The sequence below is a fragment of the Miniopterus natalensis genome, chromosome 19, assembly GCF_054644295.1.
Source record: "Miniopterus natalensis isolate mMinNat1 chromosome 19, mMinNat1.hap1, whole genome shotgun sequence".
Classification (NCBI taxonomy): domain Eukaryota; kingdom Metazoa; phylum Chordata; class Mammalia; order Chiroptera; family Miniopteridae; genus Miniopterus; species Miniopterus natalensis.
In genome coordinates, this window is record NC_142099.1 from 8,269,631 (window position 1) to 8,412,389 (window position 142,759).

At 48.5% G+C, this 142,759-nt stretch overlaps 2 protein-coding genes and 1 long non-coding RNA gene across 3 annotated transcripts; 2 read left to right on the forward strand and 1 right to left on the reverse strand.

The window, feature by feature from the left end:
* Positions 1-21,796: 21,796 nt before the first annotated feature.
* LOC107545273 (uncharacterized) lies at positions 21,797-22,817 on the reverse strand. The gene is made up of 2 exons (XR_001604004.2): positions 22,715-22,817; positions 21,797-21,981 (listed from the first exon to the last, which is right to left on the reverse strand). It is a non-coding gene; the product is annotated as an uncharacterized LOC107545273 (long non-coding RNA).
* A 1,558-nt stretch (positions 22,818-24,375) lies between these two features.
* SLC22A15 (solute carrier family 22 member 15) lies at positions 24,376-67,868 on the forward strand. Its single transcript, XM_087828276.1, has 12 exons — positions 24,376-24,465; positions 36,170-36,382; positions 43,780-43,912; positions 44,566-44,730; positions 47,686-47,815; positions 51,578-51,793; positions 53,697-53,837; positions 55,916-56,001; positions 61,666-61,786; positions 62,883-62,955; positions 64,997-65,185; positions 65,485-67,868. Exons 1-12 carry the CDS (start codon positions 24,379-24,381, stop codon positions 65,569-65,571), a joined length of 1,641 nt encoding a protein of 546 aa, XP_087684402.1. The 5' UTR covers positions 24,376-24,378; the 3' UTR covers positions 65,572-67,868.
* A 7,877-nt stretch (positions 67,869-75,745) lies between these two features.
* On the forward strand, positions 75,746-90,304 carry MAB21L3 (mab-21 like 3). The gene is made up of 6 exons (XM_016223316.2): positions 75,746-75,883; positions 80,331-80,471; positions 81,966-82,257; positions 84,754-84,932; positions 85,340-85,534; positions 90,069-90,304. The coding sequence occupies exons 1-6, from the start codon at positions 75,836-75,838 to the stop codon at positions 90,300-90,302; spliced, it is 1,089 nt and encodes a 362-aa protein (XP_016078802.1). The 5' UTR covers positions 75,746-75,835; the 3' UTR covers positions 90,303-90,304.
* The last annotated feature ends 52,455 nt before the right edge of the window (positions 90,305-142,759 follow it).

The window sequence follows — 142,759 nt, forward strand, 5'->3', positions numbered from 1 at the left end:
CTGCCTCCCCAGCCTGCTCCCACCTACACCATAACGTCTTCCCAACATCCCTTACTGCTCAGACCCTCTCCTTAGAAGGCCCAGGTGACTCATTGACACTGAAGGGACCCTTCCTAGAAAAATGCATTTTAGGCTTCCCCAAGATGATAAGACGGGATAAGTGTCCATGGCATTTTATTATCACACTCAGTGGGAAGAGAAAGGAGCCTTTTCCACTTACTTCCATGGCTGTTGGGGGCAGGATGAGGTACGACAAGGGTGCAGACTTCGCACAGGGACCAGGCTCAAGAGTGAGAGTTACGGGGTTTGCGTAGGAAAGCACTTCCCAAAGTTAACATTGTGAGGTGTGAGATGTGACACTCCATGCGGTTCCAGGGGAAAGGGGAGGGAAAAACTGCCCAGAACAAAAGCTTGGGCAGGAAAGCGGGCAAGCAGGGATACTCCTGGGAGGGAGAAAAAAACCCAGAGCTAGCTGGAGAGAAAAAAGAAAATTCACGTGTGACACAATGTCTGTAGGCAGCTGTGTGCTGAAAAGTCACCCAATGGGAAGAGCGGGCAGCCAGAGGGATGGAAAGCGCCAGCGCAATAAAACATCGAGGAGAGCCGGCTGCTCTGGGCCAGGGATGAAACCAGCACAGCTGGGACCCAGAGCAGCACGTCCCCGTGCATGTGCCCCTGCGTTGGCACACGTGTGACAGGCCCAGCTTGGGTCAGAAGCAGCTCAGCAGTAGCTATGGCCATGCTGGATTTACACAAGGTAGCTCCTAGCACCAGGAGTAGTCATGGGGTGGAACACACTCAGCCCACCAGGACTCGGGGTACAGCACACCGCGTCATCTTTTGGCTTTTTTGGGGTTTTATGCCATACAAATTCTTCCACCTTGGCAGAGAGCTATAGGCCATACATGAACTCCAAAGACAATTTAGGACTTCATAGGGTCTCTGGAAAATTCTGTATTGCCTTCCTGAGTCTCTGTGCTCGGTCACTTGGATCTGTAGTTGATATTCCCAGGTGAGTTGGGACAATGTGTCCATAGCCCACCAGCAAGGAGCCCTGAGATCCCTGAGGGGCCAGTGGATATAAGGCTCCCGTGGCCCTCACAGGGAGAGGCACGGAAAGCTCACCCTGAGAGCATCCCTTGCAGCCAAGGGTGCTGCCTGATTCAAGTCCATCCAGATCAGTAAATCCTCACAATGTAGTTCTGCTGCTCTTGACTTGTAGTTCATTTGTTTGCTTAATTCTCTTAGAAGGGGGTATTAGCACATCAAAAGGATGTTTAAAGTATCCTTGGTGGTAATACAGTGAATACAAACCTGGTTTATCACTTTTCAGTGTCAACGAACACCACTTGGATATGCTAACCTTTCCCAGGGAGGCTCCAATCTGTGAACTACTTGATGGTGAAAACTGAAATGATTTCTATAATGGTAGATACTTGGTTAAAAGTTCCCCAAATCTGAAAACTGCCAGAGGCGTGTATGTGACTTTCCTTCCTTCCCCCTCCCACCTAAAAGCTTTTGCCGGGAACCTGCTGGGCCGCTAGCGCTCCTGTTTGCATCTCCAGGGAGCACTTTGTAAGAATGTTTTTAGAACACTAGTTTTTATAACACCCCAGGGAAAGAAGATGGGTTATTTACATAAAATCAGGGAAGCCTGTACAGCCCATTTCTGCCCCACCTCACAAAGAAGGGGGAGGACAGCTAGGAAACATTAGGAGCCACCTGAGGTTTGATTCAAGAACGAAAACACCTCTGAAGGTGGAGACAGAGAACCGAGTGTATGACCACACCCCTCAGGGGCTCTGGACACCCCAAAGTGCAGGCGAAACCAAGCAACCAGCGACCCCGTTATGTACACCTCAAGGTAAAACTGGGAAAGGTTCTTCCTGTGTGGCACGTACAGGGTGGGCAAAGTAGGTTTACCGTTGTGAGTATGCAAAACACAGTTTATTCGTGTATTATTACTATTTTTTATTGTATTGATTTGTATAATAACTCTAAACCTACTCTTGCCTACACCTGTATACTCAGTAAAATCTATCCAGTCTTTCTATGGAAACCATGGGAATTAAGATCTGTGGAGTGTTTTCATAAACTAAAATTTCATTCCTTTAGCTAAAAAAAAAAAAAGTAACACATTCAGGCTTATTTTCTTAGACAAAAGATAATGGACATCATTTAAGTTTCTTTTTGTGGCCATCAAAAATTTGAAGTTTCCAAAAGTTGACTATAACCCTTAAAATTCATGTGAAGGCACTAATGAGTGTGAAGTACATAGAAACTTCTTTATTCATAAAGAACAGATTTGATCAACCATGCTACAGGAAAGACTGATTTCTCTTTATACTCTACATAGAAAATATTACAAAATCTTTGTCATGTGAAGAAGTAATCCAAGTGTATGGAGCCAAAAAGAAAAAAGAAAAAAATTTACAGGGTTGTCCAACAGTTAAGTAAAAATATTGTGGAATTTTTTTGGATTTTATGATGCTGGCGACATTTATTTTTTAAATGTAAAATTTATAGCAACTTCTTTTTTCATTCTAAATACTCACTCTTGACCTTAATTTCGTGTTAACAATCTTGTTTTCTTTTTCTCTTTTTAAAAAAACTTTTAAAGTGTATAAGCTTCAAATCCTCAAAGTAATCATCTATTAAGAGGAGATCTTGGCTCCACCTCTGCTTTTATTCATTCCAACTCTGGGGGATTAAACCATTACGTAGATTTTAGAGTACACGCCACACACACACACACACACACACTCTATATGGATTACGTTTCACCTTTTTGGTTATCCTGAAGCTAATACTACCGAATAAGGGTAATGACATGTATGGACAATTTACAAAGAAAAAAATAAGAATGTCTGGTAGCGTAGCAAGAAAAATTTAATGTACCTGGTCATCAAACATGATGTAAATATCAGATAGCAGTCCATCTCTGATGCTGGCAGATATGAAGAGGCCTGATAATGCCCACCCACAGGTGGTAAAGGTTTGGAGAGAGGGCGCCCTCCTGACATTGGATGGTGGTTGGAGTTCAAATTGATACAACTGTTTGTAGGCCAGTTTAAAAATAGACACTCCCCCCACCAAAAAAAAAAAAAAAAAAAACCTTCAAAAAATATCTACCCTACATTGAAAGCTAAACAGATGCCTACTTTATGTACAGAAGTAATTCCACTTCTACTTACATTAAAAATGTATGCATATATACTCCAAATGACACATACAAGAATATTTATAGCAACTCTGTTTCTAATAGCAATAGTCTAAATGTCTATCACAGTACAATGAATCATAAATTGTATCTTCCATAGCAAAAAAGAAAAGAAAAGAAAGAATGAATTACTGCTATATACCACAGCATGGACGAATCTCACAGGCATTATATTAAGTGAAAGAAGCCAGAAGAAAAAAAGTGACACTATCATTCCATTTATATGAAGTTCAACAACATGGGGTAGGTATTGAGTAGAAAGGGCACTGAAAGAGCATTCTGGGGGTGCTGCACGTGTCTAATACATTGATCTGGTAGCAGTTATACACTTGAATTTACATATGTAAAATTCAACTAGCTGTATACTTGAGATTTATTCCCTTGATGTATATATGCTGTACCTCAATTTGAAAGTTTTAAGAAAATATACCCTTTGACTTAGCAGTTACATTTTCATCCTAAAGGGAAATTGGAGGATTACAAAAAGGTTTGCGTCCAAGAACCATCACCACAGGGTTATTTATAGTAGCAAAAATCTGGAAATAATTCAGTTCAATCATAAGGAAGTGGTTAAATAAATTATACTTTCAAGTGTAGACTGCTGTGTAGTCATTAAGATGGAATAGAGAATAGTTAAAAACTTAGAAAGTTGTCCATAGTGCATTGTGTAACTGAATGGTATTTAAAGTTTAACCTTCTGTGTGTCAGAAAATTATTAGCTATTGCGTGACTCTGAGACACTGGCTAAGGCTCTTGAGTTACCAGCACTAACTTGGCTGTTCTGCTCTCCTTGGGTGTCTGCTGACCTGTTAGCTCTTGTTAGAAAGCTGCTGGAGATGGGGTGGCAAACTTATCAGTCATCTGAAAGGCCATGGGGACAACCCTGTCTGATGAGGGACTTTTGTTTTGAGAGCCAGGTCTCAGCATTCTTTTGCAGATGCATTAGATTCCTACTGATAGTGAGAGCCACAAGCACATCCTGAGTGTCCCTGGGGGAGCTGGGGCCCAGGCTCTGCAGCATCCCCAGACCTGAAAACACGTTGGAAAGTTAGGGAAGGGCTGGGCGGCTTTCTAGGTCAGGTTTCCTTCCTCCCCCTCACCACCGAGGTGCATTGCGCAGTCAGGGTGTAGTTTGTGTTGTCATTGTGCTTCCTCCTTCCCTTCCTGCTTGCCTGGCTTTCTGTTTCTATTCCCACTCTCTTCCAAAATGCTCATTTCCAGAGCTGCTGCTGTGCCCCCTGTCCCCGCGCCAGTCCGCCCCACCTCCCCGCCTTCCTCCCCTCCTTCCTCCCCTTTGCTCTCTTCCTTTGCGTCTCTCTTGAGACAGGTCTAGTGGCCTGGTTGCCATCTGCTGCCTTTTTTTTTTATGAGGTTGAGATCAGATGGCATCTAATCGATCGTCATGGTCTCCATGGTTACCAGGGTGACAGAGCACTTGGGAGAGACACATTCTGCAGCCTGGGGCTGTCAGACCATCCCTGAGAGGGGGAGAGAAAAATGAAACCTCTTCCATCATACATACGCATTTACATCTCACTCAAATGCAGCAACACACAGGCCCTGTTTATGTTTTCACAGCTACCCAGTGGCTGAAGCCAGGGATGCAAACTCTTTTCCATCAAAAAATAAAAGGACAAAAGTAAAGATTTTTTTAAACCTCAGAATCTTTCTCCCCACCCTACCCCCACACAAACCATCATCTTTTTTCTTTCCCCTTGGAGTGTTTGGGCTTTAATTTAGTAATTCTCATGCACTATTATCCTTCCAATAAATCACAGAGCAGTGCTAAAGCTGACAGTGGACACCTATGTGCTTCAGGAAAAGAAAGAACCCCTCATGAAACTACCAACACTTCAGCCTTTGGTTAGGTTCAGTGCTAACGTTAGTTGTGACTGGGTTCTTTGGCCAAGAATTATTTGTAGTACAGGATCCATTCTCCCCAGGAAGAATAGTCAGATGTGACAAAATGCAAACAAGTGCTGGGACATGACTGGTCTGTGATGCCTTAATGCCCAGGGGCTGGCCAATCCAGGTCTGGTGGAAAGACACACAAGAGGCTTTGGTAGTAAGGATGTACAACCAATGAAGCAAAGGCTAGATTTCTGGAGAAACTCCAAGAAAAGGAAACAGCCGATCACCGTACTGTTAAATGATGTTAGAACTGTAAATGGAATGCCAACGTTGACTTACACACCTTTCAAGTTAGGTGCAGATGACCTGGGGCTGTAATAGGCTGTTCTCCTGACAGTATTTTATGCTTCATAACATTTATTAGAATTATGCCCTTTTTGTCTTTGTCAGAGAAAACCAAACTTAAAATGATGGAACAGTGCCCTAACTGGTTTTGCCCAGTGGTTAGAGTGTCGACCTGTGGGCTGAAGGGTCCTGGGTTCGATTCCAACCAAGGGCATGTACCTCGGTTGCAGGCTCAATCCCTCGGGTGGGAGGCAACCAATCGATGTGTCTCTCTCACATCAATGTTTCTCTCTCTTCCACTCTCTATGAAAAGAAATGGAAAAAAATATCCTCGGGTGAGGATTAAAAAAAGAAGTGATGGCAGAAGGACAAGGTCTGTAGCTATTTGGTTTTCACTTCAAGAAAAATACGTCACCCCAGCCGGTGAGCAGAGCTTCCTCTCTTCTTTCCTTCCTTTGTCCAGATGTCCCTTTAGACCTCCATCTCCTGTACAGTATCTTAGTAAGATTCAGATGTATTCATCGGCAGTGCCTTTGGCTGTTAAGCAAATATCACAGTGATATTTGAAATAGAAATGATGCCATCAATTGGAGGAGAGACTTTAATATAAAGGGAAAATAATTTCTCATGCGCCGGGACCCTCTTACTCACTTTGAACCTCTGCATCTGTGCTAATGCCTGCCTCTCCTTCCCTCTGCAATTCTCACCCTCCACCCCCACTCCTAACTGGTGGTCTCCATGGAATGGCCTGGGGAAGGGCTTTACTTTAAGTCCCACTTCCTCAGAGAAGCACCTCCCCCCTTGATACACACCCCTCCAGGCGCCATCACACACAGACCTGAACTCCTAATGTGTTTTTGGTCTACACTTCTCATTCAGGACCTAGCCTTGTGCCTTACACCCCTGTTATATTTACTATGTATCTCTGTTGCCTCTCATCTCCATGGTAAGTTTCAGAGGGGAGAGGCTGTGTCCCCTACGTCTGAGCTCTTCCCTTACTTTCCGTCAAACCTAGAGGCTTGATGAAGATGATAGCAGCCCATCGTGCCTACAATCGCTTCAGTGCTCCTTGACCTGCAGTAACTTTACATTGTGTTGGCCAGGAAGCATCCCTTCTCTCCTTGTCCCCACACTCCTGTGTGCAAGAGCGATTCTCAGAAAAGGTGGGTTCCCCCTTGGAATGAAATGAGTCGTTTGTTCCTATCAGGACAACTGCCACAGCATGGTGTCAGCTCAGTCTTGCCTTTGGTAAATTGAGTTTGTCAGTGCTCAGCCACACAGCTGAGTGAAATGTTGTGTGATGCAGGCTGTCTCCTGGGAGGGAGAAACTGGCATAAACCACATCCTAATGGGATCCAGAAACAAAGAAGCGTGAATGAAGTGTTAATTGCATTCATAAAGACATTAACAAAGGAATTGAAATGGCAGAAGCTTCCGTCCCCCACTAGAGATTCACAGAAAAATATGTTACCCCAAAGAATGTTTTAACAATAATTGTCCAAGTTTATTGCTTGCCCACTGTAGAGATAACTCTCAATAAATAGTAACCTTTCAAAGAACAAGCATTTTTTTCCTGTTATCTTGAGTATATGAACTAGCAGGCATTTACCCTCTCCCCTTGCTGCGTTTGTATGACTTAAGTTTCTAGAGAATCAAGAGGCATTTTCAATGCTGCTTCATTAACCATACGGATGTCTGTTAACAGTTTGAACCTAATCAATCCTGCAGGTTTTATTAGAGCAAAATGCTCATTATCTGCACGGGTTTTTTGGTGTTTTTTTTTGTTTGTTTTTTTGCCTTCTGAAGTCAAGTTACAAGACTGGAGACGGTTGATTTTGCAGCCCTGCTTGGATATTCCTGAGATGATCTGCAATGTGCGCAACCTGGGGCTCCCCCCTGCCCTTTGGCTGGGCCCCCAGCTGCTGACAGCAGGACTAAGCCGGCTAAAGGTCAGAGGCTGCATTTGACTGAAGACGGATCACATTGATGAATATTGCACCTGCTTAATGAAGTCAAGGCCACAGATTTGGGGCCTTTTATGGTTCTTCTGGTTCACTCAATTTCACCTTCACAGACCGCACCACTAATCCAGCCAATCATTTTGACTATACATGCAACTGGTGACTGGAGGACTAGATCAACCTCACTGGAAAACAGTGACCGGAAATTGTCGTCTATAACAACATTGGAAGTATAAAGTGTGTTCACCTAGAATGTCTTATGTAATACACACAGCAACTCCTTAAGATCTATACAGCAGATATTCCTACCCTCATTCTGCAGAGCAGAAAACAAAAACGCATAGAAATTAAAGTCCTGGGATTACAATTCAGGTATTTTTGCCCATCTGACTGCTCTTTCCACTGCAGGAGCCTAACTCTCTGGGGATCTCATTTGATTCTCACTAGAACCCCGTGAAGTGAAGCAGGCTGTATAAACAAGTGGGTCCATTTGCCAGGCGCCGTATTCATGCAACCAGAGGAGCAGGTGTCCTCCAGCCTAGAATTCCACTGAACGCCCTGGTTACCTAAACAACTATATTTTTTCAGTCTCATCCAAATTAACTATATTCATGAATGTGGCATCAACCCAATGGGTGGCAGATTTAAAAGTCACAAAATGCTAGTTTGTTGTATGTGTCCAGACTGATCCAGGCATCAGTCAGAGGAAGGGGGCTCAGAATGCCGTTAACTCCTCAGGGGAGCTCATTTTCCAGCCATGAAAATTAGATCCATCGAATTCGTGGTCACTTCTAATTCTATGACAGATATCGGGGATATTTTCTCCCAAATATCACCTGTACACTAAATTTTAGAATATTACTAAACCTAAATGAAAAATTTGGGGATTACACACTACTTTGCACTATTGTGCTTAGTCTCATATACAGGGTGGAGCAATAGTAGGTTTACAGTTCATATGGAAAATTATACAGTAATTTATAAATAATAATACAAGAATAAATTGTGTTTCGTGTACTCACAACTGTAAACCTACGTTTGCCCCACCCTGTATATTACCACCCACACAAGAGCTGAGTGTCTTTTTTTCTTATTAGGGCACATCATCAACAGTACTTGATTCCATAATTTTTGAGGAATGGCAAACTTAGCTCCAGTCTAGGCATGTCACCAACTTATTCACGAATCTGATCCAAACAGCACTTTGAATTAATTATTGAGAGTGTATTAATATTGTTATTTGCATTTACTTTATATTTTTGTAATTTTTTGTCCTGGTTAGAGGGTCCTATTATACCTTATTTTGCTCCTGAGATGGGAGGCTAGTGCATTGCAGTCTTGTGTATGGCTAGGAGTGGGAATCAAGATGTACAGTAAATTGGGTGGGGGGGGGGATCAAAATGAGTGGTTGGTTAGTTACACTTTCGGTCTAGACAACTGAGATTAAAGCGTTTTTCATCAATAGCAAAACGACTGAATATTTTTCCTTGGAATTCCTGGATCAAAATGCATCATTTTCAGTTGGCTGCCAGTGTTGACTGAGGATGTGAGGAAGTCTGAAATACCTAGTTAATGATCTTCTAAAACACCTAGTTTTTAAAAATGATTTTTTAAAACCTGTTATATGGGTCCTGAGGAGACATAACCAGAAATGCCATTTGAATACTGGGGAAGACCAGGGGAGTTTCAGACATTTTTTTCTTCCTACTTGTGTCAAAATTAAGAGAATTAGTTCATGCTCCTAAGTCAAAATTGTGTCATTATCCCAGTGTGATCATTTATTAATTTCTATTCATGGAAATCCAAATGGACAAAGTCATTTTACAGGGCAGTACTGTCCATTATAGTAACTACTAGCCAAGTGTGGCTATTTAAATAAAAAATAATTAAAATTTTAAATTCAGTTCCACATTCTAAGTGCTCAATAGCTACCTGGGGTTAGTGGCTACTGTACTGGACAGTGCAGATTCATAGAACAGTTTTGTCATGATAGAAAGTTCTGTCGGACAGAGCTGTTCTAGAGCAAAAGATTGGAATTCACAGGCGGCAGAAACACATCCTCTATCCAATCACATAGTCATTTGTCAAGCACTTAATGTAGTTTCAGTGATAGTGACTTGTGGGACCAGGCTGCTGGGGCCTGGGCATCAAGGAGGGGTGGCCTGCAGCCTTCTTTCTCAGACTGTGAATTGGCCCTGTGTGCCATCGGAGAGGATGAGCCAAGTCTCTGGAGAAAGGGCAGGTGCAAATGAGCCATTTCCATTTTCCACTCCTGCAACTCCCAGAACCTCGAGTCAGACCTGCCGCCAAGTTGCACTTGCACAGAAGCCCAAATCAAAGTGCGTTTTGGATTAATTTTCTGGCTGGTATTTTTTTTTCTTTTCTTTTCAAAATCTACCTTGTGCCTGTGATTAAAGACTTTCTTTTTTGCCATGAATTTAAATGAATTTGAACCTAGTAGTGTTTTCCTCCAGCCATGATATTTGGCATAAGCATTGACCAAATGAAATTAGGCTTCGGACAAGCAAAGATTATAACGGAAGACTAAATAACACCATCCGCAGCTCCTAGCCTAGGCATCTTTACGTGAATGCCTTTATTGGCTCCTCATCATCGCCAGTCAGCTAGTAAACATATCCACAGACTGGTGAAAGGTCTTCCTTTAGAATGGAAAAGGTGGAAACAGTCTAGTGTTTGTTGCATCAGCCACTTCAGACTTATCAAAACTTAAAATAAATCACCAATCATATCCTTTTCTCCGCTGTATCTCACTAGGACTATCTCTACTGTAGTAGGAAGGAGATTGAGGCAGAATATTTGCACAAGATTGTTTAGTCAGTTATAGCAAGGACATGAGATATACAACTCTCATTACTTTCATCACATGATTCTTCAAAGCAGACTTATTGGGAACATGTTTTATTTTCTTAGGGGACTGTAAATCCTTTGAGACTGCTAATAATACATATTTTCATCCTACAAGTATTTGATACAGTTGGAGGTGCTCAGCACCTTGGTTCGACCCCATCAACAAATCTTTACTGAACAAATTAATGAATGAATAAGGAGATTGCCAGTAAATGTTACTGGTGCTGGGGTTGTTGGGTTCCCCAAGATAGAAATTGAGAGGAAACCTCAGAGAAATTTCCAGACAGATTTTATTAAGCTTATTCTTGAGCACAAGGGAGTCAGCAAAGAGGAAAGGAAGTCCTCCAAACTGGCTGGGGACAAAGCTGCTTTGCGCAAAAAGGCAGGCTTTTTTAAAAAGGCAGGCCTTGCAGAATTTTCCACTTTAGGATGGAGTGATTTCCTTTTCCAGTTTTATTGCCTGGTAACTATGTTCGTGCCTGCGCTGGGGGCAATATGGCAGACTGCCCATTACCACCACCCTAGGAAGGTTGTATAGCAGTCAAACCTTGCTCAACTGCACACGTGGATCAGTAGTTTCAACATCTGCAAGGAAGCAAACAGAAGGGAGATAAAATCAGTGACCTCTGTATTTCTAAGTAGAGAGTGCAGGGGTGGTGACATTCGTTGGGTCAGTTTATCTGGCAGTCCTTCTGGCCACCTTGGCTTCCTGGTCACCCGGTATTTTTCCATTCCAGGGCTCAAGTATCAATGAGGCAGGATAGTAAGAAGTCAGGAAAATTCCTTGGCAAGTGGAATGGGGAAACTGAGACAGATAGCTAATTCAAACTGGCCTCATCTAGCATCCTGACTCACCTGCCTTCTCCTTCCTTGCATGTCCACTCCCTTAAGTATTAAACCCTCAGGACAGTGAGGTTCTGATCAGCATCAAATAATCTTAGGAACAAATCCTCAGGTCTGCTGACCACAGAAACAGAGTTTTGGTCAAACTAGAAATAACATCTAAGCCTCAGTTGTGTTTCAGCTCCAGGCCCAGAAAAGCATCTAACCAGACAAACCAATGCCATGGCTGGCATCAGGACCAGATGCAATGACTAAAGACCCCCTACTCTAGCACCAATCAATCAGTAGAGACCAAGACCCTGACCCTATATGCTCATTTTGATTAATCAGCATATTAAAGGACACACCTGGAAAGTGGTGAATATTCTATTGAGATCCTCCCCTGAGACCTCCCTTAAAATTCCTGCCTTTAGAAAATAGATAAAAACCCTTAAGGCAAAGGACTCAGTGCACATGCACTCTCTCTCTCTCTAACACACCTGCGCCTTCTTTCTTCAGGTGTGTATCTTTGCTTCCTTTTCTGGTAAGCTCTAAGCGTCACCACAAGACTTGCAACCAGGGGAGTGGTGGGCAGAGGCAGTTTGTTTTGGGCTGATCCCCTAAATCTCTCTCTGAGGGCTCTTTTGCCTCTGTAACTTGTTTCCTGAGTCCACACAGCCCAACTGGTTCACTTCTTCTGCTTCTGTGACTTACTTTCTAGAAGGCCAAGGCAGCTCTCTGAGCAGCCCACTCGAATTTTCTCTTCGAGTGTACTTTCATTTTGCATGCTAAATAAACTTCCTCTTGCACTAGAGTTCTTGGCTCTGAATTCTTTCTTTACTGAATTCAAGAACCAAGAGATGACATCACCAGTAACATCTACACTGTCTCAGTAACAAATCTGTCTGGCCTGTTAACTTCTAGCTGATAGCTATAAAAAAGTGGTGGGGGGAGAGTATAAGAGGTGCATAAATTTGAGAAGAAACACAGATTGTGAGCTGACTGAAAGTGTATCACTTTGAAGCTTCCTTAGAATTTCCATAGGGATATGATGGCAGAGAAAACACTTTTTAAAGGGCAACTGTGTGTTTCAACTGGAGCAGAGGTTCAGAGACATGCATCCAGTCTATTGTCTCCTTTACTGAATTCCGTTTCTGACATTCTTCCTGGAAGGAGGGGACCTAAAGGTATTGTATTAGTTTGTACTGTATGGTTTTGTATTTTGGTCTGAATGGCACAGTAATGAAGTTAGCTGACACTGAAAATGATTTATGCAGTTGAGCCCACGGTCCCCAAACACTTCTTTACAAACAAAATGGAAATGAATCCTAAAAGTAAAGCAGCCACAGGAAAATTGCAATCCATCTCCATACTTAAAATCATCTCTGATAAATCAGAGTCCAATCCAGTCATCAACATGTCCAACATACGTATATGATAAAGGCCATAAAAAGAGTTTTTAATACATGTGTAACCTCTTTGGGGTTTTAACAATGCCAACCACCAACTTAAGTTTTGTGATGTAGCTTCCTAGTTCACACACCTTTAAATCACCATTACTCTTATTTGTCTCTTGTTCAAGCTGTTTTCTGGTGTCTCTCTCGCTGAAATGGTTTCAATTAGCGCCTGGAAAGGGTTGATGCAGAACTCTTGCGCGGTGCTTGCCAACATGGGAATTGGTTTTAAACATTGCCGTTTTTCATCCAAAAAAAGTCCCCCTTTCCTGCCCTTGAGTTAGAAGAGATTATTCTCAGACAGGCGGTTAGCTGATTTTTAATGTCAAAGAAACTTAATTTGCAAACTCGTTAGAAACTCTTTAGTAAAAGCTGCCTAGTAAAACAGATGATTAATATTGGTAAGCTCCTCATTTGCATATTAATTAGTCTCTATACTCAACTAATTAAAGCTTTGCTGCCTGTTTGAGGACTTCCTTTTGGACGGCTGGTCTTGTTTCTATGTAGTCATTCCCTACCTAAGGCAGGTAGATGTTCTGAGAAATGCGTAGTTAGGCCATTTCATCACTGTGCAAACGTTTACAGAGCTCCCTGCACACACCTGGATGCTACAGCCTCCTACCCACCCGGGTTCTAAGGCCTAGCCTGTTGCCCCAGGCTGCAGGCCTTTACAGCATGTTACTGTACTCAATACTCTAGGCAATTGTGGCACAGTAGTAAATCTTTGTGTACTTAAACATTTCTAAACATAGAAAAATGACATAAAAAATACAGTACCAAAGATAAAAAATGGTGCACCTGTATAGGGCACTTGCCATGAACGGAGCCTGCAGAACTGGAAGCTGCTCTGGGTGAGTCAGTGAGTGACTGGTGAGTGTGAAGGCCGAGGCCGTTCCTCTGCACTGCTGTGGACTTTACAAATACTGTACACTTAGGCTACACTAGATTTATAAAACATCACGAGATTAAATCAGGCACAAGAGAACATAATGAAATCAAGAGACTCGGTAAGCATGAGATGTATGAAGCTGCTGCCAGTCTAATTTTTGGCACACTGTTTCACAGCAAACTTTTTTTATAAATGGAGGGGGGGATACACTCTAAAAAAATGATTAAATACATAAACCAGCAACACAGTCATTATCATTTTCAAGTATTATGTATTATACATAATTGTGCTAAACTTTTATAGTCGAATACTTGATATATGCCAAGTATTCTAGGCTCTTTTATTTATATTCTGAGTTTATTCTCACATTTACAACCTAGATCCTAGTATAACCCCTATTTTATAGATGAAGAACTGAAGGCTTGTTAATTTCGAGTGTCTTAACCAAAGTTGTTCAGCTTGTCATTGGTGGAGCTTGACTGTTTGCTGAGGAAGGATAGAACCAGGTGCTCTTACATGTCGTGTCCATAGCATCCCACTTCCTACAGTGATGGTACTGAGGGGAAAACCTTGACTCTGCCTTAATTTATGGCAAAAGTAAATCATCTGCATACTTAAAGCCATATAAGTAACAACTACATATAGTATTTCCCACAACCGATTCTGCCCATATGTGCGCCATGACACAATGGCTGGGAACCACTAACACGGAGAGCTGTGAGAACAAATAAAGGAATGAATGAAGTGGTCTGCATGTCTGAGGACAGCTGTGGTGTGGACACATCCTTTCCTCTGTCTCCAACTGGTATGTGAGGACCAGAGCAAACCTTCTTATGTTCCCAGAGCAACGGAGTTTCTGACCCCCTTTCTATGAGGGTGGTGGTATGGGAAACCACTCTATATTTCTGTTTTACACATAATTTTTAATGTTATGTAGACGTGTTTAAAATTTGTTTGGGGGGAAGAGTATGGCCATTTAAAAAATCTGAATCAATCTTTACCAGTGAACTAGATGCCTGCTAGAATTAATGAGGAGAAAAAACTGTGAATCTAAGCAATTAATTATTAAATAACAGCCAAATATAGTACCTGTGGGCAGAGAGGGCCTCTCCTTTGAGGAGATAAAAACTAATTGCAAAAACAGAGCTGCTGGGAGGTCACACTGGGAAGCATGGGGTGCACATAGCAGTGGTCCTTTTCCATTTGCTGAGCGACATGAAAAGAAAGGTGGAGATCTAAGGAAAAAAGGTATAAAAACTCTCGGGAAATTTATTCAATAGAATAGGTGCTAATGGAGCCAGTCAGAGAGGAAGTAAGGGGATATTTACACTGGGTTCCAGGGAGTCTTGGGGTTTTCAATCCCTGAAAGAGTGCAAGTGTGGCACACAGTAGATGTTCCAAAATAATGATGGTGACCAGCTAGGCCCTGGCCGGGTAGCTCAGTTGGTTAGAGCGTCTTTCTGATACACCAAGGTTGCAGGTTCAGTCCCCAGTCAGGGCACATACAAGAATCAACCAATAAATGCATAAGTAAGCGGAAGAGCAAATCGATGTTCCTCTCTCTCAAATAAATCAATAAAAATTTTTTCAAAAAGAAAATAATCACCTAATCAATGAATAGATGCATGACTTTTCCCTTCAGAATTTGAGAAATAAGGAAATGATATATTCATAAATATTACTGAAAATAGTACCTGTTATGAACTGAATGCTTATGTCCCTCCAAAATTTATATGTTGAAGCCCCAAACCCTGAATGTGACGGGATTTGGAGAATGGCCTTTGGGAAGTAATTAGGATTAGGTTTCTGCCACAGCAAGAATATACCGATCTGGGAATCAAGAAAGTAGAAGTTATGCCTCCCACTTGGAAAATTCCACATACGTTCCCCGTAACAGGCCCCACTGATACAGAGGATAGAGTCCGAAAGAGGAACAGCCCGGGACAAAGCAGTAGGTGGTCCCACTGAACTAGGACCTGACCAGCTTAGGCTCCTCGTGTCAGCGGTGAACAGGCCTAAAGGGAGCTCTGGTACAGGCCAGGGCTTTTGAGCCCAACTATGTACGGGGGATAGGCCAGTCAGGGTGCATTTGGATTTAAATACTGCTATTCCAATACACTTAAAAGTGACCTAAATCATAGCAATGGGCATCATGGGCAGCAGGGAGGAAGGCAGTCTGAGGGCGGATTCAGCGGCTCAGCAGTGTCTTCCAAGAACCAGGCTCTGGCCAGACCCCCATCCGCCATCCTCAGCTGCTTAGTAACGTCCCCCTCGTGGTGCCGAGATGGCTGCCACGGACCTGCAGTGAGGGAGCGCGGGAGGCAAAGCAGCAGGGCCGAGCAGGGGGAGCAGAGGATCTTCAGAGCAGTGAAATGCTCTGGTGCTGGAAGGGCGGATACTTGTCATTGTCCGTTTGTCCAAACCCCCAGAATGGAGCACCAGAGTGAACCGTGACCTAAACTGTGGGCTCTGGGGCACAGTGATGCGCCCGGGAAGTCTCAGCAGTTGGAACAGATGCACCGCTCCGGGGGGATGTTGGTAATGGGCGAGGCTGTGCGTGTGGGCGCGGGGGCAGTGGGAATCTCTGTGTGTCCCCAATTTGTCTGTATACTTAAAACCACTCTGCAAACTATAAATTCTTTTTATTTAAAAAAAAAAGTGTAAAAATATTTTAGAGGGGGAGAGGAAGGGAGGAGAGAGAGAGAAACATCGACGTGAGAGTCGAACATTGATCGGCTGCCTCCCGCACACTCCCTACCGGGGTTCGAGCCCACAACCCCGGGGCATGTGCCCTGACCAGGAATCAAACCAGCAATTTTGGTGCACTGGGCGACGCCCAACCGAGCCACACCGGCCAGGGCCAAAATGTAAGGTCTTAAATATATATAAAAGGAACCAGGGACAGCGGAGAGCCGATTTCTGCAGCCGCCCCAGCAGTTCCCAGGCCAGCGGCAGCGAGGTCCAGTGCTGGGGGCGAGCCGCCCGGACACCCCCTATCCGTGGGCCCAGCAGTGGGTTCTCCGCAGGCAGTGGCAGGGGTGCGATCGTGGTGGTGGCTCTCCTTTCCTCACCGGTTTGTTCCTGGTCATTTTCTGACCCTCGCTCTCCGGCTTTCCCAGTGAGTTGCGGAGCAACCCACTACCTGTCAGTTCAGCGCTGGTTCCCTGCTTATATCTGCAAGAACCGATTTCTGTTGTTTGTACCCAAGCAGTCTCACTGGTAATGAGGTGGTTTAATTGGTTCATTGAGAATGAGGTTTTCTTTCTTTCTATTGTGCTTGTTGGGGTTGAGGGTTTCAGAAGATGGCCAGAGAGTAGAGAGACCATTAGTAGAATGTAGACCATATTTCCCAAGTCTCTATTTTAATGGCCTCCTCTCCCCAAAATGAATACATCCTGAAGGATACCCTGGGACAAGGGATACAGCTGCTCACAAATACCGTTTATCGAGTACTTAATAGGAGCCAGGTACTACAAAAACTGCTTCTGTGTGGATGTAATTCTCACATCTTCCCGTGAGAAAGATATTCCCGTGTTACCTGTGTTTTATGGATAAGGTTTGAGATGGGTCCACGTGGTGCAAAGGGCAAAGGACCCAGGCCTGCCTCACTGGAAAGGCCCGGGATCGCTCAGGGTACCAGGCCTTGCTTTTCACTTACTTACACCACTATCAGAAAGGAAAGTGACAGGCTTTTCCCACAAAATCTCCATAAGCCTGCTCAGCCTTGGCTGAAGCTGAGATCAAAAGCATCTACCTTGGAGTCCGTCCAAAGGATTTTGTTCTGAAAGGACCATAAAGACATTTATCACTTTTTAATGTAGAGTAAGGTCAGTGGCACGAACACTGAGGCTACTTTTAAAGTGTGGCTCCAGGCAATGTGCTCACTGTAACGGAGCCTCACCCGCCTTGCACTGGACTCGGTCATGGAGCTTGTCCACCCACGTGCCCTCTAGGAAAAAGTCCCAGCTCTGCCCAGTCCCTGTAGCTGAAGCACACATTTTTTATACTAATTGGACAGTGATGAGTGATAGATAACTCGCCCAAAGGCCACCAATTTAGAGAGTAGCCTGTGGGTTGTGCAGCCTGTCCTGCAAAGATGGGCCATTCGAACAGATCTTCGAGGAGCTGGGAAACAGATAGTGAGTTAGCAGTGCAGCTGAAGGCAAGGGAGGCTCTGATGTCAAACTGATTCAAAATCACACAAAAGCTAATGTTATGAGAGGTGAAATTTGTGCTCCAGGAAATAGAGGACAAGGTAGTGATTGGTGGAGCGAAAAGGGTGGAGAAGATGTGCAGAGAGACGCAGAGACACAGAGACAGAAAGGAGGGGGAGGGCTGAGGGGGGAGAGAAGCAGAGACCCTAAGCGGACCCAGCCCTGGGGCTCCTGGTGTTTCCTGGGCTTTCCGGGAAACTGGTGGATTTCTGTTCCTTACGACCGCACGATCCTGTCTGAAACTCTTTCTCATCAACCTTTAAAGAGAAAACCTGTGAACTAACCCATCCTTCATCTCTTTAGTTTTGCCCCATTCTTCCTCTTTCAAACTGATCCATAGGCTGCAGCCAAGGGAACACTGAAATGGAGGGTGGATCTTGAGTATATTGTGCTGAGACCGGGGCCTTCAGAACCCCTCTGCTCCCCTCTGTGGATAAAGGCAGAATTGAGGGTATTTGTCATGCCATGGACTCTAAACGCAGAAGCAAAATGCAATTGTTTTTTTCCATTTCATGAGTACAAATGAAACACATCAATCTACTTCCTTATGAAAGACATTTTTTTTTCTGATTTAACAACCTGCTCTACTTATGTCGAAGGTGTTCTAAACACACACACTTGTCTCCTTCCTCTGTCGTGCCACGGAGAAGGGTCTGCTGGCTCCTGCCTGTTTCTATCCCTCCTCTGTGCTATTGTTTTACTTTGCATGACCCAGCACAGAGTTAGCAAAGCAGGAACTGTGGTGTAGTGCACATAGCCCAGGGCTCCAGACACAAATTCTAGGGTTCAAATCTTGCTTGTGCCACTTACAAATAGATCTCTCTGAACCTCACTCTCCTCATCTGTAATATGTAGATGATATTAGTTTCTACTGTGGACTAAGTGAGTTATTCATTGTAAATGGTCCAGTAAGTGTTGCTAAGTCAATAAACAAACCTGCTCTGAGGCAAGGTGGCTCCTGTACTGGGACAGAACTGCCAGACTGGTGGAAACAGAGCTCTACTGGACAAGAACTGAAGTGTGATTGTTATAAAGTGATTTTTTTTTCCTTGCAGGAAATTTCCATTTGCTAATTAATCTCTACGAGGCCATTGAATAGTCTAAAGTCAGAAAGCATTTCAAATTATAAGTAACTTGTTTTTAGAAAAAAAGGAAATCAAATACTATTTCAGTAGAGGTAAAAGGAAATCAAATACCATTTCAGTAGAGGTTAATTAACTGGCAATTTAGAGCATGCAGATCAGCAACAACTAAAAGAATGGAGGACTTGGCAGAAGTTGTGCCAAAAGGCCTGGGCTTAATCCCAACTCTGTATCCTTTTAATTGTTTGACCTTTGGCAAGGCCCTTGCTGGCCCTGAGCTTGTGTTTGCATAACGGGGGAACTTTTACCAGGCTGGCAGGGTGGTCCTGAGGTTGACGTAAGAAACACAACACAGTGCAGGCCAGGGTGTGTGGCACTTAGTGACTCAACAAATGTTTGAATTTAAATTTGAAAATAGTTTGCACAGAGCTCATGCGATCCTTCAGTGTTTGGCTCAGGACCCGATGACTTCTTCAGGCCCAGTTCTACCAAGATGGGTCATCTGATCTGTGGCAGGCAGTTCAAGAATGCTGCAAAGGGGGAGCAGGCGGACAAGGGGTGAGAGACAAGGCTGAAAGAGACAATGAGTATTTAAGTTAGGAGAAGGTAGAAAATTTGTAAATATAAGAAAAACAATTCCAGAGTTTAGTAGTCTGGGGTCTTTTTGTGCAGGTCAGACCTAAGTCACCTCTGAGGGACTCCCTGATTCACAGCCCAGGGCAGTAACTGACACTCACTTGGCCCAAAGCGGCTGGTAGACAAACATACACGAGTGTCTCTGAAAGGTCCTATCAGGACCGAATGTGTCTGCACCATAGGGGAAGGGGACCTACAGCAGGGACTCACCAGACTGGTTCAGGTTATTTGAAAATGAACCTCAAGAGAACTAACAAAGTGGCTGTTTGAGGTCCCAGCTCCTCACTACAGTGCCCCGAAAACTTGAAAGGTGTAGGACACCTTTCACTAACTATAAGGGCAAGAATCAGTCAGAGCCTAGGTAAGGTGTGTTTCTATCTGCTGGACAAGAGACTGTCTCCCCTTGAAGCTGGAAAGAAGGCCCAGAACAGAAAGGACTGGCTGGAATGGTGGGAATGGTCAGCCCGCAGGGCAGGTCTCTGGAAGAGACACAGTCCAGAAGGCGGGTGGCCCCTTGTCACAGGTGGTTTATTATACATCCCGACTAGAGTTCCTGGCTTGCGAGACAGGGAGGAGAGACCCTATTCAGCTAGAGCCCCAACCTTAAAACTGTACATCTGGGGACCTATTTACTCTGTTTGTAAGGAGTGAGAGCACGAATGTGTTACAGAGATAATGTTTTATGTTAGTATTTCCAGATGAGAAAAATGGTTCAGAGACAGGGCCTATACCTAAGAGTGGTCTCAGATTACAAAAACAGCCAACCAAACAATTAAACAAAAAACCCACACACTTTTGAGAACTTGGTTTTGTGTGCTGCTCTGCCAACTGTGTGACTTTCAGTAAATCTATTATCTAACCTCCCGTAGCCCTAATCTATAATTTTTTTTTTTTTTATAATGTGCAGGTCAGACTCAGCGATTTTTTAAAAATGGTATTCAAAATGTGTGTCGGTACCAGAGCACCCTCTCCAGAGATGAACCATTAGCTTTCATTCGATTTGCAAAAGGTCCTGTGACTAAAAAAAGGTTGAAGGAAGAATCTTAGCCCCGGTGGGAGAGGAAAATGAAACTGAGAACATTCTCAATCTTGTGCTGGAACAGAAAATTGACAGGAGGATTTGATTTGCTCTGTTTGGCTGAGAATAACTCACTTTTCTCATGCAAATGAAGACTGAGGAAGTAGATGAGTTTATATTGTTTAAAATGCAACGTGATCTTTTGGCTCAAATAGCTGAATGCCAGTAAATTAGGGATTAATTTGGTTCTGAAAATCATGCAAATTCTCTTTGTGATTTTGTGCATTAATGTAACTTTCTACTAAGTGACTTTCACTATTGGGAGATAAGACTTGGCTACTTTTTTCTTATAGCTGATAAACACAGGGACAAGAGCCCTTAGACTGAAGACAATTTAATGGATTATAAAGGCTCTTTTATAGTCTGATCTACTTGGTTCACGCTGTTATGTTTTGATTTGGGGCTGAGCTCATGATCAGGTCACAGAGCAGCAAGTGTGCAGTTTCCATAGTCAACAATTCCTCTCCTCTCCCCGGCTCTCGCCCACCCATCCCACTCAGTATCACTACCAAGAAGAAAGTCTTCTCTGGAATGCAAGCACCCCAAGGGAGAGGGAGAGGCCTTGCTGTTTAAAAGCTGTATTCCTCGCACCTAGAACAATGCCCGGTATAGCTAGTTGCTCAGAAAGCAAGCATTTGTTGAATGAATTTTAATACTTATGAGTTTCAGAATGGTTTCGGATTGGTGACCTCTCTTTCTGAGACCTAGTAGTAGGTCAAGTGTATCAAACTTGATTCTCTGAAACTGACTTTGGTGTCCTATTTCCTGAAAGCAATGTAGATTGTTGGTTTTAATTTATAAAGCCCAGTTGGGGCTAAGATATGCAGGTTATCATCATCTTTGTGCACTTTTCAACCAACTAAAGTGGTTCAGGCAGTTTCAGAAGAATCCAGATTTTAATCCTGGGGAGCTTTGAGGCATTTGTCCTTCTGTAGGGCACATTTTCACTACCCTACCGAGTCACAGCTTAATGTATTGACCTCTGAGTCAACACAGACTGAATTCACCATTTCAGTCTGTATCTTGTAGTTGTCTCTCTCTCCCATGTAAGAAATTTTAGAATTAAGGTTTGAGACATAAACATGGCCTATGTATCCACATTAAACTTAGATCTATTTTAGTATATGTGCTTTGCCAACTTAAGGATGGTTTTTGAATGGTGGATGTTGGTTGAGTGGCCAGATGATGGAGACATGCCCATCTCACCGCTGATTCCGTTTCCTTTTTGCTTCCTTTGTATTCTCACTTCTTCCTCCCAGACATCTGCCCACAAAACCTGGTTTCCCTGTGACCTGGTGATTCCCGTCATATTTGCTGGGTTTATATCAACCTTATCAAGACATGTTGCTGTGACATACTGACAATCAAGGGCCATCTCAGCATGAAGGTTTATGCAGAAGGAAAGAACATTGCTCAAATTTTTTTTCAAAGGCAGTAAGTCCGGGTACGTTTAGGCTGGGATACAACACTGACATCCAAGGGTTTGCTACAGTGCTTAACACACAGGAAGCCTACCATCCCACACAGCAAATGTCAGTAGACTTCTGGGACACCAGACGACCTATGAAGCAAAAGACATGACACAGTGGTTAGGTGTGCAGGTTTTATGACAACATTTTAAAGAGTGTAGCTTCAAAGCTTTATGTAACTCCCCAGATAAAGCTAACCTTTCTCCCCTCATAGCCCAAAACGCGTGTATGGGATAGATACCCTATCCTAAGCATTATTTAAATTTTTTACTATTTAAAAAACCCCAGATGTTCATTATTCCTAAGTTATAAAAGAGACAGGTACTATAAAATTATGGTGAAAAAGGACTTAAGAAAAAGAGAAGTGAGAAAAGAAGGGTTAGGTGGGGGAAGGATGCCCTGGAAGTGGAACTTGGCGGAGAGCCTGCGACAGCGCCCGAGCCTCAGGAGGGCTTCATCAGCCCGGCTGTTCCCCAGCCACGCTCAGAAGCTGGGATGCTGGGGATGCCCCTAAGTGAGGGCGAGGGACTCAGGCTGGGCCCGGGTGGGCTCAGGGGGAGGGGCAGGATCTTAAAGGGGCAGCAAAGTTCTCCAGAACATAATATTTTTATGTCTCCTCAGTTTTCTCAGATAAAGCAGTCCTGGAATCTTGTGTAGGTTATAAAGAAAATAGATACGTTAAATAACTATAAACGTTGTAGAAGAGTGCATAGTTATGCGGATGTTGAAAATGTAAGAGTAATGCCCTAGCCGGGTGGCTTGCTGAAGTGGTGTCATTCTGGGCACCAAAAGGTTGTGGGTTCCATTCCCCGTCAGGGCACATACCTAGGTTTTGGGTTCAATCCATGTGAGGGAGGCAGCCGATCAATGTTTCTCTTTCTCTCTCCGCCTCCCTTTTTCTCTCTAAAAAAATAAATTAAGTAAAATAAAAATACCTAAAAACTAAAGGCAACGACAGTACCTGTGGGACACAGCAAAGTAGTACCCAGAGAGCAATGCATATAGCCTTAAGTATAATCACTCTTAAAAGAGGAAAATTGAAAGCAAGTCAGCTAAATTGTCAAGTCATGTGGCTAGTAAAAAAAGAAAATTACAGAGTAACAAAAGGAAAGAAAGAAAGGAACTGATGGAATCCATAAACTAAAAAACAAAAAAATATAGAAAAATCACAAAATAAAAACTGGTTCTTTAAAAAAATAATAAAGCAGACATACCTCTGGCAAGATAAGAAGAAAAGAATAAAATTGGACAATAGTACGACTGAAAATGGGGCCTTGAGGGGCCGACTGGCTCAGCCGTTGAGCATCGAGATCGCGGTTGGATTCTGGGTCAGGGCACGGCCCGGGTTGCGGGCTCGGTCCCCAGCAGGGGGCGTGCGGGAGGCGGCCGATCAATGACTCTCATCACTGATGTTTCTCCCTCTCCCTTCCTCTCTCTGAAATCAACAAAAACATAAAAAGAAAGGAAAAAGAAAAACGGGGCTTAAATACAGCTAGAGCATGATTTTAAAAAACCCTAAGAGAACAAGATGAACAAGTTTATTCCAAAAACAATGTTAAAAAAAACTAAAGTAGAAACGTTTCTAGAGGAAAAAAAATAACCAAAATTAATTCAGGAACACACACCCGTGCACCTACCTACCTGTCTGTCATAAAGACGCTCTCCCTGAAAAACAGCCCAAGTCCAGATGGTTTCACGGAGTTTTACCGAACACTTCCAACTCATTTTGCTAAACTACAGTAATCCCACCGCCAATCCAGACAAGGTCAGTAGGAAGAAAAGATGTAAAATCACTGATGAAACATAAGCTGGTCGCCTCCCGCTCAGTACAGTGTTTTGAGGGTCTGGCCCGCACACTGGCCAGGGTGCGGCTCTCAACCGCGGCCTCAGGAGGCGGGGGGTTCCGGGCACTAAGGCGGGCGCCCAGCGACGGGCCGGCCACGTTTTTCTTCACCTGTCCAGCCCTCCCGCTGCCGTTTGTCCCGCGGACACCCGGCGGCCGCGCCCCCGCCCCGCAGCCGGTCGCCCGTCTCCTCCGCGCCGCGCGTTTCCATCGGCGGCTCTATCCCGGCTGTGCCGGGCTCGCGGGACTGGAGAGGGAGCTTGCACAGGCCCCGCGGAGGACCGAGAACGCCCCCTCCCCGCCTCCCGCGTCAGACCGCTTTATACAAAAGGACAAAACGCGGAGCCGCCGCCAGCTGCCCAGCATGGGTGGCGCCCCGCGCCCGAGGCCGGGCTGGGCGGGACGCGCGGCGGCTCCGGGCCGCGTCGGGAAGGATGCGGCGCGCCAGCCACTTCCTCTTCCTCTCGGCCGCGCGGGACCGGCCCCTCGCTGCGCCGCGGCCACAGGAAGCGCCGGGCGGGGCCGGCAGCCGGCGCCCCATCGCGCGCCCTCCGCGCGCCCCCCGGGCCCCCGCGCGCCCCTCCCGCTGCCCCCCGGGCCGGGGCCGGGCCAGAGCCGGCGCGGGCGCGGGGAGGGGCGGCCCGCCATGGAGGTGGAGGAGGCGTTCCAGGCGGCGGGGGAGATGGGCATCTACCAGATGTACTTGTGCTTCTTGCTGGCGGCGCTGCTGCAGGTGAGTCCGCGCCGCCGGGACGGCGCCCCGCATCCCCTGCTCCCGGCCCCGGGCGGGGCGCCCCCGTCTCCCCTCCCCCAGCGACGCGGGGCGGGGACGCTGAGGCTCCGCGAACACGCGAGGCAGGGGCCTCCCCGCCTCACCCCCCGCGAGGGCGGGGCCGGGCCCTGATCGCCAAGGTCGCCCGGCCTGTCAGCCCCAGCCCCTCCCCCTCCCGCGGCCCCCAGGCCCAGCCACCCCTCACCCCGCGTGGGCGAAGGAGCGTGCGCGCGCGCGTGTGCGTGTGTGTGTGTGTGTGCGTGCGTGTGTGTGCGTGCGTGTGTCGGGGGCGGGGCCCCTTCAGCGGAAGAACCGGGCAGTAAGGGGGCAGAGTTGCTCTAACCTGGGACACCGGCACCTCGGAGTCGGAACGCGGGGAGCGCGGGGTCGCCGGCCGACGAAAGGCCGCGGCTGGGGCGACCTCCTGCGCTCTGGGCGCCTGCCCGCCGCCTCTCACTGGCCCCAGGGGCTCCCGCTCCTGGGGCGGCCAACGCACGGGTCTGTTTCTCTGGTTGGAGCTGCGCGGGGCCCCGTCCAGAGGCAGCCGGCTGGAGGCGGCGAGGGGCCAGCGCCGGCCGCAGGGTGCGGTCGGGCGGCGGAGTCGCGGCTGCGCTGGGCAGAGCTCTGGGGGGAGACGCGCACCGCACCCTGAAAGCGCGGGTTCCCTGTGCGCAGGGTCACCACAGATGCTCCCTCCCGGGCAAGAGTTACTCTTTTGCCAGCCTAAAGGGCCCATTTGACATCAGTTACTTCTCCCAATATTCTTAGACATTCTGTTCACAAATCCTTTTACCATTTTACTTCTTCATTCGACAGATACCTGAGTGCCCACTATGTGCTTAGCAGGGGCTACAGTGGTGGGCACATCAAAGCCCCTTTCCCGTGAAGCCTGTATTGTAGTGGGGTGGGGGTGAGGCAGGCGGACAGTTAAATAGTTACAGTTGATATGTAGTGATAGAGATTATGAGGGAAGTCCACGCTGGTCATAGTGTAACCAGTTCATCAGTGGGTAAACCTTGCACAAGGCAACTGCTCAGCAGGAAGATGGGGGTTGGGGGAGGCAAGGGTTGACTTACTGATTCTCTTTTCCGTTAAAATGTTTGAAAGGCCAGTTGATTTCATCACCCGCCGGAACAACTGTTCAAATGATGGACTGATAGATGATGTCAATTCCTTCTCCAGCAAAACAAGCTCTCAGTCCACAAATATGCGGTGTTCTGAAGTTCCTTTGTTTGAGCTTTAAGTGTACTTTTCCTATGAGGAAAAAGTACCTGTGCTAATTTACAAAAGAGTGTTAAAACAGAGGGATTATAGAATTATAACCCTGATGCCTGATTTCATTTGTAATACTTTTTCTTTGAGAAAATTCTTTTCCCGTTCTAACCAAGAATTCCAGGAACAAACTCTCTCGCTGAGCAATCCCAGCTCCCCGATTCCCCATCCCGGCACTCAGCCTTTGGTGTGATTGTCTTCTTACCTGCCTAGCCAGGTATCCAATAACCTAGAATAATTTTCTGTTGAGTGGAATGTGGCACTAAAAAGGCCACTGTCTGGGGTTCAGGACCCGTTAAGTTTCCCTCACTTAACTTTTCTTTATGGTTGACTCAGGTGGTTAGTTTGATACCAAAGAGATCGAAACCCATGATCATGACTGTTCATTGATCTCTGTGCCTGACACATGGTCAGTATTTGCCACTGAAAAACTAGGTCTTAGAGTGTTGGGAATGAAGTGACTGGCTGTTTATTTTGTAGGTGTGGGCTGGGGAGGTGCCTGTAGCTGTGCCTATGTCAACAGAGGAGAGGCCCCATTATGGACAAAAGTGAATTAAAGCTTCACAGCTGTCACATGTTTGTGAGCTATGTGAGCCAAGTGGTCCCAGGATCGCCCCAGGTTATCCTGGATATGAGAGTGGAGTTCTGCAGAGACCCCTCTATTAAGTCTTGTTGCAGAGGTTTGGGCTAGGGGAGCTGGCCTGCAGAGTGGCAGTGCTGGGGGGTCCCATACAAGCTCTAGCACGATGCTGTCACCGTTCTTGTGAGGGTTGCTTCCCCCAACAGAGGGAAAAGTCAGGAGACCTTTTCAGAGTTACAAGGAAGGAGGTTAATTTCTGCTTTTAAAACCGAAGCACTTGTGTACCGTTGCCCAAGGAAGGTACAGTGCCAACTGCTAGCCCTAGTGCCGGAGAGGGAGGGGGGCCCTGCCAGAGAGCCAGCCCCACACATTGTGGCAGGGACTGCGGAGGGCGGGGCCTCTGCTTCCGCAGGAGCCTTCTCTGCACCTGAGATTTGGTGATGACCAACCTCGGCTGAGAAACACAAAACCAGAGGACAGAGATGCAAACCTGACATCCTTTGGTGTGTTCTTCCTCCTGGGACTATTATTATTTTTTAAATGGAACTGTTACTACTTTTTAAATGGTTTTAAGTCCCTTTACTTCAGACACATCCAAGTGCAAATAAGATGACAAAACCACTTTACAAAGCCAGCTCTAAGGATCTTTTGGTTAACTGTTTCCTTGGATTGTTGATACCTTTATATAGCTCCTTAAAAGTGACCTCAGCACCTGGGCACCTTTGGCTAGGAGACTGTCCTTCACGCTCCTGCGAACACAATCATTGGCATCTCCAGAGCGGTTGACTTTCAGATACGTAAAGATTATATGCAGAGTTTGTAGATTTCCCTCGGGCAGGATAAGATGCAGATGCCCTGTGATGGTGATACGTGGTTTTAAAGTGCATAAGCAAAAAAACTAAAGGCAAAAAATTGCCTTACGTCAAAACGGTTGTCTTAAAAACAAGCAGTAAGCTGTGCAGTGTTACAGTTAGGAAATTTCTTACCCTCCAAATGTACTTGCCCGGCCTTGGGTTAGAGAGAGCTCTTTGTGGTATTTAAATATGAATGATTCTGTTTACTTTATTAGTGTTGATGGTGATTCGGAGTTGATGTCATCATCACTGTTTTGTGTTTTTGTGCTTGTTTGCCAGGCTGTCTGGAGGAGGAAGGCTGGAGTACAATTCTTTGTTTTTTCATCTCCTTAGACATACGTGAGAATGGCCCCAACTTCTTTGTTCTAAGCCAGAGACTCCAGCTCCATTTTCTTCAGGATAATGAATTACAGGTTGTAGTATAATTTGCACAGGAATTAAAGCGTCCATGAGCCAATAGGAACCTGGAACCTGTAACAAGCTTTCGTTGCACCAGCAGAATTGTGCCGCTGCTGTAAACCTTGGCTTGGGGTGCGGTTCTCTGGTGTCCAGAAGGCATTATTCTCATGTCAATGCCTAATAACCCCAACCTGGCTTTTCAGATCCTAGAACTGCCAGTGCATTCATAGCATCCATGCAATAAATATCTTTTCACGGCGTTTTAGAAAGTGGAATGGCCGAACAGATATTTTTCAGAAGAGGAAACTATAATAGTCAACACACGTAAAGATGTTTACCTTCAGTGGTCATATGGGCCAGGTGTATTAAAATGACTTTGAAATATCATTTCACACTTATTAGATAAGCAAACATTAAATAGTCTCACAGTACAAGTGTGATGAAAATGAGTAGAACCTACGCCTTGTAGAGAAAGATTTGGCCCTGTCTAGTAAAATTAAAACCCAGAATCGGGCTCTTAGGTATACGTCCTACGATATCTCTTGAACTTGCGCATAAGGAGATATGTATAGGATGTGTACTGCAGCACTGTTTGTAATAATAAAAATTAGAAACCACCTAAATGACTCTCAAAAAGGGACTGGATGGTTAAAGTGTGGTATAAATTTGATATAACAAAACAAACGAACCAGATCGGTACACAGCTACATGAATGAATCTCTAAAACACAAAGTTAAATGGAAAAAAATTAATTAGCATAATATGTACAATGTGACACATACTCATTATAAATTTTACAACCATCTGAAGCAATACTGTATTTGGTTTGCAAATGTATATGAACCACGTGGAAATATGAGCACATGGAGTAGAAGGATCCACACCCAGTTCATGGGACTGTTCTTGGGAAGGAGGGGAGGGAGTGGCCCTGGAGAGGGGAGGGGGTGCCAAGGAGATTTCCTCTGTGTCTGCAATACTGTAGTTTAAAACCCTGAAGCCAGTATGATAAAATGTTACTTGTTAATCCCGATGGTGGGTTCATGAATCGTTTTTTTATTCGTTTTGCTTCTGCGTTATTTTTTTAATTAAAAAAAAGGTAAAGCAAAGATCTGTATACCTAGGAGAGAATGCCGCAGCTCGTTGTATGAGGATAGCCGTTCACTCTTTTACTCATATTCCTTTAACCAGTGATGGCTGTGAATTGTGGTCATTTAACACTTGGGAGGGTGAGGGGAGGTGGAGTGAGTTTCGTTCTGGATGCTTTATTAAACTTTGTAGAGAATGCTGTCACAACTAATATAACCCACCTGCTTGCATTTGTCCCCATGCCCCACTCTCCCCAGGAGAGTCACAGGAAGACTTGCCTGTAGACAAGGTGTCACTGGGGTGGGTAGCTGCTGGGTCTAACCTCGCAGCCATAAGCAAGTGATGAAGTTCATCCATGCACATTAGTGAAAACCTTCGTTGCATTGCAGTCACTGGGACTGGCTCTCACGCCCCAGGGGATTCTCACCACCACCAGGAGTTCCGCCAGGATGAGTAGCTGCAGCAAGAGCTTCCTGAGCATGACTGCAAAACATGAGCATCTACCAGGGTTCTCTGCTCGTTTGAGCACGTTTTTTGCCATCCCTACCCTCTAATTTCGTTCTGTCTGCCCTCAGACATTGGCTTGGAGCTTGGGTGATCATCTGGGGCTCGTTTGCTGGGCAGGCCTTGCATCAGTTTAGGTGAGTGGGGCACTACAGGTCAAGGACACCTAGCTACGCTTGCCCCCAGTATGTCCCCGGGAAGCTATTGTTGTCTATAGACAGACACTGCCCCCTGGCGTAAAGCGGATGAAGCTGCAAATCTATCCGACCCTCGGATTTCCATGCGGGGCTGATGGAGACCCAGGAGCCTCTGGAGGTTCAGGGGGCTCCTTTGAGCCGGAGCATTTCAAGAATCGGAAGGTAGCCTTGGAAAGCAACTAGCCCAACCTCTACAGCACCCACATGTCTGGCCAGGGCCACCCACAGCTGCTTGGCATGTGCCCTGGCTGAGAAGGTATTACCTTCCATGACTGCACAAAAAAGTCATAAAAATGTGGAGACAGGCCATGTGAGTGTGGCGGAGGAAACACTAGACGCGAATGCCCTAACGGTCCTCGGCAAGGTGGCCCAGCGAACCTCACAGGTGACCGCGCGTCTTTACTGCGCCTGGAGGTGGCCGGATCCTAACATTTAATTCGTTTTGCAAGTTCAGGATTTCTTAGAGTTACCCAGTGCCCAGCGGTTAGTTGGCATCGTGTGAATGTTGACCTTGATGCTTTCAGAATACCAGCTTGCTTTGCCACCACAGCTAGACGCTGCCTTGCAAGGAAGGGCCGCCAATCAAAGACACGCAGCTCAGGAACCTTCCCCGACTTCCTTGACCAACCCTCAGACCGAAGCTAACGTCTGCATTCATGGGGATCATGTGCTACTCAACAAACAGTGTATGATTATAGGAAAAAAGAGAAAACATAGGAAAAAAGGAACAAAAATTACCAGAACACTACCAGCCCAAACTAAAATGTGCTCACTTTTTGATGTATGACCTGCCAGACTTTTTATTACACAAATATGTACATTTATCTGTTTTGCAAAAAATTGTATTTTAACCTGATTTTGTGTGTCTCAACAGTATTATGAATGCCTTGCTGTGTTCATAAATGAGCAAATACTTTTTTTTTAATGGCTGTAGCCGAGTGTACCAGCGTCCGTTGCAAATACAGGTTGGCCGGTTCCTCTTTTTCACGGCCCTCAAACCCACACAGCCCATGCTCTGGGTCATCCTTTGGCTCTGGCCTTCACGCCTCCCAGCTGAGTGTTTACCACTCCTCTTACCCCTAAATTTCTCCTGGCCCCGTTCCCCTCCTCCCCAGATGTTCTTTGTTCCAAAACAACCTTCTGAGCATAAAGAACAAAATGACGGCTCCTTGGCTTTCACCCCTCCCCTCGAATCTTGCGTGAAAAATCATTCAAGGTTAAATAAAAAACCTTAGATAAAAGCATACTAGCCAACCCTTGGCATTGTAAATGGTGTTTATTTTTATAGTCCTATCTGTAGTGATGAAACATTTTATTGCTCTGAAAATTTCCTTAAGTTAAAAAATGTGCATTAATTTAAAGACTACTAAGTACATAGTAGACAACCAAACACGGGCATGTGAAACTTACAGGGGGTGCTCAGATGACTGGAGTTCGCGAAGAGCTGCTCTTGTAATATATTCTATTTTTTAAAACTCTAAAGATATGTTCTTTACCTTCCTGACTCTGATTGGACTCTTTCTTTGGCCTAAAAATTCCTTCCCCAATCTCATTTTGATTAACCCCCAGCAGTCTTTCACTGCCTAGCTCAGGGGTCACGCTTGGAACCATTTCCTCACTCCCCTCGGTGGCATTCGCATCTGCTTTCCCTGCGCTCTCTGTAGCTTCGTTTCTACTACGGCTAGTAGAGCATTTGTCAGCATCTGCCTGGATCTGTAGCTCTGGATATATTTGTTGTCCTGACTTGAATGTATGTGGCTACAAAGAAACAACTGTTTCTTATCCATTCTTGTTAACCACCAAAGGCTCAAAATACACTGAGTTGTAAAGCGTTGGTACTCACTAAAATATTTTTTTAAAAATTAAACTGAAAAAAGGAAGGTGGTCAGTTGATGGTATTTCCATTTTATTTGGGAGAGAGAGGAACAGACGCAGGTTCAATAATGTGTCCAAAGTCTTAATTAGTGGTTGGAACCAAGGCTAAGTTCTAGAATTACTGGTTTCTAATCCATTTTCCTTTTCCCCCCTACACCATTCTGCAGGGAATTAGTTAAAATGTATGATGGGCTCTTATGTACACAGTGCTGTGTGGGTTTCTTGAAAGGATATAGGAAATGTTAGGTTTTCCTTCCTTCAGGATATGACAGATCATTAGGAAATTAGAACTTAACTGCATCTACACCGTTAGTAAATAATGCAGGCGGTGCGCGTGCAGAATTAAGAAAGGAGACGCTGGCGAGGTCTAGAGTGGTTCATTTACTTCAGAAAGAGGGCTGAGCTTGAGCTGAACTTTGAAGCTTGGGTTTAGGGGAAAATGGGAAAGTCATTTCAGGTGGAAAAACATAACATTGGAAAAAGTGCAGGAGAGAAATAACTCCCCTAAAACGTGGCCCAGACCTGCAGCTCTGGCCTCAGCAGTTTGCTAGAAATGCAGACTCTCAGGTCCCTCTCCAGCCTCGGAATCAAACTGCTCCTTAGAGTTTGCGAGGCGCCGATACATGTTATTTTTGTGGTGCTGTGCAGTTTACTGCTGGCTGAAGAGAGTCCCCATTTGCCCCCCAGAATAGCTTAGTCAGATGTGAGTGAATGAGCTAAGGATGTATTACTCGCGTCTGTCTTGCTAGAAGCAGACCTGAAGCTCGTTGAGGCTTTGACTTGCTGACCGCCTGCTGGAGCCGAGGCACACACTCGGGCTCAGAGTCCACCTTCCCTTCCCGCCACACAACGAGATGTCGTGTGTGGGGACCCAAATATTCCAGCAGAAAGCTCGAGGGTGCGTTAGGCAGCACCTGGGCCGTGTGGTGGGATCTGGAAAGCCAGGCCGTTTCTTGTTTATCTGTTAAGATGTTTTGACCCGAAGAATGTCATGAGGAGGGTCCCCGGGAGGCTGGTCTGGTGGAGGGATTCGAGTTGAGAAGAAAGGACACGTGGAGACACCAGTTATTCGGGACACAATAACTGAATTTTTTTAAATTCAGAAACTGTGTAGTGTCAGTAAGCCACCCCCAAAATATTTATGGGATGCTCGCTCCGCGCCGGGCACGGGGCATTTGGTGTTGCCCTCGTGATGTGGCCTTGCTCGGGTAATGCTGTTGGTAGAGTCACTCAGGTGACTGAGTACCAAGTGCCCCGAAGACTGCCAGTAGTGCCGGGAATGACATCATCTTTGATTTTTCCTGTTTCTGTTTTTCTCTGAAAAGAGCTCCGGCCCCAAAGTTCAGTGGCTCCCCGTCTCATCCCGGCCTCGCTATGAGTGTTGCCGGTGACCCTGAGTGACTCACCGATCACTCCGTAGCTCATTGGTCCCGAGTACAACACAGACACCCTACTTACGGTGACTTCATGGGCAAGGTATTGTGATGAGATCACTATTGGGAGACAGTTTTGGTTTCCTGAGTATTTGGACAGCTTGTAATGCTGTTCAGTATAAAATTACTTCTAAAACCTTCACTCTTTGAAACTTTTCAAATGTCAGTCCCCTGGTGCATTCTAGCCACTTTCCTGACTATAATTATGCGGGGAGGGAGAAGGGCCCCCCCCCCCACCACCACCTGCGGCCCCTGCGGTCCCTGGCAGTAGTGCTGGAGGGCTAATGACCGGTCTGAGGTGGTGGCGGTCCCACTCCAAGGACAGCGATTTCTCATTGTGCCTCGGAGGCCCATCGCTGATGGGTGCGGTTCGTTAGAAGTCGTGCCTGGCAGCTGTCGGGTAACAGCGGAGAACCGGGAGGCTTGTACTCTGGGGGGAAGAGCAGGATGTGAGCTCTGTGACTGTCACAGCCGAGGTGGAGAGGAGCCACCCCTGTATCCGTGTGTAGGTGGAGCATCCCCATGACTAGAGACAAGTGCTAAACCTTTGTCTTCATAGGACCACGTGGCCCGTGTATGTGGCTCAGGGGTTGAGGACCCAAGGGTGACCTCTATGTGAAGTTCAGGCACCGCCTTCCCCCAGCCTCCCGGCGCCCCTTCCATGGCGAGTGTCACGCAGTGTCAGAGCTGCCGGGCTCCGTCTCCCTTACCCGGAGCAAAACCAGGCTCGGCCCGTGTGCCATCGCAGACAGAGGCTGGTGCCGTTTTATGGAGACTGCGCTGCATGCAAGAGCTGCGGGTATCTATCCTTCTGTTGACATGAGGTCGCAGCCCTGTGTTCAGTTCATGTGCATGTGTGTGTGCATATGTGCACGAGCACACACGTGCATGGCGTGGGCATCGGAAGCCTTGTGAAGGGTGGTGGAGGGTAGAGAAGCTGAGGAAGGTGGAAGATGCTTATCCAGCCTCCAGATGGCTACGAACACGACTGATTAATACAGACAACGCTGACCCACTCGGTTTCCCTGCTCCCTACAGTAGGAATCGGTATGTATCGCCACCGCCTCTGTTTTCAACTGCTTTCCACACGTTGTGGCTTCTGCCCAGTGTGCAGCCTCCACTGTGAAACACCTCAGATTAGAGGACCCTTTGGAGCATTTCCCCTTTTACCTAGAACATTGCTTATCCTAGAACAATCCAGAGAAAAATACGATGCGTGAAAATGTTTTCAACAGCACTTAGAACAGTGCCTGGCCCGTCGTTAGCATGAGAGAAGTGTCCGCTGCTATTATTAGTGCCCATCCCGGTCATTTGCTAAGTCATTCGTTCACTCGTTGAGTGTGTGATGTCACGTATCTAGGCCCTGATATCTGCTTTGAAAGCCCAAAGGTGAATGAGACGGAGATTCCGCCCTCAGGGAGAGGATATTCCAGTATGAAAAGGTAGGCAACCAAATGCATAAATATTATGATACAGGCTCTAAGAAAGGTCTAGATGGAGCTTTTGGGGGGTGAGCAGAGGCAGGAGGGGGCTTCTGGAGAAGCTGGAGAGGAAGGCAGGGTGGTGGGAGGCGGCATCCGAGTTGCAGCTTGGAGGATGGGAGAGGCTCGGACATTTACAGCCGAAGGAACTGCTTTCCAGGGAAGCGCGTGGTAGGAGCCAGAGCAGAAACGAGCATGTCTAGAGAGAGGAGAGCTGCTTGTCTCGCCGGATAGAAGGCTGCGCATTCACCAGAACACAGTTTTGCGCCATTTCCTGAGTTTCCTTGCCCCATTTTTTTCATTTCTTGACCCATCGATTATATTTCAGCAGATTATCATCAGGAGGGGCAGTTACTAAAACTGGTGCAAGTGGCTTTGTAATGATAGCCTCTGCTAAATGTATCTATCTATTCTTGTAATTATTTAGGTTTCTGTTCTTACAAGCTGATCACCTCCGGTGCTAAAACGTCCTTAATAGTATGCAAATAGCCGCCAGGAAGCAATGTAAATCTGGAAACATGTTTGCCTTTGCCCTTTACCATAAATCTCCCACACAGGCTGACCTGCAGCCGCTTTGTACATCTCGAGAGGCCCAGAGTTATTCTGCTCAAAATAGATTGGGGCCGCCTATATCCCGCAGCCCAGCTGAGGGGGAAAAATCACATCCTGGGTTTTACATTAGCTTTCTGTTATGACACACACAGTGCCGTGACGACTTTACTCTTTCCCTGACAGTAATTCCATCACCTGTTTGTGATAAATCACTCTGCCTTGGGTGCGTGAGCTTATCCACTTAACGGCTGGATGGGCCCCCACGGGATGGTGTGGAAGGCACTGGGAGGTCGCTGAGGAACGGAGACAAGGTTGTTGGCAGGTCTGCCCACCTTTTTGTGCCTCAGTCAACGCATCCATCCAGTGGGGATGTTACTATATGCTGCAGAGAAATCATAGGTTTTCTATGTTTTAGACACTTATTCTGTTTAAAGGCATTTTAAGACATCAAGTTCTAAGTTCATAGGCATAATTTCTTAAAATAAGATCATCTCACTATGGAGAAGACTAACGTGTTTTCTTATATACATTTTCAGCTTGAAATAATCGTCCAACAATGCGAGCAGATATAAACGGAAATCCGTAGTATAAAAAGGCTGTGTTGGGCTCAACAGCCTGTAAGCCCAATTGTGAATAGCTAAGGAGCCCAGAACAGACAGAGACAAATGGCATGTGCACTCAATAAATATTTCTTGAACTCATGAGCGAAGTATTATTTTCTTTGGGGAGACAACTATGTGTAGATTAAACAATGGTTACATTTAAACAGCCAAAAGTATTAAAGCGAATATCCATTCCTGGAATTTTGAATTTCTTTAGATTGTATTGTAAGTTTTATACTATATTTTAAAATATTACCTAGTCAAGTACATGTTATGCTTACTTACTTTAATAAAGCATGCTCGCTTGCGTGCTCACTCTATCATATATATGCATATATATATATATATATATATATGCTTCATATGTATATTGCGTATACGTGTGTGTATGTGTGGGGGAGCGTGGGGGGTGTATACTGTTTTCTAAGACGTTTAACTATGCCACAAAAAATCTTCTTGTTTAAATCGTGAATTCAAGGCCAAGAGACTCCTGGACCCTGGTGACTGCTTATCTGCACAGAGGATCTAGTGGGGAGGGGAAAAGAGCGGGAACGTTAGTCTTCCGAATCAGTCAGTGATTTTTCCCCCTGCACCCACCCAGTGTCAGCCATCGATGCGCAGTGTCCTCAGCAGGTAGAAAGAAAACCCTTGGGAAAAATGTCAGGGACTTCACAGGTGGGGCTGCAGATGGCTTCGTTAGCAGTAGGTCATGAGGCTCCTTTCACGCCTTTCTCCTTTGTCTCTGATATGTCCCGTTTCCGCGCTCATAAGGCCTGTGAGCTTGGGATCGCGCTTCCAGCACAGACGGTCTTGTGTGCTTGCTCTTCCAGCTCTACGTGGCCACCGAGGCCATCCTCATCGCGCTGGTGGGCGCCACGCCGTCCTACCACTGGGACCTCGCCGAGCTCCTGCCCAATCAGAGCCACGGCCGCCAGCGGGCCAGCGAGGACCAGGCCCTCGGGGACTGGCTTCTGAGGGCCAACGGCAGCGAGATCCATAAGCACGTGCACTTCAGCGGCAGCTTCACCTCCATCGCCTCGGAGGTAAGCCCGGGAGCGGTGAGCAGTGGAGCCCGAACAGGCCACTGTGGTCACCAAGTGAATGCATCTCCTTGCCCAGGTGGAACCACCTTTTTGTCTTGTTGATTTAAATTTCAGCCATATCTTCAGATAAATTTGAGAGTTCTAGTAAATTTGAGGGTTTAAAGGAGCCAATTCCACGAAAACATTTTTCCTTCTTACTACCAGTGGGAAAAGCCTGAGTTTTACCAAACTAGTTATATGAAGGGCGATAGAAACTCCAAAAGAGCTGCTCTTTGATTATAGTGTCCTTTAAAGAAGTGCATGAAAACTTCCATGTTTCTTTATTATAGACACAAAAATTAACAACGTATAGAGAGAGGAATGGAATGACCCACCTGTAACATCCGTGGCTCATGCTGAAGTCCAGTCCCATGTGTAGACCACGTGGGGCACCTTGACTGTACAACCTCAAATACAAAAGTACTGCCTCGTGTGGGCAGGAAGCCTTACTTTCAACTGGGGCTTTGCTGGCCAAGAAGGTTCGTATAAAGACAGTCCCTTCTGAGCCAGCCAGAGGTACATGAGCTGAGTGTAGACTGGTGATCAGAGAAACCCTGGGATGAGAGGGGCAGGGCTTCGTGCTCAGCTGGAAAGCACTCGTACTGGTTGTACTCGTACTCGTAAAGTGTTAAAATATTCTGTGTCCTTTGCCTGCTGCCCACAAGCTGTCCATTTGCTCACTGCCATTCTGGAAGTCCCCCCTCCCCCATTCAAATTTTTTGAGTTTTTATCATGAATGTATTGAATTTTGTCACATACATCAGTTTGCCATTTTCTACATTAATTGCAATGATCGTGTGATTTTTCTTCTTTGCTTTCTAACATGGTGGATTATACTAATTGATTTTTAAATATTGAACCAGCCTTGCATCTCCAGATGGCATATACTTATTTTTATATATTGCTGAATTCTAGTTGTTAAAATTTTTGCTAAGGATTTTGGCTTCTATATTTTGATGGATATTGATTTGTAGCTTTCTTTTCTTGTACTATCTTTGTCTGGTTTCGTGTCAGGGTAATACTATGCTTCATAGTATTGAATTACATAGTATAGAATACAGCTTCATAAAATGAATTAAGAAGTGTTTCTATTTTCTGGAAGGGTTTGTGTAGAATTGGTGTTATTTCTTTAAACATTTGATAGAGTTCTCCATTGAAATCATCTCAGCCTGTAGATTTCTCCTTGGGGAGCTTTAAAATTATGAATTCAATTTTCTTAATAGTTATAGGGCTATTTAAATGCTCTACTTTGTATTGTGAGTTGTGGCAGTTGGGTTTTCAAGGAATTGGCCTGTTCATCTCAGTTGTCAAGTTTATATGTGTCGAGTTGTTCATGATATGACCTTATTGTCCTTCTGATGTCTTCAGAGTCTGAAATGATATCCCCTTTTTTATTACCTGATATTGGAAACGTGCGTCTTCTCTCTTATTTAATTACTTATCTGCCATGAGAGAGGCTTGTTCGTTTTATTAATGTTTTTAAAGAACCAGCATTTTGTGTCATTGATTTTCTCTGTTCTGTTTTCAATTTTATTGATTTCTACTCTGCTCTTTATTATTTTTTCCTTCTCTGTGCTTTGGGTTTTTTTCTTTTTTTTCTTTTTTTTTAGGTTTGAGATATGGTAGCTTCGATTATTGAGGAGAGTCTTCCTCTTTACAAACGTAAGCATTTAGTGCTATAAATTTCCCTCTCAGGATGGCTTTAGCTGTGTGCCACAGATTTTGACATGTTGCAATTTCATTTCTGTTTAGCTTTAATGTATTTTCTCTCTTCAAGAGATTACCTCTCTAGTGTTTCAGTTGCTGCTCAAAGTGATGATATTGAAACTGGTACCCAAGCTTGTCATTAAGTTGGTAGATTTTTAATATACTGTCTGTGACATATAGATAATATATGCTTCTTACTGAAATTATTTGGTATAAAATGAGAGTTAAAAAAACAAGTATAAAGTCTTACTGACCTCTCATGTAAAACTTTTGAAAGTAAATATCAAGATAGAGTCTGCAGAACTCTATAGTTTAAGGAGATGGTGTTAAAAGTACACATTTTATTTTTTTATTTCTTATATTTTTTATTGTTGACACTGTTACAGATGTCCCCCATTTTTCCACCTCCACCCAGCTTCCACCCCCACCCTCCCCTGGCCCTTACCACACTGTGGTCTGTGTCCACGGGCTATGCATACATGCTCTTTGGCCAATCCCTTCACCTTCTTTCATCCACCACCCCCCCCCCCCCCCACCTCTGGCAGTCTCCTCCATGTATCCATGCCTCTGGCTCTATTTTGTTTGTCTGCTTATTTAAAACTCTCATCTGCCCCTTATTACATTCAGGTCAGGCCTCGCAGAAGTTATTCATGGAGGGTTTTGGGAAGGGCAAATGAAAGGTTATGTAGACATGATTAACTTGGTATTAATGCAAAAAACCCACCCTCTAGTCTAGGAGTCTCGGCTCTTTTAAAATGAGCCAGCAGCCTTTGGGGTGAATTTATGTGGCGAATTGCTGTCTGCCTCATTCAGATGGTTCCCTGAGCTCTGACTCATTCGGAGAGGACCAGATATCATGGAGACATGCGATTATCGTGCTTAATTAATGTTTGCCGCCAAAAAGAATAAGGCTGGAGTCTTTAATATCATTGTAGATACAACCGAAATTGACTGATTATAATCTTGAGATTAATATCTTTTCCCCACGCCATACCCTGGGGTCAAAAGACAGAGTATTAAAACTATTTGAAAAATTCTCTGCAATAATTGCTTTAGGGGCTCATTTTTTTCGATGTCTTGCTTCCTTGCGCCTGTACTACTGACTCTCCTGCACTGCACACGTCACCCAGTAAGTGGTAATTCAGAGTGACAACTACATTGAAATGAAGCAGGTCAGTTAATCACCATGAAATTGCTCCTGAAACACCCTGTCCGAGTTCTTCCTAATCACAGAGGCCTCTGATCACCCTGTTCTCTCCTGAAGTGAGATTGTTCCTGTCCCATGACTGGAAATATATCTTCGGGAAACGCAGGACAGTGGGGGAAGGGAGCAGAGTTGGACCTGTTGTCAGAATAGCTCAGCGTATCCCCCAGGGCAGCCCCCAGCTCCCAGCGGTGCGGGGCCCACGGGGTCCTGCTGCGGGGCGTGCGGGAGCTGCTGTGTGTCCCAGCCCCGAAGCCTTGAGATACTGACCAGCTGGGAGCCTGGGAACGGCCAGGGCACTCATAAAATGACTTGGTTTTCATCACAGCAGGACTGCGGGGGGCAAGACGCTCGGTCACTAAGCGCCTGCCCGGTCTGGCTTGCCCATTGCGGTTGGCCCTGCTGGGCAGCCGGGGAGGCTGTCCTTGCGCTTTATGATCGGGTGGGCTGTGCCCTGGACAGCCATGCGTCTGTCCCCTTGCAGGGAAGGCTGCACCCGCACCAGCGATCTGCACCGGGTGGTGAACAAGTCCCCCTTTTAGAAGGTGAGAGGCAGGGGTGCCGCTCTCGGCCCTGCCTGTCACTGACACTGTGTATGATCCACAGCACAGCTCTCACCCTGCCCTGTCCTCATGCTGTTCTCAGTGGCGTCTGTCCCTGGTTGGGCCTGATTTTCCCTCAGGACTGCTTTCTGTAGATGAAGGAATGGCTGTCCCAGTGCTTTTAATGCTGGGCCCCGCAATTCCTTTTGGAAAGTACATATACTAAGTGAACTTATGAACTCTCCAGTAATTGTGGTGAGCATATGAACAAAAATACAGATAGTGATTATAAAGCAAAAGTAGATTGATCTAGGTCATCCTGAGAAACCGAAAATATTTTGTCTTTACTGTCTTTCCTCTTCTGTTAATGAATGAAAGAAGAAAAGATTTCCTGCTTTTTAAATTTGCAAGTGATTTTTCAATGTGAAATGAATTAATATAGAAAAGAAAATTCATTTCCGTATCTCTAGAATTTGGCCTGTCATTTAAAAAAATGATAGGAGAATCATCACTTTGATAATCTCTAGCCAATTAAGGCTTTGAGTGACTTAGAAATTTATGACTTTTAAAATTTAAAGCCTCATAAAAAACACATTTTTCAAGAACATCACACTCATCATTTTCGGGGAGTTTATTATGGTTTAATTTCTGATATCCTAGTGATTGCTGGTTTGGGTTTACCTTGGTACTAAATATTAAACAAAAGGGCAAAGAAATTAACTAACATTAAATGTAGTCTTCTCAAAACTTTAAAATCAAGTTATACCAGTACATTTTCTCAAATACTAAGGGATCCCTCTCCTAATATGCCTCGTTTGAGCCTTGACAAAATAACTCTTCAGGTCACATAATAGGTATGTGATAAGTTTGTAAATTCTACTTGAAAAGTTTTTAAAATTGAAAACCAAACCAAACATTTAAATAAAAACCTGACAGGTTAGCGGAGGGGTAATATGGAAAGCCTATTGTGAACACGTTACCTTAGTCTTGAGTCAAGCACCCAGTTCACCTGGATCTGTCAAGGATGCCTCCTGGGTTCCAGCTTCTTACGCTTCAATGTGCTTTCTTAAACTCTGGCAGTGCCTCCCAATTTTTCTATCAGTTCCCAAATACATTCAAGGAGAAGCAGGGAAATGCATTAGTCCAGCCAGCATTGACCCGAAGGAAAATTATGAGAAATCACTTTGACACTGGAACTGGCAGCCTGAGAGTCAGAATTTGGAATTTGCTGGTCAAACATCCTTTGGGCCACTGCTTCCTGAAACTGCCAAATGAGCTGGTAGCTATCCAGTTGTTGGAAGGCTAGTATTATGGCCTTTTTGATGGATTTGAGAAGTTCTGCAGATGTGGTCAACAGAATGGTTGGTTATGGAGCAGCCGCATGAACCGCTTTTTATTGACCAAGCACAAAACAGATCAGAGCGAGCCCAGACATCTTGGCCATATTAACAGACTAGCAGAAGTTGCAGTGCAGAATAATCTAGGCTAAAGTTGCAGGCCAGATCTTAAAGGCACCAAAACAAACTCTCAGAACATGATGTGTCTTCACCTAAAGGCCATGGCACTTATCCTCATGTTCCCTGACCAGCCTTTCAGGGTTGATCACGTCTACCTTGTTCCGGTCATAAACGTCACCTCCCCCGAGAAGCCTTCCCTGGCCACCTGTTTAAAGGGGCTTCCTCCCAGCCTCTCCCAAGGTGCTCATGTGTTTAATGCCTGTCTTACTCCACCGGCACTGCCTCTCCATGAGCGCAGGGACTGTCTAGCTCATTTACATCTGTATTCCCAGTGTTTGGAATAGTTATTAACCCCTGGTAGAAACTAATCAAATATTTATGGGATAACCAAATGAAAAAATGTCTGGAACATAGTTCATTTTTTTTGGTCATATTGCTTCTGTCACTCTCTCATTGAAATTATGACTGCCACCCAAAGCAGCAAGTTCCTGATGACTATTTCTAAGGGCAGTGACACCCTAGTTTATGGTTTCTAATCCATGAAGGGTGAGGAACGCCAGTTAATTAACCTTAATCAACCATAGAATTTAGGAGTAAAGCACAGCGTTCGGGAGAGGGCCGCGTCCCTGTTTATTCCAGTGCCCGTAGCTTGTGGCTCTTGCTGCGCAGAGGTGTACAGAGCTGTCTCGTCAAGATCCCTGTCGATGCGGCCTCACAGGAAATGCAGGAGGAGGAGAGAAATTCCATTGCTGTGGGCCGTGGTTAGTGGTGGTCAGAACATCACGGGACAGGAGTGACCTGAACGGGGAGAGAAGGGAGGCTCCCTGCAAATGTTCCAGAAGGGACTTTCCTAACCCTGCCTTTGCTGACTCTAAAAAAGGGCTGTGAGGGGGGAGAGGCGAGCATCCTTTTAGTTCTCTGAGGCCACCTCTGTGACATCTCTGTGACACAGGTGGACTTTATACCAATGCTCACCTTACCACACGGCTAGACAGGGCTTTAGATAAGGGCGGGTTAAGCAGAGGGCCATTACTTTCTCTTTAGGGTTACATGCTTCCCTTAAATAGAAGGTAATGGTACTCAAGGGATGTTTTATTGTGGTAAAATATCCATAACATAAAATGGACCATTTTCACCATTTTGCAGAATACAGTTGTCGAAGTAAGAAACATCCAGACCTGTAGAGAATTGTTATGAGTTTATTTGAGCCAAACTGATGACAACTGCGGGGAAGCAAAATCTCAGCGGCTCGAGAAAATGCTCCAGAGAATGGCAGCTTTGCAGTTTATTATAGACGTTATAATGAAAGGAAGGGGCGTAAGGAGGGCTACATGGAGCCCACTGGTGCTAGATTAGGGCGGCGGGAAAAAGCAAAGTGGGAAACCTCTGAAGCTGGGTGAAGAGTAAAACTAGACACACACTTCTTTCCCATGGGTGGGTGCAGGGCAGTTAACAGTGAACATTCCCAGCACGTGGAGATGGTATTTGGGCAACAATGAGAGGTTCTGTGGTCCCTCCCTCTGGTGGGAGATTGTGCCCTGAGGGGTCTGGAAAAAGGTGATTACTCTGACAATTCCCAGGATAGGTTATCTTAGATGCAAACAGACAGTAGACAGGCTCACTCAAGGCAAAGATTGACCTTTGTCAGGGCAGCTGCAGGCCTAGGACGTGACGATCCACCGTGACTCACTCTTAGGAACTGTTATGCTCAGACCGTCCTGTGTGGTTACTTGCAGTCTCTGAGTTTGTAGGGCCCGCCGTGCAGGCCTCCCCTGAGCTTGTCAGGTTAGTACGTGGCCCCTTTTTGGCCTGCACAGTACAGTGGCATTAGGTACATTCACAATGTGCAGCCGTCACCACTGTCCATCTCTACAAGGGGAAACTGGTACCCATTGAACCGTAACTCCCATTCGCCCGGCCCCTGGAACCGCTGCTCCGCTGTCCGCCTCTACGGGTTTGACTGCTCCAGGTAAAGGAAAAACACCCCTCCTGTGTCTCCTCTAATGTCCACTTCTCCACTTCTGACACTTCTGGCCAGTGTGGATGAAAAGGGGCCACATACTGCCCCTGACAAGCTCGGGAGGCCGGCGTGGCGGCCCTGCGGACTCGGGGACCGAAAGTAACCACACGGGATGGCCCGAAATGAAAACGTCCCAACTAAAAGCGAGTCCTGGTGGGCAGTCACATCTTAGGCCGGTGTCTTCCTTGACAGAGGTCAGTCTGTACCTTAACTGAGCACGTCCGTGATCTTTCTGCGTCTGTGTAACACAGCCTTGGAATGTCAGGTGAATTTCCCCTCTCCACGCCCCTCACTCGCCAGAGCGAGAGGCCGCAGGACCCCGAGAAGTTCGGGTCACAAGCTTTGCTACGCACTTGTTTTTAGTGGCTAACCCAACCCACCTGTCTTTCCAGTGACCTAAGTGTCTCTTCTGTGTCTCCTTCCCGCAGTGGTTCTTAATTGCCAGCAGATCTTACAAAGTGAGCGCGGCAAGCTCGCTGTTCTTCAGCGGCGTGTTCGTGGGCGTCATCTCTTTCGGCCAGCTGTCCGATCGCTTCGGGAGGAAACCCGTCTACCTCGCAGGTGACACGCTGTGTCCTGGGGCAGAGTTAGAGGGCGCGTTTCCCTGAGGTTCTCGGGGAAGCAGCAAGGGGACGAGGGGACCGTTTCCTTAAGCTCTCGGGGAATTTCCGTGTGGACAGAGAACTGATTTTTGTTATGCTGGCAGAGGCCGAACTGCAGCCGGCGTGGATTCTGGCCAAGCGTTTTCAAGTGACCGGCACAGCTGGCAAGGCCAGGTCTGTGCATCGTGAGCTTTTCAGAGATGATGGTGCTTCTTGCAGCCCCAAATTCTAACTTATGCCGTGTTCCTAAGAGCAGCGACTGAGAGAGTCCACAGATCCCTTTCCTTCCACCTTGTGCTATTGATTCATTTCCAATGAGCTCCAGAGGACTCAGCATAGTTCTCTTGAGAAGCTGAGTAGAGCTAGGATTTTTTTAATTTCCAGCCTTTTTGTGAATAATTGAAAATGGTGCATGATTGACAGAAATCAACTTGGAACAAAGAAAGAAAACCTTGGCTTTTATTTATAGTTTTTAAGAGAATGCTTTTTGAAAACAAACTGTCAGAAAATTTAAGTTGACAAAGATTTACGTTTACAAACTAATGAATATCATTTATTCTACCAAATGCTGTTTTGTCTCTGGGTTATTGAATACTGTTCCTCTCTTTCTAGGTTTTGCTCTCGACATTTTATTTGCTATTGCAAATGGGTTTTCCCCCTCGTACGAGTTCTTTGTAACAACCCGCTTCCTGGTGGGCATGATGAATGGAGGGATGTCGCTGGTGGCCTTTGTCCTGCTGAACGAATGTGTGGGCACCGCCTACTGGGCACTGGCAGGTACTGCTTGAATCCATATAGATGCAGAGGTGGTGAGCTGCTCCTGAAAACTCTGTAGGGAACCAGTTTAACCCTAGAGTCTAAAAATGCACTTGGACTTGAAGTGCTCTGTCCAACTCTTAGATTTTCGTACCTGAGTTTGTTCTGTCTGACCATGAACATGCCATTTGTATTTCTCTGTAGAAAGTCTTCCCAGGGGTCTGCCTCACAGACAGTGAGCTTGCCCCCATCCTCACAGATTGCCTTCAGATTATTTGGAGAGTGTTGATTTCCCCAGAAGGGCATTTTTCACCCCTACCCTGCCAGATCATCTAGGATTATTCCTGGCCCGTTGCATGTTTTAGTCAAAAAGAAAGACCTTCTGGTCTCTTGTACCCTTGCCAGTTGCCTAGAGCCAGTGTCCTTGATGTTGGGGTAAGAAGAGGCTATTAAAATTTCTGTACCAAATAACAAAAAAAGAAAGGGGGAAACCTGCAACAGTGGAGCCAGATGGTTGCCAAATTCACAGTGAAATTAGAGCGAGCCTGAGAGGGTTCCCCAAAGGCCCATCCACTGACCTGCACCCGAGACAGGATGATTCTGACAGCACCTGGGACCCTTGTGAGGAGCGTCTGTCTCTCTGCCCCGTGATCTGGGGCTGTCCCCAGGGTCCTGTCCTGGACCTTTCTAAGCTGGTTTCTCTCCAGCACAATCTTACACACTCCTGGGCTTCAGATATGTTCATGAACTGCAACCACTGGAGAAAACCTAAGTGTTCAGCAATAGGGGATTAGTTGGAAGTAGCCTAATTGTTCACAGTAAAAAAAAATCATTTGAAAAATTATGCTCATTTACAAAATAATGTTTGCAATATGTATAAAATACTAAGTATTTACGGAAAAATGTACGTATAAGCCTAAAACATCCATTTCTGATAGATTTTGTAGTGTCTTTTAACAGGAAGATAATGGAAAATTATTGAGAATAGCAAAATAAAATACTAGTGACATGAACATTTTCATACTAATATATTTTTTTATTTTTCCCTTATGTAAATATCGTATAACAAAAAAGAATGGATGCCCACTGTAAAGTAAAATAAAGAAATAAATGCAAGTGTAAAGAATACATACAGCCCTCATCCTCTCCGAGAAGCTTCCTCTGCTCGGTCAGGGATGCGCCCAGCAGCTCTCAGATTTCACTGCCAAGTCCAGTATTTACCATCCTGGGTAAAAGTTCTGACTGGCCCAGCTGGGGTCACCCCTGCAGCTAGGGGAGCTCTGATTCGCAGCCCCCACTTGAACTGCCGGGGTGAAGGGTGGGGGGCCAGCTCTCCAGAAGGGGAAGGGGTGTAGAATTAGAAAGGAGTGCTAGGTAGACAATATTCTGTAATAGATGCTCACCCCAGGAGCTCTTAGGTGGCTTTTCTTGGGGGTGGGGTTACTAGATATAAGGGACTATATCCATATTATAGGAGAACAAATTTACAGTTGTATAGCATGCATTATTTCATCTGAAACTAACAACTACCCTTTGAAGTAGGTATTATTATTTCCATTTCACTGATGAGAAACTGAGGCTCAGAGACATTTAGCGATTTGCCCACAGTCACACAGCAGCATGTGGCAGAACTGGGGTTTGAGTTTGGTCCCTCTGCAAAGGTCTCATCCTGTGGACTTGCTTGTTTTTGCCTACATGTTGCAGTGGTTCCTGAGGACTTGGAACCTCATCCGTGGAAACCAGGTGCTCTTTGATGCGCCGTAATGAACCTGTAATAGCTATTGATTATCTTAAGTTTCCAGGGAAATCACACTCTCTGTTCCCCTGCTTATCGGGCCACACGTTCTGAACACTCTGAGCGCAGTGTCACATCAGCTGTCCCCCTTGGTTCCCCTTTTGCCTCACACGGTATACATGACATTACTTTTAGTTATAGCTTGATCGTCTAAGAACAAAGATAAAAGGAAACATTGGTTTTACAGGATTTGGGTAGAAAATTTGTGTAACAGGGTCGACAAAGTCCTTTGTGATGGGATGCCCGCAGAAGCCCGCCCCTCCCTGGAAGGGTGGTGGGACAGGGGGTGTACAGAATGCAGTCTCCCCTCAGACGGACCTGAGTCTGAGTCCCAGCCCTGCCACACACAGCTGCGCCTCCCCAGACAGCAGCCGCGACCTCCCTGAGCTGTGTGCTCCCTCCGTAGATGGCTAGCAATGGCCCCTGCGCTCTGCCACCCTGTATGTAAAAGGCTAGTGCTCAATAAATAGTAGCTGCTATATAAATAGCAGCTATTTCTGGTGCTATTAGCTACAATAGCAGGTATGGAAAGTGTGACAGAGGCATAGAATTTGCAAGTATATTAGGCAAACCAGTGGGTTTAATACCCATCTCAGCATTTATTTTAAAACGTATACAATTCTTAACCCCGGGGTTAATTTTTTTTTCTATCAGTGTGCTGACAAAAATCCCTGCTTCATGGAGCTTATATTCTACTTGGGGGGACAGAGGCGAAAAAAATAAAACGTGTCATATCTGATTGTGATAAATTAAGGAGGGAAGAGCAATAGGGAGAATTGGGAGGCAGGCTGTGATTTAAAATAAGGATTTCAGGGACAGCATCTGTGAGGAAGTGAAGTCCTAGTATTGCAATAATCTCATGACCTAAAAACCTCATGGTTATAGAGCGAACAGTGTTCCGAAGGCCAGCCACAGGCCAGGCAGGTGGCACTGCAGCAAGCGGTGCCCCTCGGACAGCCTTCAAATTCGTCCTGCCCATGTGCCGTGTGTACTTCTCACCTGTCCTTCCTCCTTTCCATTCATCTGCTGGCCTCTCTTCTAGTGTGTCGTCTGCTGCTTGATATTTGTGCAGGTTTCTCTTTAGCTTACATCTCCCAGGGAAGGGATTGGCTCTGTGACGTGGGTTGGAAGTGGCCCGGGACGGCGCCTCTCCAGTAACAGGTCTTTCCTCCCCGAACCAGGTTCGATCACCAGCCTCTTCTTCGCAGTTGGCATCGCGCAGTGTGCCCTGCTGGGGTACTTGATCCGCTCCTGGAGGAACCTGGCCGTGCTGGTTAACCTGCAGGGGACAGTGGTCTTCCTCTTGTCTTTGTAAGTATTCTTTCTCGTAGAGTTTAAGCTCGATAAGCAGAAGGAATGTCTCCGAGGACGCGGGTCAGTGAGCGGCGTTACCCCCTTGTGGGAATGCGCCTGAACTGACCTTGCCGAAGAGCTAAATTCCGCGGGCGCTCCCATGCTTGGCTGCTCCTGGGAAGAGAGATGCTTAATTAACTCAGGCGGCAGGTATCCCTTGTTTAAAGTCACCTCTCGCCAGACTGCATTTTATCTTTCACATTATGGCACCGGGGACCAGTTTCTTTTTCACCTGTTGCCTCAAACGTAAAGATATCCAGGCTGGATCACGTCGTGGGCTGGGCGTGTGACAGAGTTACGATTTTACTGCGCCATCTATTCATAGGAATATTCAGGGGGCAGCTGTTCATCTTGCAAATGGGTGTATTTCAGGGCCTTTCAATGTGGATGCGGGAAGATGCTCATGTAGGGGAGAAATCCTTAACTGAGGCGCCCGGGCTGGACACAGTAAAAGGACAAGTTCCTGGTCAGGGCAGGGTTTAAGGCCGTTCACCCACAGTGTTCACCACGGTGCTCGAAATGCTGAAAAGCCAGCCACCACCCCTGGGCTGTTTCACCTGCAATTTCCATGTGCTTCTGAAAGGGTTTCTTTGGAGGTATCAGATCTCTCGTTTTAATCGTGAAAATCTATGGGGTAAATACAATGGTACTAGCTTTCTTCTGTGCAAGACAGAGATACCTGCAGTATTTTCACTCAGCTAGATCTTTAATTTAGTAGCTCTTTATCCAGGCTCAAAAGTAAGTACAGAAATGAATATAGTAGAAATAGTTAACCTGTATTTAAAATGGCAAGTTTATTAAATATATTCAGTTATATGAATTGGAGTGATGTAATTTTATTAGAAAGGGAAACTAACAATATTTTATTAGCTTGTGTATTGTAAACTTTTGGAATAAATGGATGCCTAGTAGAGACCTTGAATTAATAAGTGCTCATGCAAATATTGGTAGATAAAGGAGCTTTCTTTATAATTTAATATGTCTCATATTTCTCCATCTGATCTCTCATCGCTCCTTCAGTAGTGGCGTGACTGTGACGGATGACAAGCCATCTGCCTTTCTCTTTCCTGTGTCTCGTCTGCATTAGCCACTGTTTAGTGCTAAGTGGGGACATCTCTTCACTGGGAAATGAATTCACGTCATGAAAAATAGGAAGCAGAGAGAAGGGAGCACGTAAAATTGAAATATACCTCTATTCCGTTAGGCCTGGAATCTGAGGCTCCGCACAGTTGGCCTCCAGTTTACCTTTCCTAGTTTTCTCTTGTCCCATCCCCCCCACTCTGTTCCAGGTACACTGAGCTGCTCGTTGTTCCAGTCGTGCCGTGGGCTTGTCTGCTCGGTCGGCGCCTTCTCCCCATTTCCTCCCGTTTGTTAGCAGCCTTCCTGGTCTATTCAGATGCTGCCCACCCTGAGCTTTCCCCGATCCTACCTCCAGCCACAAGTCACTCGCTTGCTTTTCTGAATCCGAAGCGCTCAGCCCGCACCCTGCAAGCGGTGCTCCTGTTTCTGCCTCGCGCTGGAGCCCGGCTCTCCTTCTGCACCAGGGGCGCTCTGACAGCAGCAGGCGTTTTGCAGGTTACCTTCCTCCAGCACCGAAGCCCAGGGCCTGCTACCCAGTAGAGCCCTGGTATCGGTTGGGCAAATGTGGGTACAAAAACATTTGGAATTAGCCCTCAGCAACATAAGAAAAAGTCACATTATTTTAGAGCCATACCTTATTTATTGCTTTTATTGAAACTGTTATTACTCAGCTTAAAAATTCCTCCATTTCAGAACACTTGAATTTGAACAGTTTTATTTTATAAATTAGGGCCCCCTTCATTCGCAAAGGTTTCTCCACTGGTTAACAGCGTTGAGCAGAGGCAACGCTGTTCAGTCGGAGGAGGGCGGCGTGTTCTAAGCCTGCTCCCTCGAGAGCCCGGCCTCATGCCCCGCCTGCGTAGCCTGCGTGCAGCGGGCTCCCGCTCCCGCTCTGCCCGCTGGCGGCTGAGCCTTGGCTGTGGAGGAGCTTACTGGCTCCTCGAACTGTGGAGAAATATCAGCTCCTGAGTTGTCATAATCAAGATCAACCCTTTCCCAAGTAAAAATAACTTCATTCACTCAGAGTCAAATTTCCAAAGCCTGAGTATCTCTGAACTACTGTCTTTAAAAACGATTGATAAAGTTTTAAGATTTTTTTTTTTTTTTTTTTTGGCTTTTAAACAATTCTGAAAGCACAGAGAAGTTAAAGGGAAAGGAAAATGACCTAAATTACCCAAAGATAATGACTTAGTTTTTTGGCTATTTCCTTATTGGTTCTTTATCACTCCTCCCAGTCCTCAGTTTTAAATGTTTTTATCTTGTATTTTCTAGCAGTTCACTGATTTTTCTATTCTAAGTATACTATCTGCATTCACCCCAGAAGTCCTCTTTTGTTCTTTCTATGTGTAGTTAAATTTCAGCAGGTAGTTTACACCGCACCTCACCTGTGGACAGGGCCGGCTGATCCAATGGATGGTTGCCAAACCCAACTGCCAACAGTATTTTACTTGATTACTTACTGGTGTAAAGTAATAACCAAGTGGTAATCAGGAAGTAAATAAAGGGAATTTTCAGGATGTTGTAGAGGCCTTAGTTCCTGCTTTTTGACAAACATTGTACAGGAATATTCTCTTCCCAGTAACAACATGCAAGTGCTTAATAAATGGTTATTGATGGACTCACTGTCCAGGAAGTTCCAGATTCTTTGGTGTCTGTTGCCAATCCACTGCCCTTACTGAAAAGCCCCTTAAGTAGCCAATGTTATTTATACAAGTTTCATTTTAGGCCAATAACGTCAAATTCGATCAAAAGGCACTTAATGTGTTTAGTAAACAAAGCTTCCATGCTCCTGCCTAGTTTTGTCTTTGAAAAGTCCTCTACAGGTGCGAGCAGAACTGGGAAGGGAAAGGAAGGTATACGTGATGTCTAAGTCTTGAAACTGTTGAAAGTTATCAGTCTCAAAATAAATGTTCAATACCTTGTAGCCGTAGTAGAAGTTATCTATTGTTCTGTAACTGGAAGCTAACCAGGAAGCAACTTGTATTTTATAAGATCTTGGGGGATTCAGGAAATATCCTCGTGACATATTGAAGCCAGTGTCTCAGCTGCTTGGGGTATTTTGAAGCAGTAAATGCTCAAAAGGAACTAATCTGTGATAAACCCTGTTGAATTTTTATGTGTGGTCTTAAAATAACCTCTCCCTTCTTAATCACGTATCACTATGTTTAGAACACTTTGTACAAGTTTACTCTTTCTGATGAGATAATAAAGATTTTTATCGTCTTTGTGGGGCTTTTCCAGAACTTAAAACGCCTGCTATCTCCACAGTATTATTCTAACAACACCGGGCTGTGATTAGAGCCAGGACTCCGAGCTGTGCCTTATGAAGCATTTGTAGTATTTAGTGCTATAGTCTTACCTTGCCATTCACATATTAAAATGTTCTTAAAAGTAAATGCATACCATTTACCAGTTTCCCTGCTCTTTTGGCAGCGTGGTCTTGGTTCCCATTAATAAAGTAGCCACCCTTCACCGCTGGCAGGTGTTCAGCAGCCCTCTCTCCCTGTCGCGGGGAGAGTCAGCTTTGGGCCTGCCGTGGAATCGGTGGCGGTGAGGGACTCGCACAGCCTGGGTGAATCGTCTCCTCCCTCTGCATGTGGACCCAGATGAATATACAGCCTTTAATGACGTCTCTTTCAGATTCATTCCTGAATCACCTCGTTGGTTATACTCCCAGGGTCGCCTGAGCGAGGCGGAAGCGGCTCTGTACCGCATCGCCAGGAGGAACCGCAGGCTCAAGTGCACCTTCTCACTGACGCATCCGGCCAACAGGAGCTGCAAGGAGACGGGAAGTTTCCTGGACCTGTTCCGGTACCGGGTGCTCTTGGGGCACACTCTCACCCTGATGTTCATCTGGTAATTATGGCCATGGGGGTTGTGTTGATCTTCAGCTCCCCTTGCTAAAGGCCTGTTGGTCATCTGGTCCTTCTTCGGGGTGACAAAATTTTACCTCTTTTGTCAGCACGAAATTATTTCCCAGAAACAAGGTCCCCTCCCTGAGTGCCTGGAATTGGCCTCTGTTTTCACACCCTCCCTGTCAAGGAGGAAATGATAGTGCCTGAAGGCAGGTTTACCCAACTTGACGTCAGAAACACACCTTTGTTTATGAGCATTTGATGTAAATATTTAAGTTACCCTGTTCCCCCTCCCCAGAAAAATAGGCCCTGCCTGGATGGCTCAGTTGGTTAGAGCACCCCAGGCATGTGCCCTGACTGGGAATCAAACTGCCACCTTTTTGCTGTACCGGGTGATGCTCCAACCAGCTGAGCCACCCGGGCAGGGCTCATGGGTCGATGCTTAACGATTGAGCCATACCAGCCGGGCAGGTTTGGCTTTGAAAGGTTCCCTTCATCTGCACGCCTCCCGGTCTGTGTCCTTTGTTCAGGCAAGGTGCTAGGGGCCAAGGAAAATAGCTCCGTGGCCCCCCACATCCTCACCTGTGATGTCCTGGCTACCATGCTGTTCATTGTCCTTAGCATATGAGTGACAGGTCTCCCCAGTAAGAAGCAATGGGGAGTAGCCGCTGCCCTGGCTCACTGGCCAGAGGCATGAACATCAAGCAGCCCCGCTGCAGGGCTCCCCTCCCTCCCCCTCCCCGCTTCTTGGTCACTAGAGCCCATTCTTCCTAACCCAGGGCGCTTGGGCCGCTCAGCTGCCTTGGCAGAGGTGGGAAGAAAGCTTTCCTTTCCCCTTCGATCTCATCATAGCCACAGCGCGTTAGACTTTGTCTAAGGAAAACCAGGGGAGCAGATGAGAACCACCCCAAAATAAACACTTGTTAAAGTGCATCGCGAAAACCTAAAAACTGGCAAACTTCCAAAGCCCGAGTGTTTTACTGTTTGTGTAGAAACGTGTGGTTTACAAAATGTACCCATATATCACGAAAGCCTAGTCTCAGGGTTTATTTTTGTTCGTTCTGCTGCTCTGTTTTGTTTTGTTTTAATAATGCAGTTTCCTAGACACAGAAGTTGCTGTTACTCCCTTCACTGTGTTGGAGGAAGCCTCAAACTAGCAGCTTCGGGATGGCACTTTGGCCTTGCCCCTGGGCTCCTTGGTTCCCAGGAACAGGGGTAGGCTCAGTGCCAGGGACAGTGCCTGCCACCTAGGAGGTGTTTCCGCAGTGGAGTGTGTAAATAAACGCACGACTTCCCAAAGGGCCCTCCCCGGTGGACTATCCTGAGAAGCCTGCCTGCCTCCACCAACCCCCTTGTCTCTTCCCTCCTGCTCTGGTGGCTGCAGCACATGAACCTGCTGAGTGCTGAGTGGGGTTGAGAGTCAGCTTGGGGTCCGAGCGCCAGTCATTTCTGGCCTGCAGGTGACCCACTGGCTATCCAGTCACTCCTCAGCCCACGCCCTCAATGCCACCCTCTGTGGGCTCTCTCCCTGGGACTTCTTTTTTATAATCATTTTGATAATCTTACGACAATTGCCTAAGGCAAGTGTTCCATAAATTGTGTTAAATCAAGTAAGCATGGAGCCACTGTCTTCTATTAGATGCAGAAGTGCTTGACGAGAGCATGATGTGTTTTCTCTCTCAGCAGCAGGCCAGGCATTTGCTTCATCCAGCGTCTAGACAAATGATTTCCAAGGCCCTTTTGTTCTTTGTCTTTTCCTAGTCTAGAAATTGAGATTGGGATAGAAATGTTAGCGGGAGGGTCAAACCTATTGCTTGAGACGGATCGCATCCTGTCGAACCAGAGTTTGAATCTTCCTGGCAAATCCTAATTGCTGCTCCTTTTGTTCTTCACCCCTCCTGCAGGTTTGTGTGCAGCCTGGTGTATTACGGCCTGACCCTGAGTGCAGGTGATCTAGGCGGGAACATTTATGCCAACCTGGCCCTGTCCGGCCTCATAGAGATTCCGTCTTACCCTCTCTGCATCTACCTGATTAACCACAAATGGTGAGTGTAGGTGAATATTGAAGTGTGCTTTATACACTCACACTCTCATGTGCATAAATACCTAATCAGGACTGTCTTTATCCATATATAGCATCTGCTAATTACTCCAGTGATTAGAATTTTTTCAGACCAAACACAGTTATAATTCATTTTTAGTGCAGTATTTCTAGAGTTTCATGTTTACAAATTTTTATGTAGGTTTGCAATCCAGTATTACAAGGAGTTACTAACTGAAAGTGTTTTTTGTGTTGTTTTTTTTAATATGTTTTTATTGATTTTAGAGAGAGAGGAAGGGAGAGGGAGTGAAAGAGAGGGAAACATTGACCGACTGCCTCCTGCACGCTCCCTTATTGGGGATCGAGCCTGCAACCTGGGCATGTGCTCTGACTAGGAATCGAACCGGCAACCTTTTGGTCCATGGGACAACACTCAACCAACCGGGCCACACTGCCAGGCACTACTTGAAGGTTTTTGAGTCATCTGTGCATAATTTGTTAGTCCCAGCAGGTGGGATTATTTGGCTCTATGTAGATAGAAGTAGAACCCCATCAACCCAATCACTGCTGTTCAGAAGTTCAGACAAAGAACTGGGGGAACTAGAAAGATGTTTCTTACCTCTTAAGGCCCTTGTGACTTTGTTGAGGGAAAGAATACATTCTGTTTTGCTGCTCATTGTTAGTGGCCACAGTTTCAAAATACTTAAGTTCTTTTATAGAGCACCCTGTCCTCCGTTTTCTCAGATCCCTCCTGTTACTGAGCCCCTGACCCGGCAACGAAAAATCCCATTTGTGTGAGCTGGGAATCGGCTGGACTGCGCCATTTCTCAGTCTCCAGAAGTCATCATTTTAACCAAAGGCGGCATTTCTTCAGCATTGCCCTTGGTGCTGTTGCCATGGATGTTGAGCTCAGCACATTTTGAGTGGTAGGATTGGAAGCTTTTCTCTGGGAGGTGGTCCTCTGCTGACCGCTCCGTGAGTGACGAAGCTTATTCCCATCGTGGTCTAAGGGCCGGGTTAGGCGGCATATTCAGAAATCTGTCCCCAAACGTCCCCAGCGTGCCAAACACCCCTCCTTTGTGCTGTTGCAGGTTCCCGTGCACACTTTTGATGACCACTTAAAGCGCTATGAGGATGCTGTCCATGAGGGCATCCTATGTGTCTTCGCATCCCTAGTGCCTGCCTAGCACGGGACCTGTCACTTGAAAGGCTGGGAGGCTCAAGTCCTTCCCTGTCTCCCAGCTACTACCACCAGAGTCAGGATGGAAGTCTGAAACAGACAGAAGGAATGCTGCTTTTGGGGTCAGGCAGACCTGAACTCACATCCAGCCCCAGCTATGTGTTAGTCCTATGACTTTGACAAGTCGCCTCCCTAGGCCTCCCTGGCGTCACCCTTACACCAGGGACTATAAAACTCCCCTGGCAACATTGTCATAAAGATGACAAGTAACGCTGAAGTTCCTAACAGAGGACCTAGCAAGCTGCAGCCCCCAGGAAAGGGAGGCTGATTAATGTGAGCACCTTTCTTCCAAGCCTAGAGCTCTTATTTGAAAACTGCTTCTCCCAATCAAGTGTGCAATGAATTTCACTTAATTCTGACCTACCAATAAGAAAAATTTTCTGTTTCTGTTTAAGGGAGAGAAAGGACAGTGTTTAAAATTTTAACTGCTTAAGATTCAAGTGACCTGAAATTGAAATGAGCTACCAGGTTCCATTTTTTCTGTTTCTTTCTCTGGGAGACGGGGAGTCTAGGGAACAGTACACGCCCTGTGGTTTATCATTAGGATTAAGTAAGATAATAGAAAGCATTTAAAACACTGCCTGGAACATAGTAAGTACAGAAATAGACAGAATGATTCCCCCCCGTACATATATATTACTTAATCCTGCCACCCAGCAACTTTTCCTTTGTCTTACGATGGTTATTTTATGTCCTGAGCAGTCCCATTTGCCACCCACTCCTTAAGAAAAGATGAACACGTGCAATGAACCTGAGGACCCTGAGAAAGGAAGGCCGGGGGAAGAAGCAGATGAGTTTGTAAGATCCTTGAGAGAAACGTGTCATTTCTTTCTATTATTCAGGTTTGGCCGGAAGCGGACATTAGCGGGGTTTCTGTGCCTGGGAGGACTGGCTTGTCTCATTGTAATGTTTCTTCCGGAAAAGAAAGGTATGCCCCTCGAACCCCTGCCGCAGGGCTCTGGACAGCGCTTCTGTTACAATGAATCTCAATATAGCAGAGAGATTACCATATGCCAGGCTTCGTTTCTGTGATTACATATTATTCAGCAATTGTGTGGGGTATAATGGGCCAGATTCCCCCGTCGCCTGAGCTGTTCTCCGGGTGAGTGATGTGCTTGGAGGTGCACTATTAATTCTTTCAGGCGATTAAGCTACCATCTGGGTGTCTGGGCCGCAGTCCTGTGCTCTTGGAGTTGCTGATTTCATGATGGCCGGGAGGAGGGCCGTTTGGTTCTGCGCAAAAAGGAGCTCCGTCCAGGGCGGCATTTTACACTGTCATTCCAGCCAATCACGAGCTGCAACATCACAGTCACTGGTTGTCACAGGTGGCTTTGGCACCTCTCAGTACCTCCATCAATACTCCCAATAACAATAAGGGCAACACAAAGGAGAATATTCACGCTTGGTGACAATAGACATGGTCTCAGTTTCATATAAAGTCTGAGTAAAACATGTTCAGGAAACTTCATGGTTTTTTTTTCATGTTGTTGTTTTTTTGTTTTTAAATCCTCACCTGAGGATATTTTTTCCATTGATTGTTTCTTTTTAGAGAGAGTGGAGGGGAGGGAGGAAGCGGGGAGAGAGAGAGAAACATCAACGTGAGACACATGGATTGGTTGCCTCCTGCACGTGTCCAGACCGGGGCTGGGGATCGAGCCTGCAGCCGAGGTACATGCCCTTGACCAGGAATTGAACCCATGACCCTTCGGTCCAAGGCTGATGCTCTAACCACTGAGCCAAACCGGCCAGGGCAACTTTGGTATTTTTATATACTTATAGCTTTGCTATGCAAACATAGCTTCAAAAGGTCCCTGTAGGCATCATCATCTCACCTCACCCGACCCTTTGTAGAAATCGTGCAGGGAGTGCTGGCTCTCACCTGCTTTTGGACTAGCCCGCCTGAAGCATGCTGGCTGGCGATGCATCGGAGCTGTGGCTTTGGCAGGATTTTCAACAACGAGGCTTGGTCAGAACAAACCCTCTGCTGCTGGGACACACGTTCAACACAAGGCCTATTTGGGGGCCTTTTCGATTTTGGTAGAGCTCCGTCATGGAGCTTGTTTCTCATGGGGGTCACTGTGAGGTGGTGGAACACTGAAGAATTCACCTCCCGTCTGAGCACGTTGAGTGACAGTGCTCCTTGGATCGTTGCATGTCCTTGAGGTTCAGTTGTGCCGGTGTCTCGCTGAGGACTCCAGAGCCACAGTTTCCAACTCTAACCCTCCCGTACCTGCCACGCAGTCCGTCCTGCCCGAAGGTCTGTGCTGTGAATCCAGGGTGCAGCTTGGTGACAAGTTAGGATTTTACCCAATAGGACAGCCTTGGAGTGATTTTTCAGGAAAGCATGGAAATGAGAGAGTTCGGTGAGGTTGGCTATTTGTTATTCCCCAAGCAAATCATTGCCTCTGCTGGTGCCCAGGTCTGTCTGTCAGGACAGCACAGTAACGGGCTTCAGGTGACTGTAGCTTTAGGTTCAGCAGATTTTGTGTTTTGGAGACAACTTGGAAATTCGAGTTGTTTATGTTTCCTACCTGTACTGGTCCAGCATCCTGTCTGTCATCTTGCAGGGAAAACTTTTCATTGTTGCTATAAGCGCACCTGTAACCTGTCGCACCCCTGCAAGCCAGCCAGTCCGTGAATTTCCTTCTCCCACTTGTCTGTACCCTCCAGGTGACCCCCCCCAAAGACTCTGCACCCGGCCCTTTCTACAAAAACCCCAAGCGAAGGCGATCCAGGCCGTCCTCACTCTGCTCACTTCAGGCTGTGTTCAGAGAGCAGCTTGAACCCTTGGTCGATTGTGCCCCTTGGTGGACACACGGCACAGCAGAGTAGGAAAAATCACACAGCGTCTCACACACTCCACGCTGTGCCTCGGGAACACCGGGCCTCTGTCATACCTGGAAAAGTGGACATCTAGTCTATTTTTGCAGATTTCCAGGGAAAGAAATACCGTAATGTCCCTTAGCAAATTATGTCTGTTTCTGATAAACATTAGAACGTCAGAATGATCCTCTTCTGCTACAACTGAGCCCATTTCCTTTCATTTTATTCATCGCCAGAGACAGAGAACAGATGGTTTCCCCCTTTTTTTTTTTGCAGTCATCTAGCTATTTCTGAATCTTCTCTTCTTTGAGCTCAAAAATATTTGTTCTTTAAACATTCAGTCTTTCATATGTACTCATTAAAATATTTGGATGGCTTTCTTTGCAGTTCCAATGTTTTCAAAGTTCTTCGTTTTAACCTGCAAGTTATTAAAATTCTGATAAATACATATTAAGAAAGAAGCCTAGTAGTAGTTTGAAAAATTCTATTAGCATCTTGTGTGAGCTTGGAGACCACTCACTTTCTCACGGCTCTTAATGCTCATTTTTTCTTTGCCGAACGTGCATATTCTATCCTTTCTGCCAACTCACCTCCACCTACCAGCTTTTTTTAAGCATCTGTATATGACTGCCTCTCTGTCTGAGGCACAGAGTATAGCAAAGCCATGTGACGCACAATGTTATTTCTATTAGCAACAAACAATTTAAAATTGAAATGAAACAAAACAGTGACATTTATAATGAAGTAAAATATACACAATATTTAGGGATAAGTTTTATAAAATATGTGTAAGACCTATAGAAAACTATAAATTGTAAAACATGGAAGAGATAGTAAAGACTAAATAAATGAATTGGCAATAATAGTGATAGAATAAATGAAGAGATTATCATGCTCAAGAATCAGGAAATATTGTATAAGATGTCCATTCTCCCCAGATCGATCCATCTTCAGCACAATCCCAATAAAATTTCCAGCAGGCTCCTTTTTGTCGATAGAGATTGATAATACCTAAAAGTTTATAGAAATACAAAGGATCTAGAATATCCAAAGTAATTTTTATCATGAAAAGCAAAGTTGGAGGACTTACCCTACCTGATTTTTTAAAAATTACTACTAGTTAACACTAATTAAGACAGTAAGATACTGGCATAGGAATGGTTGTGTAAATAATGGAACAGAATTGAGTATGAAATAGATCCACATATATGGTCAATTGCTTTTTTATTTTTATTTTTTGAGGATGGGGCTGAGATTTTATTCACTTTTTTAAATGTTTTATTTAGTTAAAACATACATAGAGAAGATGCACATGGTCAATTGATTTTTAACAAAGATACATCAATTCAGTAGAAAAAGATAATCTTTTCAACAAAGGACGGTAGGCTGACGGGAATGTTCTGAGGGCAGGTGGCTGAGCCAGGTGTCCCAGATGGGCCAGCTGGAGGTGTCCGGAGCCTCACCTGGGGAACTTCTTCCAGCCTTGGGTCTCGTGGGGGTTTGGCCATTTGAATTCAGTTTTCCGTAGGGCAGCCACCTGGCCTGTTGTTAAAGATGTAGCGCGTCTCCGTGCAGCTCTGGAAGATGCCGCCTCAACAGACCCCGAGTTACTGGCAACCAAGCAAACGTGCACGTTGCTCTTTGCTTCAATGCCACCCGCTCAGTTTCCTGGAAAATAATCCGTGGACTTAATTTGCCCTCATTATTGGTTTAATTGAAGTTGTTAGATGTCAAGAGTCCAGATACCTGTCTCAGGGTAAATGCTGAAAGGCAGGGATCTTTTCCCAGAAGCACCTCATGGCTTAAAATAATCCATCCGGTACTTAAAGTCGCAAACATCTCCTTCCAAACAGCCCGGCAGAGCGGGGGAGGCCCAGGTGGTGGAGCCTGGCCGCGCCGGGGCCGCGGGGTCCAGGAGCCAGCTTCAAAGCAGATGAAGATTTATTTCGCTGTCAGGCAGCGAAGGTGAAACGTACTGTAGATGGAGTGTGTTACCGCCTCCCTGCTCAGAAGCTGAGGGGGCGTGAACAGGCTCTTTTCACCGAATTAATCCCTCTATAAGGGTTAAGAGGCACATAGCATAAAAAAGTAACATTTTTTAAAATTGCACTCAATTGTCAACAAATGCTATTTGAACAATATATACAAAATACTTCTTAAAATTTTTAAAATAACTATTCTAAATTATGGAGCCTGGGAGGTTTTCTGTGCAGCAGGATACACATTTTCTTTCATGGGCCGGTTAAAAGTATTTGCTGCATTCTGTTCAATGCTGAAATGCAGAAGGAACCGCCTTTTTAGGGCCACTAAAGGCAAGATGTGCCAGAGAAAAAATAACCTCTACAATATAAGATTTCTTTTATTAAAATAAAGCTTTACCAAAAAATAATCCCTGTCGTAGTCCTTCCACTGATATTTGTTCAGCAGATACTCAGTGAGCACCACTGTGCGCCTTACCGTGGGGCTGCTGCGAGGGAAATGGCCACGCAGGGCCCGGCCCCAGCCTGAGCCCACTCGGGGTGTGTTGTGGGCAGCCCAGGCGGGAGAGCAGGCGACCGCCGGAGTGCCCGGGGCGTGCCAGCTGAACGGATCGGCAAAGGGCACGAAGGTCGAAGGAAGGAGAGGGTATTGCACCTTGCGTTGTTTAAGGCAAGAGTGTTTGTGTGAGCCGGGCACGGCACCCACGGAGGGGGCAGGCGTGTTCTGTTCGGCGGAAATGCCGAGGGGGGTGCCAGGCAATTGCTTTGGGGATTCGGACATCGCTGTTGACCTTCAAGTGGAGGAGTGTCAGGAGAGGGTGGCTTTGGGAGCCGGGCCTGGCGAGTGACCGGGCAGCTGCATTGAGAAATGGAGGGCTGGTCACTCATTGGAGATGTTTGATAGCGAGGCGGGGAGGGTACAGCAGAGTCGATGAGTATTTTTTTTTCCCTCGGGAGGAAATTGTTATTTTGAAGGTTGAAGCTGGCGGGTGACTGAAGGGGAGAGGCTGAATATGTTTGAAAGGAAACAATTAAATTGTAAGATCTCAGAGGGGATAATGTTAAGAAAGGAAAGAACCACAGGAAAATTAATTGTGTTTTCCGTAGGGAAGTGAGCTGACATAAAACGTATTTCTGCATTATGTGAAAACATTATGTTAAGAAACTGAAATATCATTGATTCTTAACTCAAGTGAGTTGGGGGGGAGGGATGGGAAGGGGTTCTATAAGCCTCGTGCTCTCACGAACACTCATGTTTCAGGCCTTCTGGTGGTGATGTAATGGGGTTATTCCTTACTTTTGCAATGGGACTCCAAGGATTGCAGTTGGAAGACAGGAGTGCTTCTGGCCCTCACCCCCGCCTCTCTTGTCTCTCAGACTGACCTCCGTCCCCGCCAGGGCTTGTCACGCTGACCATTTTACACCCTCCTTGATTGGTGGCCAAGGCTGCGAAGAAAGGAGACGCAGTCAACACCTGTGGTCCATGAACCTTGGCAGTTTCCCCGAAGCTTGCTTTCCCACAATGGGAGTTTTCGGGGAGCCCTGTCATTCAGGAGTGAGTGTGGTTTACACACGCAGAATGACCCCCACCCGGTGAGATTTCAGGGGAGCAGCCAGCACATTGAGGAGACACCTGCATTGCGTTGTGAGCGGTCACAAAACCTTCAGAATGCCTGTTCAGTTACGCTCCCCCCTTGCAGTTTGAGACCCACATGTATGCCTCTCACGCCTGCAGAACTAAATGGGTCATTTGAAAAAGCTTTGTTCCACCGGGCCCTTGTTTTTCTCAGACACAGGCGTGTTCGCAGTGGTGAACAGCCGGTCCTTGTCTCTGCTGGGGAAGCTGACCATCAGCGCTGCCTTCAACGTGGCCTACATCTACACCTCTGAGCTCTACCCCACGGTCATCAGGTAGGCCTCCCGCACAGCACCCCCCCCGCACGGCCTGCATCCTGCGTCCTGGCGTAGATGCTCGCATCCCGCATCCCGCATCCCACAGGCAGGGCTCCCCTTTTGCCTGGAGCAGAGTTCACGCCGGCTGGCAGCAGCTCAGCAAGCAGGGGGAGCTCAGAAACTGTGTGTTTCGACGGCTCTCTGCTCCATGGCTAAGGGACTGTAGCTTGATCTTGAGCCGAATTCCCTCGTGGAAATCATGAGAGAAGGACTGTGCTCTAAACACGTCCTGTCACCCGAATAGTGCTTAGACGTCATCTTATTTCGGAGGACTTCAATTATTAATAAAGTCAAAATTAAATTTATTGGGGTAACATTGGTTAAAAACATTATAAGAGGCCCTGCCGGGTGTGGCTCAGCTGGCTACTGGCTATAAACTGGGATGAATGACCATTTCTTCCACACGGGGACACGCGAGAGGAATGTGTTACTGAACTTACTCTGGGATGACAGCAGATGCACGGTCACCCCACCTATAACCATTCCTGCCACCTTCCTCCACCCACACTCCACCCGCAGGCAATGGTCTTGGTTTCCTGAGAATGCACGCTCCGTCAGCTCCTGTTTATATGCCTGACGCGTTGATAGTTAATTAGCTGAGTTGAAATAAGTGGGCAGACTTTTTGGGTCGTAAAGCTCTGGCTCTCTATGGCCGTATTTACCGATAGGAGCCCCGAGACCCCCAAGCCCATAAGAACGTTGGACAAGAAGTAGTCACGTGCTCATTTCTGCACCAGCCTCTATCTCTGTGCTGCCCAGTGTGCCAGTTAGTAGCCTCCTGTGGCTCTTGAAATTGAAATTAATTAAAACGAGGTAAGTGAAATCAGTTCCTCCTCCTCAGTCGCATTTTGAGCACTCGGTAGCTGCATACGTCTGGTGGCTCCACGCTGGACGGTGCAATCATAGGACGTTGGCAGCAGCTCTGCTCTCTAGGATCCTGTGCCTTTACTGCGGGATGTGTTACTCTAGGCCCACAATCCCCCAACCCCCGGGGTCTTTAAATTGCCCCCCTAGAACTTACTGATTTTTTTAAACTTTTTCGTATGCCTTTCAGGAATGTTGGGCTTGGAACGTGCTCCATGATCTCCCGAGTCGGTGGGATCATCGCTCCCTTCATCCCCTCTCTGGTGGGTTTGTTTCTCCTTGTGTGTGTTTGTCGATCCACTGCTTTGGAAACGCCTGTGCTTTCGAGTAGAAGAGGCGCTGGACAGCTGCCAGTTTAAGAGCAGCCTGACACGTGTGAACGCGCGCCTTTTAGGTTCAGGGTCCTTTTAGATTCAGTATCCATCAGGGTGATGGACTCCTACCAAGGATGCTTTCACACGCGCACACGTGCGCGCGCACACACGCACACCCAGCCCCCAGACTCCAATTTTCTGCTCACCTGTGTTCACTGGACACTCGGCTAATGCCAGCTTGTCCCCGTTCACAGTTCGTCAGCTAGTGAATGTTTATTAAGCTCTACCGCGTGCTGGGCGCTACGCTCAGCCCTTTCCGTGTGTCATCTCGTGCGGTCCTCACGGCCACCGGTGAGGCGGGTGTGGTGTCCCCTTGTGTTCAAGATGAGAGTGCAGCGGGGAGGTTAAATACCTTCCCCAAAGGGCGCCACTTGGAAAAGAAAACAGAAGAGAAATATGCCTAGCAGTGTGTTTAGTCATACTTTTTGCCATTTTCTAAGTTTTCTGGTCAAAGCAAAGGGTTAGACTTAAATGACAGCCTGAAAATCCTTCCCGCCAGGAAGTGCCCAGGTTCTGTGACGGCGCCCCGTGCCCGTGCCCGCCGGGTCTCACCGAGGGCTTTCCCAGCCACGACTCAAGGCGGGGGTGGGGGGTGGACAGGTTTGGCGTGGCACTTGCGAACCCGCTCTGCAGACCACTGATGATCACACGCCACCTCCTAGGACAGGATGTCTCTGAAATGCCACTCCAGCTGTTCCTTCTTTTGAGTTTTGACTCCATACCCTTCCTTTTCCTGAGCATCTCTCTCCGTGTCGCATGCTTATTTTAGGTTACAAGACCCTTCTTTCGAAGGAGTTATATTAGTTCCCTTCGGTAGCACGTGTCTGATGTTAGGGGTGTATGGTTAGAGATGCCCACCTTTGGCTGCTACCCCAGAGCATGGAAAACCCGGCAGCGTGTCTCTCTTGACTCCTGCTAAGCCGAGAAGAGGCGACCGCGTGTGTTGCCTTTGATTCGGCAGCTCACCCATGGTGCTGACGGGTTCGTCTGTAGGTGGCCGGAGGTCAGCGATCCTCCTGTCCCCCTCGCTCTGTCCCCCCTCCCTCTCTATCCCCACGGCCCTTCTTCTCCATCATCTCTTCACTTTTGCAGAATCAGCAGCCATTACTCGAGGGGCCACCCTCACTAGCAGTGGTCCCACCTCAGGATGTGGAAGCCCAGACCAGAGACGATAATGCTGAGCCGCTCCCGGGCAGGGATTCAAAACTGTTGGTCCACCCAGAAAGGCCCCAGCAGGGCCCCCAGGGACTGTTTTTGCTGTGCTGCTCTCTTTGAACCTGTCTGTATTTAAAGAAACTAAATTTCCTGAGCATGTCTTTCGGATCTCTGAGCAAGTGCTCGTGTCACTGGCCCTCTGCCGGGTCCAGTTCAGGTGGTTTCCAACCACATGTACGTGTAGGGTGCTCTTGGCTTCTGTTTCTTTTCAGGATGTCGATACCTTTAAACCCTGTGCCCCAGTGATAAGCGAATCTGTGAGCATTTGTGGGATTGTTCGGCTGATTCCAGGGTTGAGAACGTTAAAGTTCGTCATCAGCAAATATTTGGGGCATCTCCTAAGTGAGAGTATGTGGAGATCACTGTGTCATAAGCTGCCCACCTGGAACGGAAGCTGAGCACCAGATTCCCTGCGAACCCTGGCCATGGGGGCCGTGGAGCCATGGGGGCTGGCCTGCCCCTCCCACAGTGGGCGCCCCGTGCATGACAGTGGCTGCTCTGATCCCCAGCGCTGTCATTTACTCCCACCTCTGTGCCTGAGGGACACTGATCCCCTAGGGTCCTTCTCTCTGGGGAAAGTGGTTTACAGTGTATTGCAGTGGGAAGGCATGGACTGGGTGGTAACCAGGGCAGACCTTCTGTCAACACTGCCGATGTCACCTACAAGGAAACTAACTCTGAGTTTTTGTTTTCATTCCACTCCCTGCCCCCACAGAAATATGTGCAGTGGTCTTTACCTTTCATTGTCTTTGGAGCCACGGGCCTGACCGCGGGCCTCCTGAGTTTATTACTGCCGGAAACCCTTAACGCTCCGTTGCTAGAGACAGTTGCTGACCTTCAGGTGTGTTCCTACCGGAGGCTGGGGGAGGAAGCTCTGTCTTTACAGACCTTGGAGGCCACGCAGGTATGGCTGTGTTTGTCTTAACCATTCAGAGTTACCACTTGGGTGTTGATAGTTTTAGGGGGGTGAGGAAGTGTGTCTGCTCAAAATAAACAGTTCCGAGCAAAACTGCTGGAAAACAAAGGTGAATTGCAGCTGATTTTCATTAGCAGCTGGTTCATCAGCTTTCTTAGAACCTTAGGGCTAATGCTTGGGGCAATAGATGCCATAGAAATACACGTGACCGTTAAGCGCTAATAGTAATTTTCACTTTGGAAAGGTCATGACATCCCTTCACGCCCCTTTCCCCTTTCCTGTTTCAGTCCGGGGACAAGGAGAGTGCTTTGGGGAGTGAGAGTGAAGAGGAGGAATTTTATGATGCGGATGAAGAGACTCACATGATCAAGTGACGAGCCCCAGATTCCTAATCAGGAGCAGAGGATCATCTTTTGTGCCTCGGGCTGAGGCAGGTTCTGCCAGGAAACTTACAGAGAGCTGGAGAGAGATGGGCTTGGACACACACAGAAGGCACTCGGCTCCTGCGCTGGCTGTTCTCAGGCACAGAGCGAGTTGGAGAAGAGATTTCATGAGCGAGGCCATCATCGCATTGAGGAGACAGATGTTAGTGTGTCCAAAATTCAGGTTTGGCTCAGAATCCTGATTTCTGGCCAGACCGCTCTAATCCATGTGCCAGGGTGGCAAACATTTCTTTCCAGAAGTCTGATCGGGCCTCTTTTCCTTCATCATGACCTAAAGGCAAATAAGTAAAATTTTCTCACCCTTTTAGTGGGATAAGATAAAGTCCCTTAAGATTGAATGGTTATTAAGATTCATCTTTATGCCACATTCGACCTCTCCCCTCATCGGTGGCTCTCACCAGCAACCTGTGAGGCCTTGGTCTGAGCAGAGGAAAGCACCGCATTTGTGTGGCCCGAGGCACTGCAGCTTCGCCCGGACGGAATCTGCGTCCTCAGCTCGGCTCACTGCCTCCCGGGTGACTTGCGTCTCGTGTGTCTTTAGCCCCCCAGGTGAGCCTCTGGGAAAAGCCAGCTAACTGTACCAAAGCAGTTTTCTCAGCCAGGGATGTGCCTCGACCCCTGGTTAGCTCCCTTCAGCGCTCAGAGTGTGAACTTTCTTCAGTTCCCACGTGTGTCCCCCTCTAGGAAAATTTCCATCCCCGATTCTGGGACCAGCGGTCACTTCAAAGCCATGCCCAGTGAATGATGAGGCTTTAACCAGGCGGAGGGCAGTTAAAATAAAGGACATGTTGAGTTCTTGGATGTTGGGATGTAGGGGAGAATGTGCCATCTTTAATAAGAGAAAATTCTCTTCCACAATTTTTTAAATTTGCTTTGTTTTGAGTGTCGTGCAGTGAGGGACTTGGGCAGCACTTAAGAACCTGAACCCTCCTAGTCCGAGGCCCGCCCCTGCCTGTTTAGTGAAATGGAAAGCACGGTAATTTCATAGGGAATTGTGGTTTTTCATTCAGTACGACCAACTTTCAAGTAAATCAAAATCATCCTGAGTTCCCTAAAATCATGTGCCGAGAAGACCTGTTTCCCTATGAAAATGCAATGTCAGCTCAGACCCGAGGATTGACCTGGAGTCCGTGGGCCCGGGCAGCGTTGCTTTAAGTAGCTTTCCCAACCAGGAAAATGTCTGTGTTTTCAGAATTTCTATCTCTACTAATCTCTCAGAGAAAAAGAAATTGCCCTAGAGGTACAGAGACAACGTCACCAGGACTGCCCCGGGAAACCTTGGAGGCGTCACCCCCACTGGCTCCAGCACTCACTCTGCTGTCTTCGTCCACACCGGCCTCTTGGCTTGCACTCTACCAGTCTGTACCTTTGTATTTGCTGGAGTATTTTTATGTTTTTTATGCCTTTCATGATGTATTGTGCTCTTTACAAGCAGGGGCCATCTCTCTTACTTGTGTATCTCCCTGCTGTGCCCAGAACATGGGCCTAGACATCAGAAGGGCTAGTAAGTGTCACAGTTTCAGGCATCAGGGAGACTGGAACTTCTCCCAGTACCGCTTTTGTAAGCCCAGGCCGACCTGACCCAGCCCCCAGACGGTGGACCTGCCTTGCGTTTCTCTGGAAGTGAAGACCCTGTCCACCACCAGGAGAGGGAGAGAGGAGGCGCGTACAAGGACACCCAGAAGCTCGTCTTCGATGGTCAGGGCGTTAAAAATAAAACAATAAACTGAAATATATGTCACTTGGGGTTGTTCGGAGCTCTTTTTTGCATTGTAGGAGTAATACGTCCCAGTATAGAAAATCTGGAAGCTAGAATTTTAAAAATGTATCACTTGTAGGTTCAACACCCAGAGACAACCAGTGTCATAGCTTTGTTCTATCCGAAGGTCAGTTGGGAATCTCTCTCTGTGTTAGTGCTGGGGTTCCCTCTGCCCCTGGCTAAGTAAATGAGGATCCCATTAGTTCTGTCGCTGGGCACCCTCTTTTCCCAGCTAGTTGGGGTAGAAGAAGGGAGGGAAGGATGCACAGTTCAGATACATGTTGCTTACTAAGGCTAGGCAGGCTATCAGCTGCTCACGTCAGCTGTTTCACTAAATTTTGTTTCTTTCTAGATGGTCTTCTGGCAAAGTTTAATAATGACTGTTTTCTTTTATTCCAGTGCCTTTTATGAAAACAAATTTTTTTTTTCTTTTGCTATAAACTGTTGAAGAGTAGTGGATTGTAGAGAATATGCATATGTGTGTATTTGTGTTAATTTACATTATTGAAAGGCTTTTAATGTATAGGTAACACCTTTAGCCGAGGCCTACGCAGGGTCGGGAGCATCAGTATCACTGTCAGCCGCTGCACGTCTTGTCCCGCTGGAAGGTCTTCAGGGGTGGTAAGAGACGCGGAGCTGTCACCTCCTGTGATAACAGGGCCTGCTTCGGGAAGAGCTCCTGGGCCCGGCTATCTGGCGTAGTTCTCTCGGTGAAGGAATTTATGATCTCCCCAACCCAGCCCAGCCGGGGAGGGAGAAGGCTCGGTAAGGATTCAGCTGATAGGAAACCAATGACTCTGCAACAGGTTGAAGACCTGGGGCAGTAGCAGAGAATTTGGAGGAAAAATTTTTTGTCAAAAAACAAAGTCCATTCTCCTTTTCTCTTGTGCAACCAAGGATTTGAGTCAAACAGAGGAGTAGAATCATTAACAAGTTTAGTTGATGTCCCATGAGAAATGGAGCGGCCACCTAGGCTTTGTCCGTCTTTCACTTTCCTTTCTAGCATCTCTAACAGCCCCAGATAGCTTTTGGTTTATCGTAGGACAGTGTGCACAAAACATCCAAAGATTTCCTTAAGTAGTTTCTCATAGTCAAGGGACTGTTTCAGAAGAGAAAAAATCACATTTATTTGTGCATCAAATATTTTGAGTGCCTGCCATGTGCCGCATCCTATTCCGGGTGCTGGGTTAAAGGGAACAACATGTGCTGAGAGCATTGTTCTAACAGTTTATACTCCTTGGCACATCCAGTCCTCAGAAGAAAACTCTGAGATATTTACTGTTGATCCCATTGTATGATCACAGAGAAAACTGAGGCCCTAATTAAGTAACTTTCCCAAATCAAGCAACTTATAATTGGCAAAGCCTGGATTGGCTGACTTCAGATGGCACCTTTTATATATATATCTTTATTGATTTCAGAGAGAGGAAGAGAGAGGGAGAGAGAGAGAGAAACATCAATGATGAGAGAGTCATTGATCAGCTGCCTCCTGCAGGCCCCCAACTGGGAATTGAGCCCACAACCTGGGCATGTGCCCTGACCAGGACTCAAACTGCCATCTCCTGGATCCTAAGTCGATGCTCAACCCGGGAGTCACACCCGGCCAGGCCAGATGGCACTTCTTAAGTGGCTGTGCTATAGCTGTGATTCTTGAGGGGGTCTTGAATTTCATCCAGGCCTTATTTTTCTGTGGGTTGTTTGATGGTAATGATGTTGAGGGTGATGGTAACTGCCATGCACTGTGTCACCATGTTAAATACAATCTTTCTATGGTTAAGTCATGCAATTCTCACAACAACTCTATTAGGTTAATAATCTACTCTGTTGATGAAAACAATGAAACTTATGGGCATTAAATAACTTTCTCAAGGTCACAGCCAGTAAGTGGCAGTACAAGGTCTAGATCCCATTTTGTCTTATGCTAAGGCCCATGCACTTAATGATCCCTCTGCCCTGCCTCCAGTGAAAGAGTTAATTCAACAGAAGAGGGGACACTTCTCTTTCAAAGACTTAGAAATCGTCCCAGCTTCTCCCTAGCTTTCAGGACAAGAGCAGGAAGTTGAGAAGAATAGACACCAGTGGAACCCTTGTGAAGCCAAAGCTCAGATGTTTGGATTAGGCCCCTTCTGGAGACAGACCATTTTAAGAAGGATGCTAAGTGAATGATCCTCTCTGTATTTTAGAGCCGTTGAGATATTTTCTTCACAATTAAATTAGTGGAAGAATACATTTGTCAGTCACTAATTGGATGGATGGATGGATGGATGGATGGATGGATGGATGGATGGACGGACGGATGGAGCTTGTCAAGATTCAGATCAGACTCGTTAATGGGCCAAATCCAGTTATATAATGTCATAGAGAAGATGGAAAAAAATGACCTCTCTCTGGGGTACCCTTTGGGTTTACTTTCATTCTTTACTTTAGGGCAACTATTAGCCCACCATTCCACCAAACACATCCAAGAAAAGACCACTGAGAGCCTTCTGTGTGCCAGGCACTGTAGTAGGCTTTGGAATTGTCAAAGGTTAGTGAGGCGGGTTCCTCTAGCTGGGAGCCTTCCCAGAGTCTGACCTAGATGGGATATGGGGAGATTGAAGTATTATAAAGGAGACAAGGGAGCCTTGGTGAAATTAGAGCCTCTGGGATCTAAGTTTAGGAAACTGTCCAGTAATAGAAATGGATTTCTTTTTCAAAGAATTTCTTAAGAAGTGAGATCTCAGGCTGAGCCCTCCACTAGTGATATCAAGGACATCTAAGTCACATAACCTCTAAGCTATCCCCACCCCATGCTTCTAATTATGTCAGTAATTAAAATTAATTAACAGGCTAAACCCTGTTACCTGGGAAAGGAAGTTTGCTGCTGTCAGCAAAGGGACACAGAAACATTTGCTCTTGCAAATACTCTCTCTCTTTATCAGATTAGCCACATTTTTAAGCCTAGAGAAACTGTCACCATTCCCAGCCCCCACACACACACTTCTCGTTAAATTTCTTTGTTTGATGCTTAATAACTTTAGCTTTGTAATAATTCAGAAGACATTTTAAGTATCTGATGAAGCCTTCACAATATCTCATGAATATAAGTTTAGAATCAGGGAGACTTATTTGTTATTCTCACTTTCCTCTTTATCATGAAATGTTAGTATCATTTTTATTATAAGTCTAAGTGTGTTGTGCTGATTACTGAGTAATAAGTATGTAAAATTTCAGCTGCCATGTTGAAATTTTGACAACTTCAATAAATCGTACCACTTAGGAACCACCAAGGATTTTAGAACAAGAATTTAACCCACCCATTTTTAAAAGCATTTTTTTTAAAGCGAATTCTCATGATGCCATGTTTTTTTCCAAAAATGAAATTGATACGAAATATTTCAAGAAAACATATTTCCACCCGATCCACTTCATTTGCCACCCAATGAAGAAGTAACCGGAGAAGTATGACTTTCACGAGACCCCTTTCCTCCCCTTTACTGTCCTTGGAGTTCGTCATTTCCTATAGAGTAAGGCCTGCGAGCTGACTTCCCCTCCCCCCTCCCACTTTTCCAAAATCCTGGGGTGGGGAGGAGGCAGCAGCCTCCTGGTGGGAGGAGTGGAAGGATTATAAAAACCACTTCCTCTAACCCTGGACAATGCCTTTCTCTTTGGAAGCAGCTTGGAGTGGTAAGTGTGGGACAGAGGGAATTGGGGGTGTTTCCCCGGGTCCTTTAGGGATGACTCCCGAGGCCTCTTTCTGGCTGCAGTTGTGCTCAGGAAGAGGCGTCTGAGCAGTGTTGTCTGCGTTTCCGTCATGGAATCCAAGGGAGCGTTAGGTCGGTGAGCTGGGAGCAAATTCAGTTACATGTCGTCTACACCACCCTAAGGTGGATGGACAGGTCTCGTGGTTTGAAGGACACAAACATATCACTAGACTCACTGATACGCAGTTGTTCACCCGGCTTCTATCCTTTGCCCTTTGCCCTTACCCCTTTCGACTTTATATGTGATCCCTGAGCAATCCAAGATCCTCCACTCTGAATATTGAGTGTTGTTATTTGCATATTATATCTTTTTCCTGATTATGAAAATAGCAGTATGTTAATTATAAATTTTTTAAAAAAGACAATAAAAAACTAACATGGGAAATAAAAATTAAATGCAATCCCACCACCCGGAGAAAATCATTCTTAACCTTTTCTCCATGTATGGGTAATGTTTTAAGTCTTCTATCATATGGATGCATTATAACTTATTAGCCAGTGTCCAATTGTTAGCTATTTAATTCATGTCCAAGTCTTCCGATTATATCTGAGGAGTATAGAGTTGGCTTACCTCACATGTTTCCTTCAGATAAGTTTTAAGATATAGGTTTATTGGGTCAATGGGCATGATTTTGAAATGTTTGATGAAAATTGTCCTACCAGTTTACACTGCCGTTGTTAATATACGAGGGCCAGATTCCCCACTGCCTCATAAGCACCATTACCTTCTGGTTTTTGCCAAATTATCAAATTGGTGTGTCTGGGGTTAGAGTTTAATTTGCATGTTTCTGGTAACTAGAGATGTAAGAGATTTTATGTTAATTAACTGTATTTCCGCTTTTGTGGATTGCCTACTCAGGTTCTCTACTTACTCTATATAATAAAATTATGTTTTTTAATTTTGTAGTTTTGAGTTTTTATTTAGTCAAAGTTTTCAGGACTTTCAGCATATGTTCCTCCATATCTATACTTGTTCCATACATACAAGTATAGATAAGTGTTTCTTTTTTCTTTTGGTTCCTTTTATGATTCATTTTTATATTTAACGCCTTAATTTGCTTGTGCATACTTGCATTTGGTGTGAGTCATAAGAAATGAGGAGTCGTATTTCCTGAGGAAGGAGAAGAGAAACATCACTGTGAGAGGGAAACCTCAATTAGCTGCCTGCTACACGCCCCCTATCCAGGATTGAGCCCTCAATGCAGGCATGTGACTTGATGGAATTGAACTAGCAATCTTCTGGTGCCCGGGCAAGATCTTTCTTTGTTTTTAATACAGGTATTGACAGCTAGAAATTTTCCTCTAATCACTACTTTACGTGCATCCTATAAGTTGGTATATTATGTTTTTATTTCCATCCATTTCAAAGTATTTCCTAATTTCCCTTGTGATTTCAATTTTGGCCCCTTTGTTATTTAAGGGTGTGTTGATTCATTTTTACGTATTGTGAATTTCCCAATTTTCTTACTGTTATAGATTTCTAATTTAATTCTGTTGTGATTGGACAACATACTTTGAATGATTTCTGTTTTTTATTTATTTATTTTTATTTTTTTAATTTATCTTTATTGTTGAAAGTTTTACAGATGCCCCCCCCCCATTGGCCTCCTCCACTCTGCTCCCACCCCTTCCCCAGTATTCTTTAAAAACCTGCACACGCAGGAAATTTAGAATATCCTAGATAGAGAACTTGTTCTCAAATCCACCACAGGCCACACCCCTTTCCACTGTTCTGTTCTATCCTGTTCATCTCTTTACTGGCCTGGCCCGCATAGGCATTTGAATTTGGGAACCTCCATCTCTGAACCTAGACAAAAGGTCAAGTTCAAATGATTTCAGAGGACCTTTTTGGTATGAGAGGAAAGGAGACTGGCTTTTTGATGGAACTGTGAAGACCAACCCAATGAAAGATCTTGCTCATGAGATAAAACCAGGAGCATTAGTCAATACATTAAAAGTAGGGGTTTTTTCCTCAAAAGAGAAACTGGAGTATGAGGACAAATTTTTTTTTGAGGTCCTATCACGTGCCAAGTACTGTGCTAAGTTCTTTTATATCACCCTTTCTATAAAAGATGGTAATTTAAAGAGACCCTATGTTCATATACGAAATTAAGTTGGTAATTTATGAAGTGATTTTATGCATCTCAAAATATTTATAAGAATGTCACTTTAATGTTTAATGCAATCAACTATTCACCACTGTTAACTGAAGGTCAGTTATGTGGACACACAGGGTCCCTGCCTCGTTCACTGCTGGGGGCTTCCTAATAGCACAGACCCTTATCTCTGTCTGGGCCTCCGAGCTGTCAGAGTTGAGTCACCCTAGGATTAAAGGAAAACTTTGTGAGAATAAGAGTTTGAAACCTTGGTGAACTTTGACAATTGTGTATATTTAAGATTGATTTGGATCGAGCTAACCCTTCACTTCCTTGGAATAAAAATCTGGGTCACTAGGTCAATCGGTAACAGACGCCTCTGCCGGTAGGGCCGTGGGATGTAGTTTTCCCAGGACTGCTCATCTTAATAGGTCAGGGTCGTGAAAACCTTGTTAAACTGCCTTAAAACATAACTTCTGGATCTTCACAGCAGAAGCTGAGTCGAAGCTGGTTTGCCTGCGCATACTTGCATTGGTGTGAGTCATGAGAAATGAGGAGTCATATTTCCTGGGAAGGAGAAAAGTCTGAGTCAACGTGGACTCCCTCTCAGGGGCCCAGCACAGTGCCTTAGGCAGACTGCTGCTCAGTAAATACTTGCTGACCCAATATCCAATTAAGCAGAGACCTGTATCTGCAAAGAAAGCGAGTCTTTCTCAATCCACCAGACTGCCCTGTGTTTGGGAACGTTTCCTGTTTGCGGTAAGGCACCGTGTCCTGGAGTAAGGGATGGGCTGTGTTTGCACAGCACCCCTATTTCCCGCATCTGACGTCCAGGTGAAAGTCGGCTGCAGCGAGCCACCCTGAGCACCTCCTCTCTCTTCCCCCAGGCTCCTCCGTTGGCCCTGTTCGCTGTTGTCCCTGCTCACGCCTGGCAAGGGTCACTGGCTCCAGCGTGAGAGAAGATCCCAGTTTCACCGTTTCGATCCGCCGTGGTTCTGGAGTCACCGTGGTAGGCGAGCCACGGGCACAAAATGATGAGAGTTTGCACATCTGCTGAGGAGTATTGGGGTAACCTGAGAGCGGGAGGAAAGGCCCCACCCGAGGAAAGGGACTCCCGGGGCCTGATTACAGTGAAGCAGAGGGACCAAAAGGAGAGCTCACGGGAGACGCAGGAGGACGGGCTGAGGTGCCAGGGAGGCAGGGACAGAGTTCCAAATCGCAAGGAGCTCAGAGGGAGAGGCTCTTGTTCCATCCGTGGAAAACCAATCTGGGACACCCGGCCCGTGGTAGGAGAAGCCAAGGGGAGGACATTGAGAGAGATTCAGGAGCATTTGATAGCAAAAGAAGGAGACTTAGAATAACAAATGGAAGCAAATGGGAAATCGAGGCAGAGTTGTTCTTGTCAGACGACAGGATCCCAGGAGGGACCCGTAGAAACCTGCTGGACTGAGCCCTGGGATTAACGAGGTGGGTGGAACAGCTCTGGCCCTCCCGGCAGAGCAGGCAGCTATGCAAATCCTGCGGCCGCGAAGGGGCGGGCGGCCAGCCCCGCCCAGCGCTCCCCGCAGCACCCCGTGGATTTGGAGCACCGCTCGGGAGTAAGCTGGGCTCTTGGAGCCATCGCTTCCTTAGCTCCGCTGATAGCAGACCTCATGTTTACCAGCTCCCGGGAGATCAGATCAGACCGTTGTGATTAAAAAAAATTTTTTTTTTCCTGTAATGAAACCAGCTCCAGCCAGCCAGACTGGGAGTTTACTGCCTGAGCTGTTTCCCAACATGGTTCTGCTGGCAAAAGCAGACGTGATTGTTTCCTTGACTCTCAAGGGGCTTGTTTACACTGACTTAATTTTTACTGCCAGCTTTCAAGTGAGAAGAGGGAGATGATAATTAAAGGTCGGCAGGTGAGCAGAAGGATCCCTGTCCCGCCTTTGGTGGGTGTGCCTGGGTGTGTGTGTGCGCGCATATGTGTGGGGGGGGTGTGTGCGCTTTTCCACGCGCAGTTGTTGTGCCCTGATCTGGTTGACAAGACCCGGTCACTTGTTCGTAGGCACAATGATGGGTGCCAGGCTGGGTGTTGGGCAATTTCCTATTTTGTTTATTGTAAAGAAGGAAAATCAATCAGCCGGGCTTTCTGGGTCAGAGGGCAAGGGATGTTTACTGTCAACAGGAGGACAAGGGGATATAAGATACTGAGCTCGAGGGGACTTCTAGTTGTAGGACAGGAGCTTAAGAGGTGGGGTGAAGCCAACTGCAGGGCGTTTCTGTCCTGATGCATTTGATGGGAAATGCAACTTGGAAAATTGCACTAGGCCAGAGCACCAGAGCTAAATAGGATGAAATGAGGTCAGACTCAAATTCCGTTTCACCAAGTCTCCTTTTTAAATGACATTTTAATCCTCCCAAAGATGACAGATGGATGCTTGCAATTTGGAAATAAGAGCTTAAGTGAAGAATTGAGAAGGCAAGACTCTGGTGCATGCACAGGTGCCCAGAGAGATTCAGCACAGAGAGACTGACACTCCTGGGAGAGGGACCCACAGTGCTGTCCTCTGGAAGCAACCAGGACCTTGCTGTTCCTCAGGACTGAACAGGAAGCCATGAAAGCCCTGATTGCGGGAAACTTAGAAGACTGCCTGCTGGATAAGGTGAGGACAGATACGGTCTCTCCCACGCACCTCTCCCCCCCCCCCCTCCTCACCCCTCTACCCCCTCCCACCCCACCAAACTTGATTCAGAGTTCATTATCATAGTAATATGTTGACTTCTTAGGCAAAACCATTAAGAAAGAAACAGGGAAAACTTACAATGATAAAATTATAGCAAACTAAGTGATTTCCCATTATTTCTCCTTTTGGGAGGCTATGGGTGGGAGGAGTGTTGGCTGGCGTGTCCCATGGTCCTGTTTCCTGAAAGTCCAGACCCCTTCAGCCTGGCCTTCAAATAGCGCCTTTATCTTTCTTCTCTGCCTCCTGCATCTCCAACAGAACTTTAAACAGCGCTCCACACCTCTAATCCAGCCTCTGCACCTGCTTTCTTTGGCCTATTAGCATGTTTTTTAAGATTTCCTAATTTGTTACATATACGGGGTGGGCAAAAGTAGGTTTACAGTTGTGACTGCACGAAACAAGAGTTTATTCTTGTATTATTTTTATTAATTATTGTATTATTTTCCATACGATCAACTGTAAACCTACTTTTGCCCACCCTGTATTTCAAAATAGTGAGATTTTTGCATAGAAACCCTGATCTTCATCTTCTCTGGGAAAGAGAAAGCAGGATATCTGGCAACCAGAGGTCCCAGTTTCTTGCCTGGCAGCCGTGGCCTGGAGCTGTGTGTCCATCCATCAGAACGCGGGCTCACTGGGCCTCGGGACTTCGGCACTCCTGAGTCTGACACCTGCCCCCCACCCCGCGCTCTCATGTGTGTCCCCCTACCCCCCACAGGTGGCTGTGTCTGCCACTCCTGCCCCACAGAAACTGTGTCCTGAGAAGGCCTCAGGCCCCAGCTCCCCCTCTCCCCTCTCCCCTCTCCCCTCTCCCAGGGGAGATGGCCTCTCTCCTCCCCACTTGTCGGGCTCAGTCACCCATCAAACTCAGCTCAGGGTCCACTTTCTCAACAAAAATTTCCCTGACACCACAGCACAGAACGTTTTTTGCCTTCCTGTGAACTCTCCTGGTGATTATTACTGACAATATTTATTTGAGTATCAATTGTATATTGACTCCTGCTGCCTTTCCAGTTATAATCTTGGGTGGGAACTTAAATCTTATATTGTTTTCAGTTTCTGGAGGAAAGAATTAGCCTTGGATATCTATTCCCATGGAATTCACATGGTATCTTTGCACGTATGTGTCAGAATCACCTTCAGGGCTCAATGAAATAATGCAAGAATAGCGTGAAAGGTGCTGGCAGGTTGAGGCCCCTACAGTATCCCATTTAATCTAACCAACAACAGTGTGACACGTGCTTATCTCCTCTGTTTTTACAGAGGGAACAAAGGCTCGTGTGGATTAAATAATTTGTCCAAAGTTGCACAGCTTAGGTGGAGAGGATGCTGAGGTTTCAGCCTACTCTTTTTTTTTTTTTACCCCAAAGCCGTATTTCTTTGGCTAAACCCCTCTCTACAAAACATACACTGAGCACCTGCTTCGTGCAAAACACTGTGCCCAAAACACAGGCCTGAGATGGGGTCTGCTAAGTGAGAGAAATTCTCAGCTCCGTGTGTCTTTAAGGGGGGCCCTATCCCACCTACAGATCTTGCCCATAACTCCAAAGGCAAAAGGAGTGACTGCAGTGATTCTGACAAGGGCTTTGGAATAACAGCCTTAGTGTGGATCCCTGCTCTGTGACTTTCTGATCCTGGGACCGTGGGCAAATTACTTACACATTCTGAACTTCAGTTTTCTCAACTGTAAAATGGGAACAACCATCACGTCCACCTTAAAAGGTTACTGGGAGGCTCAAAGGAGTTAACCCTTATAAAGTATCCTGCATGTCGCAGGACTGTCCCGTCTTAGCTCCCAAGTGCTGCCGTGGCTACGGCTTCTGCTGCACCTGGGGCTGCAATTGTCCTGTGGGGCCCAAGCATTTGGTTCATGGAAGAATTTGGCTGAAAAGGTGGGGATGTGATGGTGGAAAACCTGTTTCATCTATATGAATCACTGAATTAGTCTCCATTCCTTTCAATTATCAACCCCTGGAAGACAGAGATGGTGCCTGCCCTTTTTTTTTTAACTATTGGATTTGATGCAATTCCAGAATTAAAAGTCTGACTTCTTGTTGTCGGAAGGAAGTTCTTGGCCATTTTCCCCAGTGGCATTGATCATGGGTGACATTTGCATATGCTCAGGGTTGTGACCAGGTCTGTCTGACATTTCATTCCTGGCACACTATTTCGTGCCATCTCTGTGCCTCTCCAGGAAGCATATTGGAATACAAGTGAGTCAGAATGTTATTATAGTAATCAACCTTGACGGCTCAATAATTTATAATTCAAACAGTAAAAATTGTCCACAAACTTGAGCTATTAATAGTAGCAAGTGATGTGTGGGACAACAGTGAGCCTGACAGTGTCATTTAGGGGGGAGAGGAAGTAGCCCAGGATGAGGACATGTACATAGACGTGTCCTGGAGAGAGGCAGGCCACCAAAAATGGATGGCACCCTCGATGAATGGGTGCTCTCGTGGCTATATTTTGCATAAACTCTGCCTAATTAGAGTAACGGAATCTTCATGCTAACAAACATAGCGTGACTTACCGATGGCCAGTGTGATGGATGGGCTGGGTTAGCCTCAGTCCTCAAAACACTCTGAGCACTTTCCTATTTGAGAATATTATTCCCCACCACCCCGCCTGCTGCGTCCTATCGAGTTAGCCCTTGCCTTACTTTTCCCTGCTCTTCCCGATCAGGCTTCTGATCCCCGAACTTATCCAGTGTGACCCCTGATCTACTAACCCGGCTTTGTCCATTCGCTGCCCAGAGTGCAAAACACGGCCTGCCGCCGAGACCCCCCTGCCCTGCCAGCCGTCTCCAGGCTTGCTCAGCAAACTCCAATCTTAGCCCGTCGCCTGCTACCTTTGTGCCGGAGAGCATCTTAACTGAGCCCACTGGGCTCCCACAGCCTCGCGCGCCCCCCGACAGCCGTCTTGGTCACACAGCCCCTCATTCCTTAGCGAAGCTGTTTCCAGTGTCTGTCACCCCGAAGTCCCCTCCCTTCCACCCCTCCATCTCACCCTCAGCAATGGCCTTGTCTCCTGCTCTGTAAGGAAAATAGACGTCAGACAGGAAAGCCCTGGGAGCCCCCCTGCTCCCCGCCCTTTCCTCGTATTTGCACCCAGCCTTTCCTCCCGGCCCCCACGTGGCTTCTCCTCTGGGGGTGCACGTTCGCCCGCTGCTTCCTGGCTGGAAAACTGACTCAGAGGCTTTGCCCTCCGCTGCCTCCTCTGCTGGCTCTTCTCCGTCAGCACTTAAACATGTTCAAACCTTTGTCATTTTGGAAAAACCTGCTGGTGTCCCTGTTTGCTTTCCCTTCCCTGGCGAGCTTCCCGGAGGAGTCGCTTACCTCTGTCCTCACTTGTTTGTCTCTCCTTCCCTCTTAACCCACCTTGATCAGGCCAGACGCCAGCAGTTCCCTGACCCTTCCGCCCTGTCCCAGCTGCCGGACTCCACGGACACTGGTCAGGCCTCGTCTCTCCCAGCCTTTCGCTCAGATGTCACCTCCTTAGAGATGACTTCCCTGGCCACCTGATTCCAAGACAGTAGCCCCTTGACTCTCTAACCCCTATCCTACTGATTTTTCTTTATGGGACTTATTGTACCTGAGATCACATCACACACACACACACACACACACACACACACACACACGATGTGTGTACACACACGTACAGGGGGGGAAAAGTCTGTTTACAGTTATGAGCATGCAAAACAGTTTATCCTTGTATTATTACTTACTAATTATTGTATTATTTTCTCATACGAGCAACTGTAAGCCTGCTTTTTCCTCACCGTCTATGTATATATACACGTGTGTGTGTGTGTGTGTGTGTGTGTGTGTATACATATATATATATATATATACCCATGTCCTATATTTTTAACCAGAGGGCAAGCATCTCTGTTGCCTCGTTCACTGTTGTGTCTCAGCACATAGATGGGCAGGTACTAGGTAAAACTGAACAAATGCTTCTATTTTATTTTATTTTTTAAGATTTTTTTATTGACTTTTAGAGAGAGAGGAAGGGAGAGGGAGAGAAACACCGATTGGCTGCGTCCTGCACGTCCCCTACTGGGGCTCGAGCCCGCAACTCGGGCACGTGCCCTGACCGGGAATCGAACCAGCAGCCACTTGGTGCACGGGATGATTTCCGACCAACTGAGCCACATCGGCCAGGCACAAGCGCTTCCATTTGAGAGTGAGCCCCGAGGCACTGAGACCTGAAGCCGCCTCTCCTGGAGTTCCTGGGAAGGCAGGGATTTTTGAGCCCACTCCTGCGGTCACCCCGCTGCGCCCTGTCCCGTCGCTTCCTTGGCCAGTGCCTGGGGCCGGCCCCAGAGATACCCTGAGCTGCTCCCTCTCCCGCCCACCAGGCGGACCTGAGGCGCCAGGGAGTTTCCCGGACGCTGGAGGAGGTGCAGAAAGCCGTCTACCATCTGACCACAGAAATCAGCAACCAGGACATCCGCTTCCAAGCCATCCCGTACTCCCTGGTGTACAACGAGAACATTAAGGTGAGCGATCCCCTTGGCTCTGGGTGCCCGCCCAGGGAGCCTGGACCCTGGGGTGGGCCGGACTCAGTACGTGACAGGCACCGACACCCCTAAGAAGAATCATAACCACACTCCCTGTTTCCACGGGTACTCTTAGTATTTACCATTTACAGGGTCATTTGAACGCCCACATTTCTACTTTCCAGATGATAAAAATCGAGACTTAGGGAAATCAAATGACTCGATCAGTCATATTAGGCACTGTAGCCAGGACACATACTGGGGCCTTGGTCCCAGAGTTTGTGCCCTTATAGCGATTAATGTTTAGTGAAACACCTATTCACTTATCGAGCAACTGCTTATAGATGGGGGACTGGGCAGAGGGAACTCAAGCATCGTTGAGAAAGTAGCTGAAAGTGATAGTCTGTGGCTTGCAGGTGGGGGAGGGAAGAGAATGGGAGAGGTGGCCTTAGACATTGCAGGAGCAGCCTGATAACCCCCTGTCCCTGCTGAGGAGCCCCCAGAGCCATGAGCCACCAGGGCCAGAGTGTGACGGCCCACGTTCATGTGACACTGCGATGGGCAAAGCTGTGCTCACAGGCATGGTCTCACTCAAACCTGCAGACAGTCCTGTGGGACAGACATTAGGGTTCTCTCCCTTTAGGGAGGAGAGAAGTGAGGCTCTGGATTATTCTGGATCCCCGTGCCCCTTTATCTCGATTTCTCTTATGACACATAAGAACCCCTTTCATTTGTGCTAAACTTATATGTACTCATGCCCCCTTCTCACATCAGACTACATTCCTCGTTTGTTAGGGTCACGCTTGTTGGTGGCTCTGTTCCCGGCCCCCAGCATGGTGTGGCCTGTGGCAGACACTCAATTTCTGTGGAATGAGTGAATGAGCAAAAGCGTTAGTATATGAATAAAAGACCGTTGGAGTCCAGTGCATTTCAAGGTGGGCGGGCATAGGGACCTCCGATAAGATTCTGGCACTTGTGCATCTTGAAAAAGAGTCAGATCTCAGGAAATTCACCTCAGGATGAAAACTGTGAGACGAGATGGAATCCTGGAATGTCAGAACAGCATCTCCCACCTCTACCGCCCACCTCCGCTGCCACCTAAATTAGACAAAAGTAGACCAGTGCCTGGGAATGGAAACATAGCATCATTTTTTTGTAGAGCTAGATCCCAGGAAATTTCCTTCTGGGAGAAAACGCCCTATAAACAGTAAGACCCCCTAAAGTCCCAGATCTCATTCACTCTTCTTCCTTGCAGACTCATGAAACCAAGAGCTCGGTGAGTTCATTCACCTGCTCGAAGCATCACGGGGGTTAGTGGCAGGCCCAGGATGGGCCCTCTTGCCGTGGGCAGGCGCAGCCCCCTGTTTGCCTCGCCGCGTGGCTGAGGGTTGAGTGGTTAGCGGAGCCGCCCGGCTCAGCAGGCCGGCTGCAGGGGTCTCCTGCGACCTCCCAAGTCTGAACTCACACCCCCTCCCCCTCCTCTCCTGCCCCCAGGTGCTGGCCCCCAGCCAGTTCCTCGTCACGGTCCCAGTGAGAGGCCTGGCCGGGTACAGGGAGGCCAGGGAGCACCGCTGGAGGTACTACACCCTGCAGGGCGCCCGGCAGCCCTGCCCCCTGCGGGCCCCCGAGGGCCTGCAGCAGTGGCTGGAGGTGCAGCAGTTCACGAAGAGCCTGTGGCAGTGGCACGAGGCAGATGTGAACATCGAGGGGGACATCGTGCCCGCCAAGGTCCTCCAGGCGCTCCGGAAACTGGTGGAAAACGCGATCGAGACCTGTCGCCTGTCAGGTGAGCGGGTCAAGAGAAGCACAAGGGAAACTTAGGGCATTTCCCTTTTGCTCAATAAAACCTCTGCTTGGGTGTCGCCCGAAGCTCATGCCCCTGAACTGAGATCATCACTTGCTCTTTGCACCTGTCCAGTCCCCGAAAGTGAAGCAGCTCTTTCTTTGGCCGTCATACATGGGAGTGGAATTCGTACACCAACACCCCCGTGGGTTCCAGAAGCTCCCTGCCCTGGCGTGGACATGACAGGCTTGGGGTGACGTAGCCTTTCCGTGGCGTTAGCTTAAAAATATGGGTTCTTTTCAAAAAAAAAGCACGTTACTCATAAACCTCAGAGCTTTGTTATTAGCCCATTCCTGCTGCAATACTCTGCCGCTGACCCCAGTGCCCCAGCTTGTTGAGAGCACACTTGGAAACCACCAACTTTTACCAACACCCCAAATCCAGAAGCCATAAAGAAGTGATTACGTTTAGCAACCCCAACATCTGAAGCCACAGTACAGTGTGGCATCTGTGCACACACACGCGTTCACGCATGCACACACATATGCACACACGCGCGCATGCACACACCCATGCATGCGCTCACACACACGTACACACATTTTGTTCACCCAGGGTGAAAAGGTGAATTTGAAACTGGAAAAATGTGTAATTTCCTCAGTTATACAGGAGTACTTAAAAACCAATAAGAAAATATATGAGCAGGCCAATAGAAATAATGACAAAAACAACCACCCATGACTCAGAAAAAGAATATAAATGGCTAGTAAACATTTTTAAGAATGTCCCATCTAACATGTATTTTGAGAAATGTGCATTAAGACAACTAACAGATTGACAGAGATGAAAACATCCTATCATGCTCGGAGTAGGGATAGGTGTCGTAAAACACATCTCCTTCAAAGTATAAATTAGTGCCTACTTTTTCAAAGGGCAGCTTGTCCACTTTTATTTATATAATGGGATTACTGGGCAGTTCAGTGATTCCAGTTCTAGAGATAGATTCCTACAGCTACACAGAAAAATATGCACAAGGATACCCACTGTCATAGGCTGTGTAATAGCAAATAGCTAGAAAGGACCTAAGTGGCCAACAAAGGAAAACTGAGTCAATCAGACTGCATTGGCCCGGGGGACTACTATGCAGCCTTCAAAAAGGAGGAGGTATGTGCACAGTTATGAAAATGCGCTTGCTGGATAAGGGAGAGAAAAACCAAAGTGCTGAATGATAGGTGATTCCATTTGTACATAGAAGGAAATGGGTTTCTGTGTACATTTCCTGTCTAGATGGAAATCACTCATGTTTAATGGATTGTTACCACGGACAGGATGCTTTCCTGGACTATTTAATTTAATACAGCATCTCTACAGAGCAAGAGTTATTTTTCTACCTGTTTTACAGATGCAAAAAAATGAAGTTTAGAGAGATTAAGTACCATGCAGGAGGTCGCACCCCAGGTGAGCAGAGCCAGCCACAGGAGCAGGGTGTGGGCCTGGCAGGCTGGGTCCGGCATTCGCTGCCCTGCTCAGCTCGAGACACTGTCAGCAGGGAGAGTGGGTATAAGAGAGCCACTCGGGGCCAGGTTGAGGAGGTGCCTTCCGTAAATAACGCTGAAGTGGTAGACACTGTCATGTTCCTATCTGGGCGGCTCCAGGAGGTGCAGACAAAAGCGCTTTATCACACCCCAGCGAGAAGAATGCTCCCCTGTGGAACAGCCTAACACAGTCAACAAGGGAGCCTCTGCTCCCTCTGCCAGGCAAGGAGAAGCAAAATAACAGCCCCCGGTCCTAGAGGGCTCGCCCATCTGTGATGAAGGCAAACAAATGGGCAGACAAAGGCTGGGAACAGAAGCGGGAACAAATCAGAAATGGATTCTGGTGTATGAGCTGGAAAACGTTACCAAATGGGTTCTCTTCTCCGCCTCTCTCCGCCTGGCTGCAAGGTGATGAGGCGAGGGCTTCCACATGCCCATTAAGCCAGTGGCTGTGCCTACTTGGAAATGTGTTATCATTATGAGGGCCTATGATGATAATGCAGCCGAGGGAGGCTGGCTTAATGGGGGTGGGAACAGATGCCACCTGAGAGCCTACAACTCGGATAGGAGACGGTTAAACTGAACACCACCAAAGGCCAATGAGCACGTGGCCAGGTCCGAACGAGGCGGACATAGGAGAGTGGTTGGATTTCATCTTACTAGCACATACACTAAGCAGTTGAGCCCCCTGAAAAGAACCCATTGATTTAAAAGAAAAGGTACCGTAACAGCCTTGGGGGAGGGAGGAGACGAAAGAAAAACCCACCAACCATGAGATTTTTCTACCAATGCGTCTGTCGATATTTATTTGGCTGATTGTCCAGTTGTGACGCAGGCACCCCACCTTGGGGTGCTATTGACTCCGTGAGAGTGGCCCTGCCAGCCGCCAGGAGCTGGTCGGAGTCACCGCTCCCAAGCTCCCTCTTCGCTGCTTTCCCTGAGCCTGTTCGTCATCTCTGCCCAGGAAAGGTCAGCCTGCTGACAAACAGCATTGCCGTCCACGTTGCCATGGAGACATCCGGAGGTCAGGTGGAGATAGAGCTGGCCCCCGAAGTGGAGATCCCCACCGCCTGGCCCAAGAAAGCCCAGTGGCCTCGGTGCCTGACGCGCTGGCCCTCCCCGGAGAGAGTGAAATGCATCAAGGTACCGTGGGCAGGGCCCCAGCCCGCCCCCCGCAGCATCGCCGCCTGCCCACCAGCCGCGCGGGGAAAACGGAGGCCTCGCTAGGTCGGCGGGCCCCAGAACCCGCAGCAGCACCCCAGGACCCGTTAGACATGCAGATGCCCGGGCCCGGCTCTGGGCCTCCTGACCGAGGCTCGGTGGGCGGGGCCCAGCCACCTGGGTTTTAACAAGCCCGCAGGTGACCCTGGTGCAGGTTGGAGCTGGAGAGACCCGCCCGAGAGCAAGTGAGCGCGGCCTCCGGCATGAGGGCCCGTCCCCGTGGCCCACGCGGGGGCCCTGCCTGCCCCGTGGCCGGTCCCCCAGGCTAGGGGACTGCGTGGGAGACGAGGGCCCTCCTCCTCACGGCCGCCGTTTCTCTGCTCTTCCAGTCCTTCGGGTTTACCCTGCTGGCCCGCTCCAGTTACCACTGGCAGCTGAGCTTCCTGCAGGCCGAGCAGGTGCTGCTGGAGCAGCTGGACGAGAATGGGGGCTGCCGCCGGAGATGCTTCCAGGCCCTGAGGCAGATGAAGGAGGACGTCTGGTGCCCGGGGGAGAGGCCTGTTATCACGTCCCACCATCTGCAGGTGAGTGTGCGGCCAGCGCAGCTGGGGGGGCTCTGCGCCCCGTAGGCCTGGCCGGAGCCGCTCAGAGGGGCCTGTGCGTGTGTGATGAGTTCAGGACGGGCCTCCCGTGTCCATGTTTGCCATCCCACAAGTTATCGCTCATTTTGGAGAGCGGTAAACCGGGCTGAATGTGCGTCCACAACACCCCTGGCCAGGGTAAAATTCCCTCCGCCTCCCTCCCTTCCTTTCCAGTTCATTCTTTCCCTTTTCTTTCTCTGTGTCTTTCTTTTTTTCCTCTGCGTCTTTCTGTCTCTCCCCTCCTTCTATTTCACTCGACGAGCCAACACGAGTGCCCACTATGTGCCAGAAGCCCTGCTGAGCTTTAGGAATGAATTACAACAGGTGGTCTCTGCCTGTGCGAAATCTACGGAGCTGTTCAGACGTCAGATGAATTCATGCTTTTCTCATGACTCCCCGCTCTCGTCAGACTGAGGCCACTCACATGCGCACACGTGAACACACACACTCCACACACAGGAGGAAACCAGGGAAAGTTCGGGTTAGCACAGGACTAATTTCCCGAACTTCCGGGCCCCAACATCGGGCATGGGTTTTCCCTCACTCTGTCAGCACCTGCCCTTGACCCCAAAACCCAACATTGTGCGTTCACAAACGCGTTCACTCGCTCAGCAAATGTGTATTGAGATAACTACGAGCCAGGGAGGTCCCCCGCACCTGGAGGTGCATGGCGCACAAACGCAGACGTGGGCCCTGCTCCGGTGGAGCTCGTGGTCTGGCAGGGGAGACGGGCGTCGAGGAGACAGCTCTGCAGGTGCGTGTGGCATCACGCAACGCACAGAGCTCTCTGGGGGAGCTTAGAGCAGCAGGACCCAGCCGGGACTGGGAACCCGGGCGCCCCTCCTGGAGAGGTGGCCTTTGATCACTCTCAGCTCCTCTTTCTCAAATTTCCAACCACACGTGCCGAACTGGGCACTCCGGGAGCAACCACGTGCAGCACACTAGGGCTGGGGGGTATCAGACTTTTACAACTAGCACAGCCCCAGCTTCGCTAGTACCCGTCCAGAGCTTCAGCCCGACTCCCTGACCTCGACACCGGTGAGCACAGGCCCCTGGCGGGGTCACCTGTCTGTGTGGTGCCTTCCCTGCGCGCTCCTGCTTGCGCCCCCTCTCCTTCGGCGTGTTCCCCTCTCGGCTCTGATGTAACCACTTTGAGGGCGAGTGCCGTGTTGGTCTTTTTCATTACTGAACCCCTGCTACCTCTCCCAATACCTTGTACCTAGTAGTTGCTTAGTAAATATTTGTGGGTCGAATGAATGACCTCACATGTTATTCAACTCCCCCCCACACACACACAAAACCGCTAGTCTTTGCTTTGCTCTCTTACCTTTCCTGAGCATCTCGCCTCCCTCGTCTGCCTGAGAATCTGTTAATATCTGGGGCCTTCTCTGGAGTGTCTGCATCCTTAACATCTCAGGCACTTGCCCCTAAAAACACACGCCCATTCGGGAGCAAGGGCAGGTCCTTTCCAAAGACAGTCTAACCGTTTTGTGACATGAGCTTCTTGCTCGCTTGTCTTTCTCCATGAGGACCAGGTGGAGCTGAGAGGCAGACTCTGGTCTGCCTCATAGCAAAACCCCACAACCTTAACCCCTGGTCATTGCTCAGGGGTTAAGTAGGATGGACAGAAACACAGTAAGTGGCACAAATATTTTCAGCAAGATTGACCAGGGCCACCATGGGCCTCCCGGCCCGTGACTGCTGTCAGAACTGCATTCCACCCGTGGATCCCTTTCATCCAAGCTGCTGTTAAACCTTCTAGAGTTTTCGGGCTACTCCCTCAAGGCCTCTGCTTCAGTCCTCCCTTACCCACCTGCACAGCACAACACAGTTGTGCATTCTCAAGAATGGGCCTTTAAAAGGGAGATACGTGTTGAGGGGGGTGGGACAAACAGGAACAGAGCTGCCTTTTCTCCATACTTAGAGGGTAACAGGATGGACGTGGCTGGTGACAGTGTGGTGTTATCCCCAATGGTGACCCGACTGTGCAGGCCCATTGCCAAGGCTTCCGTCTGGGAAAAGTGGGAGAGACTGGGTTGCAAAACAAGCCAGTCACGGTGACCTCACCTTAAGTCTGACCCTGTTCTATAGGGTCCTCCCCTCCTCCCTAAAGAGCCTCTCCCCCAAAGTGATCTCACGTGAGGCAAGAGTTTATCATTCATTGGCTTATTGATTTCTAAAACCCACTCAAAGGCACGGGCCTTGGTTATAATGGGCTTGGCTGCTTTCGTTTGCCTAAGGAGATAAAAGATTAACTGCAAGAGAGGGATTAATACTTTTTTTGTTTTTGTATCTAGGGTATCTTGACTAGCATGAAATTATCTCCAACTCATTTACTCCAAACAATTTAATCTGAATCAAAACAAAATCAGTATCTTGCTGTGAACCTAAAACTGTTCTTTTACTTGTTAGTAAAGATTGTATTTTAAACATACTCAACATCTAAACCGTAACGTTCGTTAATTCATTATTACTCTTGGTCAATAAGCGTTTACTGTGGGTGGGCCAGTGTCCCTGATGGGGGCTGGTGACATAATCGTGAATAAAAACAGGTGTGGTTCTCCCGTCTCTTGGAGTACACGGCCTCAGGGGGATTTCTTAGTAAACAGAAGGGCCAGTGCTGTGACCACTGCTGTGATCAGTGCTGTGATCTCTGCTGTGATCTCTGCTGTGATCACTGCTGTGATCACTGCTGCTTACGAGAAATACATGACAAAGAGGATGTTTGATGGGTGTCGGAGGGAAACTTGGGGGAAGGAATGCGTTTCCTGGACACAGAAGGAAAGGAAGTGTGCTCCATGCAGAAGTGGGGTGCAAAGGCCCTGAGGCAGAAGAGGGCATGACCTGAGGCCAGTGTGGCTAGAAGGAAAAGCCAGGGACAGCGTAGGGCCCGGTGAGGCTGGAAAGGAAGGTTAGGACCAAACCTTGTGAACTTAACTATGTCAAGGCTTCTATTTTTAATTAACAAGCAATAGGAAGGCTTGGAGGTGCTTTAGATAAGAAGCAACATAGATTTACATTTCAAAGAGACCACCTTGGCGTCAGCGAGGATGGTGACAGATGGGAAGGCGACAGCGATAGGTGCAGACAGCTTCGACGGCTGTTGCAGAGTCTGGGTGTGAGGCGGCCAAAGAGGACGGTGATACTGCAGGTGAAAATAAGTGGGTAGATCTGAGAACTGCTCGGGCAGGAGGATTGGCAGGACTCGACGCGTTGGTGAGGGAGGGACGGCTCCCAGGTCTGTGTCTTACATAAGTGGCTGGATAAGCAAGTCTGGAGGCAGACCAGGGTTGTGGGGGAAGGGGCCACGAGCTCAGTGTGGACATGTTGCCAGATGGCTTTCAGGTTTTCAAAAAATGCCAGATAAAGAAGTCGGTGGAGAAGTCTGGGAATGGGGAGTCACCTGCGTCTCGCAGAAACCAAAGCCACTGCCGTGGAAGGAAGATAGTAAGAGGGCCCGGAGCTGGGAAACGCCAACGTTTAAAGGCAGGCGGAGTAGCTGCAGTGCTGGGAGAAGCCCAGAGGGAGTGGCGGCTTGGAAGAGGGAGGGCCTGGAAGAGAAAATCCGATTCTGCTGAAGGTCAGGCGAAGCGAGGGCTGCGAGAGGCCTGCTGGGCTCAGCAGTATGCAGGTCACTGGCCCTCTGGGAGAGCACCTTTTGGGGACTGATGGCAGAAGAGTCCACCCGGGAGTGGCCTGAGGCGGGGAAATGAAGACAAAGAAACGAGATGACTGTTTGGAGGGACCTGGACTGGCAGAGATGACAGGGCAGGAGGAGACGTGGGACTGGGGAGAGGGCAGCAGGGTAGCTTTAAACGGGTTCAAAAGCCAGTGAGGAAGAGGGAGGTGGGTCTCTACCGTTTCTGGCAGGGGAGACAGATGGGCCAGCTGGGGGGGGGCGGGCGCCAAGAGGCAGGGAGGGCGCTGTTGTGGGCAGAGCTGCCTGGCCTGCGGGCAGGAGGGTTTCCACGTCCCCTGTGGAGCAGAGGCAAAGGCACCTGCCAGGTGTGCGGAATCAGCTTTAAGGCGAGTCGTGATCATTAGCCATGTGAGTGGAGAGGGAATGAACGAACGAAGAGGCCTCGGAGACCCGCAGGACAAGGCCAGGGATCAGGACAAGGCCGGGATCAGGACAAGGCCGGGGATCAGGACAAGGCCGGGATCAGGACAAGGCCGGGGATCAGGACAAGGCCGGGATCAGGACAAGGCCGGGATCAGGACAAGGCCGGGGATCAGGACAAGGCCGGGATCAGGACAAGGCCGGGGATCAGGACAAGGCCGGGATCAGGACAAGGCCGGGATCAGGACAAGGCCGGGGATCAGGACAAGGCCGGGATCAGGACAAGGCCGGGATCAGGAATTCAGGGCAGAGCCACGGGCCTGGGCGCTTCCCTGCCTCCTCCCCGGGCACGCGCACTCAGTGTTCCTGGACCGTCTCCTCGGCGCCCAGCATTCTGACCCGCCCCTCCCTCCGCAGATGGTGCTCTTCTGGACGTGCGAGAAGTACCCGCGCACGAGGGACTGGCGCGCCTTCGGCACGGGGCTGCTGCGCCTGGCGCGGCGGCTACACCGCTGTGTGCGCCAGCGCTTCCTGCGGCACTTCTTCGTGCGGACCAGCAACCTGCTGCAGGGCGCCAGCGCCACCGAGCTGGACGCCGTGGCCCAGAGGCTGGCCGTCTTCCTGAAGGACCCCCGGGCCAGCCTGCCCTGAGGCCAAGCTGCCGGGGCCCCCAGACGGTCATCCCATCCCAGCTGGGCCTCCGTGGATCGGACAGTCATCCCATCCCAGCTGGGCCTCCGTGGATCAGACGGTCATCCCATCCCAGCTGGGCCTCCGTGGATCGGACGGTCATCCCATCCCGGCTGGGCCTCCGTGGTTCGGACGGTCATCCCATCCCGGCTGGGCCTCTGTGGATCGGACGGTCATCCCATCCCGGCTGGGCCTCTGTGGATCGGACGGTCCTCCCATCCCGGCTGGGCCTCTGTGGATCGGACGGTCATCCCATCCCGGCTGGGCCTCTGTGGGTCGGACGGTCCTCCCATCCCGGCTGGGCCTCTGTGGATCGGCGGACGGTCATCCCATCCCGGCTGGGCCTCCGTGGATCGGACGGTCATCCCATCCCGGCTGGGCCTCCGTGGATCGGACGGTCATCCCATCCCGGCTGGGCCTCCGTGGATCGGACGGTCATCCCATCCCGGCTGGGCCTCCGTGGATCGGACGGTCATCCCATCCCGGCTGGGCCTCTGTGGATCGGACGGTCATCCCATCCCGGCTGGGCCTCTGTGGATCGGCGGACGGTCATCCCATCCCGGCTGGGCCTCTGTGGATCGGACGGTCATCCCATCCCGGCTGGGCCTCTGTGGATCGGTGGACGGTCATCCCATCCCAGCTGGGCCTCTGTGGGTCGGACGGTCATCCCATCCCGGCTGGGCCTCTGTGGGTCGGACGGTCCTCCCATCCCGGCTGGGCCTCTGTGGATCGGACGGTCATCCCATCCCGGCTGGGCCTCCGTGGTTCGGACGGTCATCCCATCCTGGCTGGGCCTCCGTGGATCGGACGGTCCTCCCATCCCGGCTGGGCCTCTGTGGATCGGACGGTCCTCCCATCCCGGCTGGGCCTCTGTGGATCGGACGGTCATCCCATCCCGGCTGGGCCTCTGTGGATCGGACGGTCATCCCATCCCGGCTGGGCCTCTGTGGATCGGACGGTCATCCCATCCCGGCTGGGCCTCTGTGGATCGGCGGACGGTCATCCCATCCCGGCTGGGCCTCTGTGGATCGGACAGTCATCCCATCCCGGCTGGGCCTCTGTGGATCGGACGGTCATCCCATCCCGGCTGGGCCTCTGTGGATCGGCGGACGGTCATCCCATCCCGGCTGGGCCTCTGTGGATCGGACAGTCATCCCATCCCGGCTGGGCCTCTGTGGATCGGCGGACGGTCATCCCATCCCGGCTGGGCCTCTGTGGATCGGACAGTCATCCCATCCCGGCTGGGCCTCTGTGGGTCGGACGGTCCTCCCATCCCGGCTGGGCCTCTGTGGATCGGCGGACGGTCATCCCATTCGGGCTGGGCCTCTGTGGATCGGCGGACGGTCCTCCCATCCCGGCTGGGCCTCTGTGGATCGGACGGTCATTCCATCCCGGCTGGGCCTCTGTGGATCAGACCGTCAGACGCCGGGTTCCTGCCCAGGAGAAAAGCTGCAGAAGGCAAAGGAATTTACAGCCACCCAGTAGCACATCAGATGTCCGACCAGGCCTCCCTGGAGCCAAGCAAGCATTTCAGCCCTCACCAGCTACCTCTCTTGGGGACAGCTCTCCTCAAGCTGCCCCAAGCCACAGATTGTAAACCAGTGACAGTGCTGAGTGTTTTCCCTTGTTCGAGTGCTGGCAGGGAGGAGGGAGGCAGGGCCCCTGGAAGGCCGGGCATCGGCCTGCTGCCCAGCGTGGTTCTCCAGCCTGCTGACCATGGATTTGTTAATTTTCTATTTGTAAATGGGACTGTGCATATGTCCCCCCAAGGGCAAGGCTGTGAGCCCGGGGGCGGTGCTGGTGCCCTTTCCAGGAGAAGGCATTGGATCAACACCAAGTGTCGCTGGTTGGTTGAGTAGCCGGTGCTTGCACCCTGGATCAGTACCTAACCACTGACTGAGTGATTACGTGTGATGCGTTAGCATGCGTGTGTTTCCCTCCAGCTCTCCTCGTGGTTCTGTCTGCTTCGCTGCCAGTCCCTAAGTAGAGAAAGAGAGGTTTTGGTGACAGGTGACAGTCAGAGATGAAAGGGCAGATCTCTCTGCTTCCTTGAGCCCAGCCACTGGCCTCTCCTTGCTCCCCACGCCACGGGTCAGGGATGGCACTGCCTTGTGTTTATGAAGGAACTCGGTACTGTGATCTGCATGGAATGACTTGGGAGTCACTCACCTCTCAACGCCTTCCTTTGCTCACGTCATTCACTCACTCATTCATTGATAAATACGCGCTCCTTAGGCATTGGGGATGCAACAAATTGCAGAATGGACCAGGCCTACCTGATGGATGATGTCTAGTGGTAGAGACAGGAAATGAACAACAGATACATAAACAAGATGATTATAAATTATAGCAAGTGCCATGAAGGAAATAAATATTACTGAAATAGAGCCACAGGGAGAGCCTTGAACAATAAAATGCGAACAGCTGAAGGGGAAGGAAAGGGAGCCACGGGCAGACTTGGAGGGGCTGCAGGAGTCAGATCACTTGGCCTTGGAAAGCTGGTAAGGAATTTGTATTTTATTTTAAAATCAAAGGTGTGACATTTGGCCTCTCCTGCTACCATCAAATGATTTGTATTTTAAATATCCATTCTAATGTCTGCATAAAGAGAGTCTGTGGCTCACACAAGAGTCAGGGGCGCAGAAGGCCCTCCAGCCTGAATCTTGAATTTCACTGAGGTCCCAAGGCCACACATCCTGTGCAGCATGTTGGCCAGGAATTCTGGGAGTTCTTGGTTAGATCAGTGGTTTCTTTTGGCATTTATTTACTGCTTCTCAATTCAAGGGAATTCTACTACTTAGAACATTTCCCTCAAATATATGAGGGAATTTCTTAAAAGCAGGAACTACTGATTTTTTTAAAAAAAGAAAAGTCACATTTGAAAATGAAAACAATTATTTTTACAAAAATACTGTAACCAAATGGTGGGGTCCCTGGGCTATCACATAGGAAACTATCGTTTTCAAATGTTGGGGGAAAAGTCTTTCCAAGTGTACAAATTTTATAATTTTGAAAACATGAACTGATGAGCAAACCAGTGTTTTGCTAAATTATCAAAACTTGCATGCAAATTCTCATATACCTAGGTCTTGGGAAATATTTTTGAGAAGGTAGCAGATGTAGCAAGTTTTTAAAATTTTAATGATGAAAACAGTTGAAGCGAGTTTCAAAACAGCTCTGCAGTCACAGAATGCCAAAAAGTGTGATGACTACCAATTGATTCAAATGTGTGCATGTGTTTGGAGAGAGGTGGGACTGACGTGCTCCACGGTCCGATTCCAGGAGGCTCTTCCCACCTCTCCCTGTAGATCTGGGTTTTGCAGGAGGCAGGGCTGCCCGCAGGTTCCTGCGTGTCCCTACCGCTGACCGGCAGAGGGCAGGAGGGGACCACGCATGGAAAGAGCCGGGTTCCCACCCAGGTCCTTTTCAGCCCAGCAGGTGGCACCCTCCTCAGCCGATAGCCTGGCTTCTCCAAAAAGGGAACTACAGACAGGATTTAGCTGATGCTAAATTGTTTACCTTTCCTGCCATTTTGGCTAAAATTCAGTCTTTCTGCTTGAAGCTCAGATTTAAAAAGGGAACCTATGCAAGTCTAGTCCATCCTGGGGATTCTGGAATATTCAGCTCGGAGTTCTGAAAAGCCTGATAATATTACTCCTTTATTCTGGTTAGTCTTTTTTTTTTTTTTTTTTTTAATTCTCCAAAAGACTTTTCCTGTCCATCCCCAGCCTTCCAGGCGCAGGGCTGTCTTATAGGAGAATGCTTGGCATTCTGCTGCAGCAGCCGACTTGGCTCGAATTTGCATCCCAGCTCTGACACTGTAGCTGCCTGTCCTGGGCAAGTTGTTCGACTTCCTAAATCTCTGTTTCTTTATGGACATTGTTATCGGTTGAATCGTGTCCCCCAAAATCCATATGTTGACGCTCTAACCCCCAATACCTCAGAATGTGACAGTATTTGGAGACAGGCTCTTTAAACTGGTGATTGAGATAAAATGAGGACTCTACACACTCAGCCTAGATACTTTTATCCACTCCTGTGGCTCCAAATGCCATCTGTAATCCCAGGGTGTCCAAGTCTCTAGCTCCAGGCAGGCCTGCCTTGTGTTTTAGCACCTGATGTCTCACGGGCAGTTCCAACTTAACAAGTGTTACCCCCGACTTGGCTCAGGCAGACCCATGTAATTCTTATAGAAGGTTCCTTACGATGACCTCTATTGGTCATCAGTAGCTTTAAGATATAGAAGGAAGCATTTCTATTGTTTTCTTAATTGTACCAAGGAAGCTCTTTAAAAAAAACAAAAAAAAAACAACAACCACAAAAAAGCCTGAGTTCACTCTCTCCATTGCCCAACATCTCCAGAGAGTGGAGAGGAACAGATTGGCCAATGCGGGGGGTGTGTGTGTGTGGGGGGGTGCAACTACAATGAGAGGAAAACTAGAAAAACATTTTAAAGTGGAAAATATGATGCAAAAGATAGTCTAAGGAGAATATTTTACCATATAAACTATGATTCTGTAATATTTCTATAACTTGTCAAAGACCCAGGGGTGTTCCTGAGGGACTCTGTGATGAGAGACAACTTGTGTGGCGGATGCTGCGATGTTCCACCCAAACCCCGCTTGGCTGGAATGACGGATTGAGGACTCACTTCCTCAGTGGCTGGGAGGGTGGCCCTTAGCTGTCACCCCACTTTGGGGATGGCCTTGGCTGAAAAACGGCATCACCCAAGGTCAGCCCAGACCCAAGGACTGATCAGTGTGGGTGTGTAAAGGCCCAGCCCCTCTACCCAGCTTGAGATGACTCTGAAAGACGACACTCTCCTGGTGGGATGGGCTGAGGCCTTTGTTCGTCCTTTGTCACAGCTCAGTTGTTCTCAGCTCAATCCTGCCTCTTTCCCCTGACATGTCCTATAGATCAGTGCTGGTCTCAAGATCAGTCCCTGCTTGACATTCTGCTGCGCTTCCCATTGCAGAGCTGCTCTCCAGGGAACCCAAGCTGGGACATATGGACAGAGTCCCCTGGCGTCCGTCTGAGACCCAGCTCTGCCACTCACAGCTGTGTGATCTTGCGCAAGTCTCTTCATTTCTCAAAATACTTTTCCTCTTCTGAATGTCAGCCAGCGTTGCAAATGTCGGTGCCTTGTCTAGAACCAGACAGCCCTGGGTTGGGATTTCAGCTCTGCCACTTTCCTAGCCTGTAGCTTTGGTTATTACTCAGCTTGGCCAGACCTCAAGTTCTTTGTCTGCAGGCTGGGTAGAGATTATGTCTTTGATCCCACTGTATCCCCAGTAATCACCAACCCTACAGTGGACGATAAATGAGGCTTCCAGCGGGGATGGGGCGGGTTTCTCACCAAGGCCAAGGATTTGGGTTGAAGCGTTGGCTGGAACAGATACGCCTCATTGCTTTAGAGCCTCAAGCATCTCGCCAGGGTATCTGATATCCCGGGGACTCCATCGTCTTCGTGGACCACTCAGAATCTGCGTCGTCTTTCAGTTTTCCAGACCACGTTAGCCCTCTGCTCACACTCCTCCGGTCGTTCCTCATCCCACTCACACTAGAACCCAAAGCCCTAGCTAGTCGGAGCCCGGTCTCTGAACCTGTCCCCTGCTTCCTGTGCTCATCCTCGGTCACACTGCTTCCCAGCTCGTCCTAGAGCACTCCGAGCGTGACTCGGGACATCTGTGCTTGTCGCTCCCTCCGTCTGGAGTCCTTCCCTAAGATCCTTATGTAAAATAGTGTCCCTGGCCCCCATCCCTCCTCACCCTGGTCTTGACATGGTCTACCCTCTTTCTCTGCGTGACTTTTCTCCATAGCACCACCTGGACGGTCTATCTGTCTGTGTCTGTCTGTCTGTCATGCACCCAGCAGAGTGGAGGCTCTATGAGGAAGGGAATTTACCTGTATCTTCAGGGTTGTATATTTACAACCCTGGGCACATAGTAAGTGCCCAATAAATAGCACATTGAATGAACATGTTTACAAAACTCCTTCAAAAAGTATCCATTCAGGTCTCAAGTTTCTTGGACTTTTATATGTATTTGGTTTGTTTCTTACAAGAAACAGAATCACAGACTTTTCCAGCTTGAAGAGACGGTAGAGGTCTCTACATTTAGAGTGGAGGAAGCTGAGGTCAGACAGGTTGGGTGACTGGGCTCAAATCCCGCCCTTTGAGGTAGTTTGCATTGGAAAGGTTAAGATGCATGTCCTCTCAGAAGCCCTGAAACTTCTAAAATGCAAACCTAAGTAATGGAGGAAAGGAAATCTAACTGGCTAACTTGAACTTTGGCCGGACATACCTTTTCGGTTTTCCTTCCTCATTTGTGGGCCTGGCCCCAACTCGAGCCCCTTCCCTCCACCCTGTTTCCTCTTTCCTGGTTGTCAGGACATCAGCGTGTGTGTGGGGGGGGGGACCCCTTGTGCGATTTGGTGGCCTCTGCCCACCCCATCCCTCTCTCTTTTGAAAAGAAAATTACAAGAGTCTGCTTTTTTCTGAATTCAGAATATACTGGTGGGTTTAAAAGTCATGGGAATGTGGGAAAATTGGGGGAAATAACCCTAACCACCACAAAGAGGTTCTGGTGACCACTGGGGCAGCCCCTTCATTTTACAAATGAGAAGGCAGAGGCCAAAAGAGAGGAGAAAAAGAATTGGCTCACCTTTATCCCATCCCAAACCGAACTCTTGATTTCCCCTCTGACGTGCCCCTCACCTCCATAAATGGAGTCATTATCCCTCCACTCACTTCAGCCAGAACCCCAGGAGTTATCCCTGAGGCCTCTCTTTCCATCACCCAACACCTCCAATCCACCAGCAAATCCTTTGGCTCCACTTTCTAAATATAGTGACGTATGACTCACACACCCTCAGCTGCCTCCACCCCAGGCCAGGTCCTCCTCTTCCTCCTAGACTATTGCAGGGACTTCCTAACTGGTCTCCCTGCACCTGCTCCCACCCCATCGCACCAAACTGTTCCCCACACAAGAGTCAGAGTGCTCTTTGCAACATGCACATTGAATTGTGCTTTTTCCCCTGCTCGAATCCTTCCAATAGTTTCCCATCCCTCTTGGAAAAAATCTGAAACTCTACCCTGGCCCACGAGGCCCACGGGACCTGCCTCCTGCTCTGTCTCTCTGCCCTCACCCGCTACCACTCTCCTTCACTTCATTCCAACAAAGCCACCACCCTCATTCCTGCCCCAGGGCCTTTGTACCTGCCTGCCCACGTCGTCCTCATCAAAGCCCACTCCTCCCTGGCAGTCTAACAGATAGCACCCCATTGTCTGACCCTTCCCTGTGTGGGCCCCCCGTTTCCCCTATTAGGATGTAAGCTCCCTGTGGGCAGAGAGTTGCCTTGTTCGCTGCTGCGTCTCCTGCCCCTAGAACAATGCCTGGTGCATAGCAAGTGCTCACTGAATATTTGTTGAATGGATGATTGGATGAAGGAATGAATAATTTGGTTCCATGACAGGCATCTGCTTCGTGACAGGGTCTGGACTTGAATCCAGGTCTCCTGACTCTCAGGCCAGGCTCTTTCCCCTACAAATTACCATTTTGAAGGTTGAAGAATCACATCTTTAGCTGTAGAGAAAGAAAAATTACCTCTGGCTCCAGCAGCCTCTTTTCCAGGAAGGGCCTGGCTGTCCTTGCGGCAGAATGTACACTCATACTGCAGAGGGGCGGCACGCATCCCGGCTCCCAGCCACGGCCAGTGGGGACCCTGATGCATGCTCGCTGTGGCACAGCCAGCTCAGCCAGATCCAGCAAATACATATGTTCTGTGCACTGTTCGGGCAATACACACACACACACACACACACACACACACACACTTTGCTTTTAAACAAAGCACCTCAGAAAGGAGTTCAGGCCTTGCCCCTCCCTTCCTGCCAAGCGTGGGGACCAACAGTGGTGGTCTTGGCAGAAGGTCTCTGTTGCTTCTCTTTGTCTCCGAGTCTAAACCATCCATTTCCTCTCATTCAACAGCCTTGTTTTTGTCTGTGGCCTTTCTTGTGTGCGCCTGTGTATTTGGTTCTCAGACTTAGAAGCCTCTGCATGTCCTGTCAGGGCCTAACTCCTAAACACTGGATACAAGCGGCCAGGTGGCAGGTGTGCGAGAGCGTCATTGTAAAGGAACCAAACGCCCTAACAATCGAATGCAGGCTCTTGATGATCATGTAAAAAGTCGCCTCCCTCAGGCCGCACCCAGCATTTTCAAACCCGGGACAGGCGAGCCAGCCAGGCTGCCCCTGGTGTGGTGAACAGCGTGGTCTGGGACATTTCGTGGTGGTGGTAGTGGGGTGAGGCGCCCAAGGGAGCTGAGCCCTGGGCTCCCCAGCTTCTCTGCATCATCACATCCCCTGGGGGGGGAGGCGCCCTATCATCAGTCAGGCTCTTTCCTCTCCTCTCCTGCCTCCTTCCAAGGTGCTCTTTGTCCAGCCAGTGAGGGGTGTGGGGCATCGGGCTACCATGACTGTCTTGTGCCCTTGGTGACCAGGACACAGGCCCTTGAAAGTTAGGAAGCGCAAGAGGGAGGGTGGGGCTTGGGTGCGGGAGCCGCGCTGGGCGGTCCGGTCACGTTCCGGGGAGCGAGGCCGGAGGAGCCGCGGGAGGGTCAGGTCTGCGGCGCGGCAGCAGGGGGCGCCCGCGGCTCCCCTTCGACGACGCAGGAGGGACAGGTCTGCCGCTCGGCAGCAGGGGGCGCCCGCGGCTCCCCTTCGGTGACACAGGAGGGACAGGTCTGCGGCTCGGGCAGCAGGGGGCGCCCGCGGCTCCCTTCGGCGACGCAGGAGGGACAGGTCTGCGGCTCGGGCAGCAGGGGGCGCCCGCGGCTCCCTTCGGCGACGCAGGAGGCCGCAGAGCTCCGACCGCAAGGAAAATTCCGCCGCCGAGAGCAGGCGGGGACACTGCGGCCCTTGCCAGCCCGCACCCCACGGGGTCACCGCGTCCCCGGGCTGCTGCTCCGGAGCTCTCGCCAGCCGGCCTCCGCCCACGCCCACGCCGGCTCCCGGGGGGCCATGCAGCACCCACCCACAGCGGCCCCGCCCGAGCCCCGCACCTTTGGGGGTGACCCTTCAGCTCACAGGGCGACAGGGCCGACCGAGCTCCAGGGGGCCCCTCTTTCAGTATTTACTGCGCGAGAGGAGTCAAGGCCACCCCGGCGCAGACACGGCCCCTGCGCGCACATCGGTGCCGCTGCAGTGAGCGCGGCCGCCTCCCCTGCAGGATTCGGGGGCGGGAAAGGGAAGGTGCTGCTGCTCTCTTGTGGGCTCCGTTCCCTTGGATAATGCCAGCAGCCTGGAAGGGGGGTGAGAAGGGATTGGGGAGGGGGCGTGGCTGCTCCAGGAAGGTGGTCAGGACGCGCTGATGCGTCCTAGGTGCCAAGCCATTTTGGGGGTGCTTTATGCTTTATCTCATTTAATCCCCTCAACAGCCCTTTGAGGCCAGTAGGCATCCTAAGCTCATTTCGTTCATGCGCATCCGGATGCTCCCCCAAGATCGCCCTGCTGGATGCCAGCAGAGCCAGGTTTTGTGCATTTCTCACAGCGCAGGTGACAGGAGAGAGACAGGGACGAGGCGGATCAGGACTAGGGTCTGGGAGCCCGGCCCTTCCTGCTGGCTTTGCAGCCAACGAGCTGGCAGGGGCCAGGGAGAGGGAGCTGGCAGGGAGGGGCCTCTGCTCTTGACGTGGGACACTCCTCAGGTGGACTTGGGTCAAGGTCCTCTGGGGAGCACACGGGGTGGTGGGTGGGAGAGGGAGCCACGCTTAGAATTTGCCCTGGGCTAAAATTTTCTAGTTGTACCTTAGACCGCCGTAAAAAAAAACACCAACCACCTCAAAACTCACTTTCACAGGAGTTAATCATTTACTTTCTCCGGGGGCCAGCTGACCTTTGCCATGTGCTTGGGGTTTTGTTTGCCTTTCTTAAAAGTCCTGGAGTCTGTAAGTGGAGCAGTGTCCTTTAGGTGAGGAAGAGAGGAATTTGGGGTGCAGCGCAAGGCTTGGTTTTCTTCCTGCCTTCTATCTCCCAGGAATCTAGAAACATTTTCTCAGTGAGAGGTTGTAAATTCCGGCCTATAGCTGTGGCCCACTGGGGGGGGGGGGGGGTGCTGCACGCGGGAGACCCTAGGAGACAAAATCATACAAGAACAAGTCCAAGCCACACCCATCCTGCCCCCAATTCCTTTAGAACCCTGCTCTCATCTGGGTGGCACCTAAGTTTACCCACAGAGATCATTCTCTTTTTTTTTTTAATTGAATTTATGGGGGTGACATTGGTTAACAAAATTATATAGGTTGCAATACGGTTCTCTAACACACCACCCCTGTATTGCACTGTGTTCGCCACCCCAAGTCAAGTCTCCTTCCGTCACCATTTATCCCCCCTCCCCTCTCCCACCTCCCCACCCACGCTGTTTGTGTCTTCCAGGGTTTGTTTGTTTTTCTTATTCCCGTCACCTTTTCATCCAGCTCCGCAACCCCCTCCCCTCTGACAGCGGTCAGTCCGGAGATCATTCTCCTGATTTCATTGCTACAGAACCCTAATCAGCTTGGCGCATTGAGAGATGCACGCTGGGAGCTTCTCAACGGTAATATTCCGTTCACCTGAAAGTGAATTTCCCTCCTATAACAAGCAGGGAGGGCAGATTGGCTGTGTGACCTTAGGCGAGTCACCCCACCTCTCTAGGCCTCCGGTCCCCTTCTGTAGGAGGAGTGAGCTCCAGGCTCCTGCCCAGGCCAGTGCTCTGCAGCCGGGTCCGCCGCCTGCTATCAAAGGCTCGCCCAGCGCCATGGACTATTTTTGGCTCAGTGATTAGAGAGCTTGTCAGGCCACACCCACGTCTCTGACATTCTGACAGCCGCGGACATTTTCACCAGGCATCCCACCGACGTGCTCCATCCAGACCCAGCGTCCGCCGCTTCCCCTCTTCGTAGCCGACTCCTCTGACGACCCCCCTCCTCTTCCTGGCCCCGGGGCCGGGAGCCTCGATAACCTCTCTGAAGTCCTGCTACTTAGTCTTCAGCCTCCACGTGCACTTGGTTCCTGAGACCTGAACATTTTGGTGGCAACGTGCTCTCAACTTTGACCCAGTTCGGGCCTTGTCGCCTCTCACGTGGCTCTCGCCACGGCCCTGAGCACCCTCAACAGCGTCCTCGCTTTCATGCTCCACGCTGACCCGTACAAAGTGTCACCCCCGGATCCATCGTACTAACCCGCAGCTCTCGCCAGCCTCTCCCCTGCACAGACCCCCCGAACAATCAGCTGCCATCCAGGGCCTCGGCGAGGCAGGCCCAACCTGACCCCGCACCTCAGCCGAACTGGCGTCCCCCACCCCGCCCAGCTGTCCTGTCTGTCCCATTCTGCACCTTCTGTCTGCAGCACACACGGGTCCCATACCTGCCTAGCAACTACCTCATCTGGCAGATGCTGCTTTTTCTTGAAAGTTCCCGGAGGCCCCATTAAGGATCAATGTCTCGTTTACTGACGCAGCTCACAAATATCTACGGAGCACCAGCTACGTGGCTGGCGCTGGGGATTCCATGGCCAGTAAGACGTGGGAGAATGTCTCGTTGTTTTTTAATTTTTTGATTATAGCTGACATACTCTGTTAGTCTTAGATGTACAACATGGTGATGAGATATTTACGTACCTTACAAAGCGATCGCCCTGGTGTGTCCCTCTTCTATTTGTTCGTATTTCTTCTTGAGATGTTTGCTAGAATTCACCAGTGAGACCGTGTGGGCCTGCAGATTTTTTTTTCACGGGGGTTTTAACTGTGCGTTCAGTGTCTTTAATCGTTATAGGACTATTCAGATCTTCTGTTTCATCATCACTGAACTGGTAGTTTGTGGTTTTCGGGAAACTGGTCCCTTTCACCTAAATTGTCAGATCTGTGTGTGTAGAGTTGTTGGTAGCAGTTCCCGTATCTCATTAATTAATGTCTGCAGCAGCTGCAGTGAGATCGTTCATTCCCGATACTGGTACTTTATGTCGTCTTTCCTTTTTTATTAGGTGATTGTCAATTTTATAGATCTTTCCAAAGAACCATCTCTTGGTTTCATTGATTTCCCTATTGTTCTTCTGTTTCCAGTTTCACTGATACAATGTATCTTATTTGGTTGTTTCCTTCCTTCTGCTTGCCTGAGATTGATTGTGTTCCTCCCGTTCCAGGCCCTTAAGGTATAAGCTGAGATGACTGATCTGATACCTTTGTTCTTTCTAACACAGCATTTAATCCTATAAGATTCCCCCTAAGCCCTGCTGTAGGTACAACCCATACATTTTGGAGTGTTATGTTTTCGTTTTCATTCAGGTTCAAAATATGTTTCCATTTTCCCTGAGACTTCCTCTCTGACTAATGGAGTATTTTTCAGTGTTTTGTTTAATTTCCAAGTGTTTTCCCCACATGTGCGTTTACAGCCATTAACCCTAGGAAAGCTGCAGGTATCTAAAGAAGTCGTCGTTTTGAAAACGAAATAATTTATTGAACACCTTTTGTGTGCAGAGTACTAGGTTGGATGCATGAGATTTAGCTCCAACCTTCAAGGACCCGACTGTCAGGAGGGAAACCAAGGTGCTCATGTAAACGAACGGGATACATGATGCAAGCACAGAGCAGTGTGGTAACTGAGGCGGTCGAGGTCAAGAGTGCGAGGTGGACCTTGAGAAAGGGTAGGATCCCTACGGTGACGGTCTTAGGGAGAGCCATTTCTAGTCACAGGGAACTTTGCCTGGCGGTGTCAGTAGCTCGTGCCCGGTGGGCACCGCTCCTCCCAGTGCCCAGCTGAGCCTGCTGCCACTGGCACACGTGGTCTGCTCAAGTCACACTCATCTGGGGTGTGCACTAATCAGACTCACTAGACTAAGGCTCTTCCAAAAGTCAAAGGCAGCTCCTAAAGCCCTTAGAGAAATGGGTATTGGTCAGTGTTTTCTGGGCCCGCAGAGGCGAAGGTGAGGTGACAAAAATGTCATATAGAAAGATGATCTGACTCCCCTCACATCCTGCAATCTCCCAGGGACAGTCTGGTCTTCTGCTTTGTCAGAAATTAAAATCAGCAGCTCTTTGGCAGATCCTGGGGCAGGCCGCCATGCTGTGAACGTAAGTTGAATTAGCTCTGGGATTTTGACTTCTCTGGCCTACAGAAGCCAGGGCAGTGCTGGTGTCGCTGAAGCCAAAAGAGAGTGGAATGGCAGGGGGTGGGGGAGAGAATATTTGCTTCAGGCCTAAGGGCTCTTGCTCACTGCATGAGGTAGAAATAGTTTCCATGCCTTTGAGACACGGGAGAGTTTGACCAACAAGAAAGAATTCTGGGGAGAGTGAGAATGAACAGCCCAAAGTCCTTAGAACCAGGTCCTTGTCATTCTTCCTGAAGGTTCCATACATAGGTCACTTCCTTTCCTAGTTTGTTTCAAAAACTGATTTGCAGGGTCTGCTTTCAACGCAACCAGACTTAAAGCAGTGTTCCTGAAATTTTGGAATTTGTGTTTTGCCGTCAATTTACTTTGCGCTTGCATGTTTTGGTTTTTACTGAAGAATGATCGGCCTATGTTGGTGATTTAGCAAGAAGAAAGTACTTGTTTTACATCTTCTAGCAAAGATGAAAATAACTAGATTTAATTTCACAGAATATGATTAAAAAAATTTTTTTTAACAAAATAGTCCATTTCCTGTTAGATTTCCTTGGACAAATGACTTAAACTCTCCAAGTCCCCGTTTCCCTATCTGTGAAAGAGAGATAATACTTGCCTCGTGGGGTTGCTAGGATACAGGGAACAGAAATTAGCAGTCTTAGGAGTGCCTAGCACGCTGGGCACACGTCGGACCCTTGGCGTGGAAATGGACTGCATGAATACATCAGTGACGGAATCAGTCGTCCCAGTGCTTTGTGAAAGTCTACCCTGGAACTTCCACATAGTGCTACAAAATCGGAACTAATCTCGGTACCTTATTATCGGGCCCCAAAATGAAAGGTCGCCACGACCTGATTTCTCGTGCAAATAACAAGCTTGCTTTGAGGAGGAATAATTCCAAGGTAGGAAGAATTTTTAGGAAGAACCAGATTGATTTCTTTCAAGATAAGGCATCCTAAGGGACTTTATATTTTTATGGTACTTTATGGTTCCTAAAAGCTCTTTAGCATGCCTCATCTCTTTTGGATTACTAAAATCACACCCAGAAAAAAAGGCTGGAAAATGAAGGTGCTAAGCGAGGGAAGAACTCACCCACTGCTAAGAAGGGCTGGGAGTGGCCTCGAACCCCATCTTCTACGTCCAGTTCTAACAGGCCTCTATGGCCCGGGGGGACACCAGTTAAAGCTATTCGCAAGGAAGATTGAACCTTTTTGGACTTATTGGTGCATTTTTCTGAAGTGCCTGCAAGCACTTGAGTAATGGTTTACACTAATACTTGATGAGTTTTCATGATGAGAGTATGGGAGAGTTTTACCTAAGTTACTTCAGTTGTGACATGGGCATGAAGTCCAGATGCACAGTGGGGATGGAGTGAGGTAGAAAGGGGGGACAGGAGGGCTTTCTGCGCGGTGCTCGGGGCTTACTGGGCTGCCCACTAACCAAGTCTCCCCACTGCATGGCTCGCTCATGCGTTTTCAGTGAAGCCTGCCAACATGCAGCTTAGCACCTCGGGAAACTCAGCGGGGAGCATGCCTCCCACAGACTGACCAGGAGTCTGCTGCCGTTCAGACCCCTCAGGTGGTCACCCAGCTCGTCAGGGCCAGCCCTGCTCTGGGCACACCTCAGAAGACACAGAAAGCTGCAGCAGGTCTTGAGGTGTAGTCCCCTCTTCCAAGCCTTGGGAGCACCAACGGGCGACATTCACAGACATGGAGGCCCACGTGTGCTGGCATCATGCCAGGGGTTGCGTGAAGAACCCATGAGCGGCCTTGCTCGGGCGTGTGTTCTCATTTCTCCTATCCTACCTACCTAAATAACTGGATCTGGGAAGGAACTGGTTGTCTAGTGTCTTTCCTTTCAGTGAATTTCCAGGGCAGTTTCATTGCTGCTGGGAATCGGAAAGAACCAGCGATGCGCAGCGGGCTCCTCAGTGAGCCCTGGTCACGGTTCTGCAGGACTGCCCCGAGCACTGGCATCCTGGGCCCGGGCACCACATGGGGCTAACCTCTCCCCCCCGAGTCCTGTGACAGCCAAAAATATCTGCCCACCCTCCACCCCCACTTTGAAATCCCTGTATGGCCCTCACAAGGAAATCACTGAATTGGTTTGACTAGTAATTTTTGTGTAGAATTATCTTATCCAGTGGCAGTGGAGCTGACAGACTAGGAACCACGGGCACATTGGCCCATGGCCTGTTTTGTGTGATGATCCTCATGCTAAGGATGGTTTTTGTGTTTTTAAAGGGCTGGGAGGAGGGGGAGGAGAGGACGTGATGGACTCTGCATGTGGTCTGCAAAATCTATATTTACCCTGTGGCTCTTGAAAGGTCAAGTTCGCAATTCAACAAGCCATGGCCCAGTCCCAACCAGGTGCTGGCGAGGCCGGGATGGGTAAGACACCATTGTTGTCCTCAGGGAGCAGCAGTTATGTGTGGGACTGAAAATAAACGGACCATAATAGCAAGTGCGACGCATGCAGTGATGGGGTCCTACACCTGAACACGTGTTGCTACGGAGGCACCTAAGAGGGGCACCCAGCTCAGCCCCGGGGACTGAGGGAGTTCAGGTCAGGGGAGCCTTCCAAAAGGAGGTGGCCGGAATCTGGAAGGAGAATGAAGTATTAGCCAGAAGAAGAGAGAGAAACAGACAGGAGCTGAAGCTGGAGAGGGGGTTGAGGCCCCGTTTCAGGACACCTAGCGTCTCACAGCTAAACCTGGACTGGTCCCAGGTCCAAATGCTGGCCCCATCGCTCCACAGCTGTGTGGCCCTAAGTACAGTACTTAACGTTCCTGTGCCTCAGCTTCCTCATCTGTGACGGAGAGGACTGCCTGTCTCACAGGGTCGCCGAGAACATTAAATGAGATAACATACGAAGCGTGCGGAACTGTGCCAGCCCATAGTCAGCACTCAGCCGATGTTGGCCACTGTTATCACCGTCAGGGTCATGGCTCTTATTACGCTCTCAGCGATGGATGGGAAGGCCTGGGAAAGCCGTGAGCACCTACTATGTGCCTGGCTTTAATGAAGCACCAGGAGTACGGTGGTCTTACTTGTCTTATGACACCTGGTGAGACCTAGAACTTGCAGAAATCCAGGCCAAAGGTGTGATGATGGGTTCCCTGGGGCGCGTGCAGAGGGTCGGGAAGCGGGGGAAGCCCCCTTCCAGCTCTAGTGTTTGCGTCTGAGCGCCCAGGGGCGAGTCCCGAGGCACAGGCCTCTCTCTCTCCTAAAAGGAAAATACCGACCTTGGCTTAAGAGCGGAGAAAAGTCTCAAGTCTTCACTGCATGAGAGCGCACTTGATCCTGGACGGCCTTTCTTTGCGGCAGTGGCCCTGTCATGTCACCGTCTCTCTGGGGTTCCTTTGGACTCACGCAGGCCTGCCTGCAGCGGGTCTCCGCTTTTTCCCACAGAGGAAAACCTCTCTCCACTCATGCGCAGTTCAATCCGAGGCAGAGGTCACCGGAAATGGAGCCCACGTGCAGCAAGGGCTGTGGGGGGACAGGAGAGGAGTCCCATCCTGCCCTCCCTTGGGGACCCTCCCTCGAGCTGCTCTGCCCCAGCTCCTGGGACCCTCTCAGACACAGACACAGCCCACGAGGGAGGCGGGAGTAAGCGCCGGTATGCAGCAGACAGGCCTGCCACGCGTCCCCATTTGTCCTGTTGACTGTGCCATGAGCAGACAGGGCGCCCCTCCTTGTGGGGAGCCCCTCCAAAGCTTCCCAGCTGATGGTGACCTCATGGTTGGTGGCCTATCTGTGCAGATCGGCCACATAACAGGTGGCGGGGGCTCTCCCCGAGGCCCTTGGCCAGGGTTCTGCCGTCCCCGCTGTGGGAGCAGCCCCGCGCTGGCAGCTAGTGGCCTCCGCCACCCAGCCCCGGCCTGTGCAAGCCAGGCTCTGACTGTGTAATCTCTAAGTGCTCTGGGTGGCTTTGAGAAGGAGGACATTATCTTCTATATTATTATATAATGAGAAAATGTTCCTGTGTTCTGAGAACACTGTGTTCCACGCTCTTATTTATTTTCTCTCCAGAATACCCGAGTTGACAGCACAGAGACACAGGTCTGTGGTCATTTGCAGACCATTTATCTCTCCCCACTCCACCCGCCTCTCATCAGCCACCTGTTGCCTGGCCCCTGGGCCTCGGGCCCTCTCACCAGCCCGCTGCCCTCCTTCGAGTGCCCGGTTCAGCACTGTTTCATCCCTTGCTCAACTGCACTCATTTCACTCTAACAGTAGCCCTAGAGGTACATATATATGACTGTTGTTCTCATTTCACAGTTGAGGAAACTGAGACCTAGAGAAGTTAAGTAACCTCTCCAGGGTCACACAGCTGCTGAGTGGCAGAGCAGAGGTTTTGAACCCAGGCTCCATAATTTGTGCTTTAAACCCTGCACTCTTCAGCCTCCAGGCCTGTGTGGAACTACATACGGAACAACTGTGGGCACCGTGACAGTTGGCACCCAGGCCTGTGGACACTGTGGAGCCGAGGAGCACTGCTCTCAGCACTGACCACTGCCTGTGTGAGAAGAGGAACCCAAGGAAGCTTCCGGCCGTTCAAAGTAGTCAAAGCTGCCCTTTTTCACTGGGATGTTCCGGAGTTTTTTGGGTCACCCTACAGTTTGAAAGTCTGGAATTCCTATGGGAAGCCCAGTGCCTACAGAACAACTTCTGGGATCTTCGGAGCTTCCCAGAATCAACCTGGGTCTGAGCAGCTGAGCTATGGCCCTGCCTTGTGGACTGACCCCTGGCCATATCAGAAGGGGGCTGACAAATATTTGGTACAGACACAATTTTTGAGCCAAGGAAAGAACACTGCCCAGGAGCCCCCAGAGCCATGGCAGGACTGTGCCCATGACTTCTTGCATCCCTCACCACCATCCTTCTGACCAGAGCCTCGCCCCCACCCCAGCTAGGCCCAAATCATTGGTGGGGGACCGCCCCCCTCTAGTCTTTCTGCTCCTGTTTCCCAGTGGGGAGCAGCGTCACTCTCTGAGACGCCTCCAGGCTCCTGTCTGGGTCTCTGGGGATTTCACTGGTAGCCTTCACATTGCCCTGCACAGCTAGTGACCTGGGGGCTGTGGGGGCTGTTAGAACCTGTGACTATTGCCCGGCCGGTGTGGCTCAGCGGTTGAACATCAACCTATGATCCAGGAGATCACAGTTTGATTCCCGGTCAGGGCACATGCCTGGGTTGCGGGCTCGATCCCCGGCAGGGGGCGTGCAGGAAGCAGCCGATCCATGACTCATCATTGATGTTTCTACCTCTCTCTCCCTCCCCCTTCCCCTCTCTGAAATCAATAAAGACATACTTGAAAAAAAAGAACCTATGACTCCCTGGAGTCTGAGGGACAGGGCGATGCGAAGCTGCTGGTGGGCTCTCAGGGGAGGAGCCAGCAGTTCAGGAGGCAGGGAGCCGGCTCTGCAGCCTGGCAGGGCTCCAGGGCAGGATGCACAGTCACTCCCTCCGCGGCAGCCCCCTCTCCGCCTCCAGCGTCCGGCCAGCGCAGCTTCCCTCCCCTCCCGCCGGGGCCCTGCGCTCCCAGCTGGGACGGCCCCTACAGTGCTCCTCAGCCAGGAGGGCTGAAGCAGGTCCCTCCAGGCAGGGACTCTCTTAGGACGCGGAAGACAATTAGAAAGCTCTGGACAAATTGACTTTGGACAAATTGCTTAAGCCCTCTGTGCCTCCATTTTTAACCTGTAAAATGGGGACAGGAATAGGGTTATGGTGGACATTAAATGAGTCACTGGTTGTAAAGTGCCTGGCCTGTAGGAAGCGCTCAGTAGTGGTTTGCTATTATGAGACTATCCCAGAGGTCCATCGGGCCTTCCTCGGGGTCCACTGGGCCTGGGGGTGGGGGTAGGGAGTACAGGGTAGGGAGACTTGTCTTTTGTGGTTTCTAGGCTTGGAAGAGGGGCAGGGCAATGTCTTCAAGCCTGGAAAGGAGTCCCACTGTCCTGGCACTACGGGTGCACCCAGGATGCCTGGTGGCCCCAGCCCGGGGCTGCCTCCCTGTCTAGGCTGGTGAGGGGTGTGGCACACACAACAACCCCCCCCCAGACTTTCCTTAAAGGTCAGCAGAGCAGAGGCCCTCTAGAATTTGTCTCTGGTGATAAGACCAGCAGACGTAGGCTCTAAAAATAAACCTTAACAAGATTTTAAGCAAGCACTTTGCACAACAATTCTGATCACTATTTTCCCTTTCCCAGAACAATGTGGCCTATAGCACAGCCCACCCCTCTGAGGAAAAGCCAGAGGCTTCAGGGTGCGGGGTGGGCTCTGGGCTGGGAGGACCTGTAGTTAGTGTGAGGGGCCCCCTTCCAGCCCCATCCCTGGGGTGGACCCACACTCCTGCCCCCGCCCACCTCTGCGCCCCTGCAGTGGGCTGAGCGAACCACCTGAGCCCTGCTGGAGTATGTCTGTAGCCAGAAGCAAGGAGAGACAGGAGAAGGTGACTTTGCTTTGTCACGTTTCTCTTTCTCCCCAGCATGTGGCTCTAGAAATGGTGTCTGGGGACCACCTGGCTTGTCTCGTTTACTGGGGCCGGGGGCCAGCCTGAGCACACAGGGCAGTGCCTGGCTGTGGATGCCCAGGAGCAGGGCCCCCACTGGGCTCCGGGCAGCACGCACGGGCCCTCGGGGCCACGGCAGCTGGGTGCCTGCCGAGAATTCCTTTCAGCTCCTTCTCACGGCGGAGAGAGAAGATCAGCGGGTGCAGGGATTGTGGGCGGTGACACCAGCCTTTTCCTGGGGCGGAGGGACTGCGGGAGGCTGCGGGCAGGGGGGCGAGCAGGCGAGGACACGAAGGAGGAGCCAGGGCAAGGGGAGGGGAGAGGACGACAAAGGCAGAGCCTCTCCCCCCCTGTGCTCCCCGCCCCCACCCTGCTGCAGCCCGTGGGGACCTCGGTCGGGCTTAAGCACCTGGGGTGTGGGGCGCTGAAGTGGCGGGCAGCCTGGGGTGGGAGACCAGGAAGGCACAAGGGGAAAAGCAAAGGGGCGGGAGCTCATGTCCGGGACCCAGGGGGCTGGGGGGGTGCAGAGGGGGCGAGCTTGGTGGGTCCCCCGGCCCTGAGCACGGGACTGGCACAGGTCACACCTCCTGCGGGAGCCCCGGCCAGCCTGCCTCCCGCCTGCTGGTGCTGCGGGCTCTGTGGGACGGAGTAACGTTTGCACCGGGCCCTTCCTGAGCGGGGCTGAGGCCGGCTGTCTCGCCACAGTGATAGATTATTGTTGTTCTTGTCACTCGTAACCCTGGCTTGGGATTTGAGGACAGAGGAGCTGCATTCTCTCATCATTAATTTAGATGGCTGTCATTGTGGTCACCGCCGGCCCCAGGCAAAGAGCAGAGCCTGAGAAATTGAGGTGAGGGCAGGGAAACAATAACCACAGCCTGGATGGGATTTAACCACGTGGAGAGGCGGGCAGCCGGCACGGGGCCGCACCCCCCACCCACGGTGCCTGCGGGGGGCACCCAGCACCCGCTAAGCACTTCATATATATATTGCCTCACTTAACCCCCGGAGCCACCCCGTGCATTAGGGAGTATTGGCCCCATTTACAGACAGAAAACTACAATTCAGAGGGTAAGTAAGTTGCTTACAGACACGCTTCCAGCAGCAGGAAGAGCTCCGATCTCTGCCTTTGCAATGCTCTCCTGTATGCCAGGCAGCCCCCCTGATTCTTTCCTTTGGGGTCCCACCATTGCCACTGCCCCTCACCCTCTCTCCCCTGGTCCCATCCCCAAGCCTGCCCCAGGCACCCTTTGCCCCCTGTGCCTCATTTCTCCATGCAGTGTGTTCAGCATGAAGTGTCCCCCAGTGACAACAGCCTGAAGTGTCCCCCTTCTCCTTCCTCTGCAAGATTTGCCTTTTAAGTAGAATCTAAACTTCAGGTTCAAGGACAAGTTCTTAAGAGAATTGACTTAGGTGATGCCAAGAATGTGGAGCCTTACCGGGGGCACAGCCAGCCTGCAGGTGCCCCGCAGCACACAGGCAAGGCCCATGCCCGCCCCGCCCCCTCCGCCCGGCACAGCTGTCGGAGGTGGGTCCTGGGAAGAGAGGTCACCAAACCTTGGTTGAGCACGTTCTGCCTGCCTGGCACATTCTGCCACGCACTTCACAAGTGTTACCCCCTTTATTTCTCTCTACATCTCAGAAAAGGAAACCAGGGTCTGCTCAGAGATGAAATAGGTCGCAGAGGCCTCAGGAGGGGCCTTTCTAAATGTCCCTGGACTCCCCTGCTCTGGGCCACCTGCCTTAATGGTGGTGTTTTAGGTCATTATGAAGGGTCTTGTATTTCTTGGTATATTTGGGCAGCCTAAATGCACAGAAACCACCGTTTTCTTTCTTTCTTTTAATTTCCCAGTTCAACAGAGAATGATTTTTAAATATGCCTAACTTAATGAGGATTGAAAAAACAAACAGAACGCAAGAGCCTGAGACAAAAATGGAAAGCAGATGAAACCCAGAGTATTTTCAAGGTGTCTCTCTCTGTGTTCCTAGTTGGCAGGTTTTAAAAGCAGAATTAACGTGTAAAGTGGAGGAAGTTTCTCTCCTGCGGTGTTTACATAACAAGCACATTCAGAAAAAGAGGCTACGCTTCCTAAAGTGTCCTTATTACGCGGCACTGAAAGGCTCCCCTGGGATCAGAGAAGGTTGAAATTAGTTGGGGAGGGGAGGAAACAAAACCCCCCTTTTCAAATTGCAGATCTCTCCAAAACTGAACATTTCACCCCAGGAAATGGCCACACTGTGTTCACAAGCAGACAAAGCCCTCTCTGTGTAACGGCTCCACCTTCTAGAGCCTTCAAGACAATTCCCCAGCTCTTCTACATCTGCTCAGCAAGTCCCAACCTTGCCCTTGGTGCTAGGTTATAGGCCTTGGGCACCACCATCAAGGAGGCACTTGTTTTTAGTGGTTGTGCATTTTGCTCTAGAAATGTATCCACAGGCCATTTAATCAACTCGAGAAATCAAATTCAGTGGGACCAGCACAAAATGTCATTCACTTCCACGAGTGAATGTGTGTATCTGTATATATTTTCTCTGCTGTGTATAAAATACGTTAAATGGCATAGAATTTCATATATAAGAATAACTCTATTTATATAATGTTCTGCACTGTCTATTTCTATGTAACAGACTACCCTGAACTTGGTGACTTAAACAGCAATCGTTTTATTATGTATTGTGATTTTGTACCTCGAGAATGAGGGCAGGGCTCAGCCGGGTGATTCTTCTGCTCTAGGTGGCATTGCCTGGGATTACTCAGTGTTATTCAGCTAGTGGTGGGGCTGAGCTGGAGCGTCCAAAACAATATTACTCACACACCTGGCTCCTTGGCAGGGATGGCTGTCAGGCTGGACTCCATGGGCCCCTCCTTCTACATGTAGACTCAAGGCCTCTCCACATAGTCTCCAGACAAGCAACCTAACCAGTTACATATTAAATCCATCTCCTTGGAAATTGCACCCCTGAAAAATGGACTGAGCTTGCAGTCTGCGTAGCTCACAGCCCTGCTACTAAGAGTGGTCCCTGGACCTGCAGCATTGGCAACACCTGGGCGCTAGTTAGAAATGTGGAATCTCAGGCTGTACCCCAGACCTACTGAATCAGAATCTGCATTTTAACAAGAATGCCCAGGCAATTTGGAGGTGACAATGCAGTATGACAAGCTCTGCTCTTGAGCTGAGTTCTGAGTGTTAATTCCTCCTGGACACCTGAATCTTGATAGTCTAGTCAGATGAGCAAGGTCCCCAGGCATTAGCTGCAATAATATTCTACCTGGGTAACTGAGATGTAAGTAGGTAACACAGGAGCTCACCTAAATTTTTAAATATATAACTGTGAATTTGAATAATAGCAGCTAGGTAACAAATTTTACAACAGGTTTTAATTTTAGCCTTTGCAGTCTATGAAGCACTTTGAGCTATGACTAGTCCTACATCTATTTAAAAATGTTGAAATACCCAAGTCCAGCACAAGTAAAGGAAGACAAACCATGATCGCTTAACTATCAGGAGTATCTACTACTTTACTCTTCTTTCCTTCAGGCCTACCAATCAGTGGCCCCAGGCCATTTTCACAGCATTTGGCCCAGTTCCAGACAGAATGAGCCTGCTATTTTGAATTCTGGTGTTGATTACCTCTTTCACACAGCAATGCTACCTGCTCATAACTAAATGTCCCCAACTGGCTCTTAGTTTCTTGCCGAAGGGGGTGGAGAATTAATGATCCATTCAGTTAAGATTTCACCCAGTGGGTTTGGAATTCGCCAAATTTTCAGGTGGCTTTCTCCAACCCAGGAACACTTGTGCATTACCATGGGCAAGATAATAAAAGCCTTTCTAACCCCTTTCAGCAGCCCAGACCCCTTGCCTTTAGCTTCTAAGCCAATTAGTTCAAGGTAATCCCTCTTAGTGGCTGGGTGTGGTAGGGGTTAGGCCACCACCCTGCCTTGTTTCCAGTCAGGTGCCTTTGTGTCTTTTTGCCAATCTCATGATCTATTGGATTGTTCTCAAACCTGAAATGCAGTCTTTCATGGAAGAGGGGAAAAATCACCTGGGAGGTCACTTCAGGTCGTGCAGGCATGTGTTAAATGCCACACTGGCAAGGCTCCAAGCAAGACAATGCCTCATGGAAGTTCTTGCTGTTTGCACAGGATCTGTATTTTTCTATTTTTAACCAAAGAACATCATTGTCTGGGGATGAGAAAAACATTGGCTCACATCAAAGAAGAAAGTCACATCAATGGCAATAAAAGACTGATGTCTCCTGATAGGATCATCCATTTTCTTGTCAAGGTGCAGGTGGTTTTACTGCGACTAGACACAGTCATCAGAATGATCTTAGCCTGGCTTCTCAGGTTCTTTTAACTGATTGTGTGTTACCTTGTGGCAGGAAAGGAGGGGGTGAACTATGCTTGGCATAGTTCTTTGTGGGTGCATACCCATCTAGCCACCTTTGAGAAAAACAATGTACAAAATGAGTGGCTGTGAACTTGATCAATCAGGGAGGAATTATCTGCTTTGCAAAAAGAATTGGCCACAAGTGTCATTAAATACTAAGGACCCAGGACTTGGAGAATCCGAGAAAAGATGGCGCTCCTTTGAGGGGAGCTGGCTGGCTGTGTCTCTAGGAATGACAGCACCTACCGAAAGATAACATAGTCCAGAGTCTGTTTCTTGGCCTTGAAGATCCAGAAGCTCAGTCTGAAAATACAGAGATGACAGGGCTTTGTAGGACTGACTACCACTGGTCTAACTCATAAGAGTCCAAAATATAACTTAGTTGCCAGTTTGTTGGTTTACTCTATGGGAGCTCCTTTTTCCATTACTGAATTCAACAAATTTTACTGAGTGCCTTGTATGGGCTCAAATTCCCTGTCCTCATGCCGCATACATCCTAGGAGGAGACATATGATAAACAGATATGTATATAATAAACGTGTCAGGTGGTAATCTGTGCTACAGGAGAATCGAGGTGGACTGAGGGGAAGAGAAAGTGATGGGGTAGAAGTGAAAACAGGGGCTTGTTCCTGATTCATTTAGGGATGTCAGGGGGACTTTTCTGAGTCATCTCTTTCAGGAGATGTCTGAGCAGGAACCTGAAGGAGCCGGACCCAGAGATTTCTTCAGGAGGGGTCCCCCCGGCAGGGTCACAGCAAGTGTAAAGGTGAACATGCACTTGATGTGTCTGGAGAACTTCAAGGAGGCCCGTGCGGCTGCAGAGAAGTGAGGGGGGGGGAAGGGGCGACATCAGAGAAGCGTCGGGGGACCTTGGCTTTTGCTCTGGGTGAGATTTCCGGCTGAAGGATCCTCTAGCTCTGCACCAAACAGGTCGACACCCGGGCTGCTGGCATTTTCAACATTGTGTTATCATTCACTATTTGGTGTTACCGCCTCATGCTTGGTGCTGAATGTTGCTGGCTCTGCCCACTCCCCCCCCTGCCCTTGAGAAGCCTCTGACCAAAGGTGACATCAGGAGAGACTGGTGAGTCCACCCAGGGAAGGAGACATTACATATCCTGAGGCCAGGAAAGCAGTAAGAGGGAGAGACCAGATTGCATGCAGTACCCACAATAAAACGGTAATAGTGCAACAATAAAACAATCCACTGGAGGAAGGCGACACCGCTCTGCACAGGGGGCAGGTGCCCCATGGACTGTTGGGGATTTGGCCCAAGGGACTTCAACCCATCACGACTGGATCGCCCCACACCCGTTTGCAAAGAGCCAGCCCGAGCAGGCTGTAGCTTGCCGACCCCTGGTCTGACCCAACGGAAAGGCCCACTCCCTGTTTCCAGCGGGAGTGAACAGAGAGCTTCAGTCTGTTAGCAGCCGTTGGGGTGCGCAGTGCCCCAGCGGCTGGGCCACCCCCTCCTCCCTGGGGTGCGGGCGCCCCCCCCCCACGTGGCCGTGGTTCTGGGCCCCAGGGTGTGAGATGCTAGCCTCTGGCTGACATGACAATTGCAGACACACTTTTAGGACCGTTGCTGCTTCCAAGTAAGAGAGAGAAGTCTAGACTGTCGGCGACGTGAGGCTGATTTATCTTTCCTGCTCCCCCACCCACCGTCACTCCAGTGCCTGTCAGGCCGGGGTGAGGGACCAGAGCGTGATGTGAAGCCGCGAGAGAGGCGGGGTAGCAAGGAGTGACAACTGGTGGTCAAGAAGGGGATTTTTAATGTTAGCTATGCTTCTGCCCCAAATTTTCCATTTTTTAGGGCATTTTAATTTATCGGGCTCTTTCACATGCTTTATAGTCCATTTATTCCTTACAAGCCCATAAGGTCTAGTTCACTTTACTGAAGAAGCTATAATTTGGAGAGCTTTGGGGACTTGCTCGCTGTCACACGGCCTTTGAGCAACAGAGCCACGGCTCAGATCCAGGTATTTTGCTCAGTTTACTTGCTCATTTATTCAGTCAACAAGCTTGGGGGGCACCAAATGTCCACGCAGTGTGCTGGGCAGGAGGGAAAAGGCCTGGTTCTTGTCCTCGGGGGTCACCATTTCGCTGTGGTTCTCAAGCCGGCCTTGTCATCACTCCCCGGGGAGGGCTCTGTAATGGCGAATCCCAGGCCCAGTTTTCACGGACTGTATCTGGATCTGTGGACAGGGCAGCCACCCCATGGGGCAACCACCCCGGGCCAAGCACCCGCCCTCGCCTCTGCCTGCTCAGACAAGCAGCTAGGTCTCAGAAGGTGCTTCTGCCCAGGTGGTGGGGGTCAATGCTAGAATAGCACTTAGCACCAGGGTCTTTTCGGGGAACCTTAGAAAATTGTGCTTTGCTGGAATTTGGCACCACAAAGGGCCCCAGGTTATGTGACCCTGAGGAAGTCGCCTAACCTCTTTGAACTCCCACTTTCTCATCTGAGGGGACAGTGGGGAAGTAACAGCCTTGCCCTGTCTCCCTCCCTGGGTGCAAACACTCCAAGAGAATGGGCACTGGAAGGTGCGGAGGTGCCCTCACCTTAGGGAGTCCTTCTGTCTTCCCTGACTCAGGTCTGCTGCTGGCCTTGGCCAGCCCTGGCTTGTGGTGTCCTAGGTCAAGCAGGCCAAGATTGTATTCCTGGAGGCTGGCATCACCTCCTGGGACGAGCCAGCATGCTCCAAAGGGTTAGGTGCCCAGACATGCTTCCTTCCTGCAGTCTGTCAGTGTCTGAAGGGAACTCACTGCGGAGGAACACAAATTGAAATTCACATTAAATTACTTTAAATGTCACAGAATTCAGTTTCCCAATGTATTTTGTTGACAAGTGATATTTGGGGGACAGTTCCTGACCTTTATTTAAGCTTGCACCCTGTCCTTTTTGCCTTGCTGTCCTCCCCCCACTTTCAGTTCTGCACCCATCAGGTCAGTACAGGGGGGGGATGCTGACCCGTGCTCCCCGGGGCCTGCCCTCTCCCTGTCCCCTCCCCCGGCGCGCTCCGCCGACCGCCACCTGCTGGCTCTGCTTTCTCGGCCCCTCTGCTCTGGATTGGGGGCTTCTGCCTCTTTTCTATGGTTTCTTACCTCGGTTCCATGTGGTTTTTATTTAGCACTTAGGTTTTAATAGTTGATTCCTTCAAACAGGCTTCGGGATGATTTGTTTTGCGTCTGACGAGTCTGTCTTCTGATCTAAAATATTAAACCCCTCTCTGTTTTGGGATTTACAGCCTGGCTGCTCTAGGTTCATAAAGCTTTTCCATTAAAGATCTCTCCTCTGCCAATATTTATTTCTAGAGTCACTGTTTGCCCAGAAGCTACTGGCTGCTGCATCTTCTGGGAAATGAAATGTATGTCTCCTGGCATCGATGGGGGTGACATCAGCAAAGCACTGTTTACATCGCCCAGTGGCATAAGCCCTGAGCCCAGGTCTCCCGTGGATGGCAAAGGCGGGGCGGGGAGTGGACAGAGAGGGTTTACACAAACAAACATGCCCTCCCTTCCTCTCCCTCCCTCCCCTCCCTGCACCTTCCCACCCACCACTTATATGGACAGATCCGCACGTAATGAACGCAATCTCTTGAAATTGACCCCCTCTTACAATCAGTATTGAGGGGCTGGGGTCAGCAGTGGTGGAGGGATGGGCAGGAAGGGGTCCACTCGGAGGACCACGGCCGTGACTCGCCTTTGTAGCGAGTCGCCCTCGCAAACTGTGGGACAGAAGCTTTGCTGTCCCTCCATTGACAGGTGAGCCAAGGGAGAGAGAGTCAGAGCTTTGCTGGCCCCCAGCAGGACTGGGATCTGAACCCAGCTTTTCTGACCCAGGGCTCTGCTTTGCTTCGACGGGCTCCTGGTTTGGTGGCATGAGCCTCGATGGGGGGTGAGTAGCCCCAGCCCCTCTCCCACCTGCCCTCGGTGAAAGCCACCCCCGTGCAAGCTGGCCCAGGGGAGAGAGACCGAAACTGCCTGGGCTGCAGTTTGCTGGGTCCCTGTAGCCTCTCCCACTCTCTTCTCCTTTCCCGATTTAGCCGGCTCTCTCCCATGACATCAGTCTATTTTCTGCAAGGGGCGTCGCTGCCATCTTCACTCCCGTTCACTCCTCAGCCTGCTGCGTGCTCCTCTCCTCCCCTCCTCCCACGTCACCTGAGCTGACCCATGAACCCCCACTGTCCGGCTCCAAGGGCAGCTCGGGGGCCGACTGTGGGCCCCGGACACACGCAGCCGCACAGGCCCGGCACCGGAGGGGCCTCACGCTTGGTTCCGTGCTCCTCGGTTGCTCTCTTGAAATTCTCAATAAATTCTGAACAGGAGATTCTAAATTCTCATTTTTCACTGGCCCCACAGGTTATGCAGCTGATCCTGTTTGGGTCTTTTTAAAACGTAACCTCTGAGAAAAGAAGGTTTTTCCTTCTTTGGCCACTGATTTAGCCCCTATAATAAAGGGCACAGAAATAAAAGCTGGCTGCCAAAAGAAACCAAGAAAAAACAGAATCAAGCGCAGTTTGGCCTTGATTTGCCAGGCCCGTCCTTTTGTGGGTAAGGCACCCCAAACGCTTTCAAAATGAGTTAAATTCTCCAAGTTTTCGCCCACCTCTCTCCCCTATGCATGTTGTTTTCCAGAAGACGCATACAATGACATGCAACTTTCCAAACATATGTCCATGCCTTTGCACTTGTCTGGCCACTCAGTTACCTTTCCTCTGCCCGGGACAACTTCCCATCCCTCCCCCGCCCACTCCGGCCCGGCCCCACACCTGCACCGGCGGGCCTGACCCAGACCTCCTCAGGCCCTCAGTATGTCCCTTGCGTTCGGTTCTCAGTTCTAAGCAGAAACTTGTCCCAGTGAATTTCAATTTATAGTCAAAATCTCAATCTTTCCCAGTAGACACAGTATCCTAAAGTAAGGAACCAATATTTTGTGTTTATGTCCGAAGGACGTGCTCCAGTGCTTGGAACATAGTAAGTGCTCATTGAAGATTTAAGGGGTGTATGAAGGACTGTGTCTCCACAGTCCCACAGGGGACACCCCTGAGTTTGTATGAAGAGCGTCTACCTTCAGAGACAGGCGCCCATACGCTCCTGAAAGGGCATCTGAGCAGTGGTAGAATCATAGAAAGACAAAAACTCACGGTTACGAATCGCTTCTTAAGGCCAGCTTCAAGTTCTAGATTCTTATTTTCTACTTATGTTGACTTTTCCTTTCTTTTCCACGTGCCTAGCATTTGTCCTTGCTTTGGAAGCTTGTAGCGCTGCTTCTCATGAAAAGATAATTCCCAGGCAACGTTCCGGTTCACCCGTCATATCAAATTAATGTAATGACCGCTTAGACTGCTCGGGAAATATGGGTCATTGCATGCTGCTGACAGTAACAATGACCGTGACACTGAAGCAGGACAGGGAACGTCTTCATAAATAATCACTTATACAAAATCAGAGCACTCTCGGGTTTGAAGTGTCCCTAGAGATCCGGTCCTTTTGTTTATACGAAAGTGGAGGCTGAGAATTTGCCGTGACTCCCTCGCACTGCGAAGAACCGGCTGGCAGAGCTCGCCTCCGCCTTCCTCAGGCCGGGAGCCTCTTGAGCCGAAACGCCGAGACTCCTGGGGCCCGGTGCAGTGTCAGACACCCAGCGAGCAGTTAACCAAATGGTTCCACACGAGTGCATGGGTGTCCTACTTCTTCAACCACTCAAAGCCAATATTGTGTGCTTCCCGAAAGGAGCGCTGGGGAGGTAGCCTGGAAAATCTGGCTTTCTTTGCGGCAGATAGTGTATATTGATGGAGACGCAGTGTCCTTTCCTAACCTCATTTCTCTTGCCCACGTTGCTGACAAAACCCAGGGAAGCTAAGGACTTCCCCAGGCCCCCCGCACTGGAAGTCACCAGGCGTCAGGTGGCTGGCAGAGCCTGCAGGAGTTTTCTGTGGATGTTTTGCTTTCCTGGTAGAAGGGACAACAGGGTCAAGGGCCATCCTTGCCCCTTTTCCTGTCTGGAGGGTGAATGTGTTGGCCGTACCTACATCACCAGTCTTCTTGTGCCCATAAAAGAAAGGCCAAGAAATCGTGGGGCTGTTGGCCCTGATATTGTTGGGCTGCCAAACCATCGCCAGCACCGTCTACCTCCTGACTTCTTGTGATGAGAGAGAAACAAACCCTCTTTGTTCCAGCCACCGAGTTTCTGTCCCTTGGACTTAAAACGCTTTTCTAATGTTTGCTCTATACGAGTTGCGGAGACCTTTTAAAGGTCGTTGCCCAAACCAGGAAGGACAGGTCTGTGTCTATCAGATATGACAGATGTGGCCATAGATACGCTTTCTGTTTGGTGTTGTAACATTTACTTGTCACCACGTTAGAGAAGATTGTCTCAACGAGCACATAAAATTCACAAACGAGGAAAACAAATGGCAGCTGCAGTCTTAGCCTCACATTCAACATGTCTTTAAATTTTGTTTTAGTTGCACAGTATTGAGAGAATTCCAGTGCCACAAATGAGTGGTTGCAAATATACAAGTTTGTTCACCCTACGATTTCAGGTCACACAATATGAAAGAGGGGTGTAGAGACAATTTCCCTTCAGAGTGGAGTCAGGGACAGCAGGGAAGACCCGCTCTCATTCCTTAACCTGCAGACGTCCAGTCTCCAGGAAGGGAGTCAGTGAACAGTTGTTTCAACCACGTAAATCTTCATTGTTCAAAGATAGATGCAACCAAATAAATAAGAATTTGAGTTCTGACCGATTATCTAGCTTTAACCCAGAGGCTTTATCTGGCTGAGGAATTTAGCCTTCAGGGGGGAGAGAAAAACTTTCAGGTCTTACAGTAGGTGCTAAAACTCTACCTAATGTGACACAATCATTGTCCCAGTGTTATTTTAAACTAATTATTGTACCATGATCACACAAGGTGCTGAAAAAAAGTGCATTTTACCTGGCATTTAATTTCATAAGGCCCATGCATGCTATAGTTGTTACTCCTGTGGACCATTTTATGTGAACAGATATGGGAGGGCCTGCAAAAACCACCACCACCACCACCACCACAATAATAATAATAGTATAGGAAGGTCTAGCACAGAGCTGCAAGATTCTGAATCAGTGAACATTTGCAAAACATTCATGGCAGAAGCTGTACACATAGAAGCATGTAAAAACGAAAAAACAGTTTAACAGGTCAGTTGTCTCTAGCATGTGAATGTTTGCTGTGTGAAACATCTAACTGAAGTTTTTTAAAATTATAGAACAAAATTCTAAATGAATTTGAATCAAATGTTTGTAGTGTCCTACAGCATCTCGGCATAGCTATAGGGGCCTATTGGTCAGAGTTTAAAAATTACCTAAATTACCCACTAAGTCCCTTCTAAAATTTGCAACCTGGGGTTGTATGGATTAACTTGTGAGATCTACCCAACCCCTCCTATTTTGGTCATTCATCCGGTTACATTCAAATTTTTGTTTTCTATAAGGTGAGTCTGTCTCAAAAATAGTAAAATGATCTTATTTTAGGGCATTTCATGGTGACTCCATAGCATGGGGCTTATATTAATTAGGACATTTTGGCCAACAAGTCACTGTCAACTCAATTCAAAATGGCTTAAACAAGGAGGGCATTTGTTTTCTCATCACGTGGAGGTTAGAGGGAGGGCAGTTCCTCGGTGGTTAATTCAATATTTCATCAGCCTTATCAAGGACCTAGGGGCTTTTCTGTATTTTCTGCTCAGCCTTCTTCACCATGTCACCCATTTCTCCTCGTGGCCACAATATGACTGCCATAGCTCCAGCGGTCACATCTGTGTACAACCATGTTCAGAAGTAGAAAATGGGCCTCTGTTCTTTGTCTTTCTTTTAAAAGCTAAAAGACCTTTCCCAGAAGCATCCCCAGAAGACTTGCTGTCCAATCTCATTGACCAGAATTGAGTTACATCTCCCTTCTTTAGCCAGTTCCTAGCAAGGGTAATAAAATTACCATGATGATTAAAACTGATGTGCTGGGCCGGGGAGTAGGGCCAAATTCGGGAAGGTCGATGGCACGCTGGGGAATGTGCACACTGGGGTTCTGGGTGGGAAACCGATCGCGTCAGCTAACGAGGTTAGAGGACAGCCTTCTAAAGAGAACCAGAAACGTAATCTCCTGCCAGTCCGCCTCTCGCCCGCCCAGGCTGGGCCAGAAACGGAGGAAATGACACGGGAAACAGTTTTAAGACAAGGGAGAGCTACGTTGTGTCTACGTAGAGCCAAAACACTCCCATAAAAACAAAGATTCTATATGTTCACCTAAAAATAAAAAGGCCCTCCAAAGCGAGAGACAAGCGAGCATTTACTTGAGATCAGTATAAATAAGCTACTCAGGAAGCACTGGTTGAGGCAGGAGTCCCAGCAGTGTTCCGATCAGGAGACAAAGGCGGGGGCTATTTATGAGAAAGGAGAGGGGGACAATGACATCGATGGAAGGAAGGCGTTTCCGTTGTTGCACTGAGGGGTAATATCATTGCTCCACTTTTGCTGTGGGGGAACTGAAGCTTAGGGAGGGTAAGTCATCGGTCCCAGATCACACAGCTTGTAAAAAGAGAACCAGGCTTTGAACCATGTCTGCCCGGCGCCAGACTGTGGGCTCTAACCACTGCACCGTCCTGACACCATCTGAACCAAGCGCCCCGTCATTCAACCGGACTCTGGTGATGTCTCTATAAGTTCACTCCAGGAAATCAAGTGCCGAGGAGACAGTGAAGCTCCCAGGATACTTGGTGCGGGCTTATTCGTTGCTCGACTTTCCAGAATCAAAACTCACGCCGCTGACCAAAGGGGCAGCAGATCTACACGTAATTGGCATCCTTATCTGAAATTAAAAACACAAACTATGATTTCAGTCAAGTCTGCCTCTCTGGCTCTCTGTATCTTACTTAAACAAGAAAGCTGGTAAGGTCTCTGAAAGTCACAGCAATCACGAGAGCTAGCATTTAGGAAGTGCTTGCCGAGCGCTATGGCTTCTTCTAAGTACTTGATGTTCAATGTTATACGATTCTCACTCCAAAAGGCAGGTGCTACTGTTATCTTTCCCTTTTCGTAAGTGAGGAAACTGAGGCACAAGGAAGCCTGCCCCAAAGTCACGTGAAGAGTAGGCGGGGCAGATCTGGAGATGCACACACTCAACCATTCAACTATCTTTCCTTTCTGACTTACAGGAGTAATATTATCGGTTGCCTCGGATGGGTGAGTAACCACTCTTCATCACTTCTTTATAGCCCGCCCCAGTGTTTTTCTGCTCCAGATTAAAAATAGTATATGTTTTTAAATACCCATCACACTGCTTAGGGCACAGTGGTGCTTAATAAATACTTGCTTACCTGATTTTTTCATCATTAAAAACATGGTGTGGAAACAAACAAAATAAAGCAAGAGATAGAAAATAATGATGCTGCATAACTGGGAGAAATGCTCTGACCCAGACCTCCTAACAGGAACTGTCTCTCCAGAGAATGATCCAAAGATAAAGCACAATATGAGCCCCTACAGTGCTTATCTCAATAAAACAAATGCCAAGGAAAAAGAAATCCAATCATCCCGGTTGCAGAAACTTGATTATTGACTTTGGCAATGCTTTCTCCACCTCTTTGTGCCAATAAAGTTATTAGAATCGAATTGCGAGAGGCAGACGCACAAGAAGTGCTGAGACAAGATGCTGAGCAGTTGAAATCAATGACTCTTGGAGTTGATCACCTGCCAAAGGCTACACCAGCTCCCGGGAGGAATCTACCATTCTGTCCAGCAGCCCGGTGCTGCAGGAGCTGCAAGCCAGGTTTCTGGAGGGGACTCCCAGGTGTCGGGGGGCCGACGGCTGTGGGAAGGAGGAAAAGGGTGCCCTTCCCATTATCGAGGGCCAGAGAGGCCAGCACCCACCAGACGGTGCTAGTGTCGCCATCCTCCCCAGACTGTGGAAAGGGAAGGGGAGGCAGAGAAGGAGAATGGGAGAGAACACAGTGTTTTTCACAATCTGTTTGTGACAGGAAGAAAGAGTGGCTTAATAACCCAGAGCCAGATTAATGGAATATTCCTCTCTCCCCTGGCAAAGCTGGTCCTCTGGTGCCATCGCTCGTAGAATGGACAACTGCTGGAGGAGCCATGGAGCTAATGAACAGATCTGCCCCCAAGTGTGCCAAAACCCATTCCACTAGAACTGGGGAGCTGGAAAGGGTTTAGACACCAGCTTAATGAGGAAACCACTAGCATTGTCTGGAAGCCACCATGACCACTTAATCTCTTCTAGCCATTTCTTCCCTCTCAGTCAACTACCTTCCCACCTTCTTCTATGTGAGCCCCAAGCATCTTCCTTCTGTTCATTTTCTCCATCATCCACCCTCCAACCATGACGCATCAAAGCCACCAATTAAGTTTGTGCCCAATTCTCTGAGGATGATTGTGCCTTTGTAAATCTTTATGCTCTAGCAAGGGCATGAGCTTCTAATTAGTTGAGTTGTGTATATATCTGCTTCTCTGTGTACAAATTTTCTAAAATGGTAACAGTAATAGCTAACATGTACTGAGCACTTGCTACGTGTCAGGCACTCTATTAAGCACTTAGAGCTCTTAGCGGACCTGTGTAGCTCAAGAGGGACAGACCTAGGAATACTGACACAGGAGGTTCTCCAAAAATCCTACATTGCAGCACAAAGTCCAGAGCTCCATCCACTTGCCCAGAGTTTTTAACCGTCTTAAGAACTACCAATTAGATGAATAGTGCCACACTCTTAATCATGATCAGAGATCCCAGTACTACAGAAAAAACCAAAAACCAAATAAAAGTAGTATGGGGGATGGGGGACTGAGAACATGCAAGGATAGAAGAATTAAAGTGTATGGATATTTTAATAGAGACAAGAGAAGATACCACATCCAAGGAAAGGTGGAGAGGAGTGTGAAACAGAAAAAGGAACATTCAGAGGCCTAAATGGAATTCTTGCAAATTAAAAACAGCAGAAATGAAAAGCTCAACAGTAAATCTCCCAGAAAGTACAACAAAGAGACAAAGAGAGAGAGGAATTAGAGAGACAAGAAAGAAAAATTAGAAAACTAGTCTAAGAATTTTAATATCTAAATAATAGGAGTGCCAGAGAGAGAAAAAACATAAAAGAGAATCACAAATGAAAATTCTTCCCCCAAATTTCCCAGAAATAAAAGACAAAAGTTGCCAGCTTTAAAGAACACATCACATACCCAATATAATGAATAAAAACAGATCCACATTAAGGTATCTCATTGAAATGCTTAAAAAATTGAGGGAAATAAAGCATCTACAAGATTCCAGAGCAAGAAAAAAGTCATATACAAAGAATCAGAAATTAGAATGGCTTTGTATTTCTCAATAGCATCCCTGGAAACACAAAGAAAATGGGGCTATATATTCAAAATCGCGAAAGGAAACGCTCTCCAATCTAGAGTTTCATACCCAGCCAAATTATCAAACAAATCCAAAGGAAGAATAAAGACATTTTCAGGTGTGCAAAGTCTCAAAAATGTGTTGCATGGGAATGCAATCTTTCCCAAGGAACAAAAGTTTCAACATAGGAGACAAGTAAAGGGTACTTCCAGGGTGAAGAAAGATCCCAGAATGACACTGTGCACCAATGTTGGAGAGTAGCAACCCAGATTGGTACAGCACCAGGCAAGAGTAGACATACTGGACGTGCCCAGAGACAGTCTATTGTCTCCTCAGCCCGTGGACAGAATGCTCAGGACCATATTCCTCACCATGTGCCGCTCTCTACTCTTTGCTTACTATTTAAATCAGCTTATTTTCACCCCCACAAAAGTACTCTGTTGTAACCTATTCCTAAGAATACAGTAGACGACGAATGAAGCAGTTCATTCTAAGATGAGCCTAGAAGTGAAATATAGAGCCCACATTCCCTGGCGATTTTCCTGGAGGAAGGTCACAGAAGCCGATGGGCTCAGAAACAGCAAAGGGATCTGCATGGCAAATGGAGTGAAAACTCAGCTACAATAACCAGCAATATCTGCTGAGCCTACAACTGGCATGAAACGCCTCAGCAGCTTGAAGTGTGAATAGGAATTCAGCTGTTAAATGCTCACATCCCAGTCTCTCCTTAGTTGTGTTTAGCTCTATGCTTGGATTCCAAGGTCACACTCGCATACTCAGCCAGAGTTCCCAAGGCAGGTCCTTTGTGCTGTGGTGGGTTAAGAGAGGCTGCTGTCCTTGGTTGCTTACTGTCCCAGAATCAGCACCCCCATCTAAGCCTAGCATTGAATTCAGTGAGTTTCTCTTGGGGGGGTCTTTGTGCCTTTCTTGCCAACTAATATCATTTAGAACCCTCAATAATCAGAAAGATTATAAACACGTCAGGGTCTAGGACTCCTACGTGCAAGAATTTCCTTGACTTGAAGCAGTTTGGCCCAATTTCTCCCTAGGGGTATTTGAAAGAGCAGGCTTCATCACACCTAGGGACGTTCCTGTCACTTCTTTCCCCCTCTGGTTAATGGGTGCTTATGAGGCTTACATTGAGGGGATACTCAAGGGATCTGAGAACAAAGATCTGCCCTCCTGTGTGAGCTGCTGTCTCCACCCAGAGAAAACTGATGTATTCAATGGCGGTTTCTTTTGCTAAAGTTCCACCGAGGTTGGTACCTGCGCTGTCCTGGTACAAGCACTTTGAGTGGAGTGTGAGACTTGTTAACTCTCTGCTCTGCGTTGTATTTCTTTGTATCCGTGTCTACTTCCACACTAAGTTCTCTGAGGGCAGAATCTATCACTGATGGATCTTCATGTCCCCTCCTCCCAGCTCCTCTCCCCTCGTGGGTACCCGACACAGAGCAGCTGCTCAATATATGTTTATAGACTGAACAAGTGAATAAATAATTGACTTAATGCTGACTCCTGAGATATCCAAGAGGCACGCATTGTGCTGTTAGGATCAGAGAGTTCTGCCAGCTCCCAGAAAAAATCAGATCCATAATGGACTATTAAAATACAATCTCATGAATCTGAATGTAAGGTGAGAAAGCCTTTTTAAATTAGGGGCAATCATACATTATGAAGTTATTTATAAAGAAATTCACTTATTTTATATTCAAGAACTTACTTAAACTAGGCCAGCTAGGGGTTCATAACAGAAGCCTAATAGAAGTCTAATAGAAGTTGTAGCAGATAGAGGCTGGTGTGTTGTTTACATAGTAATTAATGTTAACATATCTCTAGATACCTCTGGAGTGCTGAGGCTTCTTGACGGCAGTTCTTTTCGGTGTTTCCATCCTTCCTCATAGAATTACATTGTATTTAAAAATACTGTAGAGCCAGAGCACTCATACATTGTTTGGGACTATAAATCGGCACAAACACTTTGCAGCACCTACTAAAATTGAACAAATGTTTGCCCTGTGACCCTGCAGTACCGTTCTTGGGCATGTACCCAACAGAAGGAGTTCTGCAACCCCCCAGTGAACACGTATGTGTTCATGGCAGCACTGTTTCTAAAAGTCCCAAACTGGGGAAAACCCCAGATAGAAAACCCAGGGAATATTTATACGGTTGCATACTTCAGAGCAATGAAAAAGAGCTGAGTAACCAGTGCACTCGAAGAAATACATATTGTTAAGAGAAAGAAACTCGATACAAAAGAACCTGCACCATGTGTCTATTTCTCAGAAGGCCAAGAGCAGGGAAAACTGTTTAGCGGGGTGGGGCCAGGAGCGAGCCTTCTAGTGTGCTAGAAATATTCTATATGTCGGAGGAGAGCCTTCCTGGGTGAACACATATGTAAAAATACACCAAGCTATACACCCTTTGTGTCCTTTACTGTATGTAAGTTATACCTTAACTTAAAAAAATACTATGAAACGGAGTTATATATATTGTGCCAAGGATTACAATCAAAATGTTTAAGAGTTCTTACCCTGGGAGAGAGTCAAAATTAATTACAGAAGGTAAGCCATACACTCAGATGACCGTAAGGTAAAGCAGTGTCTGAGGACATTAGCCAAGCGGTCCAAGTGCAGGTCGCGGGAGTGCAGGGCCGGTGGACCAGGGAGTGAGCGAGGCCTGCGCTCAGCTCTGCGCGCCCTGTCCTACTCGCTCCACCCGTTCTCTCTCTTTCTTAAATCTCCTTTACAGTCTGCTTCTCTCGTGCAGATAATTACGGCCAACTCTCCGCTACTGAACTTTCCTCCTCCGCGCACCCTCCAAGCTCCCCCCGTCCCTTCCCAGCTGAGTTTCTGGATGGATCGGTGGACCTGCTGTCCCTTGTTTTTATTCAGTCCTTGACCCACTGCCTCCTGGCTCCTCCCTGAATCTCCCCCCAGAATTGACTTTCGCCTGGTCAGCAGCAGTGACCCAGGTGCCAGTCTTCCGTTCGCACCCAGTTCGTTCAGCGGACGGTGCCCCCATCCACTCAGAGAAACCAGGAGGCCGTCCCTGGTGTCCTCCCTCCCCCAGGTGCCCCATTAGTCCTACCTTTGAACAGCCCAGTCACTGCCCTCCTGGAAGTTGCAATAGGCACCTTCCTCAAATCCTCTCTTCTAGTCTCGCCCTCATCTGAGCCACCCTTGCTGACCTCCCTACACCCGTAACCTGGCCAGCCCCCTTTCCAGCGCCCCTGCCAGCCTCGGCTGCAAGCTCCTTAGCTTAGGCCAGCACCCTCAAGGCCTTCACTGTCTCTTCTTTCCAGGCTCACCTTGGGCCCCTTGGTCTCAGGCAGCCTGAGCTGCGCCCACGAGAGGTCTAGCGTTTCTCCGAGTTCCGCACCCTGCTGTCTGCGTGGCCCCTCTCTCCCTTCTTACCTCGCCCGAGAGCTCCTGCTCCCCGCGCATCCTGCACCCCGCAGATGGAGACGGACCCCTTGTTTTCCATGCTCCCGAAACACCCACAGGTCCAGCCCGTCCGCCTGTTTTTCCCACGGGCTGACCTCTCCGAAGGCGGCTATTTTGTCTCACTGATCCTCGTATCCCAAGCACATGGCGCCTGAAAAATGTGTCGCGTAACTAAGTCGCATAAATAAGTAAACGTTCAGTCCTTAGGTACAGAGACACTTTTGCCTCAGAGATACATACTCAGCAAGTGCATTTCTAGCACCGTCACTGTTTCTATTTCTGAATCTAGTTGCTACTGCACAGAGTCGTTGGGGCAGAAACTGCAGCAAGTGAACAGTCCGGCGGCGACTCCCTTCTGATGCAAATGCTCCCAGCTCTTGGGAAATCGCTGCGGTCATAACAGGGTGTAGGCCTTTGGAATTTTAGGCAGGAAAAAAAATGCTGTTTCATTTGCTACCCTGGAGATTCTTACCCCACTGCTGAAAAGCCCCCTTCTCCAGAGTTGCTTCCTCCCCTGCCCCAGGTGAACAATATTGAAAAATCACAAATCTAAGGAACGTAGGACAATCCCCAGGCACGTGAATTGCTGCCTAGGCCAGAACCCAAGGCTCAAGGGTACAGAGTGCTTGTTCTTTAGTCCCTGCAAAATGCTGGGCGTCCTTCCTGGTGGCAAGCCCACAGGGTCATGGGACACCCCACCCGGACTTCAGCCAACCATGAATTGACCTGAAACTCCTTTGACGTACTTGCAGTGCCCACACTCAGCTCCCTCTTGGGTAATGAGCTCTGGGAGGTAATTACCTGCTGGAAACAAAATAGCATTTCCCTTCATTTAACCTAAAAGTCCTCTTGCTCCAATGTCACCAATCCCTTCCTAAACCTGCAGTGCTGGGGTTGTGAGAAAGGACTTGCTCCCCGAACCCTATGTGTCCCTTGGGACCTTGTGGACCTCTCAAGCAGCCCCTCTCAGTCTGTGGTTTTCCAGACTCAAGTAAATATATGGTGTCTGGAAGAAGGCCCCAAACATCATAAATACTGAACAATAATTACGGAGCTGAGTGATGATAAGAGCTGCTGTTAAAAGGGGATTCTAATTCTGGCAGTGAGTCTGAGATGTGAGAACTCACTAATAAATCATCGCTAAACCCAGTGTTGAGTTAAAACACGTGAGGGTGCATAGGTCTCCCTGGGGACAGGGCATGGGGTTCGTGTGGTCCCAGGTCACCTCCATATTCTGCATTCCAAGCAAGACACGTCCCCTTTGTGTGTGAGTGAGATGGCCGGGCCCGTGTGGAGCCTCTCTGAGGACACCATCCCGGCGGCGTAGGGACAACCGCTCTCATGTGAGGAGAAAGAAGAGCAGGGAGCATGGGAGGGTGAGAGGAAACCCAGCAAGTGTCCAGCTGCTGTTTTAGGCCAGGCCTGTGCCAGGTGCCGGGTTCCTCAGACGTCAAGTCCATGGACCTTCATGCTCACCCCCGAAGGACTGGGATCCCCATTATGCAGATGGGAAAGCCAGGCTCCCAGAGGCTGGGGGACATGCCCAGGATGCTAGAAGCTGTGGGGCTGGACGTCAAAGCCAGACCTGTTGAAGCCCAAAGCTCATGCTCTGCTAATGACACCACACTAGGTCCCCTACCTAGGGTTCTGTGCGGCCCCATGTGACCCTCCCACCCCCACAGCAGCATGGTTTCTGCCCCGTCCAGGACAGCAGGCCCGTTTCCCTTCCTGCCTTTCCCATCCCCCTTGGACTCTATAACCAGGGCCCACCCAGGTCCACAAGGTGCCACACAAGCAGCCAGGGCCCCTCCCTTCCTTCTCCTGGCCTTATCTCGAGCAGGAAGCAGGGGGACAAGATGCCAGGGGTGACTCATTGCTAGAAGAATCAGAGCTTGAGCGGGGCAGCCTGAGAGGCGAGGCTGGATGCTCTGACAATGGAGGAATGTCCCCTGAGCCTTCAAAGGGCCTTGCCGAGCACTGCAATAAAACAAAGGCAGAGAGAGGACAGCGGCAGGGAGGGGGGCCTGCAGACGGGAGAGCTGGAGTGGAGACCACGGCGCTTTCCAGGGTGAGAGGGAGGAACAAAGGGGACGGGAGACTTTCCTGTGGCTATAATGGGCGCTATTTGCGATGTTGGGCAAATCCATGTTTTTTATGCATCTCTATTATCTTTACAGTTTACTTTCAATATTGTTTTGTATTGGTTTCAGCCTAGTGGTTAGACACCCATATACTTTGTAAATTGCTCCCCGCATATTTCCAGTACCCACCTGGCACCATACATGGCTATTACAATATTATTCACTGCATTCCTTACTCTGTACTTTACATCCCTGTGACTGTTCTGTGACTGCCAGTCTGTACTTATCAATCCCTTCCCCTTTTCCACCCGGTCCCCAATCCCCCTCCCCTCTGGCAACCACCAGTTTACTCTCTGTATCTATGAGTCTGTTTCTGTTTTGTTTGTTAGATTATTTTGTTCTTTAGGTTCCACATTACGCATCTCTATCCCTATCCAGCCGATTAACCCGGCCTTCACAGGGGACCAACTCCCTCCACACTCTAGGCCAGGCCTCCAAAGGCCCCCAAGTTTCAGTGGTTCAACCTGTGACATGTCTGAGGACACCTGCCCGAGCACAGACCCTGTCAGGTGCCTGTGTTCTATCCCCAGGTTAGGATCTCGCTTCTGCCAAATGCCAGATGGGATTTGCAGCATTTTGTTATAGCAACTGGAGCTGACTAATACAACAAAGCTAAGCTGTCAGCTGCTAACAGATCAAGAGGACCTTCCCTTTCCCTTTGCTTCTGGTAATGCATTTTCGTCTTAATCTGAGCAACCATTATGCCACAATGTGACCTTGTAAAAGTGACTGTAAAGGTGCCACTTAGGGAGAGTTTGCCCAGGAAAGCGATTCTGTTGCCTTGTGCCTCCCAGGCCGTGTCTCCGGGGAAGCCTGGAGCCCAGGTTAGGCCACAGCAGATTCATGGAATCCAGTTCCCAGCCTGGTGGCTCCAGAGGAGAAACGAGTTGCTCTGCAAAACTGTGGACGTTCCAACCCTGACAGTGACATACCTAGGAACTCCCCCTGGCTCCGCCTCACCCTTTGTGCACGGAGCCCCTGCTCCCTGTGCCCAGGCCTCCCCTCCGCCTCTGCTCTTGGCTACCAGTTTATTAAAATGTGACCCCGACTCTACACTCAGCCCTATGGCCCAGAGGCGCCAGGCGACCAACAAAGACGTGTCCTGCTGCCTTCTGAGCGCAGGAACACAGCTGCAGAGCTCTCCCTGCCTCCGTGAGAGCGGTCTTGTGAACCGGCGCTCGAAACCCTCCCCCTCCCTGTTTTCTCCTTGGATCCCAGGCACAGGAAAGAATAGAGCTTGCTTGCATGCCTGGGACGTATCTGAGCTTCAGCGCCCACAAAATTTCCTAGGACTGAGAACGCGAGTCTGTCATTATGGTATTTGCAGAACCAGAGACTGTATTTAAGGCTTTGAAATGATGCCTATTATAACCCTTTCTTGGACCGGCATGCCAAAAACACGGCATGAATAGTCTTTTTCAAGGGCATTTGCCAGGGAAGGCAGATTGCATCGGATCACATAGGAATAGTTTGGGGTTGGTTGCAAGCTGTAGAGTCTGGGGAAGGCGAATCTGCACAGGGCTGTGCACTGCGCAACTCGGGGGGCTGCCATCCTCAGAAATTGCAATGGGAATGGTACCCCCTTAGGGTGAGCACTGTGGCAGCCCTGATGCCACCCGGAGGAAGTGGGCAACTATGGAAGATGTTGAATTCTGAATTAAAGACGAATTCTGGGGGAAACTGGTACCTCAGGGGATGGACAAGGATTCTGAGTTCTTCTTGGGGAATAAACAGATACCCAAGCCCAGCACGTAAAACCCAAGGGAGTCATGTCGGGGTGAGGGGAACAGAGGCACTTCTACTTCTACTCCAGTAAACTTCCCATTTTCTCAAAACACCATCACTGACCGGGTAGCTCAGTTGGTTAGAGCGTCGTCTCGATATGCCAAGGTTGCAGGTTCAATCCCCGGTCAGGGCACATACAAGAAGCAACCAGTGAATGTGTAAGTAAGTGGAACAGCAAACCGATGTCTCTCTCCTTCCCACAGCTCTCTCCTTTCCCCCTCTCTCTAAAATCAATAAATTAAAAGAAATAAAAATGAATATAACACCATCAAACCCATCTCCATGACTCAACGATCAAAACTTGTCCCACCGTTCGCATTTCTCCTTTGTATAAAACTCACAATGCGATTAGAGAGAGTGCATCTCCCATCATTAATATCCCCACGACCAAAAGGGTCCATCTCTTCTTTTATTTGCTGCCCCTTTGCTGGGGAAGACGCTCAGTGCCACTGCTGCCTCCTGAAGCCCCTGGAATCCACAAAGATACTGAGAAAATACGCAACCACCTGGGATCGAAAGAGTGAAAATCAGCTCAGACTGAAACAGCAAAAATGAGTCCTACACGTAATCAGGCTGAGGGGACTCGGACCAAAGCGGCTACAAAAGTAACCGAAGACTTTGTCTCTGCCAAGGTCATGCAGCGGCTGTAAAATGAGTGACAGCCGCTTTCTCCCCAGTGGCACCCCAGAACAGCTCTGCTAACCCCGCCCGGTGTGGAGGGCACCCAGCCGCTCAGCCCCCGCGCCTCCTGCCGGCTCTGTTTCCCTGGCGTCCCCTGACCCCGCTCAGAGGGCAGCCAGGCCAGAGCTGATCACGGCCCCCGTGGCCCTCTCACGGCCTTCAGCTGGGCCACGCATCTCGTGGAAGACGTGTCCCTCCTCCCTCTTGGCCGCTGATCCTCTGGAGGGCCCTCCTCGCTGCGGCGAGCCAGCCCGTCTGCCTGTGTGTCAACCACAGTGGTCCTGGTGGCCTTCGGCTGACTCTTTTTGAACAATACGCACATCCTAAAATCAGAAGTCTTGCTGGTGAGAGTATGCTCCCCGGCAGGATCACCGGGGACCACGGAGCGCGTGGCTGGAACGGAGCCGGAGAGGAACTTAACCAGGGACCTGGAAGGGAAGCAGGCCCTGCGGCCCTGGGCTGGGAACTCCTCAGCCCCACCCAGAGCCCACGGCCTCTCGTCTGGGGCCACTCCTTAGAAGGGACGCAGGAAGGAGGAGGGGGTGCCCAGATCACTCAGAATAAGGCCCACGAGGCCACTGAGTTCTTGAAGGGAAAAAACAAAAAGCCGTCTATCACCTAAGAAGGCCTACGTCTGCCCGCGAAGCCTGGGAGGGCAGAAGAGGCCCCCTGCGGCAGTCAGAGTCCAGCGCACGAGAAGGGGGGTTTCACCCACCCGCGGAGGGGAGCACATAGAGACTGGCTGCTGCAGGAGACAGTGGGAGACTGTCACAGGGTATCTGAAAAGGGGCTGAAAATGCCTTGGCCAGAATGTGGTGCAGGGAGCCTCCGCCTCACAGGGACTGTAGACCAGGTGACTGTTAAGGCCCTTCCTGCCCAGAGTCTGAGTCCCGAGTGGGCAGAGCGGGCCTCCTGATGCCATCAATGCCTACAGCCCTCTCGGCAGAGAGTAGAGAGGCAGGTGGAGGGAGTGGGGACTATGAAACCAGCCCAGATCTCTCTACTAAGGGACATTCCTTCATCAGGAGGGACTGTGACACCGTGTGACCGTGGCCATCTGGCTGTGGCTGCCTGAACCAGCAGCAGGCAAGCCGTATTGCAAGAACACTCTAAGGGAACATTAAAAGTACTTCAAAAAAAAAAAGAACATTCTAGCCAAGCAGGAGAGTGAAGCAGAGGTTATGAAGAGAGGCTGGTGGGCTTGGGGCTGAAGGAGAGACTGGGAAACATCCACAGAGAGGAGGCTGGCAGGCAGGGCCATGGAGGCAGCGGGGGGCCCGGTGCGGGGGAAGTTACAGGCAGTGCAAGGTCACGAACGTTCCAACAGCATCCCCGGGAGGCGGGGAAGCTGGCTCCGTAATGACGTGGGATGGAAGAGCCCCTGGGGCCAAGACACAGAGGGAGGAATAAGACTGGCGCTCTCCTGGGGCTGGCTCTTGTCCCTCTTCTGGCCTTGATGGAACCCAGTGTGCTGCTGGGTTCCCATGAGAGTCCAATTGTCTTTATAGCCAAACACATCCATGGAAATGAGGCCCTTCCATGAAGCAAACTGGGCGAGGTCGTCTTTCTTGAAACTCAGAGCATTTAAGAGAAGGTCTGAGGCGGGAAGACCATGACTTGTTGGTCTTGAAAAGAGTCTATGCAAAGGTTCAGCTGGTAGCAGGCTGGTAGTTGGTTCCCAAACCAGGCAGCACAAATCCTTTATCAATTAGATACTCATCCCCCCTCAGGCCCCTCACCCACTCCCTACATCCCACCTGCAGGGAGCCAACTCTTCCTATTTTTCTTATAAGTCAGCTTCTCTCTTGTCAAAATAACAGAGAAGCCTGGAATGAGCACTCAGTGCCCCAGGTGGGCAGGGGCCTTCCAGGTAGACAGGATACTGGATGCCTTAGTCAGGAATTTGACCACAAATAGAAAGCAGCCTCCCTCTGCCAAAGCGAGAGGGTATCTGAGGTGAAAGAAGGGTCTCCCGGGCCTCCAATCAATCCCGGCCTGCTCTCCAAGCCTGGCGACGAGAGCCAGCAGCCCAGGGGGCCCGAGGCTGCAGAGGGAGCCGGTGACCTCTCCCCAGGGCCCCTGGCCTCCAGCCCAACTCTGTCTGTCAGTAAGAAGACTGCAGCAGCTTCATCACGGGGACTCATTAAAGTGTCATTTATGACGTCGTTTTTGACCCCTCCCTTCCAGGAAGAGGGCCCACTCCCCCTTGTCCACGCAGTTCAACAGCGGGTGGCTGGGCCCCGGAGCAGCGCTAGGTCCCCAGGGCTGCTTCCCTTCTGCCCAATCATTGCTCACGCTCTTGTTGTTCTTATTTTGGGGATGTTGTTATTTTTTAACAAGTCATTGCCCCTGAGGGACGGAGGCCTCTTCTTCTTTCTGTATCCCCAACATTCAGCCCAGTGCCTGGCACAGAAGGGGCCCAATAAATGTCTGATGCATGAATGACCTTCAGGCAAAACAACTGAATTTAAGCCAAAAATATGCTCAGTTGGCTCTATATTCATCCCAATGTCAATTTCTGGACACGTCCCACCCCTGCGCCCCCAGAAAATACACATGCAGTTCAACACAGACAATAGCGTGGTGATGACCAGAGGCAAAGGGGGGGGAGAGGGGAGGGGACATAAATGGCGACAGAAAGAGACTTGACTTGGGGTGGTGACCACAGTACAATACAGAGATGGTGTGTTAGAGAACCGTACATCTGAAACCTATATAATTTTATTAACTAATGTCACCCCAATAAATTCAATAAAAAAAGAAAATACACATCCAGTTTGAAGCACAGTGTTTATTTATACGTTTAGGGTCCCATCTATGAGTTTCTCTTTTCAGTTCCTCGGCCGTCGTCCCCTTCAACACCCAGCTCCAGGCCCCTGGGGACACGGCCACATGGCCGTGCTCCCTCATGAGGCCTTCGAGGGATCTGTCGGAAGATGGGTCCTGATCCTCTGGGTTTTGTTAGGACATCGATTATCAACAATGCGGGAAGTAAGGCCACGAAACTGTGTCCCACCAAACAGACAGGGGAGATGATCTGTAAGGAGGATCATTATGAAAACGTGTGCTTTGTAACTGTGAGACCAGGTCCGAGGACCAGCTCGACCGCTGTCACTGTGGCCACGGGCTGGTTTCTTAGACTCTCAGAGCCTCAGTTTCCTCATTTGTAAAAGCAAGCACTTGGCACAGGCCTGCCACAGAGCACACTCTGAATAAATGCTGGCCGCTGTTGTTGTGGCTCTCCGTGAGCAGCCAGACACGAATTCAGAGATTTCAAATGTCACCACGTTTTTCAGTCCTTTAGAGCTCTGGCGAAGGGGCTTCGAGAGGAGGGGGGCAGAGGTGAGAGACCCAGAGGCCGCGCCCTTACCGCCACCAGAATTTCCCTGCCTGCTCCTGCTCGGCTGGGCTTTTATGGAAAATTTAGGGGACGGGAAGAGGGAGAGTTTCGTTGCCAGCACGAATCCAGACCGCAAACTGGTGCCAGAGCCTCCTCCTCAGCATCCTGGCCAAATGCTTGTCCGCTCTCTCCTTTAATACTTCAGTCCTCTCTGTGAGGCCCCAAACTAATTTGCTTAGCAATTTTCTTACTCTTTAGGACATTCAGAAGTTCAAACAAACGGCTAACAAAGTTTTATTGCCTTGTAGAAATCCCGCCAGGCCCACTTTAATAAAAAGGGCATTGTTCAGAATTAATTGAAGCCCAATAATCTCACAGGAAGGCCGCAGTAGTCACTGCACCCGGCTGTCGTCTGGAGGTTATAAATGTCTCCCAGTGTCTTGGCCACACTGTTTGTTTGCTTAGCAAATCCTTTGAGTTGTAGTGCACATCTAAAGATCATTTTCAGCCTGGACACTTGTGCAAATGACTCCAAATTCTGAATCAATGGAGTCTGAAGTAATAAGATTTTAGTGTTGTTCCAGTGATGTTTTGCATCCTGCAGCACTTCTGAATTTTCAAATCATTTTCATAGCAGGGTCTTACGTTAAGCCAGCCCCTCTGAGTTCAGATGCACATCAAATGAAATCCTGTAGGTCAGCACGCTCTGTAAACTGCAAAGCTGTGAGAGTGTTTGCCATGAATAAATTATTAGACTCCTGGTCTCCCGACCGACTCAGCCTGACCGGTCTCCTTAGGCCTCGCAGCCTCTCCCTTTCCAAAGGGAGGGAAGATGACTTGAGGGAGAACTGCTTGGCCACGGCTACAAAAACATCCTGGGCATCTGCGTGGGCTCTGTGTCTTCCAAGACCAAGGAGGACATTGGTGCCTCGTAGGCTCAGATGGGGACAGAATGGTGGTGGGTGAGCCTGTGGGGAGTGCCATCGGGAAGGGTAGCCGAGGAATCCCTCACCCACATGAGAACCTGCTGTCTCTTTTACAGTTGTAAGTGCCCTCTGCTCTGCCTGGGTTAGGGTTAGGGTCAGGCTGTCTGGCCCCAGGTTGTCTGGCGACGGATGTGGCCCTGATTGGCTTTGTGTACAATGTTAAGCTGCTTCCCAGGGACTTGCTATCAGAAAACTCAGAGGGGAGTTTCCTACTGTCAGGAACTCAGTTGCAATAGCGTGAGCTGGCATACAAGTAGCGTTATCAGGAGGCTCAAGTGGACCCTCAGAGCTTGCTTATTTAGAGGTTCTAACCAAGGACGATGTCGTTTGAGACCCTTTAATCAAGGATGGCCATCCTTGGTCTGGAAAGGTCATCCTTTTTGACCAGCCATGTGGCTTCTAAGGGGACATACACATAGTGGGACCAGTAGTAGAGGAACCCAAGCAGCCAGTGAGTCCAGTCTAGCCCACCCTGGTGATCACTGGGATGATAGTTTTGCTTGAATATTTCTAAGGATGAGACTGTTACCTTCAACTAAGGCAGACTGCCACATTGCTGCACACCTCTGATCTGATTCTTAGAAATGAAACCAAACCTCGTCCCTTTAGACTTTTCTTTGTCTCTGTTTTACTTTCTAAAGCAGGGACGGGGAACATCCGACCCGCAGGCCCTATACGGCCTACGAAGTCATTTGGTCTGGCCCTGACAAGGCAAATGCAGGCGGGAAATTCGATAGACATAGGAGCTTTTCTCATAGCTAACTTTTATGTTGATAATTTTGTATGGCTCTCGAATGATGTTATAAACATCCAAATGGCCCTTGGCAGAAAAAAGGTTCCCTACCCCTCGCAGTCTAAAGATACCTAGATTCCCGACCTGCCCCTCCCCCGCACCCCCAAACCTTGTAAGGCTTCAGATATGTGAAAACAGATAGCATGTGTCCCTGAGTCTTTTCCCCTCCGGTCTAAAAAGCAACTTAGTTCAGGTGACAAGGCTGTTCAAGCCTTCACCAGCCTGACTTGTCTCTGGGTACCCACATTGGTCAGCAATGTCTCTTTTTAATGGTGCACCCAGGGCCACACTGGCAGCTGATGGTGTCCTGCTGGAATGGGGTACACCAGGACATTCTGTCCCCACCCTTGATCTGGAGCTGGGCATGGTGGACATGCAAACCTAAGTGTGTCTTTTTCAATTGTGACTTTCAAATTTCAAGGTGCGTCTCAGACTGTTGACTCATATGGAGCCAAAAATAATCTAAAACCACTCATTCTCACGCAGGAAGTGCTGTTAACCTACCTGTTACGTTTGTGGCTTCCTTTCTGATATCAAGTGAAAGAAGTTACATTGATTCTGATTTATTCATTGTGGTCCATCGTTTCAGGATTTGAAAAAAAACACTATATGTGAACAAATATGTTTTCTATGTTGCTCAGAGCTGGGTCATTTCCAATTAGATAAGCTTGCCTCTTTGACTTTATTCAAATCACTGTTTCCAGTGCTGGCCAGGATTGGGCCAAAGCCACTGCAGACATGTCACTCCCGGAAGTCCTTTATGAAGTTCCCATTGTGCTACATTCTCATCAACACGTGGCATTTTCAAAATTTTTAAATTTTGCATCTTCTCAAAAATTTTAAATTTTGATGAGTATAAAATGGCATCTGGCTGTTTTTCTAATTTGCATGTCCAGGATTATTAGTGAGGTTGCAATTTTTTCTTATTTCTCTTGGCCACTGAGGTCCCTCCTCTGTGAATTCTGCACATATCCTCGGCTTATTTTTCTAGTGCAAAAATCTTCTCCTAATCTGTGGCTTATCTTTTCACTTATTTTATGGTGACCTTCATTATGTGGTGCATTTGTTTCCTAAAGCTCCTCGTGACCACAAACCTAGTGGCTTAAAACAGCAAATTTACTATCTAATAGTTTAGAGGTCAGAAGCCCCAGTGGCTTTCACCAGGCTAAAATCAATGTGTTGGGAGGGCCGCAGCCTCTCAGGGAAAATCCGTTTCCTTAACTTTTCCAGCTTCTAAAGCCCGCCTGCAGTCGTTGGCTTATGGCCTGTTCCTCTACCTCCAAAGCCAGCCACCTAGAATCTTTACATCTCTCCCCTACTTTGACAGTCTTATGTCCCTCCTATAAGGACCATGAGTCAGCCCAGTTTATTACATACAGGTATCCCTGCTTTTTGAAAGTTCACCTTATGCTACTTTGCTTTTAGGAAAGACCCTCATTAGTACCTCTTTTTGGAACCTAAAGAAATCTGAAAAGGGTTTTCACTTTTATGAAAAAAGGTAAAAAGCAAAAATAATTTTCAGTGTTTGTTTTGCAGCCAGCTGTTAAAGAGGTAGCAGTCACCCTGAGCCCCTGGAGGGACCCCCACCAGGCTCCCCCCGCCCAGAACCAGGCTCAGCACCTCAGCACCAAGCCCCCAGAGCTTTGCACTGTGAGTACCTGAGCTTTATCTCCATTTATTCTGCGCTTCGGTTAGCATCATGCATCCTAAGGTATCAGCTCTCCTAAGGGCTTCACACTTAGCGTAAAACTGGATGTAATTAAGCATATTTGGCATGATCTGGTAGGTTATTTGGGGAGTCTGGAAACGCTCGGTTTTTCCCCATACGAATTGATGGTAATTGCTTCCTCACTTTACACATGTTAGGCCTAGGAAAGGTCTCGCAGGAACACTCTCCTTTCGGACAGCAGGGGAAACCTGTAATCCACTTTCCCTGCTCATCTGCTATGCCATCTTTATTGCATAGCAAGCTTTGTAAACGCGCGGAATCGTTTCTGGGCTCTTTGCTCTGTTCTTTCAGTTATTTACTCCCTTGTTTCTCAAAGTGTGGTCCACCGACCAACAGCTCAGCATCACCCGGGAGCTGGTTTTGAAAGCAAATGCTCAAGCCCTATCCCAGACCTGTGTAGTACGCATATTAAAGGGGACTGCCGAGGAATCCCCCCAAATGGCAACTGTGTTAGAGAACAGAGCTTCTGAGGGATTATTTTCACCTCTTTTCCTGGTAATATTGCAGGATACAAATGAAATATATTTTTCTGTTCCTTTTATGGAGACCCAGAACATCAGCCTTAACATCAGCGATGTTAAAGGAAGGATGGCCATAAAAATTCAGATCACACAAGTACTCACACATTCAAAACCTATTTGTTGAGCACCTGTTATATTCTAGACATGCTAGCAGCAAGGATTAAAAAAAAAAAAATTTTAAAAAAGAGTAAGATGTGGCTCTTTTCTCCTAGAGTAAGCTTAGTATAGTGTCTAAAAGTCCGAGACTCAGGCTGACTACTTACAAGCGGTTCGTCTTGGGTAAACCACTTACTTAAGCTCTTTGAGCTTCAATAATCTCACTTGTAAAATGGAAATAATAATAGGTCATTCTAATGGATTTTTCCACGATTAAGATGCTTTGGGCTACAAGTAATTCAATTTAAACAATAAGGATAATACACCTCCTCACATGAAAAGCAGCCCTGCTACTCCTGGGTTGGTTCCTGCGTGATCAATGATACCATCAAAGACTCACTAACTTCCCATTTCTTGGTTCTAACATTTTCTTTCCATCGCCTTGTTCTCAAGCTAATTCTCCTCTTAATTGTAAAATGATTGTTAAAGTTTCTGGCATCCAGAAGCTTTGCAGAAGCGTCTCCCCTTCCCCCCACAAGTTAGACTTCTCTCAGGTCTCATTGGCCAAAATTCTACTAGGTGTCCTGGCTGAAAACAATCCCTCCCCATCGCTCTGAGAGATATGGGATCACAGCGATTGGATTGGATCAATAGGAACAAAGCTTTCCTTAAATTACTAGGAAGGGTAGCAGATACCCAAACGAAGTTAGGGCTCTGCCAGCCATGGCTGTTTGGGAGACAACGGGAATGTCTCGAACACAGGGCTGTAGTAAAACTGTAACGAGATAACTTGTGTAAGGCTCTCCCATGGTCCCTGGTGCAAAGTCAGCACTCAAGTGGATGTTAGCTAAAAATATTTCTCATCTATTTCACAATTAAGTTATAAATTGTGTTTTTTCTTACGGCGTTGAATGACAGATATAATCGAGGTGATCACAGACTACAAAGGACCCCCTAAAACAATGAGGACAGAGGAATGGAAGGGGAGGGGGGGGTCAAGAAAGGCTTCCCAGAAAGAGAGGGCCTTGAGCTGACCTTTGAAGGACAAATAAGCAGATTAAAAACACGAAAGGATGGATGGGCCTGGGGCTTAGAGCTAGAGATTTATCTGTCCTTCATGTACTTGCAGATGCCTGGGGAGAAAATCCCCAGGGAGATGGAGGCTGAGAAAACCTTGGCAGCTGGGTGTGCCCGGAGGGCAGGGTGATGTCAAGACACTAAGTGTCTTAGACAAATTGATCTTGAGCACGTGTCAAAGTTTATTATCTTGCTGGAAAAGAAACCAGAAAGACAGAGGGAGTGCTGGCTCAGAGAGGAGTTCTGTTGTTGGAGGAAAGAATCTTCTATAAGAAGCCAGTTTTTGGTTTTATTTATTTATTTCAAAATTTTGAATTCAATTTATTGGGATGACATTGGTTAAAAACATTATATGAGTTTCAAGTGTGCCATTCTCTGTGCATTTGGAATAGCCAGAAGTAGTGT

Excerpts from the sequence above, each read along its gene's own strand:
- SLC22A15 (XM_087828276.1), top strand. The coding sequence starts at position 24,379 with ATGGAGGTGGAGGAGGCGTTCCAGGCGGCGGGGGAGATGGGCATCTAC. Across the intron at positions 44,731-47,685 it reads CGCCTACTGGGCACTGGCAG|GTTCGATCACCAGCCTCTTC; the intron begins GTACTGCTTGAA and ends TCCCCGAACCAG. Across the intron at positions 61,787-62,882 it reads CTCTACCCCACGGTCATCAG|GAATGTTGGGCTTGGAACGT; the intron begins GTAGGCCTCCCG and ends TATGCCTTTCAG.
- MAB21L3 (XM_016223316.2), top strand. The coding sequence starts at position 75,836 with ATGAAAGCCCTGATTGCGGGAAACTTAGAAGACTGCCTGCTGGATAAG. Across the intron at positions 80,472-81,965 it reads TGTACAACGAGAACATTAAG|GTGCTGGCCCCCAGCCAGTT; the intron begins GTGAGCGATCCC and ends TCCTGCCCCCAG. Across the intron at positions 85,535-90,068 it reads TCACGTCCCACCATCTGCAG|ATGGTGCTCTTCTGGACGTG; the intron begins GTGAGTGTGCGG and ends CTCCCTCCGCAG.